General features: G+C 62.6%; 1 protein-coding gene across 2 annotated transcripts; it reads right to left on the bottom strand.

Moving 5' to 3' along the window:
- Nucleotides 1–12,855: 12,855 nt before the first annotated feature.
- LAMC1 (laminin subunit gamma 1) lies at nt 12,856–93,479 on the bottom strand. 2 transcript variants are annotated; one of them, XM_051841433.2, is made up of 28 exons: nt 92,964–93,479; nt 44,354–44,658; nt 40,892–41,022; nt 39,491–39,657; nt 37,642–37,830; nt 36,989–37,106; nt 36,658–36,756; nt 36,441–36,577; nt 36,005–36,127; nt 35,721–35,910; nt 35,466–35,578; nt 32,978–33,199; nt 32,698–32,886; nt 30,499–30,744; nt 30,145–30,298; nt 29,300–29,442; nt 28,411–28,589; nt 27,969–28,125; nt 25,397–25,602; nt 25,033–25,112; nt 23,391–23,528; nt 22,629–22,773; nt 21,589–21,738; nt 21,076–21,190; nt 20,394–20,593; nt 19,527–19,685; nt 16,893–16,992; nt 12,856–14,784 (listed from the first exon to the last, which is right to left on the bottom strand). In XM_051841433.2, exons 1-28 carry the CDS (start codon nt 93,343–93,345, stop codon nt 14,528–14,530), a joined length of 4,794 nt encoding a protein of 1,597 aa, XP_051697393.2. In that variant the 5' UTR covers nt 93,346–93,479; the 3' UTR covers nt 12,856–14,527. The 2 variants fall into 2 exon arrangements, with proteins under 2 accessions (XP_051697393.2, XP_069911097.1); XM_070054996.1 differs by lacking the exon at nt 92,964–93,479 and adding an exon at nt 83,745–83,883.
- Nucleotides 93,480–112,164: the final 18,685 nt, after the last annotated feature.

Below are 112,164 nucleotides of genomic sequence, written 5' to 3'. Positions count from 1 at the left end.
ACTCCCAAGGAGAAGGCAGTTCTAAGCCCGAGGCTCTCCGGGGTCTCGGGAGAGACCGCCCCGCGGAGCTCAGCCTCACCGCGGCCGTCCCCTTTCCAGAGGGTTCCGAGTGGCCGTGCGAGGGCATCTGTTTGCATAAAAACTGGGTCAGGGCGCTTCCCTTCCGACGCAGACCCTGTCTAACCAGGGCACCTGGCGGCTCCCCTCTCCGGCGGGGCTCAGGCCAGCGCCCCCACCCTGGCCCGGCCCCACCAGCAGGGGCGCCGGCAAGGAGCCGGCACAGGGCGCACCTCTGACTTCACCTTACACGCTCAGGAAAGCGTCTACAATACCTTGGTGCTTTCTGGCCAGCACAGTGTGGGATTCTCCGCGATTGCCGCCCCTTTTTAAGGTCATTTATTTATTTTAAGGAATTTCCTGCTACATTAGAGCCTCGGGATCAGGGTAAATGCGTGGTCATTGCTGCAACGCAATTCTCACCCATTCTCAGAATCACATTAGTGATACCGATACAGAGAGGACAGATCGACCAACCCTAGACACATCTTAGACATATGCTACACCTCATACTTAGCAATACACATATCGTGTGCACATCTTGGACATGTCTTATCTTAGACATATCGATATTTTCTGGAAGCTCCTGACCCACCACGTAAAGTCGGCAGCTTTTGCACTGAGGGGGCTCTCAGCTGCCACTGGGCCGAGGCATCAGGATTTGCTGGTTCTCTTGCAGGCTTGGGAGGGGACCCGTGTCAGCCGGTGTCCCTTGGCCCACCCGGCTGGAAGACCCCGCTGTCGGGATTTTCCTGGGGACCCCGACCCCGTCTCAGGGTGCGTCCTTCCTCTCCCTCGTGTGTGTGGCTAAGACAGACCCAGTCTCCAACGTCTGCCACCCTTGCTCGAAGCACAGCCCGGCAAGTTCCCTGGGGTCACCTAGCAAGGTCATGTCAGCCCTGCGCGCCCGGCAGGGCGTCCTGGGTGCTGGGATGGCGTGGACAACTCTGGGTGCAGGCGTCCTGGGTGCTGGGATGGCGTGGACAACTCTGGGTGCAGGCGTCCTGGGTGCTGGGATGGCGTGGACATCTCTGGGTGCAGGCGTCCTGGGTGCTGGGATGGCGTGGACGCCTCTGGGTGCAGGGGTCCTGGGTGCTGGGTCCGGCGTGGACGCCTCTGGGTGCAGGGGCCCTGGGTGCTGGGTCCGGCGTGGACGCCTCTGGGTGCAGGGGCCCTGGGTGCTGGGTCCGGCGTGGACGCCTCTGGGTGCAGGGGCCCTGGGTGCTGGGTCCGGCGTGGACGCCTCTGGGTGCAGGGGCCCTGGGTGCTGGGTCCGGCGTGGACGCCTCTGGGTGCAGGGGCCCTGGGTGCTGGGTCCTGCGTGGACGCCTCTGGGTGCAGGGGCCCTGGGTGCTGGGTCCGGCGTGGACGCCTCTGGGTGCAGGGGTCCTGGGTGCTGGGTCCGGCGTGGACGCCTCTGGGTGCAGGGGTCCTGGGTGCTGGGTCCGGCGTGGACGCCTCTGGGTGCAGGGGCCCTGGGTGCTGGGTCCGGCGTGGACGCCTCTGGGTGCAGGGGCCCTGGGTGCTGGGTCCGGCGTGGACGCCTCTGGGTGCAGGGGCCCTGGGTGCTGGGTCCGGCGTGGACGCCTCTGGGTGCAGGGGCCCTGGGTGCTGGGTCCGGCGTGGACGCCTCTGGGTGCAGGGGCCCTGGGTGCTGGGTCCGGCGTGGACGCCTCTGGGTGCAGGGGCCCTGGGTGCTGGGTCCGGCGTGGACGCCTCTGGGTGCAGGGGTCCTGGGTGCTGGGTCCGGCGTGGACGCCTCTGGGTGCAGGGGTCCTGGGTGCTGGGTCCGGCGTGGACGCCTCTGTCCAAGCTGATGAGCGCAGGGCTGCGCCTCTCTGACCCGTCTGCCCGGAGGCGCTCGCTGCTCTCCTGCTGCCTGCAGGGGCTGAGTGCTGAGCCGGACGTGGCCTCCCCAGCCCTCAGCAGGAAGCAGGAACCATGGTCCCTCTCCGACTTCTTTTTTAAGATTTGTTTCACTTGTTTGAAAGGCAGGGAGAGAGACAGAGAGGACTTCCTTTCCCTGGCTCACTCCCCAAGTGGCCGCATTGGTCAGGCCTGGGTCGGGCCAAGGCCAGGAGCCGGGAGCTCCTTCCGGGTCGCCCACGTGGGTGCAGGGCCCGAGCACCCGGGCCGTCTTCTGCTGCTTTCCCAGAGGTGTTGGCAGGGCGGGATGCTGGCGGCACGGGGGGCTGCCCCACCCCTGCACGGTGCAGTCGCTGCCACAGGACTTCTTGATCCTGTCCTGGATGGGAAGCAGACGCGGTCCCCTCGGCTCTCACGGTTCACCTCCCGCTTCCCCCATTCCCAGAGCCGTCTGGGGGGTTTACTTGCTGTTTGGCACTGACTTCGGCAAAGCCTCACCTGGAAGGTTCTGTTTGGGAAAATGTTGCCGCCACGGCCACCTCTGGGGACGCGTCCTCCGCCCATGCCCTCAGCAGGTGTGCGCGGGCACCAAGATGTCCATCCAGGTCTTGGGCATGAGAACTTAACTAGCTCCTGGCACGGGCGTCTCCTAGCTGCTGTCTCTCCCACTACAAGTAGAGGACCCTCCCTCCCCCGGAAGCTGTGCAGCCCGTGCCAGGGCAGGTGCACAGCCCCCTCCTCGGAGCCCATCCACTGGCTCCGTCTCCACGGCGACGGAAGCGCTCAGTGCCTCCTGCTGGGGCAGCCACAGGGCGGACGCCACGAGGAACTCAGTTCTTGTCATTGATTAAATTTTAATTCCAGTAGCTGCAGGTGACTAGTGGCAGACCGGGTCCTAGGACGTCTCAAACCGCTCCCACGTTGGTCATCACACCAGGTACCTCCTTGCAGCCTCCGCTTGGAACCAGATGTCAGTGTTGGGGTCAGCGAATGGGGACTTCACCCTCGAGCTCTTTCGAGACGAGTGAGTGGCGGGCAAGCCCGGGAAAGCGAGAGCGACCGTGCAGTCTTCCCCGCACAGGCTGTGGCGCTAGCCTCCTGGTTCTGCGCCGGCAACCTCTGGGAGCCAGGTGCGGGGAGTGGTGCCTGCTAACGCGCAGCTGAGTGCCAGCCTCCCGTGTCCGCACCCCCCTCCGGAGTCTCCACGGCCGGAAAGCGAGGCGTTCGCCTTGCTGTACCCTGGGAGAAACGAAACAGCAAGGGTTTGCTGAGTTCCAGAAAAGTGTGCTCTGAGCTGCTTCCGAAAACACTCGCGCACTTGCTCGGGTGTTGCGATCGCCCCAAACGGCATTGCCCTCGGATACCGCCCGCGTGGCCACAGGCTCCCTGCGGGACTGGAGACGCCGGGAGGAAAGAGTCCGCAAGAAGCGCTTGTGCCCCGCGCACCCCCCCCCCCCCGGGCCTTGGCTGAGTTCTCCACGTCCCAGCCCGCGAGTTCCCGCTACTGAGATGACTCCACGGAGAGTCCGCCGTGTGGCGGACCTTGCTGGTGACCTCCCACGAGACCGCGGCACCCACCCCTGGGGACAGGTAGGACAGGTGTGCAGAAATAGCCCTACCCGGGCTGCCAGAGGGCAGCTCCCAGGCGGCCCGGCTGAGTCCGTCTCACCCAGCAGGAGCGCGGCTGGCTGCTGGGTGAGACAGGGGCCCACGGAGATGACTGCCGCTGGTACTGCTGGGGACCCGAGGGCAGGCCAGTGGGGGCGGGGCCAGTGGGGGCGAGGGCGCCTGTCCCTCTCAGAGTAAAACCCAGCGTCCCAGTGGTGGCCTCCGAGGTCCTCGTGCTGTGCCCTGGCCGCCCCCTGAGCCCGTGTCTGCCGTCTCCCCACCCCCTCTGCTGGATCCAAGGAGGACGGGGACGCAGGCCCCCCAGGGCGTGCCCCACTGCAGTCAGAGGCCCCGGCAGCCCCTCCTCCCTGTGGGTCACCACCTGTCTCCCGCAGGCCGGCCCTCAGCCGACCCTCAGAGACATCTCTGAGTGGGCAAAGGGGAGCCATCCATCGCTTACCCTACAAGGCTCCAGGCTCCGTCCTGTGTCCCGGCACGGTCGCCGGTGTGACTGGGGAGCTGTGCCTCACCCCTAAGGCTGTTGGGGAGGGGGCCACACTGAAATCACCCAAGCTGGCCGGCTTGGGGGACGGTCGGTCCCACAACTCGAGTTCCTTCCTTTATTAGAATAAAATGAACCCAGGGCACTCATGACACTGAGACCAAACAGACACAAAGGATGGCGAGTGACCACAGCAGGAGAGGTGTGGGAGATGGCGGGCCGGGCCGGTGCGGTGGTGCCGTGGTTAAGCAGCTGCCTGCTGCGCTAGGCGCCGGTTCTAGTCCTGGCTGCTCCTCTTCTGATCCAGCTCTCTGCTGTGGCCTGGGACCGCAGTGGAGGACGGTCTGAGTGCTTGGGCCCCTGCACCTGCGTGGGAGACCGGGAAGAAGCTCCTGGCTCCTGGCTTCGGCCTGGCTCAGCCCTGGCCGTTGTGGTCATCTGGGGAGTGAATCAGCAGATGGAAGATCTCTCTGTCTCTGTCTTTGTCTCTGCTTCTCTGTAATGCTGACTTTCAAATAAACAAATAAATCTTTAAAGGGAAGAAAAAGAGCAGCGAGCCCCGCGGGAGCGAGTGCTGTGGACACACTTGGCCGTGCTCGCAGTAGGAAGGTCCCAGAGGCGCACTCCGCAGGGACCGGGGTGTGCGCGGGGGCGGAGGCCCCATCCAAGCCCTGCAGAGGAGGCGCCTGCACCCGACACCCACGGCCCGCAGACTGCCCAGCCCAGGGTCCCCAGCGCCTCCCAGGCTCTTGTCCTGACGGCGGCAGGGGACGTTCCGGCAGCACGCGCGGCTGTTTCCGGGCTTGCAAACTGTGGGAGCCATGTACTTGTTTTCCGACTTCCCGGCAGCCAGGCCAGGACTCACGCTCACGCAGGGGCAGGAGGCAGGGCTCCGGCGTCCGCCCAGCCGGCTGCTCGCCCTGTGGAAACGGGCTTGCTGCTTCCCTCCCAACGGGCGGGGGCACTTTTTTCCATTCGCCTTCCTCTATTTTTAAAATAAATTTCATTGATTTATCCGAAAGGCAGAAACAGAGAGAGGGAGAGGCAGAGAGAGACTTTCCGTCTGCTGCTTCACTCCCCAGAAGGCCACGCCAGCCGGGGCTGGGCCAGGCCGAAGCAGGAGCTCCATCCGGGCTCCCACGTGGTGGCGGGAGCCTTCCAAGGCAGCTGAGCAGGAGCCGATCGGACGTGGAGCAGCCGGGGCCTGGCCAGCGCTCTGATGTGGGGTGCCAGCCGCTGAGCCCGCTGCGCCACACACCGGCCCCCAAACCAGCCTCGCCGGGGGTCGTTATCAACTCCGTTAGGGAGATTTCTGGAGAGGGCAGAGTCGGAGAAGTCGCTGTTGAGAAGCGGTCGCCTGCCGCCTCCCACAGGCCATGGACGCATCTGCCCACGCGGCCCACGCTGCTTCCCTGGGCCAGTGCTGGCGATTTCTCCGGAGTCTGAAATGAAAGGGGCTGAAGCACAGGTCTGGGAGCACCTTCAGGACACAGAAACCATGGGGCCACGCTAGCAGGCGGGACAGCTGGGGGGCCACGGGAGCAGGCGGGACGGCTGGGGGGCCACGGGAGCAGGCGGGACAGCTGGGGGGCCATGCGAGCAGGGACAGCTGGGGGGCCACGGGAGCAGGGTGGACACCTGGGGGGCCACGGGAGCAGGCGGGACGGCTATGGGGCCATGTGAGCAGGGTGGACGGCTGGGAGGCCACAGGAGCAGGGTGGACGGCTGGGGGGCCATGTGAGCAGGGTGGACACCTGGGGGGCCACGGAAGCAGGCGGGATGGCTGTGGGACCATGTGAGCAGGGTGGACACCTGGGGGGCCACGGGAGCAAGCGGGATGGCTGTGGGACCATGTGAGCAGGGTGGACACCTGGGGGGCCATGTGAGCAGGCGGGATGGCTGTGGGACCATGTGAGCAGGGTGGACACCTGGGGGGCCATGTGAGCAGGCGGGATGGCTGTGGGACCATGTGAGCAGGGTGGACACCTGGGGGGCCATGTGAGCAGGGTGGACACCTGGGGGGCCACGAGAGCAGGCGGGACGGCTGTGGGACCATGTGAGCAGGGTGGACACCTGGGGGGCCACGTGACCAGGCGGGATGGCTGTGGGACCATGTGAGCAGGGTGGACACCTGGGGGGCCATGTGAGCAGGGTGGACACCTGGGGGGCCACGAGAGCAGGCGGGACGGCTGGGGGGCCACGTGAGCAGGCGGGACAGCTGGGGGGTCACCTGTAGATTATAGGAACCACTGACAGTGCCCGGGACACCAGGGCGAGCAGCGCTGGGTTTGAGGCGAGAAGGGACTGAAGATCTGTATTCAGCCCCACGGGGGTCCCTGGACACCAGGCATGCTGTCCATGCGCGAGCTCACAGCACCCGCCCACCCCCGAGTCCACACCGTGGGTGTGGTCGTCCTAAGCTCCACCACTCACACTCCAAGGGCAGCCCCTGTGGATAGCGCCGACCCCCACATGTCTGCGGGGAGGGGTGATGGGGAGCCAAGGACGCGACAGAGGTCAGGCTGTCTGAACCTGGATCCCTGCCCACCCACAGGCAATGGTGGTCCTGGACAAGGTCCCCCTTTCGCAAGGAGTAAATAAAGCTTATTCCAGAGTGTTCTCAATGTTAGTACTGGCTGAATGGAGGTGAGAGGCCAGAGAAGGGCTAGGAACGTGCACAGCACAGCCCCTGTTGCTCCCTCTTCTCTGTGCAGGGAAGGGTGCAGAACCAGGACGATGCCCGCCCACCACACGGATGGACAGGTGCCTGAGCTGTGGGGCGGGGCCAGACTCTGCACCAGACCTGGGGGCGGGGCCAGACTCTGCACTAGACCTGGGGGCGGAGCTAGACTGCACCAGACCTGGGGGTGGGGCCAGATGCTGAACCAGACCTGGGGCGGGGCCAGACTCTCCTCATCAGAGCCAGGGGCAGAGTCAGACTGCACCAGACCTGGGGGTGGGGCTAGACTGCACTAGAGCTGGGGGCGGGGCCAGACTGCACCAGACCTGGGGGCGGAGCCAGACTCTGCACCAGACCTGAGGCGGGGCTAGACTCTCCTCACCAGAGCCAGGGGTGGCGTCAGACTTTCTACACTAGAGCTGGGGGCAGGGTCAGACTGCACCAGAGCTGGGGGCAGGTTAGATGCTGCACCAGAGCTGGGGGCAGGGCTAGACTCTGCACCAGACCTGGGGGCGGAGCCAGACTCTGCACCAGACCTGGGGCGGGGCCAGACTCTGCACCAGACCTGGGGGCGGGTTAGATTCTGCACCAGACCTGGGGGCGGAGCCAGACTCTGCACCAGACCTGGGGCGGGGCCAGACTCTGCACCAGACCTGGGGGCGGGGCCAGACTCTGCACCAGAGCTGGGGCGGGGCCAGACTGCACCAGACCTGGGGCGGGGCCAGACTCTGCACCACACCTGGGGGCGGGGCCAGACTGCACCAGACCTGGGGGCGGGTTAGATTCTGCACCAGAGCTGGGGCGGGGCCAGACTCTGCACCAGACCTGGGGGCGGAGCCAGACTCTGCACCAGAGCTGGGGCGGGGCCAGACTCTGCACCAGACCTGGGGGCGGGGCCAGACTGCACCAGACCTGGGGGCGGGGCCAGACTGCACCAGACCTGGGGGCGGGTTAGATTCTGCACCAGACCTGGGGCGGGGCCAGACTCTGCACCAGACCTGGGGGCGGAGCCAGACTCTGCACCAGACCTGGGGCGGGTTAGATTCTGCACCAGAGCTGGGGCGGGGCAGACTCTCCGCGCCAGACCTGGCTCTGAGAGCAGTGGGGCTCATCTGTCAGTGAGGTAGTTGTTTCTCTAACTAGATGTTATTTCTACAAACAGCTGTAGACCTACAGAAACCTGGGCAAGGCAGAGAGCCCTGCCTGGCCCACACGCGGCCTCCCTCTCTTCCCATCACTGACACTGCTGACCACGTCCCTTGTCCGCGCACAGGAGCTCCCCAGACAGCAGGTGGCCGCCCTGGCCGTTGGAATCTTCGGTGGCCTTGAGAGTTCGGGGAGCACAGGCGGTGTTGGCAGGAGTGCCGACGGGAGGTGCTGGTGCTTTCTCGCCATGCGCCAGGGCTCTGGGCGTGGCACGCCGTCTCCGTGCCTCTGCTCAGGAGCGTGAGCCCCGAGCGTCGGCTTGGGACCCTCCTGGTCGTCTCCTCTCCCGGGGGCACAGGGCGATCCTCGGCGGGAGGGCTGTCTCCTCTCGAGGAGTCTTAGTCTAATCTTTACGTGGATGGATGATTTTAGTTCACTGATATCTGTGGAAAGTGGGCTAGGGCCGATTTCCTCTAAGTGGGCGGAATTTTCTGGAATTAGGCGTGTCCGTAGTCTGGGCATGCAGGAAACACGACAGACGCCTCGCTCCCAGCCCCTGATGTCATCTGCAGGCTGAGTGTCCGCTGGGTCAGCGCCAGGGTCAGCAGCTCCTGGCTGACCCCACACGGCACGGGGCTGCTCCACGGGGCCTGGCCACCAGGCAGGTATCTGCAGGTTTGAGCTGGTCCTGGCCGGGCTGTCCCGGATCTGCGCCCTTGGCCTTCCTGCCATCAGCGCCTTCGTGGGCGTGGACCCTGCCCTCCCACACGGGGTGGCTGTCCCCACGCTCTCCCGAAACACGCACCTGCAGGTTGGCCTGGCCTTACTGCTCCTGGACAGCCACCCGTCCGCAGCCGCGGGGGACGGAAGCCGCGACCTGGAACAACAAGGGTCTTCTGCTCGGTGTCGGGCTCTGCCGGGCTGCTCCTCAGAGACCCCTGTGAAACCAAAGCCCACCCTGGCCAGAACATGGGCGGAGGTGCTGGTGGGGCCAGGCTGTCGGGGTCCTGCGTCTGTTTGGCCAGATCAGCCCTCAGCCTGAAAACAGCCCAGGATCTGCTCCCAGAGCCTGGGCTGGCAGGTGAGGCTCCCCGGGGCAGAGAGCCGGCTCCGGCACCGGCACCGGCTCTGGCAGGTGGCCATGGACCCTGGGGTGGTCCGACCCCCGCCTCCTGCCCCTATGTAGGCCTGGGTTGTGGGCGGGGCTGGCAGGGGCGGGGCCAGAGTGGAGGCGGGGCCATCGCGGGGTGGGGCCGTCGTGGGGACGGGCCATCGGGGGGCGGGGCCTGCTGGACACTCCGGCTCCCCAGGGCGGCAGCTCGGAATCCGCAGGGATCCAGAACCACTCCTTGCAGCCCATGAACTAAAGCGGGATCCATGAATCGGCAACAACGTGTGCAGCGCCCTCGAAGGTTCACGGCGAACGCCTGGGATGACACTACGCAAGGATTTCAGTTCTCACACCCAAACAATCTTTTTATAAAAAAGATGTTGGTTTATTTCAAAGGCAGAGTGACAGAGCATCTTCTATCCGCTGCTGGTTCACTCCCCACCACCTGCTGCCTCCAGGGCGAGTGTTAGCAGGGAGCCAGCTGGGAGGTGGAGCTGGGGCAGCCAGCACATTGTCACACAGCCCTGACCCGAGCAGTAGACGCCTCCTGCCTCCTGCTCAGGGCCACTGGGGCTGGACACCAACCCAGGGGCTGAGAAAACGCTGGCCTCGCCCAGCCCCGCCCAGCCCAGGCAAACTCCACCCAGCCCCGCCCCGCCCCGCCCAGCCCAGGCACAGCCTCAGCCTGCCGCATGGCCCCGGCACGTGTGCCTATTCGGGGTCTCCGCGCCGCCCACTGCGCCTGCCTCTGGAAGCTCCTAGAGCCCCACGGGGAGCACAGGGGTCCCAGCAACGTGGGAAACGCGGACATTCGGGGCATCTGGGAGCAGGAAACCTGGGGGCTTTTGCTGCCAAAGTTGCCGCTCTGTGCTCTGAAATTCAGCGGATTTTAAACGTCTAGGACGCAGCGTCCCTAGCGTAAGTCAGCCCTGAGACCCAAGCCTGCGGTTCCCGTGCTGAGTCAGCTCTCGTGCGCAGCTGGGTAACGAGTCACTAAGTCACCTTGGCGGTCACCTGTGCCCAAGCCCACGCCAGGACGACGAGCGGGACAGGAAAGGGGAGTCCATTATTTTGGGCTCCGTACTCCTGTTGCCCTACAGCTCGAGAATTAATGTTGAGTGTTCTCATTTTCTGCTAAAAAGTCCAGCCTTCCTGCAAAAATGAAGCCTTGGGAAAATGTTTAGAAGTAGGCAGGAGGCTGTAATTTAGTTAACAGTCCTGGAACGGCAGTGCACGAGAGAGAGAGAGGGAGGGAGGGAGAGAAGGGGGCAGTGGTGTCTTCCATCTGCTGGTTCTCTCCCCAGGTGCCCACAGACCGCCCAGGAGCCTGGAGCTCCATCCGGGTCTCCCACGCGGGCGGCAGGGCCCAGGCACCTGAGCCACCATCCAGGCACCTGAGCCACCGTCCAGGCACCTGAGCTACCGTCCAGGCACCTGAGCCACCATCCAGGCACCTGAGCCACCGTCCAGGCACCGTCCGCTGCCTCCTGGACGCGCTGGCAGGAGGAAGCTGAATGGGAAGCACGGACCCAGGCCTTGAAGCAGGCACTGACAGGGGGTGGGGGTGGGGGTGCCCGCCCCGCTCGCGCCAGCCCCTCAGCTTTGACTTTGATCTCCGTGCACAACCACGTCAGCGGCCACGTCTGGGGAGCAGGTGACGTGTACAGGGCACTCAGCATGGCCTTCGTCACTCCAAGCCTCAAAGTCTCAAAGTAAACGACATTTGAAAAAGCGGAAAAAAGAGCTACAGAACGCAGGACTACAATCGCATGCTCACCACATGCTGCAGGACTGGGTTCACGTACAGCACTGTGACGAGGATTCGAGCTCGCAGGCAGCACGCGGAGTAGGACAGCGGACGCGGAGTAGGACAGTGGACACAGAGTAGGACAGCGGACGCGGAGTAGGACAGCGGACACAGTACCGAGACATCCCAAGAAAGGACTTGCAGGTGGATTCCTCTGCTTTTTAAAAGATTGCTTTTATGATTATTTATTTAAAGGCAGAGTTACAGAGCCAAATGGATAAACAGAGGTCTTCCATCTGCTGGTTCTCTCCCCAAATGGCTGCAAAGACTGGGGCTGGGCCAGGCCGAAGCCAGGAGTCCGGAGCTGCATCCCAGTCTCCCCCGAGTGCAGCAGGGGTCCATGTACTTGGTACATCTTCCACTGCTTTCCTGGGCGCATTATCAGGGAGCTGGATAGGAAGTGGAGCAGCCAGGACTCGAACCGGGGCCGGTATGAGATGCTGGTGTTGCAGGCAGTGGCTTAACCTGCTGCGCCACAGTGCTGGCCCCTGAATCCCTCTTTCAGCCAAGTTACAGGAGCGGCCTTGGATGATCACTCCTGAGCCCAAGCAGGGGAGAGGCGGACGCAGGCAGCCAGCGGGGAGAGGGGCCAGCTCTGTGGTGTGCGGGCCCACGCCTGCGGAACCCGGGGTTCTGAGTGAGAATGCTGCCCTCGCTGGTCCCTCGCGCTGGGCACGTTGCTGGTGTATTCAAATCTGCCCTGCCCCCTCCAGAGCAGGGATCAGAGGCGGCTCGTCACGCAGGTGTGCAGCCAGGGCCCCAACAAGACGACACAGTAGACCCGGGAGCGAGGCAGGAACAGGCGGACAACAGAGCCCAGAGGTCGGCAGCCACATGCCCTGGGAAACCCTTAGAATGTCACCCTGGGTCCAGTGAACTGGGGCCCCAAGAGGAGACTGCGGGTGCACGCGGCCTCCACGGTGCCGGTCCTGGCAGGACGCAGCCGAGACACGGAGGGCCGACTGTCAGCTGCACAGCGTCTGCAGGTTCCAACACACCCCGGCCATGACGACCCCGTCATCACCGAAACCACAGCCGGCTCGGGCGCTGGCTCAGCAGCCCCAGAACCTGTAATCCCCGGCCGGTGTCCGCTCCCAGACGGCTCTGCTCAGGCTGACCTCGCACTTGCTCCGCACTGACCCCAGCCTGAGGCCACGGGCAGGCAGAAAACGGCTGCGGGCCATCCGTAACTCTGTGCCCAGGCTGGGGGGCCTTCCCCTCGGACTGTGCTGCCCCACCTCAGGACCCTGCAGCCTTGGGAGCTGGTGGAGGAGCTGGCACACCCACATTCCTCACGGGGCGAGGATGGGCACTGAGTTGGCCACGTTATGGGGTGCTCATCTGAGGTGCGGCCCCCAAATGGCGGAGGGTAGGAGCCCCTTGAGCCGCCTCTTCCCGGCTCCCAGTGGCCACACAGGAGCACCGTGTCTCTGATCCCGCCAGCACCTCCCCAGGGGACACCCCAGGAGCCGGGATCCTCCTTATGGGGCCTGAGGGCTCTGCCCTCCGGGGGCGGGGTGCACTCCACTTCTAGCTAGCTTGCACTTTTTCGGGTGCGTCTGTGAAAGCCATTGTTTACTTGAAAGGTAGACAGACCTTCCATCTGCTGGGTCACTCCCAGAATGCCCACAACAGCCAGGGCTGGGCCAGGCGGGAGCCGGGAGCCAGGAGCTCCCCCGGTGTCTCCCACAAGCCACTACTTCCCAGGGTGTCCATCGGCAGGAGGTTGGACGGGAAGTGGAGCCAGGACTTGAACTGGGTGCTGCACCATGGGAAGTGGACGTCCCAAGTAGTGTCTTCCCCACTGTGCCAAACGACCCCTCGGTTCTGTTCCCATGGGACCCCAGGACCTGCCTTGGAAGGCTGCGCACAGGGCAGCCTCGACGGCGTCTGCCCGGGGACCCCAGGACCTGGCCGCCTCTCGCTGCCCCAGCACAGCCGGTCCGAGAGTGTGGGGCCCTGGTGCCCTTGGAGCTACACCGCGGCGTCCCAAGGTGCCGGGTAGCCCGGAGACGCCGCTCATCCTGCCTGGCACATGCCGGCATCCCCAGAAACACACTCAGGCCACGCCCAAGAGAAAGGGTTACAAATATTCAGATTTTATTATAAATAAAATACTGTTTTTTAAACATAAAAAATGCCAAGTGTTGCATTTTATTAACCACCCTGAAAGCAAGACTGCAGAGATTAAGGCAAACAGCTCAAGTGAAGGCACGGAGGCACGGGCCGCGGCCGCGGGCGGGGCGGGGCGGGGCGGCAGCACCTGCGCCCCTCGGCAGGCATCCTGTCGGCCGCTGTGGCCACGCCGGAGGCCACGCTGGCCCGTGGGAGTGTGATCGTCTACAAGAACTCTTCTTTGAAAAATAAAATCTGTTTAAAAATACACCACACAGGTGGAGAAGGAAAGAAACCCACAACGCGACAGAAACCCCGCGGTGGCCTCAGAGTTGCCAGTGTGACCCCGGCGTCCACCCTCGGCCCTTCCCCCGTCCCCTGCGACCTCGGCCAGCACATACGCAGGAGGCTGTGGCCGCTTAACAACAGGCACGAGCCAGGAAACACGGATGGGACCCTGGGCAAGTAAGAGCTGTGCCTCCCAAGACACGGGGGTGGGCGGAGGCCGCCGTGCGCTCCTCCCCGCCCAGAGAGCGGGGGACTCCACCACCCACCCGGCTCTAACCGCCGCCAGAAAGGCCGCAGCCAGCTCAATGCTGGGGAGACCCAGGAGGCACCGACGGTGGAGCCCAAGGCCCCCACCCGCCTGGGAGGGGGGGAGCAGGCGCTGCGGGCGGAGGCACCCGGACCTGGGCCGGGAGTGTGGAGTGGAGCCGACAAGCACGGGCTCCTGGGACAGGGCCGGGGAGGGGGTCCCGGGGGCGCGGCCAGGGGAGCAGAGGGCCTGAGGCGGCGACAGCAGGGCCGGGGATATTCACATGAGTTCCTTACTCTATGGTCATGGTAAAACACAATGTTCACACAAAAATATAGATCTGAAATAAGTCATAGCACCAGTGTGTCAGGTCCCGGCTCCTCCCCCGCGGGTAAGGGCCGACGTTGCATAGTGTTAGAGGCTAAGGGAGAGACTCGTGGCAGGCGACGGTGTCGGGGGCGACCACGGGGCAGAGAGGCAAGGCCGGGAGGCCCCCGGGGGCCGCCGCACCACAAAGGGCGGGGCCTGGGGGCTCGAGGCCAGGCGCTAAGAGCCAGACACGCTCTCTCTCCAGCACAGAAACACAGCGCAGGGTCCGTGACTGAGCTGCAGCCGGCCCCTCCCCAACCTGCTCTTCCGCTGCGATCCCGCCGGGGACCCCCGCCGAGTCCCGGACAGCTCGCTGGGTTTCAGGAAAACCGCAGCGGTCACATGTCCCTGTTGCTTCTGCACCAGGCCCTCTGGAAGGGGCTCGGCGGGGGTCTCCCGCCTCCGCGTCGCACGGTCGGCGGCCTGGACAGCGGGAGCCCACCGGGCCAGCATCGGAAGGCCCACGCCCCGCTCTGCCGGACTCGGTCACTCCAGCCTCCGCGCGCGGGCGTCTGCCTGCTGTGGCTCCGTGGGGGAGGACACGGCACCGACGCTGGTGGCCATCCCACTGTCTGGGCCCGGCCTTTCCTTCATAGACGTGAGTGCGGGGATGGGAGGGGGCGGGGCGGGCGCGTGCCGAGGCTGCCCGGTGTGTGCCGCGCCCGCGCTGAGCCTGGGGCTGTTCCCAGCGCTGAGGGGCAGTGCGGGGCAGCGCGGGCCCGCGGCCGCGCCTAGGGCTTCTCAATGGACGGCGTGTTGAAGCAGCCGGCCGGCAGCGAGCCGCGGATGTCCTCCAGGTTGCGGATGTCGCGCAGCACCTGCTCGATGTCGCGCTCGTAGTCCAGCAGGGCGGCCTCCTGCTTCCGGGCTTCCCGCTCCAGCTCCGCCACCTTGCGGTCCACGTCGCTGGCCTGCATCTCCTCCTTGGCCTTGTTCAGGCTGCCCTCGATCTCACTCAGCTTGTTCAGGTCCACCGTGTCCAGCTGCCCTGCAGGCCAGAGGGGACACAGGAGGGCTCGGACGCGCGCGGCACCTCGCCCCAAGGGCCTGCAGCAGGGACCTGTGGGCCGTGCTGTCCTCCAGGGCCTGACGGCGCGAGCCCAGGGCAGACGCACGCGGCTGCTGCTTCCCTGAGAGGGGCCGGGCCTGCTAAGAGCAGTCTCCGCCCCCAGACCTGACCGGGCCGGACTCCGGGGACGGACAACACCTTCTGCCGGTGCATGCCCGGACACCGCGTCATGTTAGCCACAGAGAAGTGGCTCGGTCACGTCAGCGCCACGTGGGCACACAGCAGGGAACACAGGCCCCAGCCCTAGGCTCAGACACAGCGAGGAGGAAGCCCTCAGGAGACGGCCGCTGGGGGCGCTAGATGACTCCAGCTGCACGGTCAGCTTGGGAAGGCGATTCTCGTGAAGAAACCACTTCCACGGGAAAGCACGCAGGCGCAAAGTGCTCAGGAAACCCTCCCGGCCCCGGCACCACTGGCCGACGACCGCCCCCCACCCTGGATCCCAGCACCGCCGGCCGACGACCGCCCCCCACCCTGGGCCCCGGCACCGCCGGCCGACGACCGCCCCCCACCCTGGACCCTGGCACCACTGGCCGACGACCGCCCCCCACCCTGGATCCCAGCACCGCCGGCCGACGACCGCCCCCCACCCTGGGCCCCGGCACCACCGGCCGACGACCACCCCGTCGCTCCTCCGCGAGCGGAGGAACGGCACCGGGCCTTGCGCTGTTTTTCCCTAGGTTCTCCCTAGTTTCCCTCCGGTATTTTCCCGGCTTTCCTCCTCCTGTCCGTATCCGAGTCATGACACCACTTGTCGCTCCTCCGCGAGCGGAGGAACGGCAGCGGACCCTGTTTTCTTTCCCCGGCACTTCCCGGATTTGCTGCCGCTCGCCCGCCTCCGCGGAGGAGCGGCACCCCCGCCACTCCCCTGCTTTTGCGGAGGAGCGGCACCAGCGAGCTCCCCGACCAGCTCTCTCAGGGGGCCCCGCATGTTGTCTCTCTCCCCCTTTTATAGTCCCCTCCCACCAATCCGTGCTCTGCTGCCCATGTGCTGAGCTCGCCGCTTTCTTCCAAACAGGGGTTGGGTCAGGAATCAGCTAATTAACGAAGCAGCTGTGTAAGATTTGTTTACTCTCTCAGCGCCATATGGTGGGAGATCAGACGCATAGAGTTAGTTTCAGTCCACAGTCTCAGTACTTATTTGTCTCCCGGGCGCCCTGCCATGTGGCGGGAGACGGGCCCTGCTCCCCGCACCCCCCACCCTGGACCCCGGCACCGCCAGCTGACGACTACCCCCCCCTCCCAGCCCTGGACCCCAGCACTGCCAGCTGAAGACTGCCATCGCCCCCCCCCCCCGGCTGTCCTGGACCCCAGCACTACCGGCTGACGACTGACCCCGCTGCCCTGGGTCCTGGCACTGCAGGCTGGTGACCCCCCCGCTGCCCTGGGTCCTGGCACTGCAGGCTGGTGACCACCCCCTACTGCCCTGGGTCCTGGCACTGCAGGCTGGTGACTCCCCCCCCCCCCCCCCCCCGCTGTCCTGGGCTCCCTCGCTCCAGCCCGCGTGCATTTTCCATCTGCTGCTGGCGCACAACACACTCTGTCTGACCCTTGAGACAAAGTGCCCACCCCAACGAGAACCCCACACAAAACTCACCACCCCCTAAAGCCTACGGGCACAGCTGGAGCGGCTCCCTGACGGCTGGCCCGCACCTGTCCCCCAGCCCCAAGCCGCTGGTTGGCTCCGGCATGTCCCCCTCTGGGTAAGGAAGCCCCGAGCAATCAGACCTCACCGCTCTCGGGGCAGAGACCCCCGGGCCGCGTCCTCTACCCGCTCACAACCTTCACTGTGAACCCTTGAGGCGCTGCCAGAAGATGGCCGGGGAAGCCCGGCTCGGCCCCGCTCTGCCTAGCCCAGACCGAGGACACAGCCCAAAGCCACGCCACGGCTCCCCCTCCAGCTGACACCATTCACCGTGTGTGGCATCTCACACCGGAGCCAGACGACGCGGGTGACTCCGAGGGGGCCTCTGGCCCGCGGCCCCCCAGCCCTGGCCCCCGGCGCAGAGCCAACTCCTGCCGCTCACCCAGCTGCTGCAGGAGGTCGCTGACGATGCCCAGGAGGCTGGTGGCAGAGTTCTTCACCTTCCGGGCGTTGATCTCGGCTTCCTGGGCGGCCTGCGACGCCTGGGGGAGGAGGCACGCGCTCAGGGTCCTGCCCCAACCCCACGGCAGGGCGTGGTTGGGCAGGCTCGGGGGGGAATTTCTCATCTGCACCCAGGTGACAACCCGCAGAGTGGCCAGCGGGCTCCAAATGATCGCGCCTTTCCCTGTGGGTCTGTCAGGAGTGCCCAGGGGTGCAAACCCAGCCTGCGGAGGCCGTGCACGGGGCGAGGGCAGGGGCCTCCGGGGCAGCCAGTGCTCGCCCTCCAGGCCTCCTGGGGCCCCACAGAAACGTGTGCTCTTCAAAGACGTCGTGGCCAAGGGACGTATCCTGCAGCCTCCTCACCCAGACTCCAGCTGCAGACACACCATGCATGGACACGCCACACACAGCACACACAAACACGCCACACAGCACACGCCAGAGACACAGTGTCTACCACAAACACGCCACACAGCACATGCCAGAGACACAGCGTCTACCACACACAAACCACACACAGTGCACGCCAGAGACACAGCGTCTACCACACACAAACCACACACAGCACACGCCAGAGACACAGCGTCTACCACACACAAACCACACACAGCGCACGCCAGAGACACAGCGTCTACCACACACAAACCACACACAGTGCACGCCAGAGATACAACCCATCATGCAGACATGACACACACTGAACACGCCAGAGACACAGCACCCACCACACCATGCACACAGCACACATCCCAGACAACACCCAGCTACAACTACAAGCACGCAGGCACACCACACACATAAAACCCATCACAGACCCGAGACACAGCCGCAATGACACAGCACGCATAGGCAAGCATGGCACACACACAGCATGTACCACGCACACATGCCCAGACAAAATACCCAGCTACAACTACACACCATGGAGACACCCCCCCACACACACAGAAACACCACCCGCATAGCACACCAGACACACGGCACACAGCCCTCCTCAGAGACAGATACGTGGGGAAGCCCGTGACAGCTGACACGCAGGCAAGGCCGAGGCCCAGGAAGCAGGTGCGCTCCAGACACGGCCGCAGGGAGTGACCCGGTGGCCCCGCACGGCCTCGCACACCCCGCCTTCCTGTTCTCAGCGTGTTCTGTGCTCAGAGCCACAGGCGCCTCACACCACGCAGCAGCACGCGGGGTCAGCGGCAAGCCTGGGGCCCCGTCGTGGCTGCCGTCCCACGCCGGCCTGGTAGGACGAGCCCAGCCGGCCCCAGTGTGGGTCCCGGCAGGCAGTGCGTGAGGGGGACACAGCGGGAGCTCCGCCCTGTCATTTCAATAAACCCACGCGGAACCCAGCGTCCCGCAGCCCAGAGACCCCCTCACTGCCTGCATGGGGATGCGCCCTGCCCCCAGCTGAGGTGAAGTGATGAGCAGCTGGGTGCTGCCTTGGCAGCAGAGGGCAACGCCCTGTCTGCCCCAAGAGCTCCTGTGTGGGTCAGACAAGGTCCCTGCCCAGCCCTGCCCCGGACAGAAGGTGCCTTCTGCCAAGACCTGCACCCCAGTTCCAAGGCACAGTGGGAATAGGAGGGTGCTGGCACCCACAAGTCACCCGCACGTGGCCCCGGAGGCGAGCCTGGGGGCTGCTTCTCTGGGGCTGCCCAGGAGCCAGCGCTGGGGGACACTAACTCGGACCTCACACCACTTAGCCATCAGCCACTCAGAGGCACGCCTGCTCTGCCACGTCCCCCGGCCTCCACGCGAGAGTGAGTCGTGGCCGTGGGCGGGGATGTGTGGCAGAACTCCTGGTGGAGGCCAGGATTTGGACTTCCTACGCAGCCGCAAACCCAATGCCTGGGCAGAACACGCTTGCCGTGGAAAGCAACCAATGGACAGGACCCTGCATGGCACACCGGCCTCCGTGCGCAGCCTTGCCTCCACTGTGGCCACCGCGAGCCCACGCCCCCGCCCCCCGACCGCTCAGCACCCGGGCCCCCGCCCCCGCCCCCGCCCCGCTCAGCACCCGGGCCCTCGCCCCCGCCCCGCTCAGCACCCGGGCCCTCGCCCCTGCCCCGCTCAGCACCCGGGCCCTCGCCCCCGCCCCCTGACCGCTCAGCACCCGGGCCCTCGCCCCCGCCCCCCTCAGCACCCGGGCCCTCGCCCCCGCCCCCCTCAGCACCCGGGCCCTCGCCCCCGCCCCGCTCAGCACCCGGGCCCTCGCCCCCGCCCCGCTCAGCACCCGGGCCCCCGCCCCCGCCCCGCTCAGCACCCGGGCCCCCGCCCCCGCCCCGCTCAGCACCCGGGCCCCCGCCCCCGCCCCGCTCAGCACCCGGGCCCTCGCCCCCGCCCCGCTCAGCACCCGGGCCCCCGCCCCCGCCCCCCTCAGCACCCGGGCCCCCGCCCCCCGCCCCGCTCAGCACCCGGGCCCTCGCCCCCGCCCCCCTCAGCACCCGGGCCCCCGCCCCCGCCCCCCGCCCGCTCAGCACCCGGGCCCCCGCCCCGCCCCCTGACCGCTCAGCACCCGGGCCCTCGCCCCGCCCCCTGACCGCTCAGCACCCGGGCCCCCGCCCCCGCCCCGCCCTACCATCCCCGCCATCATCATGTCCTGGTCGGCGTCGTCCTGCTTCCTCTTCAGCTCCCCCTCTGCGTCCTGCAGCTGCTTCAACATTTCGTTCACCTCGTGGTCCAGACCCGTGACCTCCGCAAACGTCCGCTCAGCTTCTGCCTTGGTGCTGGTCGCGTTCTGGGCCAAGAGCAGCAAACTGCTGAGCACACCGACCCCGTGTCCGAGGGCGGCTCCGGCCCTGACGGGCACAGCGGCCGCTGGCCTCCGCCACCCGAGGAACCGACGGCTCCCAGCGCGGCGCCTCACGGGTTACAAGCACCTCCAGGTGCAACCGCTTCGACCCCGACGTCCGCTCTGCTCCTGCCGTTCCCACCCAAGACCGCACGGCCAGCGCACGACCAGCGCACGACCACGCTTCCCGGCACGCCAGGCCACGCACGCGGCTGCGGCCCTGCCTCCTCCCAGTTCACAACTACAAGACCTCAGCCCCAGACCAATTCAGAGCCCCCTGGGGAAAGACACCCACAAACCCCTGTGAACCTCCATCTCTCCTCCGGGAGGGGTCTCTGTGGGGGTCTCTGGAGGGGCGGGTGATGCACTTGCTCACTTGCTGGCTTGCAGGTGAGTCGTGTTCAAGGCACTCGGAGCAAGGTGGAAAACGTGCCAGTGCTATGGCTGAGGGACCCAGGAAGGGGCTGCTCTCTGGGAGGGGCTCGCTGGCCTTCAGAGCCCCCATGGAGACGCAGCAGGGGTCCCCGAGCAGGGGGCTTGTCTGGCGTCCTCCCCAGTCGGGGCGGGCGCTGCTCTAACCCTAGCCTACGAGGGGAGCACAGGGTCTCGGCAGTTTTGCTGGAGCCCAGGAAAGGGGGGCAGGCCTGTGGGCACCTTCTGGACGGCACTGGCGATCCGCTCAGCCTCGTGGGCCTTGAGCTTGGCCTCAGTGGCGTCGGCCGCGGCGTTGCCCAACGCCAGCTGCGCCTCGCGGGTCTTCTCGTCGGCCTCGGCGAGCGTCTGGCTGATGGCCGGGATCCTGCGCAGCGCCTCCTCCGCAGCCGTCTTGTTGTCATTCACGCGCCTGTCGAAGTCTGCCAGGGACGGGTGGGGGAGAGACCGCTGACCACAGGTGTGCGGCAACACAGACGCCCCGGGGCGTGTCACCGCCACACACGGTCACGCCTGAGACACGCCTCATGGAAAACGTGTCACCGGGAGCCCAGGGAGGCCAGCCCCCGCCGCTGGACTGCGCAACGGCCGAGTGTCCCTCGTGTGCCGTTCTGTGAGTGAGAAACCAAGGGGGCAGAGCTGACCCAATCCATGAGCGGGGATTCAGACGCAGGCCACGGGCCCCACCCCCGTGTGGACAGGGGCACCGGGGCTGCTCAGGGAATTGGGTGAAAAGACCAAGAACAGTGGGACGCCATAGGCAGGGGACAGCAGGGAAGCCAGCGCAGCAGGCGACGCAGCCGTCCCGAGCTTGCGGGGGGCATGGGGACGCAGGCTCTGGGGGTGCTCTGAAGCCCTGGGCAGCAGAGGGGACGTGGGTGCAGGCCCACCCCGCCTCCCCTACCTTTCAGGTTGCTCAGGATGTCGTTAGCTTCCTGCAAAGTGTCTCGGCCCCGCTTCGCTGCCTCCTCGGCAAGGGCCTTGGCCGCATCGGCACGGGCCAGCAGCTGGTCTGCGGTCTGTGAGGGCAGGCGGCGAGGCGTGAGCCCGGCACGGCTCAACGGGCACGGCACCCTGACGGACATGGCCCGACGGGCAGGGTCCCTGATGGCCAGGACCCTGATGGACACGGCCCCTGATGGCAGGACCCCCGATGGGCAGGCCCCCGACAGGCAGGGTCCCTGATGGGCAGGCCCCCGACAGGCACGGCCCCTGATGGCAGGACCCCCGACGGGCAGGCCCCCGATAGGCAGGGTCCCTGATGGGCAGGCCCCCGACGGGCACGGCCTCCGATGGCAGGACCCCCGACGGGCAGGCCCCTGATGGGCAGGCCCCGACCCCCACCGGCCAGGCTCAGCTCTGCACGCTCTGGACACCGCCCACACGTTCAGCCAGAGGCAGCCCCGGTCAGACCGACCTGCTGCTCTGTCTTCCCCTTCTCCAGAAGGTTCTTCACGTCAAACTCCTTCCCTCTCATGTCTTCCCTGAGGTCCTCGTAGTCGCTCAGCTTCTGGTCCACCAGCCGGGCCAGGTCCTCAGCTTCCTTCTTTATCTTGCGTGCTTCATTCTGAGGGAGACGGCTCCACTTCAGACAGGGCACACAGCGACGCGTGGCAGGATGCCACGGACGTGACACGCGGGACCACGTGCACCCACGCCCTGACCAGGACACGGGACGGCCCCTGTGTCCTTCCAGGCACCACAGCAGCGGACACTTCCTGGCTTTGGTCACAGCCTTGTCTGTTTTCCAAATTCCCCATCTGAGGAAGCAGGTGGCAGGCGCGTGTCTGAAGAGCCCTAACCCTAACAGTAAAAACTGGCCTAGCCCCTCAGACACGGCGAGTGACACTCGGCACCCTGCATGGTCCATGGGCAGGCACTGTGGCGTGGCAGGTGCAGCCATCGCCGGGGACGCCCACGTCCCACGCTGGGAGTGCTGGTGTGAGTCCCGGTTGCTCCACATCCCATCCAGTTCCCTGCTCACGGCCTGGGAAGGCAGTGGAAGGTGGCCCGGGTGCTTGGGCCCCTGCACCCACGTGGGAGACCTGGATGGAGCTCCTGGCTCCTGACTTCAGCGTGGCCCAGTCCTGGCTTCTGTGGGCATTTGGGGAGTGAACCAGAGAATGGAAGATCTTTTTAGCCTCCCTGTCACTCAGCCTTTTGAACAAATAAATAAAAAAAGTTTGATGTGGAAAATGTACCATCCATTCAGAGTCTAGGGAGAGGCCCCCCAACAGACAGGAACACAGAGCCCACGCAGCCCCAGCCTGGGGCACGCCCCTCTGTCCCTGGGAGTCCCCTGCTGCAGGTGAGTGCCGTGCACCAGAGCTGGGCTGACATGGGGGCCTCAGGCCCAGGCGCCTCTGCCGTGCATGGGTGCCACCTGTGCCCATGCGCCACGACGCAGCGGCTCGCCGGGGGTGGGTTTCGGTGTGCATGCCCTCGGCTGCCCCGTACCTCCAGGGCCTCCGAGTCCACGGGGCTCAGCTGGGCCACGCTGGCGTAGATCTCCACAGCCTTGTCCCCAGCCCGCTTGGCCTCCTCGTGGACGCGGGCGGCCTGCTTCTCCAGGTCCTGAGAGATATTCCTCGCCTGCTCGTACCTGGAGTGAGTGATGAGATTTGACAGAACCTTAGCCGCTCGCAGCCTCGTGGCAGCCAGACCCCACTCAGTGTCCGTGACTGAGGAGACTCCGTCACGGGGATCCAGCCCACGTTCACGCCTCGGCTTCTCTGTAACGTGGGGTCTGCCACACACGGCCCGAGCACCCAACCCAGAAACGCTGCCAAGCCTGGAGCTCTGGGGCCCACAGGGCGCCTCACGAGGTAGCAGGGTGAACGCCTAGGCGTCTGTGAGGTGCACAGAACACAGTGGATTCTGGGTTCAGACCTGGGTCCCAACCCCAAGGCATCTCGGTACATACACACAAATATTCCACAATCTGGAACACCCCCCGCCCCAGCACTCGGGTGCAGGAGGGACGAACAGGCACGTTTCCTCTGGCAGCGAGTGCACTGCTGTGAGGCCTCTCACCCTACCCTACTACATAACGCCTTCTTCCCCTTGAAGCAGAAGCGTGAGGCCAGGGCTGTCTCGCTCCCGCCCCTACAGCTGCAGTCACGGGATCCAACTCGACCCGGCTCCACGGCCCTGCCCTGACCACCGCGCAGTCCTGGTGGGCTCCAGTCCCGGTGCCGCCAGCACTGTGACGTCACTCACTTCCTGTTGAGGTCTTTGATCTCGAGCGCCGTCTGGTTTTCTCCGGCCAGCGTTCTCAGGAGCAGCGCCAACGCCTCCGCGGACGTGTCGTTGGCTGTTGTCGCCACTCGGACGATGTCATCGGCTTCCTGCTTGTGGCTGCGGGCAAAGGTGACAGAGTGAGCTCCGAACAGGTGCGCCTGTGGCTGTGGAGGGGCGGGGCCTGCTTCACCGTGCTGGCACACACTGGTGGGAGCAGAGTTCTACTGGGGGAGCCCCTAACCCGGCCGCGTGCGGTCACTTCAGCTGGCTGAGGTTACAGTGTTCTGCAGACAGGGATGCTGTCCAAGACTGATGGTCTCAAACTTGCAGCTAAAGGACTATTCCAGAAAGACTACCTTGAAACACACTTATCCGGGGAAAACTCACAGGTCAAACCACATGTGCTGAGCAGAACCTGCCGCTCTCATCACGAACGTGGTCTCAGGCTCTCAGGCCACCTTCTGTGCAGCCGACCCTGGCTCCTGGCGGCCACGCCCCAGACGCTGCCAGGGAACGCCACTGGACCCCCATGGTCATGCATGGCACAGTGGTCCGGCCAGTGCCTGGGGTCTCTTCACCTCCCCAGTTCTCACAGAGGCTACATTCTAGCAATTCTGCCTTTTTTTCTTTTTCTTTTCTTCTCTTTCTTTCTTTCTTTTTTTTTTTTTTTTTTTTTTTTGACAGGCAGAGTTAGACAGTGAGAGAAAGAGAAAGGTCTTCCTTCCATTGGTTCACTCCCCAAATGGCCACTACAGCCCGTGGGCTGCACCGATCCGAAGCCAGGAGCCAGGTGCTTCTTCCAGGTCTCCCATGCGGGTGCAGGGCCCAAGGACTTGGGCCATCCTCCACTGCACTCCTGGGCCACAGCAGAGAGCTGGACTGGAAGAGGGACAACCGGCACAGAATCTGGCGCCCCGACTGGGACTAGAACCTGGGGCGCCGGACTCTGCTTTTAAAATCTAACGTGAGCCAGTGCTGTGGCAAAGCAGGTTAAGCTTCCGCCTGTGGCGCTGGAATCCTGTATGGGCACAGGTTCATGTCCCAGCTGCTCCACCTGATCCAGCTCCCCGCTGATGGCCTAAGAAAGCAGTAGAAGATGACCCAAGTGCTTGGGGCCCTGCCCCCATGTGGGAGACCTGGAGGAAGCTCCTGGTCAGCTCAGCTCTGGCCGTTGTGGGCATTTTGGGAGAGAATCAGTGGATGGAAGACTTCTTTCTCTCTCTCTCTCCCTCTCTCTGTAACTCTACCTCTCAAATAAATAATAAACCTTAAAAAAAAACTTTCTAACTTGAGACTTCTCAAGTCTCCTAAAGAAATCACCTTATGTTTAATAAGAAAAAAAAAGTCTAAAAAATCAGGAATTAAAATGGTTGCTTTCCTTGGCATATTTTCAAATGCACTATGGGCTATTAAATGCTTTCTATTGAGATTTGAAAATTAAACTTTTCTGTTAGAAGTTAATTAAAAATTTTTTTAAAGTTTGTGATTGGATGCTACTGAGCCTCTTAGCCGCGTGTTCACTGCAAGACCTTGATGCTAAAATCTAAGCAGGCCAGAGTTAGCTCTGGGAGGTGCAATGTCACTGCCCCCCCAGGACAACGTGGAGGGGCGGGGCCGTTACCGTTCTGCGAGCTGCCGGGCCTCCTCCGCCAGCAGGGTCATGTTGTTCGGATCCCCCGTGGACTCTGGCTGCGTGATGGACTGAGGGAACAACAGCGCTGAGTCACGCCCATCTGAGCGGGCGCGGCCGCCTCGTGTCCTGGGGAGTCACCGGGCGCCAGCACCTCGGATGGCAGATCCCCCCGCTCTCACTCCCGGACAGAGGACACCTCCGTGCCCACGGGGAGCAGGGCCTGGCTTCTGAACTGTCTCACATGTTGGCAGCCAGGCCTCCCTGCTCCTGACTTAGGGACCGATGTTCACTGCTCCACAGCCAGGGACAAATCACAGGTGACTGGCCCCCCGGGACCGCCCTGTGCGCTCACCACGTTGGCCACGGCCACTTTCGCCTTCTCCAGCTCTCTGGACGCGATTTCTATGAGCCGCTCCGTGTTGGCCACTCGGCTGCGGGCTTGTTCAGCCAAGTCTCCCGTGTCCTCGATGGTCTTCCGGATGTCCTGCAGACGGCCGAGCTGGCTGGACAGGGTGCTGTTCACTCTCTGAAGCCGACCCAGCAAGTTCTGGTCCACGTCTGGTGGGGGGAACGGACCCGTGAGCGTCTAGGGTACTTAGCACCTCACACGCAACCCAGGCCTCACGGCACCCTCCTCTCTGACGGCCTCTGCTGCCGCCCCCACGCTGTGCGCTCACAGCACGGGCCCCAGGTGCCCGTCTGCCCCCACCCCTGCCTCCATGAGCTCCTCTTCCTCACTGCTCACTCCAACGCCAGGCTTGGCAGAGGGGACACTTGGGGACAGCTAGACACAGGAGAAACGCCTACTGAGAGTCCAGCCCAGACCCGGCTTAACCAGAGACGGTGCCAGGCCCAATGGCCGTTTACCACAGCTCAGCTAAACCTGGCTGGGAACAGAGGCTGAAGGCCGGGAAACTGTGTACTTCCCTCCCTCTCTGCTTTAAACCATCTTCAAACTGCTTCACTAACTGCGCCCATCCCACTTAGCTCTTGTACTCTGGTCCTGGTACAGCCAAAGATAAACATGAGCCACGCGAATGCAGCCTGCTCATGTCAGATCCACACAACAAACCGAGTCCTTCTGAGAGCTGAACCGTCCTTACGTCAGCCTGACGCACAGTGCCGGCCCGACTTTCCCAAGAAAAGCAAGAGGGTGGGAGGTCGAAGTTCACAAAGATGAACACAGATCTGGAAGCAGGGCCTCACCGGCCGGGCGCCCTCGGCGCAGTCCCTGGCCGGAGGACCGCCTGCACTGTCCTCTGATATGGAAAGACTTGTAAGAAACAGGGGCCCTTGGCCAGCGCCGCGGCTCACTAGGCTAATCCTCCACCTGCAGCACCGGCACCCTGGGTTCTAGTCCCGGCTGGAGTGTCGGATTCTGTCCCGGTTGCCCCTCTTCCAGTCCAGCTCTCTGCTGTGGCCTGGGAATGCAGTGGAGGATGGCCCAGGTCCTTGGGCCCTGCACCCGCATGCGAGACCAGGAGAAGCATCTGGCTCCTGGCTTCAGATCAGCGCGGTGCGCCGGCCGTAGCGGCCAATGAGGGGTGAACCAATGGAAAAGGAAGACCTTTCAAAAGAAAAAAAAAGAAAGAAAGAAACAGGGGCCAGCGTTGTTGTGGAGTGGGTAAAACCGCTGCCTCTGATGCCGGCATCTCACATGGGCACTGGTTCAAGTCCCAGCTACTCCACTTCCGATCCAGCTCCCTGCTAATGGCCCAGGGAAGGCAGTGGAGGATGGCCCAAGTACTCGGGCCTCTGCTGCCTACGTGGGAGTCCTGGAAGAAGCTCCTGGCTCCTTGCTCCTGGCTTTGGCCTGGCCCAGCCCTGGCCACTGCAGCCATGTGGAGAGTGAACCAGTGGATAGAAGATCTCTCTCTGTATCTATCTCTGTAACTCTTTCAAATAGAGAAAATGAACCTTTAAAAAAAAAAAAAAAGATCCGTAAGAAACAACAGAGAACAAAAGCAACTTGGCATCAGAGAGTCATCTGGACTTAGCAGAGGAGGGTATAACACCCCCTTCTCTCTCGAGCCGACCCCGAGAAGGCAGCAAGGGCGGCCCCTCCGTCCAGTTCTCGAGACACAACTTCATCTGCGAGGGCAGACGCCCTAACTGCTGGGCTCACTTCGAGGTCACCCGCAGGCCCTACCAGCACCTCACACCCTCCTTCGGCGTGTGCGGAATGAACGTGAGCTCTAACTATGAGTGGACATGCACGAGCCTCAGGAGACAGGTCACACCGAAGCCATGGTCCTCCCTGGCTGGTCGGGACTCCAGCTGGACAGGTCAGCCGGGGCCTGGACCTCAGCCCAGCCCTGTGGGGACACTCCCAGAGCGACACGAAGAGGAGCCCAGCGGACCGTCCAGACGTCTGTGGGCCCTTGCTGGGCCGGCAGCTCCGTGCTGCGTGTGGAGGCCCCGTTCCCTGTCCCCGGATGGCACGCCAGCATGCTGTCACCAGGGCCGTGCACCACACGGAGACAGATTGGACAGGAATGTCCTGGCAAGTGCTGATGTCCGCCGCTCATTTCTGCAGGGGCTGGGTGCGGCGTGGTCAGCAGCCCCGTCCAGGCCAGACGTGGAGACCACGGCATTTCCTTTGGGGCTCCTCTCTGAGGCCATGAGGCAGCACAGAGGGAGAGGCCCACTGCCCCACCCCCAACCGTGTGCAATGAAAGCGGACTCCCATAGGACACCTGTGACCGACTCAGTGGCTCAGGACACCTGTGGCGCATGTGGCTTGCTAAGTACTTGAACTCTGACAGCTCTGACTGCGTCAGGAGAGCAGCCGCTCACGGCAGCTGAACGCACTGAGTCCTCGGGCTGTGCCAGCAGCCACGGCGTGGAACGGAACTCCCATCCACGGAGCCCTGCAGCTAGGAAGGGTCGGTGCAGCCGCCCCGGGGACCCCGCCAGCCGCCTACCTTTGACGTCCTGGGCCTCGCGGAGGAGGTCAGTGACCTCCCTCTCGGCCTCCTTCAGCCTGTCCTCGAAGGCCTGGTCCGTCACCGCCTCATCGCCCGTGCCCAGGTTCGCTATGAGGCTCTCTAACTCCTGGAGCCTGGCGCGATGCTCGGCAACCTGAACACAGGGAGGGAAGGCAGAGTCGGAGAAGGGGCTCCCCGTGGCCTCCCCGCCCCAGCCTGACTACCCCTCGGACCACACAGGCTAACTCCCGGCTTCCGAGAGGTTCTCGCACCCTGCGTGGGGCCGGAGCTGCACGCGCGCCTCTCCCCAGGGCCTCACCAGGCCGGACCCCTGGAGAGGCTCGGCACAGCGCCCCCAGGCCCTCCGCCCCCAGGCCCTCCTCTCCGGGTCTCCCTGACTCGCCGCCCAGCATGGGCGCAGCGGCCGCAGCTGGCTCACCTTGTCCTTCACCAGCCGGTAGCAGGCTGGGCACTCCTGGCAGCCGGGCCAGGAGCGGTTGTAGAAGTAGTTCTCCTCACACTGGTCACAGCGGCTGCCCACGAAGCCCGGCCGGCACTCGCAGCGCCCGTCCTCTCCACACTGCAGTGACAGGGACCCCTCGGGGTGGCAGTCACAGGCTGCGGGACGCGGGGGGCCACAGTGAGGGGAGGGCAGGGAGGCGCAGTGCACCTGCGCCCGCCCGGGCCTCGCCCCCACGGCTGCGCACCAAACCCCAGCATTCCAGTCTGCTGAGAGCAGGCAGACCTTTCAAATGAAGACAAGCCTTCAGGGAAAAAAAGTGCACCCCTGGGGAACAGCACGCGACTTACAAACCCCAGAGACTGCCGACGGGCCTGCGCCGTTCCCTCGAGCTCACCTCCCCCTCGCCTCCCCATGGCCGCCCTTCACTAGGCTGTGGTTGGCTCATGTGCCCTGTGCCCTGTGGCTCTGGTTGCGCCCACAGGAGAAGGCAGGCACTCATGAGACAGAAAAGCCAACTGTCCCGGGGAAGACAGCGAGGGGGTGGGGCGGCGGCCAGCGGGTCATCGGCACCCACAGCTGACCCCCGACAGCGCCCACTGGGTACATGGAGGCTCAGGGAACACCGGGAGGCTTGCTCGCAGAAACCGGCACTGGGAAAACGAGGGATCAGAACCCCAGCACGGCGGCTGCCGGGGACCGGAGAAGCGGGGCCCAGGGCTGTGGAAGGTGCGGGTTGCGGAGCAGGCACCTATGCCGGGGCGGGGGCAGCCGCAGCTGGGAACCAGGCGGCCGGATGGGGCTGGCAGGCTCCTCCCGGACTCAAGGTGCCTGCTGGAATGGGGGGTGGGCGAGGGGCTCTCCTTACGTTTGCAGCCTTCAGGGCCAAACCCGAAGTGGTTGACCTCGCAGCGCTCACAGTGCTGGCCAGTGACGCCCGGCTGGCACTCACACTGCCCGGTGCGGATGTCGCACTGCCCGTCGGTGGAGCCCAGGGCGTGGCAGTCACACCTGAAAGCAAGCACAGGGCGCTTCCCAGGTGAGGCCGGTGGGCGGGCGCTGCTGGGCCGTACGGCGGAGACACTGCCTTCCCAGGAGCCATGCACAACCTCTTTTCTTCCTTTTTTTTTTCTTTTTTTTTTAAAGATCTATCTATTTGTTTGAAAGGCAAAGGGCGAGAAAGACAGATCTTCCATCTGCTAGTTTATTCCCCAGATGGGCTGGGCCAGCCAAAGTCAGGAGCCTGGAGCTTCACCCAGTCTCCAAGCACAGCCGGGGTCCAAGCACTTCCGCTGCCTCCCAGGGTCTGCATTAGTTCCAGCACAGCCGGAACTCAACCGGTGCAGGTGGGGGCTTAGCCCGCTGTGCCACGACGCTGGGCACAGCAGCTCCTTCCTAGCCTCGCCTCCACGAGCGCCGTCCCACCCACACTGCGCGGGCACTGCCTGGGTTCGGAAGCCCTGTCCCACCCACACTGCGCGGGCACTGCCTGGGTTTGGAAGCCCTGTCCCACCCACACTGCGCGGGCACTGCCTGGGTTTGGAAGCCCTGGAGGGCTGACCCCGAGCACCTGAGGCAGCACCCTGCCGTCTGCAACTTCACATGGCGGCTCAGGTGGGTCTGCACACCCTTCTGGTCCCATCAGCTCCCTGCTGCTTCCCCAGGGCCGCCCCCCAGGGCCTCGCCTGTGCCAGGCACGGGCCGGCACCTCACCTCTCGCAGCCACGCCCGCTCTGCAGGTTGTAGAAGCCGGGCTCACAAGCCCCACAGTCCCGGCCGGCCACGTGGGGCAGACACGCGCACTGCCCAGTCACGGGGTTGCAGCCGCCCTGCTGCCTCAGGGTCCCGTAGGGGTTGCAATCGCAGGCTGAGGTGGGAGACAGAGACGGAGACAGAGACAGAGTCAGGGGAGGCGCCCATGAGCCGGCGCTGCCTGGGTGTGGGGCTTGGTGTGAGAAGAGGCCATCTATCTCACGGGTTTCATATTAGCTAGGGGAGGTTGCGCGACTGCATTACAGTCGAGAAAGCGTGAGCTGGCGTGGCCGCCCCGCAGCCCGTGGCCAGTACCTCTGCACTTGTCTGTGGGGCTGGGCGCCAGGGGGTTCCCGAAGAAGCCGTCCTTGCAGCGGTCACAGTAGAAGCCGGCGGTGTTGTAGATGCACTTGAGGCACTCTCCCGTCGAGCGGTCACAGTTGCCAACAGCGTTGGGGTCCACGTTGTCACTGCACTGGCACGGGCGGCACAGCCTCACGGGGCCACCTCTGCCCAGAGGGTCTCCGAAGTAGCCGTCGTCACAGAGCTCACACCTCTTACCTGCGGGGAGATGACGGCAGGCTCAGACAGACGCCGGCAGCGCGACCACGCCGCTGGCTGTAAGCAGACCAGCCCAATCCCCACAGGCAAGGCGGGTGGCGCTGCGGCGGGCGAGGGACCGGGTTGCATCCGGCACTGGCCTGTGCCTGAATTCCACCCACCTTCCCGTTACACATCCTCCAGTCAGAACTCAGCACAGGGATTACTCAGTGGAGATACAAGGACGTCACCACGACACGGCGCTCTGCTCTGCAGCTGCCTGCCCACTGTCCCTGAAATGCCCCACGGCCCGGGCACCCCAATCTGAAACCGTGACATCTGGCGCTTCTGGCACCAGCACGAGGGTGCTCGGCCAGCAAAGCCAGTGAGGCAGGAGTGGCTGTTTCCAAATCCCACAACTCCGCAAGCGGGTCACGATGGAGCAGACGTGCCAGGTCCCGTGGCTCGTGCTGGGCCACTGGGGGCAGCCTTCCTGAGAGAGCGACGTGTCCACCCAGCCCATGGGCCAGATGCCAGGGGACAGGGAACTGGACGGACCAACAGGCTCCGCCCAGTGGGCCGGGCATGGGGCGCGGGCTGCCCAGGCTTCGGCTGGGTCACCACTTAGGGAGGGAAAAGGCAGGAGCAGCCGGACGCTAATTCTGTGACTCACTGGCCCAGCCACCCGACATGCGTGACAGCCCCTGGTTGGACACTTCCCAGCGATGGTGACGGCGGAACAGGCGGCGGCCGTGGTCTGTCTCGCTTTGCTTACTCTCACGCAGAGGAGGCAAAGCCAGGCCAGAGCCTCCGCACCCCGGGGGCCGCCCTGGGGTCCTCACAGGGCGGGACAGCTCTCAGAGCAGCTGGCAGAGGCAGGCTTCACGCTCCCGTGAGTGTGGGCCGGGGACAGGCGCCTCTGTGGACCCCCGTTCCCCTGACCGCACGTGCTGGACGCTGCCGGCGCCTCTGTGAACCCCCCTGACCGCACGTGCTGGACGCTGCCGGCGCCTCTGTGGATCCCCAGCCCCCTGACCGCATGTGCTGGATGCTGCCGGCGCCTCTGTGGACCCCCGTCCCCCTGACCGCACGTGCTGGATGCTGCCGGCGCCTCTGTGGACCCCCGTCCCCCTGACCGCACGTGCTGGACGCTGCCGGCGCCTCTGTGGACCCCCGGCCCCCTGACCGCACGTGCTGGATGCTGCTGGTGCCTCTGTGGACCCCCGTCCCCCTGACCGCACGTGCTGGACGCTGCCGGCGCCTCTGTGGACCCCCCTGACCGCACGTGCTGGACGCTGCCGGCGCCTCTGTGGACCCCCCTGACCGCACGTGCTGGACGCTGCCGGCGCCTCTGTGGACCCCCGGCCCCCTGACCGCACGTGCTGGACGCTGCTGGTGCCTCTGTGGACCCCCGGCCCCCTGACTGTATGTGCTGGACGCTGCTGGCACCTCTGTGGACCCCCGACCCTCTGACTGCATGTGCTGGACGCTGCTCTGCTGGCCGGAAGACTGCCAGGGAGAATTTACAAATGGCCACTTCCTGTCAAGAACCCTGGGACAGACTCCGAGTGAAACCCGACTTGGGGTCCTCATCCTCAGACAAAGTGAACTGTTGCCATCGTCATCTGTGGTGTCAGGCCACTTGGCCACACGGCCTGGACAGCAGCCCAGGGTCCCCATGGCTGTTTTCTCAGCCGTGACTCGGAGGGACAGCAGCACCTACCCCCGGGGTCCAGGGAACGGACAGCCCAGCCAGATACCAAACACGTGCTGGCCTCTCTCGCTGCCCCTCAACCTCCTCCCACAAAGCCTCTGCTGCTCAGAAAATCGCAACCACCAGCCACACACAAACCCCCAAGCTCCAGGGTCCTGGCCCCGGGTCTCGCCCAGCACGGACCCGAGGGCAGGGGGAAGGGCGGACTCACCGGGTCTCGCCCAGCACGGACCCGAGGGCAGGGGGAAGGGCGGACTCACCGGTGGTGCCCGTGGGGCAGTTGGTGCACACCACCTCCTTCGTCGTGGGGACCACGGCACAGCTGGAGCTCCCGGGGCACGGGCAGGGCTGGCAGTCGGCGGAGGTGCCCGCCGTCGAGTCTCCGTAGAACCCATCGCCGCATCTCTCGCAGTGGGGACCGGCTGTGTTGTCTCTGCAGTTACACACGCCTGACCAGGGAGGACACAGGCACACAGGTAAACACTGCGACGCATGTCTCCCACAAGCCAGGCCCAGCGGCCGCCACAGCTCGGCCCTCACCTGTCTCGGGGTCACAGGTCTCGCTGTGTCCGTTGCAGGTACAGGGCACGCATGGGCTATACGGTCCGAGACTCGGGGTTTCTCTTCTGTAGCCCGAGAGGCACGACTCACAGAACTGCCCCCCGTAGCCAGCAGGGCAGGTGCACGACTCCACCCAGGTCGCAGGGGCCCCAGGCCCGGGGCGAGCACTGGCCAGGGTGACGTCATCCAAATACCCTGCACCTGTGCACAGTGTGGAAAACACAGCTAGTGACCTGGCTTCCCCTTCCCAGAGCTCGTGGTAAGTTAGCGACGCGAAAGATGAGCCCACAATCCCGGAGAAGGCCAGCCATCAGTTAATTCACCCACTGGAGCAGAGAATGAGAAACGGTGTCTAGGGGGGCTGGTGCTGTGGCACAGCAGGCTAAGAATCCACCGCAGTGCCAGCATCCCATGGGGCACTGGTTCGAGTCCCAGCTGCTCCACTTCCCATCCAGCTCCCTGCTAATGCATCTGGGAAAGCAGTGCAAGACGGCCCAAGGCCTTGGGCCCCGGCACCCAGATGAGAGATGTAGAAGCAGCTCCTGGTTCCTGGCTTCGGCCTGGCCTGGCTCTGGTCATTGCGGTTATTTGGGGAGTGAACCAGAGGAGGGAAGATCTCTCTGTGTCTCTGCCTTTCAAGTAAATAAATAAACCTTAAGAAACAAAATGCTGTGTAGAACAGTGCGGGGTTCACGGCTGAAACTTCCACGCAGCCCTGCTGACCGTTCAGCCGCCCTTTCACCAGCGCAACCCAGGAGAGCACTGCACAGTCTGGGGAGCCCAGAAGAGGGAAGAAGCGGTCAACTGAGGCAGGAGGCGGAGCCTCCGCTCAGCGGCACATAGGCAGGTGCTGCCTGCAGAGCAAGGACAGGAAGCGAGAGCTGGTGCCCACGGGGGACACTCGGGCTGCACACGCTCCCGCCCTCCCCACCCCGTGGACCATCACAGCCCCCATCCCCCCAGGGGGACGCCACGCCTCAGACCCCCCCACCCCCCGTTTCTGCAGCCACAGGCCCCCGAGGGTGCTTCCCTCGCCCCTGGCTCTGGGCTTCTGTAGCCTGGGGCTCGCAGTGTGTTTCACCAAGTTACGAAACACCCCTGGCCGGTTACATAACCGCCTGCAGCCTGACCCCTCTGCCATGGCCTCGAGCCCACTTCACTTCCACGATGTCTGTGTTTGTCCTCGGATCAGACCGGTCTGCACCGGTCAGCGTGCGCCCAGATCAAGACGTCCCTCCGTCTCCCCTCTGGAAACACCCGCTCCATCCTGCTCTGCTCCGTCGCCAAGCTGCCCGAGTCCCGTGAAACTCCCTCACTCTCCACTTCAAGCTTCTCTCCCAGCTCTGCCACCCAGCCCGGGTCTGCACAGCGCCGTGGGCAGCACCCCTCCCACAGGCCCCAAGGGGGCCTCGCACCCCAAACTGCGCCTCTCCTCAGGAGACCCCACATCTCCTCTCTCTAGAGCTTGTGGCGCTTCAGAGTTTGCCCACCACCCCTGCACTCTCACCCCTCCCCCGACCCTGCACCCCCAGCCTCTGCCCACCACCCCTGCACTCTCACCCCTCCCCCGACCCTGCACCCCCAGCCTCTGCCTACCACCCCTGCACTCACACCCCTCCCCCGACCCTGCACCCCCAGCCTCTGCCCACCACCCCCGCACTCACACCCCTCCCCCGACCCTGCACCCTCAGCCTCTGCCCACCACCCCCGCACTCACACCCCTCCCCCGACCCTGCACCCCCAGCCTCTGCCCACCACCCCCGCACTCACACCCCTCCCCCGACCCTGCACCCCCAGCCTCTGCCCACCACCCCTGCACTCACACCCCATCACCCACCCTGCACCCCCAGCCTCTGCCCACCACCCCTGCACTCACACCCCATCACCCACCCTGCACCCCCAGCCTCTGCCCACCACCCCTGCACTCACACCCCTCCCCCGACCCTGCACCCCCAGCCTGTGCCCACCACCCCTGTACTCACACCCCTCCCCTGACCCTGCACCCCAGCCTTTCCCAGGCCAGGCCCCTACTTCTCACTGCCTGTGACACACTTTCATCGGACACCCTCCAACACCAACACACCCACGCAGAGGACGCTACGCTGACGCCACCACGGCTCTGACATCACGTCCCCCACAGCCCTCCCTTGCAGAGAAACGTCCCCATTTCAGAAAGCCCTCGCAGGAGGAGATGTAAAGGCGCGTTTACAAAGTCGTGTTTGCCTGTGGTGACAGGTGTCCACGAGTAATGAATAATCTCCTCATCCCGTCTCCACATCCGCTGAGCGAGCCAAGTGGGGGTCACAACCAGGCGGCCTGACCCACACCACAGCCGTGTCTCCACCGGCGCCGGCGGCTCCAGGGCCTCGGGAGCAACCGGAGCCAGCACCTCACACGGAAGGCAGGCCCAGCGTGGCTGCGGGCCGCCCCCTGCCCAGGCCTCCTGCCCGCCAGTCCCGGCGCTCACTTCTCTCGCTGTAGGTCCCGCGGATCTTGATGGCCGTCAGGTTGTTGAGGAGCTTCTGGAACTCAAACGCGGAGAGTGCGGGCCGCCAAGGGTACTCGGCCGCTTCGTGGAGCCTGCAGCGGGAGGGCGCGGCCACCGCAGGGTCGGGAAGCCCGTCTGCCCGCGGGCACCTGCCCTGGCTGCCCAACCCGGTCCCGAGGTCCCCAGGTCGGGAGGGCCCCCTTCCCACGCACCCCAGGGCCGCCGGGCGCTCACCTGAAGACGTACTTCCCGGCGGTCTCGCTCGGGTACGAGTTGCCCTGTGCGATGAGGGGCACGGACACGCGCAGGCCGGCCCCCTCGAGCACGACGTCCTCGGCGGAGAGGCGGGTGTCGCGCCTGTCCACGCGGAAGGAGAAGGACAGGTTCTGGCCATAACTCAGCAGCTGGTTGCCCAAGAACTTGGCTGGAAGACAGACAGGGCGTGAGGCAAGGGTGTGAGCACGGGGGCGGGGGCGGGCGGGCGAGCCCGGGGCTGGCTGCGGTGCAGCTGCACTCACCTGGCGCCACGAAGTACCTGGGGAAGTAGCTGTCTGAGATCACGGAGATGTCCTGCCTCTCCGAGGACCACTCGAGAGAGGCCTCGGAGCCGTCCCTCTGCTCCACACGCCAGCCATCCTGGTCTGCAGGGACACAGGCCGCCCGCTACACCCAGCACACGCCGTGCACCCCGCACGCGGCCCCGCGGCTCTGGATGAGCGGAGCTGACACCCACGCTGCGTTCTGCTTTGTTGATTTACACAGCAGCGGTACTCACCACTCAGCCCCTCGTTCTAAACCCACAAGTCTGCTTCCACACGGAGGAAGCCATGACCTTCAACAGCGCAAGGTGACCCTACTACAAAACCCCAAAAGCCCCCAAGCGAGAGAAGCCCCACCCTGCAAGCATCCTCCCGGAACCCTGCAGGGGAGCTGGGGAGGCGGGGCCGGCGTTACCAGCGTGGAAGGTGGAGGACACGGCGTGCGCGCTGTAGCCCACGGCGCTGCTGCACACGGAGGAGTGACCATAGCAGAAGCAGGGTGTGCAGCCCCCGGGATGCGACGACTCCAGGTTAAAGAATCCAGGTTTGCATCTGAAGGAGATCAAGACGGAGCTGTCTGTCCGTCTCTGTTCGTTGGAACAGGCACACAGAGCACGCAGCACACGCTCTACCTCTCACAGGCGAAGCCCTCCACGTGGTCGCGGCACACACATCTGCCCGTCTCCACGTTGCACTCCTCGGTGCTGCCCGCCGGGTTGCAGGAACACGGCCTGCGGGGGGAGCCGGGACAGAAGCAGGGGCGTGGGCGGGAGAGCAGCGTTTTGAGGAAACACGCACAGCACGGGCTGAATCCTGAAGGCAGCACCGTGTGTGTTCAGATACCGACGGTCCCGCACAGACCAGAGCCCTGAGCCTCACCACAACCTCTGGGGGAAGCGTTCCCGCCCCCGCCTGTAAACTCACGAGCCCTGACACCGCGGCCTTGGGCTGAGCACACGGTACCTGCATCCCGCCTCGGTCAGAGAGTGGAACCCGGGCTGGCAGCGGTCACACTTGTCACCTGTCACGCCTGGCTTGCAGCTGCATCGGCCGTAGCTGTCGCACTGTGTGCTCAGAGAACCTAAGACCCGAGGGGCTGTGGTCAGCCGCAGATCCGGCCAGAAAGGTCGGGAAAGCCCACAGGCAGGGGACGGAGCATCGCCCACCGAGGGCCGTGCTGGGGAAGCTACGCAGTCCCCAGACGCTCTTGGGTGGGGAAAGGTGGACTTCCAGTCAGGACCCTGACCGTGGCACTTGGCTAAGCTGCTGGCACTTCCAGTTTGGCCCTGCCCCTCCTCCCCAGCTGTGCTGCAGGCAGAAGCAGCGCGAGTCAGGCCAACTCCTGTCGAGGGGAAGGGACCAAGTGCCGAGTATCTGGGACACACACCCCTGCTCTGAGAGCAGCTCGGCCTCCGAGGAGGGCAGACTAAACAAGCACAGACCAGCCAGAACCTCGCGGGTCAGGTTCAAGTGGTCCTGCTTTCCTGTTACTAGTTATTTACAGAGCCGCTGCCCCGGCCGCCCCCACAGAGACACACACGGGGCAACTGTCGGAAAGCTCACCCTAGCTGGACGAGGCAGGTGGCCGAGCCCCGGGCACGGGGGTCTGCACTTACCGACCGGGCTGCAGTGGCACGGCGAGCAGGCCTCGCTGTTCCCCAGGCGGAAGAAGTTCTCCCGGCACCTCTCGCAGTGGGCGCCATCGGTGTTGTCCCGGCAGTTGATGCAGTGGCCCCCGTGGCCGGTGGAGCGGTACAGCTCGGGGTCGAAGTAGCATTCCTGCGACCGCCCGCTGCAGTCACAGGCTGTGGGCCGAGGCACGAGAGCGCCGTCAGGGCCTCGACACCAAGCCTCGGGCGGCGCCCGCATCAGTGGCGTGTGTCTGCATCCCCACGACTGCTGCTAGGAAAGGCCCGCCTCCCGGAGCCAGCACTGCCAGCCCGGGGATGCCCGTGCTCGGCCACGGCCCGTCCGGGCAGGTGCTCACATGTGAGAGGAGCCCAGGGCTTCTCTCCTGCAACCTGAGACGTGGGCGCCAAGTCACGCGCAAGCTTCACCTGACCTCGACCTCTCGGGCGTCAGAGGATTCGAACCCGTTCAGACACTGACTTCCGCAGTGCCTGATTCCCGGTGATCCACTCTGGGGGCCCAGGAGCCGCCGCAGATGGGGGCTGGATCACAGGAAGCGGAGGGCGTCCCCGCGGGGCCCTGTCCAGGGCCAGGACCTGCAGGCACTGCAAGCCTGTGCGTTCGGGTGGTCTTCCCAGGACTCCCGACCTGCCCAAGACACATGCGGCAGCGTGAGCGCCGAGCAAAGCTGGATCCGGCGCAGCGCGGCTGTTCCTAAGGAAAACCCGACTGCCTCTCCTTCCCGGGCAGTTCTTCAAGACCTCGAATCGCTGAGGGCTGCTGGCAGGTCTCGCGGCCCCGGTCCTTCCGAGAGCTTCGGCCCCCTCTCCATCACCGAGTTCCCCTCATGGGTCTCCTTGTAGCTGTACCCCCGTCTCCCACAGGCCTGGTGCTCTGAGACCACAACGTGGAAGGACCCGGGCCCCTGCTGTCCCCGCCCGGTGGGCACAGGACTGTGGCTCCCTCCCCAGAGGAGGCAGCTGTCATGTCCCCACCGCAGGCCCCCGCAGCCTGATACACCCCCGAGAAGGCCGAGAACGGACTCAGCCCACGCCCACGTCCCCGGCGTGGCAGGCCAGCGGTCAGTTTCGTTTGTTGTTGCTGTCATTTCCCGGACAGGCTCACAGGCGACCCCACCGGGCACAGCGCTCCTCGGCACAGGCGTCTGCAGACCCAGAGGCCTGCCCGGCCACTGGAGCCGTCCTCCCTCGCCCGCCGTGATTCACGGTGCAGGGCCAGCCCCAGGTGGCACAGTGCAGACGGGAGGGCAGGACGTGCGAGCCAGGGCTCAGGGCCGTGGGGAGACTGTGAGAGCTATGTGCAAATCGGGGCTTGTTGCAAGAAAGAAAGGATGAGAAAGGAAGTCTGCTCTGACCAGCTGCAGGGGGAGGCCGTCAGGAACAAGATGCAGGGCTGGGCACCGGGCCTGGCGGTTCAGTGCCACCGGGATGCCCACGTCCCACCTCGCACAGGAGCCCTGCTCCCGGCTCCAGCTTCCCGACGCGGCGGTGACGGCTCCAATGGCTGGGTCCCTGCCGCCCACGTGGGAGCCCAGACCGAGCTCCTGTTTCCTGGCTTTGGCTTGGCCCAGGCCTGGCTGCAGTGGGCATTTGGGGAGTGGATCGGGAGACAGGAATTCTGTGTGCCCGGCCCTCTCTGCCTCTCAAACCAATCGCTCTTCAGTGAGATAAAAGGGACAGCCATTCAGAGAAGCCATCTGCTGAATGGTTGTCTCGCTGGCGCCCACGGCGCTGAGGCTCTCCCCGGGACCCGGGCTGCCCGGGCGGCAGGGGCCTCCTCCGGCTGGGCCCCCTCCCTCCAGCCCCCGGCACTCACGCAGGCACTCGCTGGCGCTCTCGGCCGTGGCCCTCCTCCAGGGCCGGTCGTTGAAGAAGGGCAGGCACTTCTCACAGTCCACGCCGTGCGTGTTGTGCCTGCAGTCGCACACCAGCTGGTCCTGCTCATTCCTCACGCACTCGCTGGCGTGGCCGTTGCACTTGCACCTGGGGGGGGGGGCGCGGGGCGGGGACGCTGAGGCCCGGCTGCCTGCCGGGGCCCCTCGCGTTCAGTGGGACGGACCCCAGGAAGGTAGAGGTGCCAGCTCTGCCTCTCGGCGGCACCCGCACCTTCTGCCGCGACGCCACCTCGACACCCCCACCTGCAGGTGGAGAGACAGCCCGGCACCCCCTCAGGTGTGTCGGGTGAGCCCCCGAGGGTCGGGGGAGGGTGTTGATACACGACGGCACAGCAGTGCTTCCCTGCCGCCTGCCCGCCAGCAGGCTCCAGGAGAGCTCCAGGCTGGAGCCTGGCTCTCAGCTCGTCCCTACTCTCAGCTGAGCTGACGCTGTGACCTGACGTCCCACACCCACGTCCGTCAGCCCCTCCGATCAGCCCCCCTGCGACCTCCTGACCTCACAAGAGCCTTTGGCCGGCGCCTCCTCCCCAAGCACTCCTGCCCGACACCTGCAGGACAGGCACCCGGCAGGGAACGGCCAGCACGGCCCCACTCCAAGAATCGCACTCGACTTTCCTTTGGCTGAGGCTGCCCCAGCTCTCGCTAGTTTCAACCCATCCAAGGAATTCGCGGGCAAGACGGCTCCTCTGCTCGGGACCCTGTGGTCCACACAGGCACCTGCCGTCTGGTCTCTGGCCACCTAAGTGCCAAACTCTACAAACTGGGCAGGCGCCGGCCGGGCCTGGGTTCGCTGCCCAGCACAGCTCCCGACCCCACCTCCTGCTGACGCACGCCCCGGGAGGCAGTGGTGGGGCTCAGGTGCCGGGGCCCTGCCACGCACACGGAGCCCCGGACTGAGCTCCCAGGCCTCAGCTCTGCCTGGCCCAGCCCTGGCTGCTACGTATTCAGGGTGGGAGGCAGTGCCCAGGAGCGCTCCGTGCCTCTGCCTCAGGTGGAAAAGCACCAAACGCTGCAAACTCACAGCGACTTTCCGCACGCAGGGCTGTGCTCTCCGAGTGTCCGCTCGGGCCTGCCCGCCCCCGGCCGCCTCCGTCCAGTCCTTCCTGTTCCTCCAGGCCTCGCTCCAACCCCACTCTCTACCCGAGCCCGGCACTGGCATGCGGCCCACACTTTTCATCTCGGAGCGACCGCTGCACGGTCTGAGTGAGAGGCGCCCTGCACCCGGGCGGTTGGGGACACCCCCATGGCGCTGGCCAGGACAAGCTGCTCCAGTACAAGGCGGAGTCACGAAGGAAAGCCGGCCCAGGCTCCGGCACACACACCTGCCGCCCACGGCGAAGTCGGAGACGGCGTAGTAGTAGGACTTGAGCACCTTGGGGTCGTTGAACACCTCGTCTCCGAAGGTGTTGAGCCGGTTGAGCGTGACTCTGATGTCCGTGGCTGTCACCCACTCCTGTCAGGAGGAAAAACCCGGCAGAAACATCAGGAGACAGACGGATGGGCAGGGGACAGGCAGTCAGCGTCAGACCCTGCCCTCTCCCCACTCCCTCAGTCTCCAGATGTCGCCTTGTCACTCGGACTCAGAGAGGGACACGCGTGCGCGCTCCCTCACGAAGATCTTCAGGGGAAAAGCGAGCATCTGGTCTGATGGCCTGAGTGCTCAGTGCACGCCCCTCCCCCCACGCCTCTGCACCTGCTGGTCACCACCCACGGGCCTCCCCCACGCCTCTGTGCACCTGCTGGTCACCACCCATGGGCCTCCCCCACGCCTCTGCACCTGCTGGTCACCACCCACGGGCCTCCCCCACGCCTCTGTGCACCTACTGGTCACCACCCACGAGCCTCCCCCACGCCTCTGCACCTGCTGGTCACCACCCACGGGCCTCCCCCACGCCTCTGTGCACCTGCTGGTCACCACCCACGGGCCTCCCCCATGCCTCTGCACCTGCTGGTCACCACCCACGGGCCTCCCCCACGCCTCTGTGCACCTGCTGGTCACCACCCACGGGCCTCCCCCACGCCTCTGCACCTGCTGGTCACCACCCACGGGCCTCCCCCACGCCTCTGTGCACCTGCTGGTCACCACCCACGGGCCTCCCCCACGCCTCTGTGCACCTGCTGGTCACCACCCACGGGCCTCCCCCACGCCTCTGCACCTGCTGGTCACCACCCACGGGCCTCCCCCACGCCTCTGTGCACCTGCTGGTCACCACCCACAGGGCCTCCCCATCTCTGTACCTGAGGGGAAGAGAGAGGGGAAGGGGAAGAGGAAGGGGAGTTTGTCCCCCTACATGTTGTTGTGGTCACTCCTCCCTTGACCGTTCTGCACCGTCTGCCCCTCCCTCAAGACCCTGTGTGCTGCGGGCAGAGGGCAGCAGACCCAGAACAGAAAGCGACAGACCATTACACTGGCCCAGGCCAAGCAGTGCAGCCACGTCGGTCTGGACCCTTCCAGAAATCACCCTCTGTGGGGCCTGCCTTAGCCCTGGGTGTGGAACTGCCCCCGGGCCACTGCAAACCCCAGCAGACAGAGCACTTGCACTGGGCTTCCCACAGTGCCCACCGAGCGGCTGTGTGAATGCCAAGCCCCTGGTGCTGGGAACCAGCTGCCTTCACCCTGATCGTGCAGGTTGGTCACTCCCAACGGCCCCAGGCATGACCCCTCTCCACACTGACCCTGGCCTGCAGGGGACACCCACAGACGTGACCCAGCAGAGGCAGGATAAGTTCTCATGCTCCGCGCCTTGCCCTCACTGGAAGTGTCCACTTCCCTGTGAAGACGGCCAGTCCAGCCTCCTCCAGAGAGAAGACCCTAGCAAGGGGGACCCAGCCCCCAGCCGACCTATCAGGAGTGAGCCCAGGCTAACGCAGAAATCACACCATTTAAATCGTCACCATCAGGGTGGTGCGTCACACTCCAGTTCAGAGCCCCACAGTGAGCCCGTGGGCGCTTCCAGAAGCCGACCCCCAGGCAGCCTGGGATTGGGGCGGGGGGGGGGCCCACGGCTCAGTGCCCTGTTGGCGTCTGAGAGGGAGCAGCACCACAATCCTCCCGGCATGCAGTGCTCGTCACACCTCCCACTGCTGCACCCCCACTGCAGCTTCTCCACGCGGAAGCGCCTCTTCCCAAAGCGCTGGGAGTTAGGGTTTATGGGTTCCTCATCTGTAACAGGGGACAAGGAGAGGGCCGGCGCCGGCTGACCACCTAGGCTCAGCACAGCGTTCAGCACAGGGGAGCGTGGTAAAGGCGGAGACGAACACCGACTGCTGCATGTCGGCACACTCCTGGTAGCTGGTCAGCCTCATGGGCCAGCTACGCACTCTCTGCTTCCTCTAGACATGTGTGGTCAGTCACGCGAGCCAGGTGCACCCTTGCCACTTGTCCTGGACACGCGTGGTCAGCCACATGAGCCAGGTGCACCCTTGCCACTTGTTTTGGACACGCGTGGTCAGCCACAGGAGCCAGGTGCACCCCTGCCACTTGTTCTGGACACGCGTGGTCAGCCACGGGAGCCAGGTGCACCCTTGCCACTTGTTCTGGACACGCATGGTCAGCCACGGGAGCCAGGTGCACCCTTGCCACTTGTCCTGGACACGCGCGGTCAGCCACAGGAGCCAGGTGCACCCCTGCCACTTGTTCTGGACACACGCGGTCAGCCACGTGAGCCAGGTGCACCCTTGCCACTTGTCCTGGACACACGCGGTCAGCCACGTGAGCCAGGTGCACCCTTGCCACTTGTTCTGGTCAGCCACGGGAGCCAGGTGCACCCTTGCCACTTGTCCTGGACACGCGCGGTCAGCCACAGGAGCCAGGTGCACCCCTGCCACTTGTTCTGGTCAGCCACAGGAGCCAGGTGCACCCTTGCCACTTGTCCTGGACACACGCGGTCAGCCACGTGAGCCAGGTGCACCCTTGCCACTTGTTCTGGTCAGCCACGGGAGCCAGGTGCACCCTTGCCACTTGTCCTGGACACGCGCGGTCAGCCACAGGAGCCAGGTGCACCCCTGCCACTTGTTCTGGTCAGCCACAGGAGCCAGGTGCACCCTTGCCACTTGTCCTGGACACGCGTGGTCAGCCACGGGAGCCAGGTGCACCCTTGCCACTTGTTCTGGTCAGCCACAGGAGCCAGGTGCACCCTTGCCACTTGTCCTGGACACGCGTGGTCAGCCACGGGAGCCAGGTGCACCCTTGCCACTTGTTCTGGTCAGCCACAGGAGCCAGGTGCACCCTTGCCACTTGTTCTGGTCAGCCACGGGAGCCAGGTGCACCCTTGCCACTTGTCCTCCGCTACAAGAGACACATTAGACACATTCCCGAAAAGCCTCTGCCAACACGCCCTGCTCAGCTTAGCCACAGAAGCATAAGGAAGGGCCCACCCCAGGGAGATGGACTGGCCTCTGTTGCCACAGCCAGAGCCACATAGCCCATTAAGAATGAAACCCAAATCAGTCCATGAACGGCAGAATCCATCTGAGAGAAAGAACAAGAGGACACAGAAGAAGAAAACCCAGAGACCAGGGCCTGGCACAGGTGCCAATGCTCCTGGGTGCCAGCCTGGGAGGTGGTACCAGCTCAGAGAAAGAGGGAAGAGGGGCTGTGAGGAGACGGGCCACATCTGGCCAAATCCCTCGCCAGATGGAGACTAAAGTCAGAGCCGCTCAGGCTTTACAAACCTGGCCGAGCCCACCTGGCAGGACGCACGTGCAGGTGCCCAGCCGCCCTCGTCACCAGCAGGGACTCTGGAGAGCAGAGGGAGCTGCCGCCCACTGGACCTGGGACCCACCTGCAGCACCGGGCTGTTGTCAAAGTTGTAGGCGCTGGGCCTCCCCTCCAGCGTGGAGAAGGCCACGTTGCCGCCGGTGAGCGGGGAGATGTCGCTGAACTCGTCGGTGCACAGGGCCTGCTGCTCGTCCTCGCCCGTGCGGATGAAGCCCCGGCTGGGCCTGGAGTAGGTGTTCTCGCAGGAGCCGCTGTAGTACTGGTAGGGGACCCAGGGCCCGTCCTCCCGCGTGCGCTTGTAGATGGCGAAGCTCTCGGGGCGGCTGGTGTGGAACTTGAGGCGCACATAGGTGATGTCGAAGGCTTTGCCTGTGGGGCAGACGGTCACAGGTGTGAGCCACACGGGTGGACGAGGGACACGCCCATCCCAGGCTGTTTTGGGGCTCAGCAAGGAGAATGCGCACGGTATGAGGCCGCGAGAGCCCACAGGGCAGTTCCCACAAACCACGCAGGCCACTCCCCTTGATGAAGAGCCAGCAGGTAAGAGGGCCCCTGCCAGGCCAGGTCTCAAGGCTGGGCTCGTCTGACCATGCCCTGGTCACCACGCCCTGGTCACCACACAGCACAGGGTGTGTCAGGCACGAGGAGTCATGACCGGTGGTCACTGCCCAGACACGGGTCCCAAGTTCAGCCCCGGTCCCATGACATCCGCTCTGCAGCAAGGTCAACCGTGGTTAACGGTAGGCTCCACAAGGACATGAGGTGTGATGGAAAATCCCGGGCTGGGTCCCAAGTGTGTTCACGCAGGAGGCCACGACCCTATGGGGCAACTTGGTGCAGCCGCCACTGCACAAACACGACCTTCCACATGGGATGCGGCCACACAGGCACGGGTCACACACCTCCCGACAGCCTCTTCTCCACGTTGAGACAGGACGCCCATCTGAACCAGGTGAGGCCACAGGGTGGTGTGGGATGCTTCCGCTACCTGCACATCACACACGCACTCACTCCTCTGCTGTTCCCGGACACAGCCGGGGCTGGCAGGAGGAGGCGAAGCAGACCGGGGGTCCCGCACCCCAGCCCAGCAGCCACACCACAGAGCCCCAGGCAGACGTCCAGAGGGCGGCCTGGCCTGCAGGTGCCAGCCTGGCTCCATGGGCTCTGCGCCTCCTCTCGGAGCTGCCCATGCAGGGCTGGACGTGGACACGGAGCTGGTGGCATCTGTGTGGCGGCTGACACTTCCTCCCTCGGGGCCGCCTCGTGCACAGCCTGAGTTGGCACAGCTGCCAGTGATGACCTGACCAGAGGGATGCGCCCCACCCTTGGGGGCACAGACCTGCCAGGCCAAGGCTGGCTTCCGAGAGGAGGAGGCAGCTAAGCCCAGGACCTGAGGGTGCTCAGAATCCGCACCCGGGGATGGGCTGTCCAGCAGATGAAGGGCAGAGGAGGGCTCGCTCAGGGCAGGCGACAGCGTCATGCAGAGCGGCCGCAGAGAAAGGTGGGAGGCACCGGCCGGAGGGCAGGACAGGGAGCGGCTTCAGCTCCAGGGCGGGGCCCTTCGACAGGCAGTGCGTGGCCACCCTGAACGCTCAGCGGGGGCACGGTGCCTCGGCGGGTCAGGCCACCGTTCGGCATACCCACATCCTGTATCAGATACCTGGGATGAAGCCCAGGGACTCCCCGTGGCGGGAAAGCTGCCTCGTGGCCTCCCGCCGCGCAGAACATCCCAGAACAGACACGGGACAGGAGCCGAGGGCTACAGCCAAGTGAGGGGCTGTCGGCTGCAGAGAGCACAGGGGCTTGGCGGGCACAGAAAAGGAGGGGCCTGGCAGTGTGCAGACGCCGCGGAGCTGTGCCTGTCCGCAGCGGCACCCTCCCCCAGGCCGCGGAGGACAGCGAGCCGAGGGGCCTCCGGTTACCGCAGGGGTAAACAAGGATGCAGACAGGAGGCGGGTCAGGCTGAAGCGACCAGGAAAGACCGTGGCAGTGGCTGGGCTCATCCAGCAGCCCCCTGGGAGCCAGCGCACTGCCCGCTCTCCTCCGCGGGTCCCACTCAGCCCATGTGGACTCCCAGGCCAGCACCTCGCGTGCCGTCACCACCCCAGGGGCGCTCACGGGGACGCATCCCATCAACAGCGGGGACGCATCCCATCAACAGCGGGGACGCCCGTGAGCACGGCTCTGCACGCATTCCAGCCGCCGCACGCTCGGCCCGTCCAGCCGTCCTGCCAGCCCCGGCACATGGAGCCCGACCTGGACCCGCACTGCAGGGCAGCCTTCCACTCCTGCCAAAGCTCTGCCGCGGCCCCTCCGCCTGCACATTCCTCCCATCAACAAAAAGCCTCAAGTGCAGATGTTTAGAGCAAAGCACAGAGAATTAGCGAATGCTTCCGGCTCCCTGCTCCGGTCACACCGCTGGGGGGAGGGGGCGGAGCCCAAGGAGAATCCAGCCTCTGTCCACGCCGGGCCGGCCTGGAATCCTGAGGCCTCCTACGCAAAGGGCTTCTAATCTCAGGGCCGGGGAGGGACTTCCCGTCTGGGGGCCTCGGCCAGGACTGACCGCTAGGAACAGAAGCGCCTCTCTGTGCTGTGCAGCTCGGAATTCCAGGGGCTCAGCCACAGACAATGGAGATGACCAGCTCGCGCCACAGCACCAAATTAGGAAGCCAGGAGCAGAGCTCTCCTGACGGCCAGACCTGAGCGTCCAGATGCAAAACCTTGACCAAAGCAGCTCGAGGCCAGCAGACAGGCGCCTGTTTAGGCTACTAACTGGGGCTCTCCAAACAGTCACCACAAACAGTAGCCAGGGAGAGCAGCTCTTTGGAAACGTTCTCGATTTTGTTGGCATAAGCGCTGGCTGGAAACGGAGTTCCCAGGACAGAGCGTCCAGCTGCACCCCAGCTGCTACTGTTCACCTCGACAGCCGAAGGCACAAACAGAGCCTCAGCAATTAGGATCACTCAGGGCCAAGTTAACACTGACGTGGGAGCCTCGGCAGACACACGCGGTGCAGGGAGCAGGCCCGGGCCACACTCAGCCCTGCCGTTGTCTGCTGGAGGGCGAGGTCGGAACTCACCGCGAGGTGCAAGGCTGACTGCCCTCACGAAGTCCCCCCCGCACGACGCGCTGGAAGCACATGGGGGTGGGGTGCGGAGGACACGATCCAAGGCGGGCGCGTCCCCACGACTCTGCAGACCTTAACTTCTTTTTGAGAAGTTTTTAAGAAAACCTTTGTTTACTTATTTGAAAGGCCGAGAGACAGAGCTAGAAAGACCTCTTCCATCTGCCGGTTCACTCCCAAATGGCCACAATGGCTGGGGTGGGCCAGGCGAAGCCAGGAACCTGGACTCCATCCCGGTCTCCCACGCGGGTGCAGGGGTCCGAGCACCTGGACCGTCCACTGCTCTCCCAGGAGCAGCAGCAGGGAGCTGGGTCAGACGTGGAGCAGCCGGGACTCCAACCAGTGCTCCGGTATGAGATGCTGGCACTGCAAGGCGCAGCCTAACCCTGTGCGCCTCCATGCCAACCCCAACATCAGCTTCTAACTGAACGACCTACAGCGCGAGCAAAGGAACCCACAGTTCGAGAAAGCGCCCCTCCAGGAGGAACAAGCAAGTGGCTGCAGCAGCCCCTGTCCCCAGCACACGCTACAGCGCTTCCTATCACACCCACGTCTCGGTGACAGGGACGCGGGCTGTCACCAAAAACACGCAGAGTGGGCAGATGAAGAAGAGGCAAAGACAACGACATTCTACAGTTTTTGGAAGCTCACAGCATTCTATGCCAAAGGTCTCCGTGAAGACAACGGCCCAGCTAGGACCTCGGAGCGAGAGGAAAGCCACTTGGAAAGAGAGGGCATGAGCGGGGGGGAGGAACCTGTGATCTCTTAGGGGAGCTGGAGTTTTTCCCGAGGAGCAAACTTAGCGTCCAAGCGCAGAACACGGCGCCACTCCCTCCCCGCTGTCTCCAGGCCGAGCAGGCCGGTGGTGCCCACGTGGTGCTACAGGCTTCCCGCCACGCGACCTGACCCAGCAACGCTACAGGAGACGGTGAGATGGCAGGATGTGAGCAGAGAGAAGTCCTAACCCTTGGAGGGTAACTTCAAACAGGTGCAAGTTACTGTCGGCGGCACTGTCCTTTATCAAAACACAAGACAAACGCATCCGAACCTCTGCCGTCTCATTTGATCTCTTCACAAGAGACAGTCCCGGGTGAAATCCCAAGCCGAGGACCTGGGCCCGTGCCTCACCCGCCCTGGGTTCCTGTGCACAGGACTCGGGCCAGCCGATCCAGGCTAGTAGGTCACAGACAGGCCTGGGAGCCTGCGCTGGGCTCAGGCACGCGGCCAGTGCTCACTCCCACTCCCCGAGCTGGGACAAAACGTTCTCACAGCTGCACGAGGCCCAGGTTCCAACTGCAGGGGACGGACTGACGGGAGGCACACTGTCCCCGCGAGAAGCCAAGTTACCAGGGAAACGCAGAAGCAACAGGCAAGGAACACAAGCCACACACACACACGTACAAGGAAAAGGTCGCTGTAACCGCACAGAACACGCTTCCAGGGCAGACACACACGCGTTCCTGAGGTCTGGCTACAGGCTGGCGTTCGCCTGCAACAGAAGCGTTACAGTGGTAAGAGACGACAAGAAAATAACCTGGCTGCCAAGAGAGACTGTAACCGGCAGTCACCGGGGCTGGGGGCGGTGGGCCTCAGACGTACGTAGGGCGGCCTTCTCCCCCACTGTAGCTTCCTGTGCCACATGTGTGACCTTGCGGCTTTAATCGCATCTTCAAGTCAGCTGCAGTCTTCCACCCAGAGCGAGCAGAGGAGGGGGCTGAGCCCCTAAGGGGAGACCCCCACTGTCTCCATGAGCCCCAAACCAATCAACATACAGCATGTGAACCCCGCCCCGTCCAATGGGCACCCCCAAGAATGACCCAATGAACAGAGCAATGCCTTAAAGACCCGGGACACTTCCTCAAAGCCAGGGCCCGCTCGGCCACTCTGCCTGCTCTCCTCTCGGGCCACAGGCTTCACTGACACTTGCCAATCAAATCAAAGTTTCCACCTCTGTGAAAATTGTTTCCCGACTTTTTGTTTCAATACTGAGCTGAGGAAAAAAGAACCCACGAGATTCGCTCCGGCAACGCCTCCCCTCTTGGACCGGTACCACACCCCAACAGTGCCCTCCTCACACATGAGGCGACAACGCTAACCCATAGTGCAGTGCTTATTCAACAGCCACCTGCTGAGCGAACACTCACAAACACCCACCATGACATGCTGACCAGAACATTCTAGTCCATGTGCCAGCAAGTCTCTCGCTCCTAAGGAACCTGCCCCCCAGCACGCAGTCTGTGCCCCCGGCCTCAGAAGGAACAACCACAGGTACTTGGGACATCTTACCGCTAAAATGTCTTTCTCAGGCCTCACGCCACCAGGTCAAGGTTAATGGCCATGACCAGGCTTGCTCAATGCTCAAGTCCAAGCTCAGCCATTCACTGGACACATATGGTTACCAAGCACCCACCACGCCCCAGCCGCTGCTCCCGTCCAGAGGCTGAGGTCCCAGGGTCTGCAGTGCAGCCGGGAGCAGGAGTGAGTAGGGGACAGAAGCAAAAACAAAAATACAAGCCATCTGGGTCAGACGACAGTGGACTGACAGGGACAGGGAGCGTGGGACAAAGAGCGCCACTCACCACAGCATTATATATCTGCATATTAACTACACAGCAGCGTCAGAGGCAGTCTCCCTGACCAGGGAGGTACCAGAGACCCCAGCAAGAAAAACAGCAGTCGGCCAGACGGGCAGAGCACCTCCTGCGGCCCTGGGCAAGCTCCCACCAGCCGGGAGTGTCGGGGTCTGACTACAGCTTCCACCAGCCAGGAATGTCAGGGTCGGACTACAGCTCCCACCAGTGGGGAGTGTCGGGGATGGGACTACAGCTCCCATCAGTGGGGTAAGTCGGGGGTCGGACCATAGCTCCCACCAGCCAGGAGTGTCAGGGATCGGACTACAGCTTCCACCAGTGGGGAGTATCGGGGTCGGACTACAGCTTCCACCAGTGGGGAGTGTCAGGGATCGGACTACAGCTCCCACCAGCCAGGAATGTCAGGGTCGGACTACAGCTTCCACCAGTGGGGAGTGTCAGGGATCGGACTACAGCTTCCACCAGTGGGGACTGTCGGGGTCGGACTACAGCTCCCATCAGTGGGGTGAGTCGGGGGTCGGACCATAGCTCCCACCAGCCAGGAGCATGGGGGGTCGGACTACAGCTCCCACCAGTGGGGAGTGTCGGGGGTCAGAACTGTAGCACCTGCCAGCTGGGAGTGTTGGGGGAGGGGCAGAGTTGGACCGCAGGTCCTGTAGGGACCTGAAACTTGGTTTTGACGCCGAATGAGGTGAAAACCCACAGAAGTCAACACAAGGCAGCGCCGTGCTCTGCCCTCCCTAGACAAGGGCGCCGAGGGCACGCCAGGGCGGCGGCTAGGGGCTCTGCAGTTATCCAGGGAGACAGGGCAGTCTGCCAGAGAAACAGCGGGCAGTGTTGAGTGCAGCTGTACCCGCGGGCAGAACGGACTGGGCTCACGGAGGCACTGGATGTGGACGCAGTACTGGTTTACGCAGCTGCCGTTCACTGAGGCCAGACAAGGAAACCGGCAGTGAATTTAGGACACAGTGAGCGCGGGATGCCCACGGGACGTGAGTGGAGACGTCACGTGGGCAGTATGAGGCACCTGTGCAGCACGGCAGTGGGGAGAACCTGGGGTCACCGGCTGTGTCATCTCAAGGTCACGGACTTCTACGGACGGGGCACAGGGAGGACGCGGCCAGGAAGGCTGGAGAGCAGCACCCACCGACGTGGGAAGCGGGGGACAGCAGGGACTCTGGAGTCAAACGCTCCCGCAGGGTGGAGAGAGACGCGGCGCTGGCTCCTGAGTGCAGCCGCCCCCGGTTACTGCTGACCTTACGAGAAGCTGGCTAGAATGACCGGGTATGATCCAGACCGTGCGCAGGGCGGGGCAGGAAACAGACAGCTATTAATACAGACAATAAAGACGATTTCCCAAGGAACTGTGCTACGGAGAACTGGGTAGCTGGAGGGAAGAGGCGGCTTCTTAAAGTCACAGCCGCAGCCTGCATTCAGGTGGTGCTGGACTTGCAGGGACAGCGAGGACTCCTCTAGTGGAGAGCAGGTGGGTTTCCAAGAGCTGCCTGGGTCCACGGGGCAAGGCCAGGCCCAGGGCTACTGAGGGTGTCCAGAGCCCAGACGTTCAGAACCCGTGGGCCATTGGGGGTCGGCCTCTCCGGCAGGACTTCCTGCCCGGTGGTCCCCACAGCCTGGCTGGCAGCATCCCTGGAGAGCTGCTCGGCCTCATCTCCACCAGTTCCACCTGGCAGGTTCCAGGTGCGGCCCCTGCACCTGAGCTCAAGCATGGAAGGCGGTCACATCGGGGCAACACTACCCTACGGCGGACTCCGGCTCCTGCGCTGGGCTGCTCTGCAGGGGGCCCGGGCTCTCCCGCACGTGCTCCAGGGTGCTGCGTTTCCACGGCAGGGCACACGCAGGCAGCAGGACGTACAGAGTGGACTACAGAGAGTGCACGTGGACAGACAGCACTGTCCACTTCCTCCAGGACACACAGATGGCAATCATGTGAACCCAACTCCCTACGTTTTCCTCTGGGGAAATTTCCAGCCCGCTCGGCCTGTACCCCAGGCTCGCAGAGAAACACTCTGAGGGTTAGAAACCGGCTCCCGCCCCACCTTCCTCTCCCCTGGACCCCACCATCACTGGTACTTCGTAAAGCAGCACGGGACCCCAACAACCGTCCTGGGCGAGGGGCAGGCCAGGAAGCAAACGGCAAAGCCAAGCTTCAGTGCACTCCGTCTGCAGGCCTGCACCCAGCTAACCCTCTCGCGGGGTGGAGCCGTGCGGGACGTTCACTTTCCAGAGAACTCCAGGTGCTTGTTTTAGTGAACATACAGAATACAGGGGGCTCAGGGGGAACGCGCCAGGAGCTGCCCTGGCCACGATGGGGCGGGGGGGGGGGGGGCGGCTGGGAGACGAAGGGCTGCAGACGTCTGTCCCCCAGCACTCGCACTGACCTACAGGCCACACTGCTGCAGTCACCACGGGAACACCAAGTCCCTGAGCCCACCTCCTTCCACTCTTTAAACACAGATTCATCCATTTATTTGAAAGGCAGTTTTACAGAGAGAGAGAGAATCCTCCATCTGCGGGTTCACTCCCCAGATGGCCTCAAGGTCAGGGCTAGGCCAGGTTGAAGCCAGGAGCTTCCTCCAGGTCTCCCACATGGGTGCTGGGGCCCAAGCACTTGGTCATTTTCCACTGCTTTCCCAGGCTCTCACCTGAGCAGGGAGCCTTGACAGCTCAGTCTGGGACGCAGGGGTGAGTGAGCGACCTTCACAGCCAAACGCAGAACCCACCACCTCCGTGTACAGTGCGCACAGGCACCGCCCGGCACAGCCATGGTGGCTGCTCTGCCTACAAGGCGGGGCTGAGCAACCGTGGGAGACCCTGGGGGCCCACAGGGCCGGGAGATGGACTCCGTGGCCCTGTGCGGGGGAGGGCTGCTGATTGCTGACCTCAGGCATCAGAACAGCAGCGACAGCTTCTGCGAAGCCTCGTCCGCCCGCTGCTGCGGCGCTCGCCATGGACACGCTGGTCAGGGAAGTGGGTTCTTCCTCTGTCACAGCCGCCGCGTCGGCTCGGAACTTCCACAAGGCCAGACGTGGCCGAGACACGGCTCCCACCCAGGATTACCTGCTGTCCCACAGGAACCAGGACGCAAACACAGTGGCCGTTACACGGTGAGGGCACACCGAGTGGACGCCTCTCAGAAGCAGCTCTGGCCCCCTCCACCCCCTGCGATTCACCCAGTGAAGCCGAAAGATGAGATCAGCACTGGGGCAGAGGCTCCGCCCCCACCCCCGCACCCCTCCCAAGCCCACCCCAGCAGGAGCAGCCAGCTGGGAGGGGCTTCGGGCAGCTCTGGATGGCCCCTCCCTGGACAGGTCTGCTCGCAGACCTCTGACCCTCAGGGACAGCCTGCCAGCTGGCAGTGGGTGCACGTGCACACCTCTTCCACGCTGTGCTTGGGGCGCTGCGTGTCTCTGACCGAACCCCCATATCTAGGAAGCCGCTCAAGGCCCTGCACGCTTGCTTCTGCTGGTAATGCAGATCAAACACCAAAAGCTTTCTGCTACGGCCTGAGCATCGGCCCCGGCTTCCGGGCGAATCAACGCTTCTGGTGTACGTAGTGTTATGGATTCAACAGGCTTCTAACAAAAACCCTATTCATGGATTTTAAAGACAGAGTGACAGAGGGGGGAGAGAGAGATCTTCCACCTGCTGGTTCACTCCCCCAAGTGCCGGCAACAGCCAACGCTGGGTCAAGCCAACGCCGGGAACCAGGAGCCCAGGAGTCTTCTGCGCGAGCGGCAGGGACTCAGCCACTCGAGCCGCCCCTGCCGCCTGCAAGGCCCACTGGCAGGAAGCCGAAGTGGAAGCTGAGCAGCCGGGAGCCAGGCACAGGCACAGGCCCAGGCACAGGCAGGGCCTGGCTTTGAGTTCTTCCCCTAGTTAAACCCCTCTCTCTAATGCACATCACTATTCGGGACTTTGTTTCACATTTCTCTTCCACTGGGAAGCAGCGATAAATGAGGGACTTCTGTGTGATGGCTCTGCGGTGATTTCATGAATGTACCCAGGCCGGATTCCGCCGGGACGGGCGGGGGCCCAGACGGCACCTCCGGACAAACGGCTCACGTGCGTACCTCAGGCGGGCCGCGCACTCCAGGACTTCAGACACGCCGGCACTTTTCATCTGCTTTCCCTCCACAGCGAGAGCAAACACTGAGCAGTGCTATCAGGAGGAGCGCTCTTCCAACCGTCCTGTTTACCTTCCGAGAGCGGCCCGCTCTGCAGGCTTCCTTTGAAGTGATGCCAGAGACCTGGTATCCAACACCCACCTGGGAAACATTCCCTAAGGACTGGAGAGCGGCAGGAGGCAGATGGAAACCCGGCTAGAAGCCCAGCTGAGCTCCCGCCTCCTCCGCGGAGGCGGCCTCGCAGGTCCCGCGATCCAGCGTGGGCGCCGTGCTGGGGCTGTTCTTACCCAGCATTCTCAGGTCCGAAAGGCTGGGCTTCAGCTCCCACCTGGGAACCACCCTCACCTCCCCAGCGTAAACTGTGGCCCAGGCTCGCACCTGCATCGCCCACGCCGCCTCCGGTCCATTCTCCTCCCAGACCCCCGCCTGTCTCCCGGGCGTTACTCTGGGGCCGGAGTCCAGGGCATCATGCTGCCCTGCTGGGCGTACAGCACCCCTGGTCCGAGCCACAGCACCCACCTCCTGAGGGCCGCTCCTGCCTCAACGAGAGCCTGACTTACTCAAAGGCCAGGAGCGTCTCGGGACTTTCTGGTGCCCTCTAGAGAGCTTTTGCCAAGCTTTTCTGACCACAGCACAGGACTGCATCACTAAACAGGCACACAATTATCACTCAAGTCTGGTAAAATCCGACGTTCTCTGAGGAAATGCTGGTCCCAGCTCACCAACCTGACTTCACGGCAACAGCAGGGTCTACCGTGCATACATGCGGTCTCCAGGCAGCCTTGCCGATGATTTTTTACAAAGGTCACAGAGGGGCTGGTGCTGTGGCGTATGGGTTAACGCCCTGGTCTGAAGCGCCGGCATCCCATATGGGCGCCAGTTCTAGTCCCGGCTGCTCTACTTCCGATCCAGCTCTCTGCTATGGCCTGGGAGAGCAGTAGAAGATGGCCTGAGTCCTTGGGCCCCTGCACCCGTGTGGGAGACCTGGAAGAAGCTCCTGGCTTCGGATCAGCACAGCTCTGGCTGTTGCGGCCAATTGGGGAGTGAACCAGCGGATGAAGACCTCTCTCTCTCTCTCTCTCTCTCTCTCTGTGTAACTCTTTCAAATAAATAATTAATCTTTAAAAAAAAAGTCACAGAATAATATTTTCAAAAAATCAGGCATAGATTTCTGAATTTTTTGTACCTAAATAAATTTAATTCCATTTTCCCATGAATTTTTGGAGTACACTTCTATCTGAACCCTCCAGCCCCACACAAAGCGAACTTCGGAGAGGCACCACCCCAGCAGCGCTGGCTCCTCCGAGAACCCCCACGGCGTGGCCACGCGCCAATGCCGGCTCCCACAGGCGTGCAGGGGATCTCCTCTGAGGGAGATGGACAGAGGCCCCCGTGCGTGGGCACAGGTCTCCACTGAACTAAAGGGAGCACACGGGGCATTTACTGGGAAGCTCAGCTTTCCCTGCCCCGTGCCTGTGGCACTTTTTCCGTGGGATTATCAGTATCTGGAATTATCTCTCTTTTTTTTTTTTTTATGACCTATTTGAAAAGCAAAGAGAGAGAACTCCGATCCTCTGGTTCACGTGTCACACGTGTGCCAGGGCCCGGTCAGGGCTGAGTCGGAGCTGAGAACTCACGCAGATCTCCCACGTGGGTGGCAGGAGCCCGATTACCTCAGTCCCACTGCTGCCGCCCACAGTGTGCATCAGCAGGAGGCTGGGGTCAGGGGCCACCATGGGACACGGCACCTCGACTCGGGGCAGCGCCCGCTCCTCGTTCACTCCTTCACTCCCTGCCCCTGCATGCACAAGGCCCCCGAGGCTTCGGAAGGCCAGACTCCGCCTCTGTCCCCGCTTTGCTCTGGGGGACACTGCCGCCCGGTAGGACGAAGCACCGCCTGCTGAAAGCGGCAGCCGTGGACAGGACCACGAGGGCCTCCCTGGCTCGGGTCATTCGTTCAGTGACTCATACGTTTTATAAACACATCCTGGAACGTACCGTGCGCCACAGGGCACTGGGGACACAGAAGTCTGGGTGGGCCCCGGCCCCAAGGGGACAAGGTCATGAACACGCGACGCTGGGTCCCTGAGGAGGAGCCGGGGCACCCCCTGATGGCTAGCTCCCCACATTCACCTGTCAATCACCCCCCTCCCTGCATCCTACGCCGCCACAGCGAGGACCCGACGGGGCCAGCTGGCTTGCAGCGAGGCTCAGCGGCAGGCCACGGACACTGGGAGCCACGGTCACGAGCTCAGCCGGTTCTCCGTGCCCGGGCAGGTGGCCTGTGCGGAACAACGAGTGCAGGGAGACAGGCTGAGGCTCTGCTTCCAAGGTGGGGACTTTCTAGTGCCCAAGCTCAGGGTCCTCAGGCAGCCGTTCACTCTGGGTTTCCAGCTTCAACGGCCAGGCTCCACGCGGGACAGCTGCCTGCGCCCAAGCCACGCGGGACAGGACAGCCGCCTGCGCCCAAGCCACGCGGGACAGCTGCCTGCGCCCAAGCCACGCGGGACAGGACAGCCACCTGCGCCCAAGCCACGCGGGACAGGCTCCCAGTGGACGGGACAGCCGCCTGTGCACCAGACCACGAGGGACAGGCTCCCCAGTGGACGGGACAGCCACCTGCGCCCAAGCCACGCAGGACAGGCTCCCCAGTGGACGGGACAGCCGCCTGCGCCCCGGGCCACGCGGGACAGGCTCCCCAGTGGACGGGACAGCCGTCTGCGCCCCGGGCCACGCGGGACAGGCTCCCAGTGAAGCAGGATGGGGGCTCGGGTTCTGTCCTGGAGGAGGCAGCATGGCGTGGAAGTGACGGCACGCCCGGCATGCTCAGCCTTGCGGGCTCCGTGCTTCCTCCTCAGGTCTGGAACAAAGACCCCATTGAGCCCGGCGTGGGGGCGGGCCAGCCCTGGAGCACACTGGCTCGGCTCGGGGTTGCGCGGGGGAGCGCGGCAGCCGCCCCAGGCCTGCATGCCTCCTGCAGATGCAGCTCAGCGAGTCTGCCCCGTGCCACAGTGCAGGAGCTGAGCACGAGACAGGCCCGTTGTGCTGTACTCGGATACGGGCACCCATCCTGTATCTGCCACCCAGGGCTGGGCACCCATCCTGTATCTGCCACCTGGGGCTGTCCCCAGCCTCCCCAGGCTCACCTAGAAGGCTGGGTCGAGTGGACCCAAACGTACGAATGCATGTCCGGCGAGAACAGAGAAACAGGCCGTCCCGGAGGGCCCTGGGCCCTGGGCACGGGGGCCAGCCTTCCAGCCGCACCTATAGCCCCTGTCTGCGCGGGAATCGGGCAGCAGCGGCGCCCGAGTCCGAGCTGATGAAGGAGATCAGATCCCTCCCTCAGAGCCCGTGAGGAAGGCCGGGGCGGCTGCGACACACGGCCACACGTGGGCCCCCCAACGGCGCAAGTGCGGAGCACATTCACACGGAGTAGAATGCAAAGGGGCGCTGCTGGCCCCAGAGCAGCTGCGTGGACCCCACAGCCTGAACTTCCTTGCCAGGACTCCCGGCTTCCCACAAATCCCCATCAGGAAACCAAACTAGCTTGAGGAAACCCCAAATGACTCATGTTTTGGAAACTGACATAGGACACGCATGGAAGGGCTTCCGCTTTTCAAGAAGCACCCAGATTCACACGGTCACCTCCAGGGAGGTCACAGGTCACTCCTCCAGGGAGTCGCGGGGAAGTGCTGAGCGTGCCGGGCACCGGGCCTCTGATGGACACCTGGAGGCAGGAGGGCGCACATGGTGCCGGAAGACTCCAGGCACAAACCAAGGGGGCAAACGGGGAAATGGGCCGTGTTACAGGAGCAGTGGGGGGGCCGAGAGGGAAATTCAGTGACCACAACCTCACCCAATCTCCAAATGCGCTGTGTCACAATCGGTCACAAAAACGAGCAGGACAGGATCTGAAGGACGCTGCCGATGGCCACGATCAGCTGCACTGGAGACGCAGAAGGAAGCACCAAAACTACGCCATAGCCTCAGAACAGGGGCCGGCGCTGTGGCACGGTGGGTGGAGCTGCCATATGGGGACTTATATGCCAAGGTGGGGCCAGCATCCCATATGGGCACTTGTCTTGAGTCTCGGCTGCTCCACTTCCAATCCAGCTCTCTGCTAATGCAGGAGACCCAGAAGAAGCTCCTGGCTCCGGCCTGGCCCAGCCCTGGCCATGGTGACCATTAGGGGAGTGAACCAGCAGTTGGAAGAGCTCTCTCTCTCTCTCCCCCCTCACTCTCTGTAACTCTGCATTTCAAATAAATAAAAATAAACCTTAAAAAATAAAAAGACTCAGCACAGACATGAAAGTTGATACAGCAGCATCTGATTACGTCGCCTAGTAGGTCCCTAAATTTTTTATATATTTAAGCTGGCAAAAACCATCTTTTAAAAATCTTTTAAAATGGCAAAGGGTAAACAGCTACATGGGGCTGCCACACACGCGTACCAGGATGAATCTCACATGGGGACCTGCAGACTTCAGGGCGCACACAGGGGCTCCGCGGGAGGGCCTCGTGTCCAGCAGGCGGCCTCTCCCCAGGATGCTTTCCCCCGTCCACGGGGAGCGGGTGCCTGGCTGAGCCACTCCCCCCTTCTCATCTCATTCCTACTTCACAATAGCAAAGCCAGTTCCTTGTATTACTGCCTCATAATTTTTGTTTTGTAGATGTAAAGCTACTCTGATTAAAATGTTGAAAGGAAAAACGCCTTCATGTGTCATGGGGACAAAAGGCAGAGCAGTGAAGACGCTGCTCCGGGTGCCCACATCCGGCATTGCAATCCCTGGGTTCGAGTCCCAGCTCCACTCCCGATTCCAGCACCCACGTGGGAGACCCGGAAGCAGCTCCGGGCTCCTGGCTTCAGATCAGCGCAGCTCCAGCCGTTGTGGCCATCTGAGGAATGAACCAGGGAATGGAAGACCTCTCTCTCTCTGTCTCTCCCTCTCTGTCTATAACTCTACCTCTTAAAAAAAAATAGATAAAATCTTAAAAAAAAAAAAAAAAACACAACTCAGGTGACGGAAGAGTGCCAGTGCTGCTCCCACGTGAACAGCGCATCTGCACGTCCCACACTGATGCAGAGCGAGCCCCAGGATGAGGTGTGGAACCTGAAGGGAGCCCTCCACCAGACCCCCGCCCCCACCTGCCTGTGCACACACACCCTGCCCCCGACACACGTCAGGGTCTCTTGCACGCTGAAACCCACAAGTCATCAGAAGTGCACCCCAGGCACCAGCCCCTAGGCCTCAAAAGCATCGCTGCCCTCACTCACAGCGGCGTGGCAGCTTCTTGCAAGACCAAACGGTTCAGCCCAGACTCCGCACTCACAACGCTGGGCTTGGCCAAGCAGGTTAGAGAGTGTCGTACACACAAACCCTGCACACGTACGTGTGGACAGCTTTATTCACAATCAGTAAGCGAGTGAACAAACATGCCATGCACAGACAACAGTGTCAGGGATAGAAACACGCAGTCAACACGGAGGAGCACACACGCGTGCTACCAATGTGGACAGGCCACCTGCCGTGTGGCTCCAGCTCTCAAAGGCGGGACCACAGAGATGCTGAAAAGGTCATTGTGGCCAGGGCCAGGGACACTGACCACTGCCCACCGTCCAGATCCACAGAACGAGAGCCGGCCTGCACTGGGGACTTCAGGACCATGGTGTGCGCCGCGGGGGTGGCGCTGTGGTGGGGGAGGGGCAGGACGTGAGCCACTGTGCTTCCACTGTTTGTGAGTCTAAAAACACCCTGAAGTCTGTTCATTCCAAAAGGAAAGAGCATCCGTGGAATGTCCGAGAAACCTGGTAAACGCCCAGCCTTTCACAGGCACCAGCAGAACGTGAGCCGGCACTGCCCGAACGCGGCCAGCGGCCGGTCACGAGCGCAGCTGGCGCTGAAGTCCTAGCCACAGACAAGGACTGAGTTAACAGTACCGGTGGAGCCTCCACTAGCTACTGTGTTGGAAAAACTAACACCCCAGGCTGAGCATGTGTTCCCTCACTGTCGCTCCCCCATCTTCGTGGAGGAACGACACAGGACCCTGCGAACGACACAGGACCCTGCGTTGTTCTTTTGTCTGCTCGGCCCTCCCCAGGTTTGCTGCTGGTTCTTCCCGGGTTGGCACGGAGGTGGAAGGGCGGCTCCCCCTGCCACTTTCCCCACTTCCGCGGGGGAGCGGCACACCGCCGGCCGGCTCTCTCGGGGGCTGCTCAGATGTTATCCGGATGTTCCCCTTAGATGTTCCTGGTGCATGTTGTCTCTCTCCTCCTTTATAGTCCTCTTCCACCAATCCCAACTCTGCTACCCACACGCCGAGTACGCTGCTCTCCTCCAATCAGGAGCAGGATCAGCTCCTGCAGGTTATTGGTCGAACTGGAGGCAGCTGTGTAGAAGCTGTTTACTCCTCTCTCAGCGCCATATTGTGGGAGAGCAGATGCATAGAATAAGTCTTAATTCCAGTAACTTAGTCTAGTCCGAGTTGCTCCCCACACCTCACTGCGCCCGAGCTGAGCACACGTGTTCCCTCACTGCGCCCAAGTAAGCACGCGTGTTCTCTCACTGCACCCGAGCTGAGCACGTGTGCTCCCTCACTGTGCCTGAGTGAGCACGCGTGTTCCCTCACTGCGTCCAAGCTGAGCACGCGTGTTCCCTCACTGTGCCCACATGTTATGCACACGCACATCTCATGACTGTTTAGCTCTCTGGGAATGATGCTGGACCCAGCCTAAATAAAACTGTACACGGACACCTCAAACACCCCCCAGGGAGGGGAGCTTGGCGCTGCAGCCTCCTCACAGCACCCCCGGGACAGGTCCCTGACTTAGGAAACACCCAGGATCCGGCCGGCGCCGCAGTGTAGTAGGTTAAGCCTCTACCTGCAGTGCTGGTAGCCCGTTGGAGTCCCGGCTGCTCCACTTCCAATCCAGCTCCCTGCTCATGTGTCTAGGAAGGCAGAGGAGGAAGGCCCACGTCTTTGGGCCCCCACACCCATGGGGGAGACTGGAAGAAGCTCCTGGCTTCAGCCTGGCCCAGCCTGCATCCTTGCAGCCACGGAGGGGAGTGAACCGGCAGATGGAAGACCTCTCTCCTTCTTTGTACCCTGCCTTTAAAACAGAGAAAAAGGAAATGCCTAGGACCGCGTCTCCACCTGGCAGGACCCCAGGCAGCCATGTAGACACTGGTGTCTGTGGCGGTGTCTACACATTCGCAAGGCCAGTTTCTCTCCGCCCACTGAAGTCCATGAGGCTGCAGGGCAGTGGGGCACACAGCACAGAACACTGCAGGTGCAGCTCCACTGACCCAGAGCCCACAGCTGCACACAGCACAGACCACTGCAGGTGCAGGTCCACTGACCCACGCCCCAGAGTGCACACGGCACAGACCGCCGCAGGTGTGGTTCCAGGGACCTGTGTCCCACAGTGCACACGGCACAGACCGCCGCAGGTGTGGTTCCAGGGACCTGTGTCCCACAGTGCACACGGCACAGACCACCGCAGGTGTGGTTCCAGGGACCTGTGTCCCACGGTGCACACGGCACAGACCACCGCAGGTGTGGTTCCAGGGACCTGTGTCCTACGGTGCACACGGCACAGACCACCGCAGGTGTGGTTCCAGGGACCTGTGTCCCACAGTGCACACGGCACAGACCACCGCAGGTGTGGTTCCAGGGACCTGTGTCCCACAGTGCACACGGCACAGACCACCGCAGGTGTGGTTCCAGGGACCTGTGTCCCACGGTGCACACGGCACAGACCACCGCAGGTGTGGTTCCAGGGACCTGTGTCCTATGGTGCACACGGCACAGACCACCGCAGGTGTGGTTCCAGGGACCTGTGTCCCACAGTGCACACGGCACAGACCACCGCAGGTGTGGTTCCAGGGACCTGTGTCCCACAGTGCACACGGCACAGACCACCGCAGGTTGGTTCCAGGGACCTGTGTCCTATGGTGCACACGGCACAGACCACCGCAGGTGTGGTTCCAGGGACCTGTGTCCCACAGTGCACACGGCACAGACCACCGCAGGTGTGGTTCCAGGGACCTGTGTCCCACAGTGCACACGGCACAGACCACCGCAGGTGTGGTTCCAGGGACCTGTGTCCTATGGTGCACACGGCACAGACCACTGCAGGTGTGGTTCCAGGGACCTGTGTCATATGGTGCACACGGCACAGACCGCCACAGGTGTGGTTCCAGGGACCTGTGTCCCACAGTGCACACGGCACAGACCACCGCAGGTGTGGTTCCAGGGACCTGTGTCCTATGGTGCACACGGCACAGACCACTGCAGGTGTGGTTCCAGGGACCTGTGTCATATGGTACACATGGCACAGACCACTGCAGGTGTGGTTCCAGGGACCTGTGTCCCACAGTGCACACAGCACAGACCACCGCAGGTGTGGTTCCAGGGACCTGTGTCCTACGGTGCACACGGCACAGACCACCGCAGGTGTGGTTCCACAGACCTGTGTCCCACAGTGCACACAGCACAGACCACCGCAGGTGTGGCTCCAAAGACCCACGCCCCACAGTGCACACAGCACAGACCACCGCAGGTGTGGTTCCACAGACCCACGCCCCACAGTGCATACGGCACAGACCACTGCAGGTGTGGTTCCAGGGACCTGTGTCCTACGGTGCACATGGCACAGACCACCGCAGGTGTGGTCCCACAGACCTGTGTCCCACAGTGCACACGGCACAGAACAGCACAGGTGTGGATCCACTGACCTGTGTCCTACGGTGCACACGGCGCAGACCACCACAGGTACAGCTCCCCTAACCCATGCCCCACAGTGCACATGGCACAGATCACACCAGGTGTGGTCCCACAGACCCACACCCCACAGTGCACATGGCAGGTATGGTTCCACGGACCCATGCCCCATAGTGCACATGGCACAGACCATAGCAGGTATGGTCCCACGGACCCACGCCCCACGGTGCACACAGCAGAGACCACAGCAGGTGTGGTCCCACGAACCCATGCCCCATGGTGTGCACAGAACAGCACAGGTGTGGTTCCTGACAGGGCAGTGGTCAGGACAGTGGGAGCAGTCCCCACCCAGGCCTGTCCTCGTGACACACCAGGCCCCGGGGGGCAGGGCTGGAGCGCAGGAGCCAAGCAGTCTCAGGCCAGCTTCCACAGGGCAATGCCAGCATTCTCTAAAAATAATCAGACTGGGCTAAAATTAGGGTGCTCTCCCACAGAGCACCAGAGATGAACATTTTTACTCTCTTACTCTGTTTCTCTTTTCAGCTTCAGTCCTTACTGTTAGTGAACTCTGAGCTCAGCCCCTTAACCTTGCACTGTGGCTGGCAAACCAGTCCACGGGCTGCAGCTCTCCCTGGACTGCACACGACGAAGTGGGCTTCCAGCAGGAAGCGCCGCTAACACAGAACCAGCTGCAGTGGGAGACCCTCAGTCGGCGCCTCATACCCAGGTGCAGGAAGCTCAGGGCGCAACAAAGTCTCTCCCGACACCTGGATTTAGCCTGTGTCTGAGATACCGGGAAAAGCCACTAAAACGCATACACATGTGCGAGAAGGCAGAACGCTGCATTTAAAGGATAAGAAAAATAGAAGCCAGGGTTGACTGAGCGGAAGGGAGAACTCTGCACCCGAGATAAGTGCACTCCTAAGAGACAGGAGCCGGGGGCACCCGGGCCGCACGAGGCCGGACAGAGGTGCCCTGTGAAGCGGGCAGCTCAGCTGACAGCTGTGCCACGAGCGCCCCGTCTGCCATGGCCCGGCAGGACCGCCCTGGGGACCTCTGTGCGGAAGGGCTCCTGCCTCCCTGAGACAGCCGGGGAGGGCCAAGGGTTTTCCCTCTCGGGGGCCCTTCTTCTCCCTTCAAACCACACAGGAGCTGCCCAGGCTGGCCGTCAAGCACGGACGCGCTGTTCTAGACGGCCGCAGAGGGAGGGCCGGCTCCCCGGCCTGCACCAACCGCCTTCCGCTCAGCTAGCTGGGCACAGGCTCACCTGTGCGCAGGTATCGAGGGCAGGGTTGTAGACGGTGAGAAGGAACCTAGCAGACCTCCAACGGGAACAGGGACTTCTCATGCACACGAGTGTTTCCATGCTAAGTGATTTTCTATAAAAGCATCCATCAAGGCTTCAAGATCCAGTGGTTGGCCGGCGCCGCGGCTCACTAGGCTAATCCTCCGCCTGCGGCACTGGCACCCCGGGCTCTCGTCCCGGTCGGGGCGCCGGATTCTGTCCCGGTTGCCCCTCTTCCAGGCCAGCTCTCTGCTGTGGTCTGGGAAGGCAGTGGAGGATGGCCGAAGTGCTTGGGCCCTGCACACCATGGGAGACCAGGAGAAGCACCTGGCTCCTGGCTTCGGATTGGTGCAGCGCACCGGCCGTGGTGGCCATTTCGGGGGTGAACCAGCGGAAAAAGGGAAGACCTTTCTCTCTGTCTAGCTTTGCCTGTCAAAAAATTAAAAAATAAATGAAAAAAGACCCTTGGTCAGCCTCTGACCTCATGCTGGAGACAGCGACCAGTGCAGGAAGGGGTAAGGATTGAAGAAGCGTTTATGGCTAATAAACAGTCACATGGCCTGGCTTTTTAATCAGGAATAAATGAGATGCCGCTTCACATCCGAGACCTACCAAAACAACGCGTCATCAGGGAGGTGAGCCAGTCCACCGGCACTGTCTGGCACTTCCGAGCCTCGCCAGCCACTGGGGGTCCACGCCACATGCGCAGGTGTGGCGCTCAGTCCTCTGACATGGCCCTTGTGGAGCCGCCGGGCCACGTGCATTTCTTCCAAGCTGGCCGTGAGCATGCAGCTCCTACAGCCCCCCAGGGACAATGGTCAGCAGAAACCCCACACTGCCCAGGACGTCGCACAGGGTGCAGACCAGGAACAGGGAGCAAGGAACTATGTAGGGAGAGGGCTGGACGCAGCGGACACGAGGCCCTGCCGTCTCCCCGAGGGCTCTGAGTGCATCACCCTCCCGAGGCGCCGTGGTCTGGGTGTCCACGCTGTGACACTGGCAATCTCCACCTCCCCGGGGACCCGGTGGCCGAGCTCCGAGTCTCTAATCACACGGAGTCTTCCTGGTGACCATGCCCCCACTGAAGCCCTCGAGGGCCCACCGTGAGTCACCGATCCACAGAACACACATTCTTGTTATGTGGAAAATTCCAGAGGTTTCTGAAACTCTGCGCCAGGAACCAGAGACAAAGATGGGGCAAATTCTCATGGCACCACACGCAGTGTCACTGACGACCTCCATGCTGCAGTCTGCGTGAGCTGCAGATGGCCAGACTCGACGTGGACTTCATTTAGTAACTTTTACGGAAAAAAAGACTCCACAAAGCCAACCACAGCCGCTTGTCCGGGGCCTGAGCTTGGGCGGAAGCTGCGGCGTGACCCCGACGCCTGCTCCACGCGCCTCCGCCAGCTACTCGGAACGTGTCAGCATTTCTCTGCCGTGTCACCTCAGAGCCCAAGTTCAAGACCTGCTACTCTGCTTCCAGCCCAGCTCCCTGCTAACACACCAGACAAGGCCCTGGGAGACGGCCTAAGTGCTTGGGCCCCTGCCACACACGTGGGAGACCCGGATAAAGCTCCTGGCTTTGGACCGGCACAGCCCCAGTCGCAGCAGCACCTGGGAAACGAATCTTGGTTAAAAAGGTAAAACCCCACTGTCAGTGCTACTCAAACTAACTCCCAGCAGTGATGCTGACGCCACACCCAGTACTAACAGGAACGAGGAAAGCTCCACGCCCCGGCTCCGAGTGACGAGGGGTCCCCACCACGTACGGTAACAGCTGAGACGCAGCCGTCAGCTGGACCCTGCGGAAGTCCAAGAAAGTCAGGGTCGGGACCGGCACTGTGGCCATAGCAGGTAAAGCCGCTGCCTGCAGTGCCGGCACCCCATATGGATGCTGTTTCTAGTCCCGGCTGCTCCTCTTCCAATCCAGCTCTCTGCTATGGCCTGGGAGAGCAGTGGAAGATGGTCCGAGTCCTTGGGCCCCTGCACCTGTGTGGGAGACCTGGAAGAAGCTCCTGGCTCCTGGCTTCGGATCGGCACAGCTCCAGCCGTTGCGGCCAACTGGGGAGTGAACCAGTGGATGGAAGACCTCTCTCTCTCTCTGCCTCTCCTCTCTCTGTGTAACTCTTTCAAATAAATAAATAAATCTTAAAAACAACAGCAAAGTCAGGGTCAGCCGAGGACCCCGCCAAGACCACATAAATGTCCATGCTCCACCGGGGTCCGCCGTGTGCTGTGACTGCCCCGCAGGCGGTCTCCACGCCCGTCCCCACCGCACATGTACTCCAAGTTGAACAGCTCTTTTCCTCTTCAGGATGTAATTTTGCTTACATTTTAAAAGATGTAAAAGTCCTGCAAGTTCTCCCAGATATCTGAGCCACGCTCGGGACTGGTGAGCACCCACTGGCAACGCCCATTCTCCTAGTTCCTCTGCCCCAGAGCCGGACCAGGGAGCCTGGAGCCACGGGATCAACCCGCAGCCTTGTGTCATGCGCTTCTACTTAAATGCACCTGCTCCACGGACACTTGTGCATGGACAAGGAACTCGCGGCCAATAGCACCACCTCCCCACACGTGCACCTCCCGCGCCCCAGGAGCCTGGTGAGGCAGGGGCATCGCTGGGATGAGGCACAAACTGCACACTGAGGCACCCCACACACCAAGCAAGGAATGCCCTGGACCACGGCGACGAGAGAGGCACAGCTCCGCGCCTGCCCCAGACACCCGCGGGTGACACCCAGGCAAAGCCGCACACACTGAGGCTGCACGGGGGAGTCCACACCCGCACCCCGAGAGCTCCTGCCGAGCTGTGGTCTCCTCCCTCCAGAGTGCAGAGAAAAGGCACGCGGGCTGTGCGGCACCCAGTGCCACTTCTACACCTGTGTCTGCACTCAGGTTCCAGCCCCAAGTGAGACCCCACAGGGCAACAGCTGCGGAACACACGTCAGTACTCCCCTCCCCGTCAGGCAAACCTCCACACACAATTCCAGGCTCCTTGGCAGCCCCTTCCTGTGCCAACCCCCATGCCCTCACCCACCCCCACCCACCCCAGCTCTGCGCCAGGGAGCTCTGAGGGAGGCTTCCTGGGCCATTCTATTGTGGGACACCCCCAAAACCGGCTTCCTGACCCGCCGATTTCCTAAACAGCCTTTGCAAAGTGTTGTTACTTTGTATAGGACACAGCAGGTGGCACGCCAGGATCAAACAGGAAATGGCACAAATGTCCCCCATGCATTCCCAGAGCAGCCAACTCCCGTGGCTGCAGGGCCACCGGCCACCATCCTAGGAGCTCTGTCCTCCAGCTCACCCCCGCCCCGCGCTCAGCCACTGCATATTCACACCAGAAGGCTGTCAAGGGTGACTGCGACAGAAAGGGAACTGAAAAAGACCCCAGGGAATTCAAGGTGGTGACGCCTTCCTAGGGACAATACTGACTCCACCCACAGCTTTATAAAACTTTAATGGGTGCTTTTATCAGAGATCCAAGTGGCCCGATCAGTCCAACACTGGGACAGCTGTGAGATCATGGCCCCGGCAACAAGGAGGGAGCACAGTGCAACCATCACCCCCAGAACTGAGAGCAGCCCAGGCTGCGGACGTCGGGACCACCCTGAGCCAGGACAACACACCAAGAGCAAAGCAAATCCCAACAGAATGCGCTGGTCTCGGCCCTGTGCCCAAACCTCAGCCGTGGGGCGGGCATTCGGCCTGGCGCTCAACACACCTGCCCAGCTTCTGACCCGCTTCCAGCTCATCCACATGGGAGGCAGCGGTGATGGCTGAGTACCGGGTTCCTGCCACCCACACTGGACCCCGACTGTGTTCCTGTCTCCTGACTGAGCTGCCTTGGTCCCGGCTGCTGCACACCTCAGGGGACAACCAGTGGACACAGCACTCTGTCTCGCCGATGCTAGAGTGGACAGGCAGGGGACGACACGGCAGGGGACTCGGCCACCTGCAAATGCAACCCCCGGGTCACAGGCAGAGCTGACGGCTGAGGATCTGCTTCCCAGCAGGCAACAGCAGGTGCCTGGCAGACAAGAAACCCAGTTCGGGGAGAACACAAGCCCCGTCACTTCATCCTGGCCTGGAGCTTCCAGTAACTTCCCCGAGCACCTGGATGCAAAGCCCTCATCACCTGGCACACGGGTGCTCATGGCTGAGAACAACCCCTGCCCTACACGGTGCCACCACCACGCTCATCCCTCCGTCCACACTGCACCAGCTCACCCATCCCTCGTCTACACTACGCACTGCCACCAGCACACCCATCTCTCCTTCTACACTACACACTGCCACCAGCTCACCCATCCCTCCATCTACACTGCCACCAGCACACCCATCCCTCCGTCTACACTATGCACTGCCACCAGCACACCCATCCCTCCATCTACACTGCCACCAGCACACCCATCCCTCCTTCTACACTACACACTACCACCAGCACACCCACTCATCTACACGGCACACTACACACTAGCACACCCGTCTGCCCTGCTCTAACACCCCCACCAGCCAGCACCCCCGCGCTCCATCACTCTGAGCAGCCATTGCAGGGCATGGGGCCATCCCAGCCCCCAGCGTCCTCAGCAAGGCCGCCCTCCTCCCACCCACCGTCTACCTGGAAAGCCCTTCCTTCCCACCTCGCTCTACTTCTGGTTCTGGTAGAAGCTGAGGACCACTAGTGGTGACTACCTTCAGAGCCTGCTTTAGAACGTCCACAGACAGGACAGAGGCCAGCGCTGCGGCGTGGTGGGCTGGGCCTACACCTGCAGCGCCGGCATCCCATACGGGCACCGGTTCTAGTCCTGGCTGCTCCTCTTCCAATCCAGCTCTCTGCTGTGGCCTGGGAAAGCAGTGGAAGATGGCCAAGTCCTTGGGCCCCTGCACCCTGAGGGAGACCCAGAAGAAGCTCCTGGCTCCTGGCTTCAGATAAGTGCAGCTCTAGCCATTGCGGCCATCTGGGGAGTGAACCAGCGGAAGAAGACCTCTTTCTGTCTCTCCCTCCCTGTCTGTGTAACTCTACCTCTCAAATAAATAAATATTAAAAAAAAAAAAAAAAAAGCCTACAGGACACAGCACCCAGGCTGCACAGGGGACCGGCGCAGGTGCCGGGAGCAGCCCTAGACTCGGAGTGGCTGCTGCAGGCACACACCCGAGACTCCCACGGGCCCGTGCTCCACTCTGACGCCCAGCCCCGACCCTGGCCCCCCACGCCCCTGCTCCAGATCCATCAGGACGGGGACAGAGGAGACTGAACACCACGAACTGGACCGGGACCTCCTGCGGACAGGGCCTGGGTTTGCCTCTCCCGGGCCTCCCGCTGCACAAGCTCAGGACGTAACCCACACTTTAACGCTCCCCTTCACGCCGGTGAGCAGCCGTCGCCGTCACACCGCTCACAAGCCGGAGCACACCGGGGAGGCTCAGATCCTGGGGTAGCCGCCGACACACAGGCGTCCCGAGGACGCCAGTGCCCAAGGGCCCTGGCCAGCCCAAGGAGCCAACACTGCCCGCTGCACCCTGGAGGTGCCGGGCACAAGGCGGGACTGCGGCCCGTGGCTGACACCCCCGCTCACAGCCACGTCAACGCCCAGCTCGCCTGCTGCAGCTCTGCGACACACGCCCTCGGAGGCCCAAGAACGCCGCACGGGCCTGGGCCCCGCCGCCCCTGCGGGACCAGGAGGGGGCTCCGGCCCCGGTTCGGCACGGGGCAGCACCAGCCGTCGCGGGCCTCTGGGAGGGAGCCAGCGCGTGTCAGATGCGTCCAGTCCCCGCCTCCCCGCAAACCCGCCTTTGACACACGTGCATCGTTAACACAGAGAAACACAAACAGCTCAGCCGAGCGAAGGTCGGCGGTCATTTTCGACGACGCCTAACAGCACAACGGAAGCCTGCCCCGTCACCCCCGCCACGTCCCTCAGAACAGCAACGGCGCCCACCGCGTTCACGGCCCCCGCCAGGCCCGCAGCCTCCCCAGCGCCAGCTCTGCGTGCTCGGGCCCGCTGCTCAGGCGAGTCGGGGGCGACACGCGCAGGGGGCGACACGCGCAGGGGGCACGCCGGCCCGGGACCTGGGGGCTGCGGCGGGAGAGACCCGGGCCGGCGCCGACGGTGTGCGCAGCAGGGACGGACGCCGGTAGGGATTCCTGAAATTCCCCAGACCGCCCTAAGGGCGGGTCACAGCGTACACCTGCCCGAGGAACGCAGCAATGGGACCGTCACGAGGGGACTCAAGGGGAGACGAAAGCATGGCACCCGCAAGCATCTGCGCGTGCGCGGCACCGGGGCGCATGCGTGCTGGGTGTTCCCGCGCTTTCTCCTCAGTGGTGGGCACGGGGGCGCATGCGTGCCAGGTGTGGGCGCGGGGGCGCATGCGTGCCAGCTATTCCAGCGCTTTCTCCTCAGTGGCGGGCGCGGGGGCGCACGCGTGCCGGGTGTTCCCGCGCTTTCTCCTCATTGGTGGGCGCAGGGGCGCACGCGTGCTGGGTGTTCCCGCGCTTTCTCCTCAGTGGCGGGCGCGGGGGCGCACGCGTGCCGGATATTCCCACGCTTTCTCCTCATTGGTGGGTGCGGGGGCGCACGCGTGCCGGGTGTTCCCGCATTTCCCTCAGCGAGGAAGCCCCTCGGAGTCTGCCGTCGGAGAGGCTCTTTAACCAGGCCCTCCTGGTTGGGATTTTCAAGTTCACGCCAACTCTTTGGCAAAACGTGAGGCGAAGCGCCACGGGCTGTCCCACGCCGGGGATGTGGGCGCGGGTTAGCTCGGCGCCAGCCTTCGTTAGAGGGGAGCCCGCCGCGGGCCCTCGGGGCGAACCGCACGCGACAGCCCCGGCCCCGCAGCGCACCACAAACCCCGGTTTCTGCTCCAGGTGCGCAGGGTCCCGCGTCATCGTGCGCCCGCACCAGACAGCACACGCGCACTTAGGCAACAGGCTTTGGGGCAGGCTTCTACAGAAGGCACACTCCACAATGGGTTGGGTGCTGAAACTCGGTACCCCCAGGCGAGCCTGGCCCGGCGCCAGGTCTCACAGGGAGCGACGCTGGGCTGACCTGCCGGCCCCGGGACGCTGGGCCCCAAGGCCCTCGTCTTCAGGACGGACAGCTGCAAAGCACACCATCTTCCTGCCCTCGCTTTCACCACAGAGCACCATGCACGAGCTCCTACCAAGTCCTCCCTGCCGCCATGGTGCCCCACACCGCGACGCCACGGTCACCCCCACGAGCCACGCAAGAGCCAGAGGGCTGCTGGCATCGAGCTCCCCACGCCGCGGGGGCCAGCAGACAGGGCGCTGCGGCAAGGAAGATGCGCCAACTGAGTTTTGCAGCGGAGTGGTCAACCCCAGGGGGTACAGCGGGCTTCTCCCCTAATGAGAACGAGCGCTTTCACACTGCACCGACCAAGCCAAAGGACCTAAGCAAGACGGAACAGTGTAATGGGTCGAAGGTTGTCTATTTCTGAGAAAAATCCCAGAGCCTAGCACCAGGTCCTCGCGGTGCCTGACAAGGTCCCGCGTAGGAAGGACGTAAGATCGTGATTGCTTTAAAGCCTTACTGGAAAATACAATCCCACTGCGCAAACACCGCTTCCCAACCGAAACGTAAGCTACGGCGGACCCTTGGGACAGACTTCCCTGTAATGCCAGCCTCAGGGAATCACACGCCCGTGAGTACAGCAAGCCCAGCTCAGCGCCCACGCCGGAGAGGCTTTCAGGACAGCGCCTCAGCCCGCGTCCCCGTCACCCCTCCCGGGGCGTCCACTGTAGCCCCTCAGAAAGGGAGTAAGCTGAGAGGTGCCCCTTAAACCACCCGGATGCACTCAGCACCCCCCGCGTGCCAGGCACTGTGCAGACGACTTGGAGGGAACCCCAAGCGATCATGAAGCCTGGCTGAGACTCACTCCCACGCAGTCATCCCACAGGCGTGCTCCCCTGGAGGACAGACTTTCCCTCGTGGACTTAAGAGTAGCCCGGTGAGGTCACGTCTAACTTTACAAATGCGCAAACCCAGACTCCAGGTCAAGAAACTTGGCCAAAGGCACGCACACTGAACCCACGCTGCCCAGCTCCACCTCCACGTCCTCCACGTGGCATTCACGTCCACGCTGCCCCTGCACTCTCCGCTCTTCTCAGAGCCCGTGCTTGAGAACGGTCAAAGTCCCGCGAACAGGGCCGTGACAGGACTGACCGGAAGCCGCCGACTCCGAGTGAAGCGAGGGACCTTCCACAGCGGGTAGGCCTCGTCCTGTCAGCGGCCTTCAGAGCAAAGTCTTAGGTCCCCGAAGAAGGGATTCTGTCCCCAGACTGTACCGCAGAAACCCTGGCCAAAGTCCCAGCAGCATCCACTCTCCGCCAGCTTCAGCCTGCTGGCCTGTCTTACAAATGTCAGACACGTCAGCCCCAATGTCATGTGAGCTAACTAAACTCTCGATGTATGTAGAACCCCTGGGGGATGCGCACATCAACGTATATCCCACTTACCCCACTGGGCCTGTCTCTCTGGAGAGCCTGAACCAATACACACATTTTCAATGTATTACACGTAAAATGTGGACCATCAGCTGCAATAGCTCACACAATTATCTCGTTTTCATGCAGACCTTGGACAAACTCTCCTTCCTCGTGTGGTATTTCTGATCATGGTGCCCTTACTTAGGTATCCCACGCGCTCGTCTTCCTGTAAACTCAGTCCGAGACCTGCAGTGAACACTCACTATCACTGCCGACCTTGTCCCACCCAATGACAGGGAGAGGGTGCACGCACCTGCCTCAGCTCGAGCGGCCCCTGTGCACTGCTGAGCTTCAGCCACTTGGCTTCTGACACTTTAATAATGGATTTCAACCTTTGCATATTACTCTCTGTTATGGTTACAGCCTGACAATAAAAATATAAGTACTCTGTCATTCAAAGTAAATCACCACGGGGCCGGTGCCATAGCGCAGTAGGTTAATCCTCTGCCTGCGGCGCCGGCATCCCATTTGGGCACCAGTTCTAGTCCCGGCTGCTCCTATTCTGATCCAGCTCTCTGCTGTGGCCTGGGAAAGCAGTAGAAGATGGCCCAAGTCCTTGGGCCCCTGCACCCGCATGGGAGACTGGGAAGAAGCACCTGGCTCCTGGCTTTGGATCGGCACAGCTCCAGCCATTGCGGCCATCTGGGGAGTGAACCAATGGAAGGAAGACCTTTCTCTCTGTCTCTCCCTCTCAAATAAATAAGTAAAATCTTAAAAAAAAAAAAAAAAAAAACTCAAAGAAACAAAGTAAATTGCCACAAATGATCCACATTAGAAGCAAACATCCAACAAAAGATAGAAAACTGGATCATGGATTGCCAGTTTGGTGGCTAGAGGGTTAAGCCGCCAGCCGGGACACTTGGTCTCCCACATGAGCTCCAGTTCAAGTCTCAGATGCTCCACTTCTGATCCAGCTCCCTGCTAACGCACCAGGGAAAGCAGCAGAATATGGTTCAAGTACTTGGGCCCCTGCCACTCACGTGGGAGACCCAGACGGAGTTCATGGCTCTTGACTTCGGTCTGGACCAGCCCTGCCCTGGTTGTTGCAGCCATTTGGGGAGTGAACCGGCAGATGACGAGACCGATCTCTATCTCTACTTCTCTCTTTCTCCAGTAGATGGAAGATCTCTCACTCACTCACTCTGTAGCTCTGCCTTAAATAGGTCAGTCTTTTTAAAAAAGGAAAAACTGCACCACGTAGGATGGATGAGCAAGGCATCATGGGAATAAAATGCACAATAGTCTCACAACCACACCGGGGAATCCAGCATGAGCGCATGCTGGCACTGGGCGGGCCCCTTCAATATGGGAGCTGACTGAACTCTAATCGCCTGAGCTGACGAGACAGGGGGCCTCCTTCATGCTAGCTTCTGTAGAAGCCAAAGGAGGCAGACTTGGGGGACCCTGGCCTAGAGGGCACTGTGACAGGAAAGGTCACAGGAGCAACATGGTCCCTGAAAGGCAACTCGCAGACACAGGTCTCACGGTCAGCGCTCATGACCAGTTCTCATGGTCAGATCCAGTGGTCGGTTCTTGTGGTTGGGTCTCAAGGTCAGATCCAGTGGCCAGTCCTAGCTGTCATTTCTCATGGTCAGATCCAATGGCCAGTTCTCGTCATTCTAGTGGTCAGGGCTGACGCCGCGGCTCACTAGGCTAATCCTCCGCCTTGTGGCGCCGGCACACCAGGTTCTAGTCCCGGTCGGGGCGCCGGATTCTGTCCCGGTTGCCCCTCTTCCAGGCCAGCTCTCTGCTGTGGCCCGGGAGTGCAGTGGAGGATGGCCCAAGTCCGTGGGCCCTGCACCCCATGGGAGACCAGGAGAAGCACCTGGCTCCTGCCTTCGGATCAGTGCAGTGCGCCGGCAGCGGCGGCCATTGGAGGGTGAACCAACGGCAAAGGAAGACCTTTCTCCCTGTCTCTCTCTCTCACTGTCCACTCTGCCTGACAAAAAAAAAAGAGAATATTCTAGTGGTCAGGTCTAGCAGTCAGTTCTCATGGTCAGGTCTAGCAGTCAGTTCTCGTGGTCAGGTCTAGCGGTCAGTTCTCATGGTCAGGTCCAGTGGTCAGTTCTAACAGTCGATGCTGAACGTCAGATGCCAGCACCTCTCAGAAGGGCGGATCTCACCCTGGAAGTGGTCAGGGTTACTAGGCAGCTCCTCAAGGACTCACCATCCGGGGGGCTACACCCACACATAACAATTTCTTTTTTTTTTTTTTAAGATTTTATTTATTTATTTGAAAGAGTTACAGACAATGAGAAGGAGAGACAGAAAGAAAAGGTCTTCCGTCCGCTGGTTCACTCCCCAGTTGGCCGCAACGGCCGGGGCTGCACTGATCCGAAGCCAGGAGCCAGGAGCTTCCTCCGGTCTCCCACATGGGTGCAGGGCCCAAGCTCTTGGGCCATCTTCTACTGCTTTCCCAGGCCATAGCAGAGAGCTGGATCAGAAGAGGAGCAGCCAGGACTCGAACCGGTGCCCATATAGATGCCGGTGCTGCAAGCGGAGGATTAACCTACTGCGCCACAGCACTGGCCTCACACATAACAATTTCAACCTTTTTTTTTTTTTTCCCCAGACCTGGGTTTGCTTTTTGCAATGTGCTGTCTTAATATGTCAACAGCTTTTAAAAAAAATCACTGTGGTTGGGCCTGGGGTTGTGGCACAGTGAGTTAAGCTGCCACTTAGCATGTCAGCATCCATAGGAGTGCCGGTTCAAGTCCCCACTGCTCCACCTCCGATCCAGCTCCCTAAGAATGCACCTCAGAAGGAAGTGGAAGGTGAAAGTACTTGGGCCCCTGACATCCACGTGGGAGACCAGACACCAGGCTCCTGGCTTCAGCCGGGCCCAGCCCTGGCTGTTGCAGGCATTTGAGGAATGAACCAGCGAATGAAAGATCTTTCTCTCTCTCCTGCTCTGCCTTTCAAATAAATAAATAAATCTTTTAAAATATCACTCCTGTTGCTAAGCTTCCTTCACTGCCTGTCTCTGAAATGAAACACAAGCACCGACTGGCCCATCTTGCTGAGCAAGCGAGCTCCAGGCCCCCGACGCTGAGATCGGCAGGAACGCGTTCACTTGGACACAACTGCGAGAACTCGGGTGGCCCCCCACGGGCCTGGCAATCAACTTTAACCCAAGTGCTTACTGATAATCCTTCAGGTTTTCTGGATCAGTGCAGCCGAATGCTACCCTGAAATTCAGAACAAGCCGCTCAGAAAGCTACTGGTTTAAAGACCCAAATGTGACTTCCAGCGTGTTCTGACAAGAATGTTCTGACAAGAAAACATCGTAAATAATATTGATGCAGCCAGAAAGCAGCTATTAGAATTTTCATATCCACATGACTTTGAACTTGTGTTTTGCAAACAGAATACACAGATGAAATCCAGTGCACCGCGTGCAATACGTGTACACAGCGAAGCCCCACTCCACCCATCTCTCTGGGCAGGGGGCTCTGCTACCAACGTGCAGAGGCAAACAGTAGACGGGTCCTGAAAAGACACAGCTTCCTTTCCTGCCCCGCTCTGCTCAGTCGTGCAGAGAGGAGTGGCAGCAGTGGCCCACAGCCTTGGCTTCCCTAATAAGGCAGCTCGTCCAGGTACTCGACCAGCCCCTGCGCACAGGCGAGACGAGCCACGTCTGAGCGGCCCAGCCAGGGACAGGAAAGCTCTCACCAGCCTTCCCTTCCACGTCCAGGGAACTGGTCCGTTCAATCAACACAAAAACTCCCAGCAAACCCACGTCTGCCCGGAACTCCCGCTGCCGTCCTTCACAACCCGCGGAGAGGGACCTTACAGAGACACCTGGGCCGGACAGAACTTCTCAGATCGGGCAGCCGAACGGGGGCCCGGGGGGCCAGCTCCCAGAAGCCCCGACCAGCTCAGAGCCGGGCGGCTGCTGAGGGCACTTGCGCTCCCCTTCAGCCCTCAGTGCAGGTTCAGGATTCAGGTGGAGAGAACTGCACTCCTGGAGGACGAGGGGCGGCCTTGGCAAAACAAACTGTGAGCCCCGTGCGCGGGTCTGAGGGGGCGCTGCCGAGCGGGGCAGGGGAAGGCGCACACCCGAGGCTGCGTGTGCTGTGAACACCTCCAGCCTCGTCTCGCCGTGTCACCTGACCCGCTGTTCCGGCCCAAGCCCTCTGGCCACCAGGTGACCTTGCCCTCTGCTCTCTGACCACGTTGCCTCCCTAGCCACCAGCTCCAAGGGCCCCTCTTGTCACACGGTTCAACCTGGGTGTGCGTCTTCTGTCTCAAACAAGCCTCTGCTGCACACGGCCCCTACCCAGCCCCCTCCACGTCCCACCAAAACCATGGCACTTTCACATGCTGGGCTTTGTCCCCACTGATGCACAAGCCGAGAGTCCCATGTGAGGCCAGCGTGTGCGAGACCGCACTGACATTTCTCTGACCGGGAGTGCTGGCGTGCACAGCGCGTCTCCACACGGACTCCATCCACGCTTCGTCATGCTTCGTGCTCGCACGCAGACACCAGGATTCTGTGTCACATGCACACGCCTGTGTCCTGACTACGGCCCGTCACTTGCAGCGTCACACTGCTGCTCAGACTCGGAATCAAGGATGTCCCGCTGGCGTCGCTCAGGCGAGCCTCTCTATTTCTGCTTCTCTCACTCATCCGGTCATGCAGGCATCTAGGGGCACCTGCAGGCGTCTGGAACACAGACGTGACTCGGCCCCGTCCTCGACCCCAGGAATACGAGCATGACTGAGTGAGTCAGATGTGCAGACACACGCTGGACACTCACAGGCAACTGTGGCAAAACAGCAGCAGCAGGGAAGGGCTGGTGCCTGGGCAACAGAGCCCACAGAAGGGGCTGGATGGCCCCGGCAGAACACAGGAGGGCGGCGCATCCGAGTTCCAGGCCCGGCAGGAGTCAGCACAGAGCGGGAGCAGTGCTGGTGCCAAGGAGGAGAGCCTGAAGCGCAGGGCGGCGTGCTCAGATGCGAGGCTCTCAGCTCTGCCCTGCAGGGGCGCTGGGGGTCCCCCGTCCCTCCTGGCTTCCCCGGCTCCTGATGGATCCCCTCGTCCCACCCGGCACTGCCCTGGTCTCTCTGGTCCATCTACCCTGGGAAGCGCTCAGGGTGGCCACGGAGAGCTGCTGACTCACCCCGGCAAGTCGCCCACCCTGGCTGGGGGAGTTTCGGGAAACAGGCTGAGCTGAGGAACTGCGAGGGGCTCTCGAGGGCCACTCCCACTACTGCCTGCCTCCCACTCAGGACCCCTCCCGGGCCGGCCACGCTCAACGGTCACCATCCCTGTCTGCAAACACAGCTCGCAGCAGTGAAGACACAAACGAACGGAGGCCACGCTGCTCCCGGTGGCTGCAGGGAGAGCCACGGAAGCTATCGGCCACGCCCGATTTCCGGGGCCAGAGGGCAGCGTGGGTCCTGCCCCGGCCCAGCCATCTCTCCTGAGCGTCTTCTGCCTTCGAGACCCCGGGAGAAAATCTCACCATTAGGGAAGCAGAGCGACGGCAGAGAGCGCCTTGCCGGGCTCAGGCGGTGGCTGGTGGGCCTTCCTTTAAAACATAAACACGCGTGTGCCCTCGTGCCCACAGCGCCTCCTGCATTAATCACCTTCTCTGTCCCTCCAGGGAAACCAAGTAGGTGGGCAGATTCCTGGTGGGCAGATTCCTGGATGTTTTCTGGAAAGTTCTCAGGACACCCACAGACACAAGAACTATTTCCAGGCTACATAAACAGTCTTGGGAGATGATCTGGCTAACAAGAAGCACTGTATGAGTGGAGAGGAACTATTTACCTGCGGGGACAGAAGGCGCTACAGGAACTCAGCTAAGATGTATCTGAACAAGGAGACTGGAAGGTGGCTGCCAGCCCACGTTTTCTAACGACGCACACACACACCAGACCCCTCACAAAACCCACCACTCTTCACCTCAGCCAGGGCTCCCCGGGGAGAGGAAACAGAACCAGTCTCCCCCATCAACCAGCGGCGGCGAAGCAGCAGGACCAGACTTGAATGTGCGCCCGCCAGGCAGGGGGGTGCGTCAGAGGCAAAGGCCCCGGCCGCAGGTGTGACATGCCGTCAGCCACGCCCCCACATCCACACACCCCGGAGCAGGCCTCAGACCAGACCTGGAACGGCTGTGTTTAGAACAGAAGTGAAGCCGCCAGTACAGGCACTTTTGGAAAACTACATCACAGACAAAAAATAAATGGTCTCCCACATCGCGAGAGAATGAGGCGCCTCCTTCTAGAAGGCTTGGAAATACCCAGCGACTTATTTTTAGAAAGAGATGCAGTCTGCTATTATTGGCCAAACAAAGGCAGATCCCTCTTCCATCAAAAACACATTTGATGTCTACAGATATTTATACAAGCGGAGAAAGAAACAGCAACAGAGGGTAAGCGACGGTGGAGTACTGTGTCACACACACTCAGGCTGCCTCTGCTGTGTCTCCACGGCTCAGGGACACAGAGACAACGCGGTCCATCTGGAGCCTGGCCTGTCGTGATGCCAAAGACGGTGCCCAGACAGAGAGGCTGCCACAGGAGGTTCTGGCCCGTCCAGAGAGCCATGTGGTGGGCACCACTGTGGCCTCAGAATAAGAACACCTACCACCACCCAACACCTTTCCCCTGGGACGAGGAGGTGAGGGGACCCAGACCTCGGTGCTGCGCAAGCTCCCCTCATTCCCCAGGGGTCCCAGCTCCCTCCTGGAAGGCACAAAGCTCACAGGGGGTGCTTGGTGAATATACGATAGTCCACCTTTTTCTCTTAAAGATTTGTTCATTTATTTGAAAGGCAGAGAAAGAGGCACATGGCCAGAGCTGAGCCAGCCAGAGGCTGGGAGCCAGGAACTCCATCCAGCTTTCCCACGTGGGTGACAGTGGCCCAAGTCCTTGGGCCATCCTCTGCTGCCTTCCCAGGAGCGTTCGTTGGAGCTGGATCGGAAGCAGAGCAGCCGGGACCGGGACCAGAACCGGTGCACCAACATGGATACCAGCAGTCCAAGTGACAGCTTAACTCACTGCACCGCAACGCTGGGCCCAGGAGAATCAATCCCGTGTTGAGACCGTATAAGAGCATGGCTCAAACACCTCTCGACCCACTGAGGCAGGACAGGGGCAGGGCTGGGCGCAGGACACCAACCCAGGAGAGGCTCGGGCTTGCGTGGGCTTCCTGTTTTGTTTCTTTCTGGCCTGGGCTCTCACGTGGAGGTGGGCGCCCATCTGGAGTGACGGCCAACCTCGGGCCACTGCCACTCCCCGGGTCTCGGTTCAGCCACGTGCAAACCAAGGCAGCCAGAGCCAGCTGAGCGACTTCCAAGGCCACAAGCCCCGGGGACCTGTGGACTGAGCACGTGGCAGCGAGGCGGGGGGGGGACGCCTGCTCAGGGCAGGCCTGGGAGCCCTGTCCAGTGGCGGCACACAGCAGAAGTGGCCCAGCCACCCAGGAGAGACGGGACAGAGGGCGCCCGCCCTCAGCGTCATGCACAGGACAAGGAGGCGGGGGCTGTCCTGGCAGCTCCGTGCTCTCTGTCTCGGCACCCTCGCCAGCCGGGTTCCACCCACAGCACCACACGGCCCCTCCCCCACGCCGGGCAGCCCCCCCCCGGGGGGGGGGCCCAGGGCCAATTCCAGCCTCTGTGAAACCGCTGCCGGATTCTCACTCCACACAGGTGACACGGGGGACGAGGGAGGCGTCAGGGAGCCTCACCTCCCTTCAGAGCACTCAGAACACCAACCCCACGGGACTTTACAGCAGTCGGACAGAACCCAGGGCTGCTCTGAGAAACTGCTCTCCTAAAAAAAGAAAGGCATGCAGCTGCCCCGCGGCCCTGGAAGGCACAGAGCTCCCGGCGGGCCCGGCTCTCCCCGTCCCCCTCAGGCAAGCCTGCGTTACTGCCGTCCAGGACACCTGGAGTTCCGAGAAGCAGACCTGACCCCCGCCAAGCCGGGTCAGCGACTGCAGCCCTCCCGAGACCCCCAGAGCCGTGGTGCTCAGACCGAGTCTTCGGTGCCAGACAGCCACCCAGCGGCCCTGCTCCCTGACTGAGCAGCGCCTCGGGCTCCCAGCCGCAGTGCACAGTGCGCCAGGCAGGGAAACAAGACAAGGACACATCACAAAGATCCGGGGGACAACAGGTGCGCGGGACCTCCGAGGGCCACACCAGCCCCGTCGCAGCCCCGAGGGATAAACGGGGACGATAAAACCCAGAGGACAACACGACGTGGCTGGGTGAAAGGTGAGGGACTCTGCTCAGGTCAAGAATGACGAAGGAAAAAAGCTGCCGAGTCGTGACCGCCAGCGGAGGTCCCAGGGCTGGCGCGACCCTCCACAGCCACCCCGTGAAGACGCCCGCAGAGGCGCCTGCGACAACACAAACCTAAACAGATGTGGGAGAAGAGTGGGGGGGGCAGCCAGGGAAGACAGACGTCCCCCGTCACCTGCTGCTGTGTGACAGGGTTAACTCTCAGTCCAGAAAGGGCTCAGAGCCAGGGCGCTGTGGGGGGCAGGTAAAAGCCACTGCCTGGGACGCCAGCATCCACATGGGTGCCAGTTCTAGTCCCGGCTGCTCCTCTTCCGATCCGGCTCTCTGCTATGTCCTGGGAAAGCAGTGGAGGATGGCCCGAGTGCCTGGGCCCTGTACCCGCATAGGAGACCCAGATGGAGCTCCAGGCTCCTGGCCTCCGCCTGGCCCAGCCCCGGCCACTGCAGCCATCTGGGGAGTGACCCAGCAGATGGAAGAGCTCTCTCCTATCCTCTGCTGTGTGTGTGTAACTCTGCCTTTCAAGTTAAATAAATCTTTAAAAAAAAAAAAAAAAAAAAAGGATTTGCCACCTGCGAGGGAACGCCGAGTCAAGCGAAAAGCTCTGGAAGCCCAGCTGGGTCAATCTCTAAACCGCAGGATCGCACCCAGGACACGGCCGCTGGGTGGTCTGGCGCAGGCCCGTGAGTCTCACTGGATAGTGGGTGACATCGGGGCACCACCAGGTCCCCTTGTCCTCGGTGGGCTCCCCTTGTCCTCGGCGGGCTCCCCTGTCCTCGGCGGGCTCCCCTTGTCCTCGGCGGGCTCCCCTTGTGCTCGGCGGGCTCCCCTTGTCCTCGGCGGGCTCCCTTGTCCTCGGCGGGCTCCCTTGTCCTCGGCGGGCTCCCTTGTCCTCAGTGGGCTCCCCTTGTCCTCGGCGGGCTCCCCTGTCCTCGGCGGGCTCCCCTTGTCCTCGGCGGGCTCCCCTTGTCCTCGGCGGGCTCCCCTTGTCCTCGGCGGGCTCCCCTGTCCTCGGCGGGCTCCCCTTGTCCTCGGCGGGCTCCCCTTGTCCTCGGCGGGCTCCCCTTGTCCTCGGTGGGCTCCCCTTGTCCTCGGCGGGCTCCCCTTGTCCTCGGCGGGCTCCCCTGTCCTCGGCGGGCTCCCCTTGTCCTCGGCGGGCTCCCCTTGTCCTCGGCGGGCTCCCTTGTCCTCGGCGGGCTCCCCTTGTCCTCGGCGGGCTCCCCTTGTCCTCGGCGGGCTCCCCTTGTCCTCGGCGGGCTCCCCTTGTCCTCGGCGGGCTCCCTTGTCCTCGGCGGGCTCCCTTGTCCTCGGCGGGCTCCCCTTGTCCTCGGCGGGCTCCCTTGTCCTCGGCGGGCTCCCCTTGTCCTCGGCGGGCTCCCTTGTCCTCGGCGGGCTCCCTTGTCGACAGCAGGCTCCCCGCTCCCACCCAGCCGGGCACGCGCTGAGGTCTGGAAACAAACCTGACAGGGGCCGTGCAGGTGCAGGAGGGTCAGAACCAGCAAAGCGCCCGCGGCAGGTGAAATTCCACCAGCCCACAGGGACGACAAGGAGGCGGGCAGAGACGCAGGGAAGCCAGTGCCCGGGCCAGGTGGCCAGCCCGGACCCTGGGCTGAGGCATCCACAGAACCCGCCCATGTGCCACGAACCCAGGGCTCCTGCTTGTTAACCTTCCAAGATCAGGACACACGTGGACGGCAGGACCCTTGGAGGCTGCCACACAGACAGCGGGGCCACGCTCGTGCGGCCTCTGCAGCGCCCTGTGCTTGGGCTCCGAGAGCAGGCCCGGGACCTGTGACTCAGTCTCCCCGTCCGCCACCGCTCAGCAGTCAAGACTGCGTCAATCCAGCCCCTGGGCCCCTGCCACGCCCACCTGCTGCCCACCAGGGCTCAGCCGCGGTGCCACCCAGGCCATTCCTCCCAGAGACAGAGCCCCTTCCTGTGGTTACTGCCACCGACGCCACACCCGTTTCTCCCCGAACACTAGCACTAAGCCCTAACCGGGCTGGGAGCTGGGCGCGGCCCAGAGCCGCCTGGACGGTCCCCTGCGGATGCCTTCCTGTCCCTTCTTTGTTCCCCGGGACTTCCTGTTTGAACAAGCACACGCTCGGGCATTCAATCGCCTGCGTCCTCTCCTCACCATAAAAGGGGCCTGGGGAAGCCGCCGGGCAGCTGGACGCGACGGGATGCGAGCCGGAACAGCTGTGTGTTAGCAGGGGGCAGGGGACACAGGGACCCTGGCCTGTTTAGTCAGGCCCGGCAGAGGGCCGCCCAGCCGAGCCACCACACGGCCCCAGGGGTGGGAATGAAACCTCCGGAGCTCCTTCTGGAGCCCCCCGCCCGGGGACAAGCTGCCTCCACTCTCCCCACAGGAACGTCAGCCCGGAGTCACCGGTGTCACACAAAAACCTGCTGCCAAACGGATCTCCCGACCCAAGCAGCCGACAGTGAAGGCAGAGAGAGCGCCGCCCTGGGCAGACACACAGAGCACATGCGGCCCTGCAGACGGGCCTGCCTCCCCGACGCCAGGGCCGGTGCATACGCGGGGGGCCGCACTGACCACTAGGGTCAGTGCCGGGCACGGGGGCCGCAGCAGGGACGCAAGTCTGCAGCAAGCCTTGGCGGAATGGCCACAAAGCCGCGCGGCCCCCATCCGCCAGGGTTGGCACACAAACACTGGCAACGGCAAAGCCACGCCCGTTTGCGCCTCCGAAGCAGTCCTGATAAAGTAAACAAGTTTAACCTCAGCTGTGTTACAGATGTTCCCAGACGTTCCTCATCCGGAAAACCCTAAGAATGCAGCGGCCAGCAGGCTCTCTATCCCACGCACCTACCTGGAGTGCTGACCGCAAATCCCAAGCTACACACGGAGCCGCCCCCAACACCACCTCCCCACAGAGAGGTGGTCACGTGACCAAGGCAGCCCAAGGACACACTCGGACACCCCCCCCTTCTCATCCTCGGCCCCTTGCTCCGCCCACCTCCACAAAGCTCCAGGATGCGGCATCAATCTCAGCCTGCCACTCAAAGCACCACCACTAAAAAGCTGGGCCACTGGGAGGCCACGTCACAGCCCCCACCAGAGTCGGGCGCGGGAGGAGGCCGAGCAGGAGCAGGTGCGCAGGGAACTGCCGACCCGGGGCAACCGCACCTGCGGCTGCCTGCCGAGAGACTAAGCAGCACGAACCAGGATCCACTCAGGACACCTTCCTTCCACTCCTACGCACCGGATCTTGCCATTCCCATGGGCGCCACCTGGAACACCACCCACTGGGGTAATTTACAGACAGCAACATGTCCGCCTCCCGCTCTGCCGGCCGAGCAGGCCAGTGGCTGGCGAGGGTGTCCTGCCACGTCCCAGGGGCAGCGGGCACCGGAGGGCCCAGCAGCAGGGCTCCCCCTCACCGCAGTAGCAGGCCCACCCCGCGGCAAGGATGGGAGGCGCCCCTGAAGGCCCCACCTCCCAGCCCACTGCCCGGGGATTCAGCGCGCGACATGGACAGATCGCAGCGGCCACATGTGACGATCCAGGGTCCAAAGTCTCCACTTCCGGAAAGAACACCTGACACCGCCAACAACCTGCCATTTGCATCTTCTTTTTAACTTGAAAGGCAGACGAGAGGGCTCTGGTTCACTCCCAAATGCCCACAACAGCGGGGGCTGCGCCAGGCGGAAGCCAGGAGCCGGCAACTCAGCCCAGGTCTCCCAAGTACGCGAGCCAGCACCTGCCCTGGCCCCCAGGGCTGCATCAGCAGAGCCGGAGCTGGGAGCAGAGCCAGGGCTGCGACCCGGGCCCTCTAGCACGGGCCAGGGGCGCTGTGACCACTAGGCCCTCCCCCTTTCTGGAAGTCCGACCGCGGTAGATTTTCCTGCCTCTATTAGGATCTGTGTTTGCATCACTTCCCAGTCCCTGCTGGTGAGTGGAAAACTCAAAAACAGCATCTGACTCAGCCCGGGCGTTGCCTCCACACCCCCCACAGGCAGGGCGGCCTCGCGGGATGCGCCAAGGACCGCCCACTCCTACAGAAAGCCAAAGCCGCACAGCCGCCCTCGGGGTCCACGCTTCTGAACTCCAGCAACTGGCAACAAGGGGGCACCCACGCCCAGCACCCAGCACCCAGCACGGCAGTGGGGCCATCCACCGGCCTCCTCCGCAGGAGGGAAGGCAGAGCCTGCAGCTTGAAGACCCAGTCACACGCACACATGTGTACAGGAAGGCGGGGTGATGACGGAGCCACACGCACACAGAGGCACACACGTGTACGGGCAGGCGGGGTGATGACGGAGCCACACACACACAGAGGCACACACGTGTACGCAGGCGGGGTGATGACGGAGCCACACGCACACAGAGGCACACACATGTATGCAGGCGGGGTGATGACGGAGCCACAGGCACACAGAGGCACACACGTGTACGCAGGCGGGGTGATGACGGAGCCACAGGCACACAGAGGCACACACGTGTACAGGCAGGCGGGGTGATGACGGAGCCACAGGCACACAGAGGCACACACGTGTACGCAGGCGGGGTGATGATGGAGCCACAGGCACACAGAGGCACACACGTGTACAGGCAGGCGGGGTGATGACGGAGCCACAGGCACACAGAGGCACACACGTGTACGCAGGCGGGGTGATGACGGAGCCACATGCACACAGGCACACACGTGTACGTAGGCGGGGTGATGACGGAGCCACATGCACACAGGCACACACGTGTACAGGCAGGCAGGGTGATGATGGAGCCACACACACACAGAGGCACACACGTGTACTGGCAGGCGGGGTGATGACGGAGCCACAGGCACACAGAGGCACACACGTGTACAGGCAGGTGAGGTGATGACGGAGCTACACGCACACGGAGGCACACACGTGTACGGGCAGGCAGGGTGATGACGGAGCCACACGCACACGGAGGCACACACGTGCACTGGCAGGCGGGGTGATGACGGAGCCACACGCACACAGAGGCACACACGTGTACGGGCAGGTGGGGTGATGACGGAGCCACACGCACACGGAGGCACACACGTGTACAGGCAGGCGGTGTGATGATGGAGCCACACACACACAGAGGCACACACATGTATTGGCAGGCAGGGTGATGACGGAACCACACGCACACAGAGGCACACACGTGTATTGGCAGGTGGCGTGACTGGGCCACACACTCACGGGAACACACGTGTACTAGCATGTGTCTAAGGGAAGCAGAGGGGCAGGGCGTTATCAGCCAGGGGCCACCTGTGAAGCTCCGGGTTCCAGGAGGAGGAGCTTCGGGTTTGCCTGAACGGAAGAACCAATGCTGAGTGCCAGGTTCCCGAGGGGCTGGAGCAGCAAAGACCCCCTGCAGCCGCGTCGGCCTGGGGTCAGCCTCAGCCCAGCCAGGCAGGGGGCGCGCGACGACCGCGTCACAAACTCGCAAACACGGAAATCAGGCGGACGCAGGAGGCCTGGGCCTGGGAGAGGGAGATGGAGACGGAGATGCTCTGGGCCGCGGTGACTGAGCCGTCGGCAGAGGCGACTCTGGGCCACGGTGACTGCGCTGTCGGCAGAGGCGGCTCTGGGCCACGGTGACTGCGCTGTCGGCAGAGGCGGCTCTGGGACACGGTGACTGCGCTGTCAGCAGAGGTGGCTCTGGGACACGGTGACTGAGCCGTCAGCAGAGGCGGCTCTAGGACACGGTGACTGCACTGTCTGCAGAGGTGGCTCTAGGACACGGTGACTGAGCCGTCGGCAGAGGCGGCTCTGGGCCACAGTGACTGCACTGTCGGCAGAGGCGGCTCTAGGACACGGTGACTGAGTGCCATGGCAGAGGCGGCTCTAGGACATGGTGACTGAGCACCGTCGGCAGAGGCTGCTCTGGGACACGGTGACTGAGCCGTCGGCAGAGGCGGCTCTGGGACACGGTGACTGAGCCGTCGGCAGAGGTGGCTCTGGGCCACGGTGACTGAGCGCCGTCGACAGAGGCAGCTCTGGGACACAGTGACTGAGCGCCGTTGCAGGCCTGAGCAGAGCGGGAGCGGCGGGAAGGTCAGCTCTCACCAGAAGCACAGGCCCTCCAGGCACCGCGGTGGAGGCGGTGAGCCATGCAGCCACCTTCCGGACATAGGCCGGGCACTGCTCCTGGGAGCAGACGCTGACAGAGCCCAGGCCTAGGCTCTGAGACCCAGTGAACTCCTAGAAGCGTTAACCACAACTCCAGTACAAGGACCCGAAACCCGAATTCTCCCACTGAGGACAGATCTGCAGCTTTCGCAGGCACAGTGCAGGTCACCCCCCAACGCAGGGCAACAGAGCGCCGGGTGCCCCATCTGGGCTCCAAGGAGCCACCCTCCAGGGGCTGGGCCTGCCTCGTGTCACTCAGCACTCAAGCCCCGCCCCCAAGGCCCCAGTGTACCGCAGGAACCACAGAGCACCAGCCAGTGCCACCGCTTCCGCCAGCTCCCCGGACTGCCCCAGGCTTCGCCCGCGCCAGGCAGGTGCTCCCGAGGACGCAGTCCACGGACGAGGCCTCAGACTCTGCCTCCTGAAGTCAGCACCCCTGTGGGTGACTCAGCCCAGGGCCCTGCACCACAGCTCCCCAGACGCAGTGAGGACCTGCTGCCTCGCTCCAGAGGGGCACAGCCCACCCTGCTAGGCTGCTCCACTCCCGACCCAGCTGCCTGCCGACACACGAGGGGCCCTCCAGTGCCGGGCCGCACCCCTGGGGAGACCGGGAGAGGCTCCTGCTGCGGCCTGGCCCAGGCCTGGGAGTTACAGTCACCCAGGGGTTTGCTATCCCACCAGTGTCCCAGCGCAAGAGGACAAGACAACAGAAATGCAAAGAACAAAGCTCCAGTGTTGACTGCGGGCCACAGGAAGCGGCCGCACAGCTGGAAACCAGGAATCAAAGAAGGGGCGGAGACCGCCGGTGCTGGTCCCGGCCCCGGCCCTGGACCAGAGCGCGTGGGCCCAGCTCCTTCAGGCTGCGCACGAGGAGCCCACGGCGGGCCTCCAGGGCCCAGCACTGGCTCACAGGGCACTGGCCAGTGCGAGGCCTGAGGGAACTGACCCCTCTCCACCCGCGGATGCCACCAGGACCACACAAAGGTCCTGGGACAGTGACCGGCACTCACAGCACCAGCACTCAGCACTGAGCACCCAGTGAGGAGCAGCACCCAGTGAGGAGCAGCACCAGCACTGAGCACCCCTGTGGAGAGCAGCACCCAGCACTCAGCACCCAGCACTCAGCATCCCAGTGAGGAACAGTACCCAGCACTAAGCACCCTGAGCACCCCAGTGAGGAGCAGCACCCAGCACTGAGCACCCAGTGAGGAACAGTACCCAGCACTCAGCACCTTGAGCACCCCAGTGAGGAGCAGCACCCAGCACTGAGCACCCAGTGAGGAACAGTACCCAGCACTCAGCACCTTGAGCACCCCAGTGAGGAGCAGCACCCAGCACTGAGCACCCCAGTGAGGAGCAGCACCCAGCACTGAGCACCCCAGTGAGGAGCAGCACCCAGCACTCAGCACCCAGTGAGGAACAGCACCCAGCACTCAGCACCCAGTGAGGAACAGCACCCAGCACTCAGCACCCAGTGAGGAACAGTATCCAGCACTCAGCACTCTGAGCACCCCAGTGAGGAGCAGCACCCAGCACTCAGCACTCTAGTCAGGAGCAGCACCCAGCACTGAGCACCCAGTGAGGAGCAGCACCCAGCACCGTGCAATCTACCCTCTGCACAGATTAATCCTCATTTTCAGTTTCCTCAGGAATTCTAAGCAGTAAAAGCACACAACGGCTCTGCAGGAAACAGTGACACTTTTTCCAGACCCCGACCCACAGCGGGAGAGCAGTGTGGCTGGGCTGGGCTGGGGCCTGCCTGTCCTTAGCCTCTGCCTGGGGTGCCCTCCACAGCCCTGCCTTTCTCTCCCCCAACGGAGACTTAACAGAGACATTGCTGCAACGTCCCCTCACCTGCCTGTGACCCCTCAAGAGTTCATTTCAGGGGCCGGCGCAGCGGCGTAGCGGGTAAAGCCGCCACCTGCACTGCCAGCATCCCATGTGGGCGTGAGTTTGAGTCCCGGCTGCTCCACTTCTGATCCAGCTCTCTGCTGTGGCCTGGGAAGGCAGCAGAAGATGGCCCAAGTCCTTGGGCCCCTGCACCTGCGTGGGAGACCCGGATGAAGAGCCTGGCTCCTGGCTTCGGATCAGCACAGCTCTGGTCATTGTGGCCACTTGGGGAGTGAACAGCGGATGGAAGACCCTCCCCTCGCTCTCTGCCTCGCTGTAACTCCGCCTTCAAATACATAAATGAATCTTTTAAAAAAAAAAGCTATTTCAGCAATGGCAGCACGTGTGTGCTTTAAATAAAATGTGCTCACGTAAGAAACCAAATTGACGCTAAAACCTCAGCAAACGTTCGCGTGAGAACCCTCGAGCAGCTTCCTCAGGACGCTCGCCCGGGCTCCCGCCACGCCCGACAGAGCCTGCTCTCTCCCACGACAGCCACAGATCTTGATCCACTCGCTCCAGGCCTCACTGCGTTCTGACAGAAATGAAACCACGCGCCACACTCCACATCAGCCACTAACACCTCACGAAAATGAAGAGCCGCGTGGACAGAAACAGGCTAGAAGCCGGCTCTGATGGGCTGGGCGTGTGGCAAAGCGGCTGGAGCCGGCTAAAATGCGTGTGGCCGCCTGGGTTCAAGCTCCCACCCTACTGACCCGGCTTCCTGTAACGGGCACCCTGGAGACAGAGGTGATGGCCAAGGGTGTGGGCCCCAGCCTCCACATGGAGACCCAGATGGAGTTCCTGGCCTCTTTCTGTCACTCTGCCTTTGAAACAGATAAAAATAATAATAGTAATAATAATAATAATAACAGAAACAAAAATGCTGATTAGAAGAATCCAAACTGGCCAGCTCTGGGGCCAGTGCTGTGGAGTAGAAGGCCAAGCCTCTGCCTACAGTGCTGGCCGCTCCACTTCCGATCCAGCTGCCTGCGAATGAGCCTGGGAAAGCAGTGGAAGGTGGCCCAGCATGCACGTGGGAGACCCGGTTGAAGCTCCTGGCTTCAGCCTGGCCCAGCACTGGCCATTGCAGCCATTTGGGGAGTGAACCAGAGGATGGAAGACCTCTCTCTCTCTCTCCTTCTCTTTCTGCACCTCTTTGAAATGAATAATAAATAAATAAATGTTCACATTGGCCAGCCCCAGGGGTCAGGAGCATCACCGTCCGCTCCCACCCTGCGGCCAGGGCAGCAGCAGGACCGCCCACCAGTGAGGCCAGCACTGCCACCGCCCCGGGGGCGAGAGGCCGCCCACAGGGGGCAGAGGTCAGGAGGGAGGCAGGGAGCGGAGCCCTGGTCAGAGGCGGTCAGCGCGGTGCGGGAGGCAGCGGGAGCTCCACTGCCCATCACGCAACAGCGCTGAGCTGGGTCACGGGACTGACGGACACGGCCTCAGACACCCAGACGGACCTTGGCCAGCGGCCTCCAGCCCTGGAGAACGGCAAATCCAGAAACGCAACACAGAGCCTGCAGGCAGGACGGGGCGTGGCAACCTGGGAGGACAGGGACAGGACAAGCCCAGGCGGTGGCCTCTCTGAGCCAGCAGGGATGCAAAGGCCTCTGGGAGTGGCCCTGGAGAAATCCCCAGAGCCTCTTCAGAGATTGTCAGAGACAAGCGAGGGGTGGGGGGAGGAGGAGGAGGCAGGGGCCTCCCCACAGCCTCAGCCTGGCCCCCCTGGAGGCCCTGCCCAGGACAATGGGGGGCGTGACCACCACCTCCAGAGCAAGGGCTGGGGCAGGGCTCTCAGCAGAGGGTACCCAACTTCCTGAGGGCTCAGCCTCAAACAGACTGCTCCCCACAGGGGCCCTGCCCCCGCCCCGGGGTGGCTTTCTCCCAGCATGCCCGAGAAGCATGGAGCAGGTGGGAGGCCGGGGCACTGCGGGCGGCCACTTGCAGACTCAAGTTGAAACCTGCAGTCGCACACCAGGCCTCAGAGGCCATGGCAAGAGTGTCCCCGGGCCCTGGAATACCAGCGAAGTCAGCTCGGCTCAGCGACAGCCACACCCACCTTGCGAGGCCTGTGGGGGAGGGGGAGCCCAGCGAGGGCCCGGGAACAGAACGCGCTGGGCGTCCATCTCTGAGCACGCCCACAGGCTCGGGCGCTGCTCACTGCGGGAGCGCCAGCGGCCTGCAGACCCACCCCGGCCTCCGCTCTGCGCTTGAGAGCCGTCTGCTTCTAGCAGGGACAGGACCATCCTCCAAGCACCAGACCCGTCCCCCAGTCCATCCACAGCCCCCGATAAGAGGCAGTCCGCAGTGGCCACGTGACTGCCAGCTCCCCAGTCCATCCACAGCCCCCTGATAAGAGGCAGTCCGCAGTGGCCACGTGACCGCCAGCTGCCCGGCCTCCCTCCACGGCTCGGAACCCACCCACGCCAGCAGGGAGCACCCGCAAGCCGGGGCAGGATGAGAAAGACTTTCTGGGCAGGGGTGCCTGGCCGAGGTTTCTCCCCACAGGCGTCCGTGCCACAGCACACCTCCCCCGTGGGCACGCTGTGGCCGTGGATCTGCACCTGCGGGGGCCACGTCTGAAGAGCGTGTGACTGAGCAGCCTGGCCGCCGTGTCCTTACACGCTCTGTTTCATCTGTATTACGAAAACGTGGCTGAAACACACGTGTTTCAGTGACCACTCCCGCGTGGCCTGACCCGGCTGGTGTGACTGCGCTGCCTTCCAGGTCTGCCCCAGAGAAAGGCCGGCCCGGTGGGGCTGCACGCGGCTCCCAGGACCCTGGGAAGCACGCCTCACTTGTCCGAGGGTATGTGAAACCAGCCAATGGCTGCACACGGCCGACACGGTCCCTGACTCTGTGGGAAACAGCCACAGCCCAGGGAGCGGCTGCAGGGAGGAAGGGAATTCGCTGAGAATCAAAACACAGGGGCGCACGCAGCCTGGCCTGCCGGCCACACACTGCCGGCCCGGGCAGCGCAGCCTGGACCCCGTCACTGAGAGGGGGGGAGAGGGAGGGGAGGGAAAGGGGGGGAGGGAAAGGGGGGAGAGGGAGAGAGGGAAAGGAGGAGAGGGAGAGAGGGAAGGGGGAGGGAGGGAAAGGGGGGAAACGGGGGAGGGAGGGAAAGGGGGGAGAGGGGGAGGGAGAGAAAGGGGGGAGAGGGAGAGAGGGAAGGGGGAGAGGGAAAAAGGGAAAGGGGGGAGAGGGAAAAAGGGAAAGGGGAGAGGGGGAGGGAGGGAAACGGGGGAGAGGGAGAGAGGGAGAGAGCGAGAGGAGAGGGAGAGAGGGAAGGGGGAGGGAGGGAAAGGGGAGAGAGGGAGGGAGGGAAAGGGGGGAGAGGGGGAGGGAGGGAAGGGGGGAGAGGGAGAGAGGGAAGGGGGAGGGAGGGAAAGGGGGGAGAGGGGGAGGGAGAGCGGGCTGCACGCATCTCCTGCCTCCCACCTCCAGGACACCACTTCCGATCCGGACCGAGCGGGTAATTTCGCCTCCATCTTCCCAAGCCGCTAACGGCCGCGCCCGCAGTTCACCCGCCCCTGCGCGAAGCATCCGCACGGCCTCTCTGGTCTCCAGGCTCGGCCCCGCGAGGCCGGGGTCGGGACGGAGGGGTCTTCCCGCAGAGGCAGGTCCGAGCACGCGCCGGCCGGGACGCGGGGCCTGCGGCCTGCCGGCCACCCAGCCGCTCCAGGTCCGCGCCTCCGGCCCGCGCCGCACCACTTCCAGTCCCATCCCACGGCGGCGCCTCCGGGAAAGCCCAAGACCCCAGAGGCGCTGGCGGCCACACGCGGCAGCCGCGAGTCGACGTCCGAACTCTCAATCAGTGCAAACTCGGGGCAGCCGGGACGGGGCGCCGAAGGGCAGGGGCGCAGGCCCAGGCCGCCCGCCTCGCCCGAGCCCGCTGTCCCCTCGGGCCCCGCTTCGGGCGCAGCCGCCGCAGACACCACGGAGCTCGCCGCGAAGGCGCTGCCCCGGGGCTCGGCCCGCGCGCCCCGCCAGCCCGGCGGCCGCTCCTCCCGCCCCGGGCCCGCCGGCCCCGCGCTCACCGAGGTGCAGCGTGAGGTTGATGGCGCTGGGGTACTGCACGCCGGCCAGCATGGTCTGGCTCTGCCACCAGGTGGTGTCGGCCTGGTTGTTGTAGTCGGTGAGGAAGGCGGCGCCGTGCCGCAGGTGCGGCTGCGCGGCGTCGCACAGGTGGCAGGACTTGGTGACCCCGGTCACCCCGGTCTGCACGCAGTACTCCTCGGGCGGGCTCCCGCACGTGTTGGTGGCCACCACCGTGGCGTTGAAGGCGGCGTTGACGAACTCGGGCATGCAGCGCTGCGGCCGCCCGCGCTCGTCCGCGCACTCGTCCATGGCCGCCCGCGCGCAGCCCGCCGCCGCCGCCGCCAGCACGGCCAGCGCCGGCCACAGCGCCCGGGCCCGCATGTCCGCGCCGCCGCTCCGCCCCGCGCCCCGCGCCCCGCACACCGCGCCCGCGCCCGCGCCCTCCGCTCGCGGCGCCCACCCGGCCCGACCTCCGCGCCCGCCCGAGCGCGCCGGGAGGAAGAGCAGGGGGTGGGGCCGGCAGGCGGGTGGGGTCGGCGCGGGAGGAGGAGGGGAGGGGAGGGGAGGGGAGGGGAGGGGCGGAGCGCAGGCCCGGCCCCGCGCCCGCCCCCGCCCCCGCCCCGCGCGCAGCCCGCACTCGCTCGGCGTGGGGAGGGGCGCCGGGGCAGGGCCGGGGGCGCTGCGGGGGGGGGGGTGGCGAGGGATGGGGGGGCGCGGGCAGAGCGCGGAGGGGGAGGGGCGCGGGCGGTGCATGCCGGGAGGGCGGCGGGGGCGGCGGGGACCCTGCGCCCCGCCCCGGCCGCTCTCGGGGTCCTCCGGGAGGGGCTGAGGGGCGCCGCGAGCTCAGCCCGGGCGTGGGCGCGGCCTCGGCGTCCCCGCCTGCTCCTCGGCCCTGTTCGGGGCTGCTGAGTCACGGGGCTCGGGTGGGGGACTAGGCCCGCGGGGCCGAGCCCCGGGCCGGGAGTGCGCCTGTGAGTGCGCGCGTGACAGTGAGATGGTGAGTGCGTCCGTGGTTGCGAGATGGTGTGCGTCAGTGTGATTGTGAGTGTGAGACGGTGATTGTGGCAGACGGTGTGAGAGTGTGAGCGTCAGTGAGCGCGTGACAGTGAGATGGTGAGTGCGTCCGTGGTTGTGTGAGGTGGTGTGTGTCAGTGTGAGTGATTGTGAGACGGTGTGTGAGTGTGTGACAGTGAGATGATGTGTCTGGTTGTGTGAGATGGTGTGTGTCAGCGTGAGTGACTGAGACGGTGTGTGAGGGTGAGAGTGAGCATCAGCGCGCGACAGATGGTGAGTGCATCCGTGGTTGTGTGAGGTGGTGTCAGTGATTGTGTGAGATGGTGTGTGTCAGTGTATGGTGAGTGAGTGTGAGCATCAGTGAGCGTGTGACAGTGAGATCGTGAGTGCATCAGTGGTTGTGTGTGAGGTGGTGTGTGTCGGTGTGAGTGATTGTGAGACAGTGTGTGAGCGTGTGACAGTGAGATGGTGTGTCTGGTTGTGAGTGCGATGGTGTGTGTCAGTGTGAGTGATTGTGAGACGGAAGGTGAGGGTGAGTGTGAGCATGTGACAGTGAGATGGTGAGTGCATCTGTGGTTGTGAGTGCGATGGTGTGTGTCAGTGTGAGTGATTGTGAGACGGAAGGTGAGGGTGAGTGTGAGCATGTGACAGTGAGATGGTGAGTGCATCTGTGGTTGTGAGTGCGATGGTGTGTGTCAGTGTGAGTGATTGTGAGACGGAAGGTGAGGGTGAGTGTGAGCATGTGACAGTGAGATGGTGTGAGTGTGAGACGGTGTGTGAGTGTGAACGTCAGTGCGTGACAGTGAGATGCTGAGTGCGTCCGTGGTTGTGTGTGAGGTGGTGTGTGTCAGTGATTGTGTGAGGGTGAGCGTCAGTGAGCGTGTCAGGGTCACAGTGCAGGAAGGTAGCTGTCCATCGGGACATGGGTGTGGCTGAGGGAGTGCAGTTGTGTCTGGGTGACCGTGGGAGGGAGTTGTGTGAGTGACGGTTGTGTGTGCAAGTGTGTGTGTGTGAGAAACCGTCCGTGTTTTGGGGCCTTACTGGCAGATTGAGATAACAAACAAGGGAACGCACAGACTGCAGGTGGCTGGCACCCGGGGGGGGCGTGTGAGGTGTGGCCCCCCACGTGTGGCCCCCGCGGGATTTCTGGCCTGAGGTGGGTGCTGAGCCCGCGCCCAGGGAAGGAAGCTGTGCTGGCTGTCACAGCGTTTGCCGAGACAAACTGCCCGGGCACGCGTCGCACGCAGAGGGGTGCTGTGTCTCAGTCCAGCACCCCAGGGCACGGGAGGGCGGCGGCCAAAGACAGGATGCCGTAACTAAAGCTGCAGCTCTGGTTTGTAAAAATTGTTCTTATTATTTATTTAAAGGGGGAGAGAGAGAGAGAGAGAGAGATCTGCCATCCACTGGTTCACTCCCCCAAATGGCCATGACAGCTGGGCTGTGGCGGGCCGAAGCCGGGAGCCTGGGGCTGCTTCCGGGTCTCCCACAGGGGGTGCAGGGGCCCAAGCACTTGGGCCACGTTCTGCTGCTTTCCTGGGCCATTAGCAGGGAACTGCATGTGAAGTGGAGCAGCCGGGACTCGAACCAGCGCCCATATGAGAAGCCAGAATCCAGAATCACAGGTGGTGGCTTAACTGGTTACACGACAGTGCTGGCCCCGAGCTACAAATATTTTATTAAATATGTTCATGCGTCTTCCTGGTTATACACGCTCAGGACTTTATTCAGTACCGAGGAGCCAAAGAAAGACGGCAAAACCAGCGTGCACGCCTTTCCTTGTGCGGCTGCCTCCTTCACGCTGCAGCTCCCGACCACGGCTCCTCGCACTCAGGGAGCACAGGAGCAGGCCTGGGCTCGGCTCTGGACTCTGCCACTCCCGGGAACAGCTCACAAAGCCACTGTGCCGCGTGACACAAAGTGTGCGCACTGTTTGGACCCTGAGTCAACACACAAAGGTGTCGTTTGTTTTAAATTTGTTGTGTATGGGGCTGGCGCTGTAGTGTAGCAGGTAAGACTCCCGCATTCCACATGGGCGTCGGTTCAAGACCGGCTGCTCCGTTTCGCCTCCAGCTCTCTGCTGTGGCCTGGGAAAGCAGTGGAGGATGGCCCGAGTCCTTGGGCCCCTGCACCCGTGTGGGAGACCTGGAAGCAGCTCCCAGCTCCTGGCTTCAGATCGGCACAGCTCCGGCTGTTGCAGCCAATTGGGGAGTGAACCAGCGGATGGAAGACTTCTCTCTCTCTCTGCCTCTCCTTCTCTTTGTAACTCTTTCAAATAAATAAATCAATCTTTGAAAAATTCGTCCTGTATTTTTAAATTCCCTCCCGCAAGTATCTTAACACGAGAAAATGAAGGCGTACAAGCAGGAGTCAGGGTGGAAGGGGTCCGGGCAGGCCGGGGGCGCGCACGCCAGGAAAGGTGAGTGGGCTTTGGAGGCGTCCGCGCCCCTCGGCCGCCGCGTCCCTGCCCTCCGCCCAGCCCGCTTCCCGCCCCCTGCCACTGGGCACCTGACCGATTACCCGGAGCTCGGCCTAGGCAGACAGTCTGGGGAACCTGAACACACACTGGATCTTGGTGATGCCAACAGATCAATAAATATTCCAGGTGGCTGGAGACGCCGCGGCCTACTAAAGACTTGCCTTTTTGTGTTTATGCAAGGGCGTATGAAAGTTGTTGGTTCTGTTTTTTACCTTTTCCCCAAAGTCACCCTGTTTTGAAAAACTCCAGAGCCTTTTCCACACATGTGCTTGACTGCTTGGAAGGCCCGGTCTGAACAGACATCGCGAAGGTCCGCGGAGACTCGTGGCTGCTCTTAGTGCCCGGAAGGCGGGAGAGGTGAGGAGGGCCAAGACGCAGGGTCCACGCGAGAGGCTACTGCAATCCGGAGAGAGACGCTTTCTCCCTCAGGGTCTGTGCGGTGGTTTCTGGGGAGGATGCTCTGGGGAGCGGCTGGTTCCAAGGCCAGGCGCCAGGCGGGGTGTCCCCCCAGGGTGTCCGCCCAGAGCCTGTGGTGCTGTGGTGCTTGGGACAATTAGAACATCTGCGCCCGCCTTCCAGGCCTGCAGCTCTGTCCTTCCTTCCCCTTGAGAGCAGTCTTCAGTCCTCCTGACCTCTGCTTGGAAGCCGAGGGTGAAGGGGGCCGGCCTGGGGTGCCGCACCTTCCCGATGGGACTGGAGGGGGTGGGGAAGTTGGGCTCAAGCCAAGGGCCCCTTGGGGGACCCCAGAGCCCCTCTGCCCCGCCTGTCGCCTGGGTTTTTAGGTCATCAGCTGGGAACTTAGAATCCGGGAAGAATGCATGGTGCAGCCCCACACAGGACCCGCCTGTGAGGCAGGGCGGCGGCAGGGGCGTGGTGCAGATCCCAGGGCAGCGAGATGAGCCTCCTCCACGCTCAGGCGCTCAGGCGAAGGCGGACTCGCCAGCCCACCCAGTGCCCCCGGGAAGTCACAGCTGGTGGGCGCTGAACCACACAGGGTCTTCACAAAACACGGAAATGCGCAGAATGAAAAAAATGCATGGGTTTCAAAATTTTTGCACCAAAACGCACTCTTTTAATTCCATTCTACCAACTTTCTGAAGGTCGCTTGTACAAATAAAAAAAAAGCATTTCCAAATCCCACCCCAACTCCCAACCCCACCCAGATCTTGCCACTGAGCTCTCCCAAGTTTTCCTATTGTGTTGGCCAGAGCTGCACAGCAGGAGATGAAGGTCTTTTGTGTGCAGATCTGCGCGGTTATCTATCCTGGGACTCAACCTTCCTTAGCAAGCGGTTGGCTCAGACTGTTAAGAGCAGTTACTCTGAAGCCAAAGTCATTTTTTAAAAAGATTTATTTTGCATTTGAAAAGCAGGTCCCAGAGATCTTCCATCTGTTGGTCCACTCTCCAAATGGCTGGAGAGGCCTGGGCTGGGCCAGGCTGAAGCCAGGAGCTGGGAGTGTCTTCCTGCTCTCCACGAGGGTGGCAGGGATCCACGCACTTGGGCGTCCCCTGCTGCTCTCCCAGGCCCATCAGCAGGGCTGGGTGGGAAGCAGAGCAGCTGGGCTTGACCGGGTGTTGTGGTGGGGACGCCGGCATCAGGAGCGGCAGCTTCTGCACCGCGGACCCCTTGACCCGCAGTTACTGCCGTGGGCGTCCTCCACGTTCCGCTGCCTTGTGGTTGACTGCACTGCTCCACCACAGCGGCACAGACCAGCAGGCCGGGGAGAGGGCGCCTGGAGCCGCGGCGCTCAGATTGGCTGTTCCCAGCTGTGGCAGGGGATCGCCCGGGGTTGTGCCAGAGCCCACCCGTTTCCAGCTGAAGGCACCATGGATGACGCAGGATGACGCAGAGCGCCAGGGCCCAGCGCCTGTTTACGTGTGGTCTGAGCAAATGCTAACTGACTGTTGCCTCTCGCTCCACTTTTATTTCTTCTAGCAACCAATCTGGCTGGTGCTGTGGCATAGTAGGCTAAGCCTCTGCCTGTGGCGCTGGCATCCCATATGGGCTCCGGTTCATGTCCCGGCTGCTCCTCTTCCCATCCAGCTCTCTGCTGTGGCCTGGGAGAGCAGTAGAAGATGGCTCAAGTCCGTGGGAGACCTGGAAGAAGCTCCTGGCTCCCGGCTTCAGATCAGCCCAGCTCTGGCCGTTGAGGCCTTTTGGGGAGTGAACCAGCGGATAGAAGACCTTTCTGTCTCTCCCTCTCTCTGACTCTACCTCTCAAATAAATAAAATCTTAAAAAACATTTTAAAACGAGCTTTCTTAGGAATGGGCACTTGGCCTGGGGTTAAGACGTCCACGTCACACACTGGAATACCTGGGCTCGGCTCCTGACCCGGCCTCCCGCTCACACACGCCCCGGAGGGCAGCAGGGATGGCTCAAGTGACTGGGACGCACAGGGGAGAAATTCTCTCCCTCGCTTTCTCAAGCCCTCCCTCCCCTCAGATATACACAATTTTTAAACGACAAGATGTTTTTCACAGGACGATGTGAGGTAATTTTTCAATCGCAGAGCGCCTCTCCTAGCCAGCCCCTCCTGACTGTGGTACACGCGTCACTGACACAGCTCACCTGCGGAGAGTGCCGGGAGCCTGAAGTGCTTCGCAGAGCTGCGCGCCCACTGCCGGCTCTGGGAACGGCGCAGAACCCGGCCCGCCCGCCGCCCGCCGCCCGCCGCCCAGAAGCGCCGCTTTCTGTCTTGCTGGTTTCCCGGCTGAGCTGCAGCCCGATGAGGTCCCTCCTCCCGGCCCGCGTGTCCCCACGCCGGCCGCCTCCCCTCCGCTTCCTCAGCTTTTCTCATGGGGACATCCAGGTGTTAACAAAAGTGCAGAGTTGTGCACGGAGCCCCAGCTTCCACAAAGGGTCCTGGCCACGCTTACCGGCTGCGCACGCTCCGTCCTCCACCTCTCTCCGACCACCTTGTCGTTATTTTGTAGTAAATAACACAAAATATGTGAGGAAAACTCCCCATTTTAGTGTAATCCAGGTAGAACTCGAGGGTTAACACTGCTTGTATTCTGATTTAAGAAATCTTGGGGCAGCGCTGTGGCACGGGGTGGGGGGGTTAAGCATCCCATGTGAGCACTGACTGGAGCACACGCTGCCGCTAATGCAACTGGGAAAGCGGTGGGGGAGGCCCCAGTGCTCAGACCCCTGCACCCGCGAGGGAGACCCGGATGGAGCTCCTGGCTCCTGGCTTCAGCCTGGCCCGGCCTTGGCAGCTGCAGCCATTTGAGGCGTGAACCAGCGGACGGAATCTCTCTCTCTCTCTCTTCCTCTCTGTGTAACTCTGCCTTTCAAATAAATAAAATGAATCTTTAAAAATATATACACAGGCCGGCACCACAGCTCACTAGGCTAATCCTCTGCCTGCGGCGCCGGCACACCAGGTTCTAGTCCCGGTCGGGGCACCGGATTCTGTCCCGGTTGCTCCTCTTCCAGGCCAGCTCTCTGCTGTGGCCCGGGAGTGCAGTGGAGGATGGCCCGAGTGCTTGGGCCCTGCACCCCATGGGAGACCAGGAGAAGCAACTGCCTCCTGCCTTCAGATCAGCGCGGTGCACCGGCCGCAGTGCGCCCGCCTCGGCGGCCATTGGAGGGTGAACCAACGGCAAAGGAAGACCTTTCTCTCTGTCTCTCTCTCTCACTGTCCACTCTGACTGTCAAAGAAATATATATACATATACACAGAAATCTTCAAGGACCTGGATACCCCCGACACGATGCGCCCACCAGCCTTTGGTGACTGAGACTAAGCGCCCAGCACAGGACACCCATGAGGAGGGAGTGGACTACAGTGTATGGCTCTGGGGTCCACGTCCAGGGGCTGTGGAGCGTGCGCAGAGCAAGGCCCCGGGGGGAGCTGGGGAGCAGAGAGGCAGGGGGCACGCTTGTCATCCGTGCCCGTGTGATCTCTCCTTGTCCAGCCACGGGAGCTGGCCGTGGGAGTCCACCCCTACACTAACGCAGCCTGGTCACGTCTTAGAGCCCCGGCCGTCAGGCACCATTCGTAACAGGACTAAATTTCTACCCTCAATCTATTAACCTTAACGCATAGCTGGTCTGCCCGCCACAGCAGGGATGACCCTGGGATTCGGTTTCACCTGTCACAGGTCAGTCTGCACCCGGCAGGAGCTGACTCCCGTGTGGTGTGGCGTGGAGGCCAAGCTGCGTCCTCACGGCTGCCCGGGGACAGCCCCTGAGTTTCCCTCCTTCCTCGAAGCGCGACCTCCTCACCAGGAGCTGCAGGGCTCTGTTTGGCTCCACGGTGGCCTTGTGGGCTTCACCGTCCAGTTGGTTAGATCCCCCAGCGTCTGCGCTGGGCCCCTCTGGCCCTCTGCGCTGCCATTGACCTTTAGAATTTTCAGCTGGCTTCTCAGTTTCCACCAGAAAGAGGCGACCACGGATTTCACTTGTGGCTGCCTCAAATCTACGCGATGCTTTTGGAAGAAATAACGCCCATACGTGCTTCCTCGTGCGACGTCTGCTTCCTGAGGTCTCTGTAGATGTCCTCAGGAGTCTAATTTGCTATGCAGAGCACGGCACATCTTTCATTTAGTGTGTGGCTGGTGTGTGCTTCTTTAGCCGATTGTTTGTGGCTAGAATGTGGAATACAGTTGATTTTTCTGTACTGGTCTTCTGTCCGATATCCAACAACCTTGTGAGCTTCACTACTGTTCTCCGTAGTTTGTGAATTATTTTCGAGTTTCCACCGGACGATCAGGTCCTCTGCGCCCGTGACAGCTTTGCTTCGTAGCTGCCGGTTTAAATTCCTTTAAGTCCTGTTTCTCGTCGACTTGCACTGGCGAGGATGCTGGTATAGTGCGGGTAGGGAGGACGCGAGGACTCTGTCTCGTTCCTGAGCTCTGAGGGGAGGTTTTCAACGCCTCGTCTTTAAGTAAACTGTTCGCTGCACACCCTCTGAGTGCATGTGTTCTTACACTAGATTCCTCGGCACGCCAGTGCGAGAACAGGTTTTGTAAAAGCACGAGTGGATTTGGAATTGGCCGTAAGTTTTCTCTCTACTCAAATGCTCGTGCGATGTTTCTTTTACACACATTATGTGATATTACAGGTTCTTCTTGACTTATGACGACGAACTTGTAAATGGAAAATATTATAAATTAAGAATGCGCTTAATAACCTGCCAAGTACACGGCTCAGTGTGCGCGTTCTGAAATGGGCCTGAACTGGGCCGGATCTTCTAACACAAAGCCTGCGTCACAACAAAGCCCAGTCGCTCATCACTGATTGAACACCTGTATCCAAAGGCTACAGGCGACACAGCCCACTGTCTCCCCTCCGGCCAGGGGGCTGGCTCAGAGCTGCACCTGCTGCCCAGCACCAGAGAGACGCGGCCCATGCAATCACGCACCCCAGGCACAGTTCCCACTGCACTGCATCAAAAAGCAAACCCATGGTAGGCCAGGGACCGCCTGCGCTTGCTAACGTGATGGATCACATCGAGTAGTGATTAAACACTCACCCAGCCTCACACCCTGGGCAAACCCACTGCAGTTTGCTGTTGACGCTTTGCCCGCCCCGCGATTTCTGGTTCCTCACATTTTGTGTGGATTTCGATCTCACTTAATGAGGGATATGGTCCCTCGTGTTGTCCCTTTCTTCCCTCTCTCTCGTTAGACACGCTCCTCAGGATTTCATAGCAGATCACGCTTGCTGCCAGGCGAGTTAGACAGCGCCTCTCCCTATTTTCTGGAAGAATATTTTACGTGTTATTTGATCTTTACTCCTCAGTAAAGCCGCCTGGGCCTATTTTTACTTATTTTAGGGGCTTTGGGGAAACTTCTATTTCTTTACGTAATACAACATTTAAATTTTCTAATTCTTCTATAATCACTTCTAATACGCTGTGTCCTTCAAGGAATTTGTCAATTTCATCTATATTTAAGATTTATTTTCACAGAACTATTTGTGTCTTTTAAAATATTGATATTTATTGAGAGACAGACCCTTCCTCTCCTGGTTCACTCTCCAGTGCCCACAAGGCTGGAACTGGAGCCGGGAACACAAGCCAGGTCGCCCACGTGGGCGGCAGGAACGCAGCTCTCGGCCATCACGGGGCTCGCGGGGCTGGGGCGGGAGCTGAGAGCGGGCGTCCCACGTGGGCTGGGGCACCTCGACCAGCTCTCCAGTGCTGGGCTGTGTCTGCCGCTCCTACCTGTGTCCTTTTCTCCTTTTGTTTAACTTATTTGAGAGGCGGGGGTGGGGGGAGGGAGATTCAGAGGTTCAGAGAGCTCCCATCCGCAGTTTTACTCCCCAGATGCCCACGATGGCTGGGCCTGGGCCAGGCTGAAGCCCGGGTTCTGGGTGAGTGGCAGGGACTCGAGCTCTGGGGCCATCGCCTGCTGGCCCCGGGGTCTGCACTGGCAGGAAGCTGGGCTCCAGGACCAGAGCTGGGAATTAAGCGCTAGCACTTACCTGTGGGACAAGGGCAGCGCCCGGCACCCCCCGGCTAGCTACGCTGCCCGGTTCTGGTCTCACTCACTACGCTGCCCGGTTCTGGTCTACTCACTGAGGCACTAGCTACGCTGTGTGGCTCTGGTCTCACTGAGGCACTAGCTACACTGCCCGGTTCTGGTCTCACTCCCTGAGGCACTAGCTACGCTGTGTGGTTCTGGTCTCACTCGCTGAGGCACTAGCTACGCTGTGTGGTTCTGGTCTCTCTGTGGCACTTCTACTTGGACCCATAGGCTATTTACAAATGTGTTGCTTAATTTCCAAACATTTGGAAGTTGCTGTTACTACTAGTTTTGCTATTACCCTGTTTGTATTACATTGTTATTTAAAAGTGAATTCTTGCTTGGACCATGGGCTCTGCACCAGCTGTGCACTGAAAAGATAAGAGGCCCCTGGTGAGAGCAGATGGGGCAGCACCGGCAGCACCTTCCCCGGGAGTACCAGCAGTGCCTGCCCCGGGAGCACCAGCAGCGCCTGCCCCTGGAGCACCGGCAGCACCTGCCCCGGGAGCACCAGCAGCGCCTGCCCCGGGAGCACCAGCAGCGCCTGCCCCTGGAGCGCCGGCAGCACCTGCCCCTGGAGCACCAGCAGCGCCTGCCCTGGGAGCACCAGCAGCACCTGCCCCGGGAGCACCAGCAGTGCCTGCCCCTGGAGCGCCGGCAGCACCTGCCCTGAGAGCACCAGCAGTGCCTGCCCCTGGAGCACCAGCAGCGCCTGCCCCGGGAGCACCAGCAGCGCCTGCCCTGGGAGCACAGGCAGCACCTGCCCCCGGAGCACCAGCAGCACCTGCCCCCGGAGCACCAGCAGCACCTGCCCCGGGAGCACCGGCAGCGCCTGCCCCGGGAGCACCAGCAGCGCCGGCCCCGGGAGCAGCGCTGGCCTCCTTTCAGTAGCAGAGGGCACTCGTGGGACAGCCACCCCCGCTGGGGCCCTGAGCGGCCATGCCACGGGCACCCAAGGAGTCGCTGTCCAATAACGAGCAGGAGACGTTTGCCACCGCATCACTGCCAAGTACACGTGACCTGGAGTTTCGCTCCAAGCTGGTGAAATCCGATATAATACTTCCGGCTTGAAATCATAGTCATCGTTAGGCATTCCATGTGATGTGTGCAAAACGTGCATATCATTTCCACGTTAGGGTTCCTGTGAAAACAGGACCCCTCGCTAGCATCCCCCCAGCGGCCCCTGTGTGCTGGGCACGCCTCCACGTGCTGGCCTTGCTGGGTCAGCCATGTGTTACCACCATCTTCAGATGAAGACACGAGGCCGCTGTTTTGTTTAGGGCTGTCCACAGTCACTGTCCACAGTCACGACCTGACAGCAGGGGCTGGGCGCTGGCCACTGCTCAGGATGCCCGCGCCCCAGGGCAGGGTGCCCTCTCAAGTGCCAGCCCCGCTCCCGACGCCGACTTCCCACCAGTGCATCCCGGGAGGCAGACCTAAGAGCTTGGCCCCCCCACCCACATGGGAAACGCAGATGGAGTTCAGCACTTGTGGGCATTCGGGGGGTGAACCAGCAGGTGGGATCTCTCTCTGTCCCTCTCTCTCCTTCCAAGTGGGTAATAAATGAGTAAAGGTATTTTTAAAGACATCGAACACTGGCACCCAGCTCTGCGATGCCGGCAGTCACGAGTGCCCCCTTGGCGTTTTCTGTGTAGCAGCTGCATTTTAAGTGCTCAATTTATATTAACTCACTCAATTTTGCCATAAACCAGGGAGATACGGGCTGCATAGACGTGCAAGCAGAGGCTTGGAGGGGGGGGTCAGAGACCCAGAGCTGAGCACCTGCGGGGCAATCTGACCGTGCGGTGGCCTCTCTGTCCTCGCCGTCACTTGGAGGTCTGCAGGGGTCAAGCTTCAGGTCACCAGGACCATCCCACTGTCACCTGTACATCAGAAATGATGGGACGTGGATCTCTGCACAGATATTCTGCCCATAAATAAGATCTTAGTAAAGTGTTTTCACATATTTAAAATGTAAGAACATATCTTACAGGGGCTGGCACTGTGGCGTAGCAGGTAAAGCCTCCGCCTGGGGCCCTGACATCCCATATGGCGCCAGTTCAAGTCCCAGCTGCTCCACTTCCAATCCAGCTCCCAGATAACAGCCTGGGAAAGCAGTGGAGGACGGCCCAGGTGCTCGGGCTCCCACACTCACGTGGGAGACCCAGAGGAACCTCGTGGCTCCTGGCTTCAGATTGGCCCAGCTCCACCACTGCAGCCATTTGGGGAGTGAATCAGTGGACGGAGGACCTTGTTCTCTGTCTCTCCCTCTCCTTGTCTGTAACTCTGGCTCTCAAGTAAATAAATATTTTTTAGAAAAAAAAAAAACCATACCTTTGAGGCACAATAGAAATATGGTGCAGGGGTGGGCACTGGGCACAGCAGTTGAGACCCTGCTTGGGGGCCCACAGCCCACATCACAGCCTGGGCTGCAGTCCTGGCTCCATTTCCAGTTCCGGCTTCCTGCGAATGTGCACCCTGGGAGGCCGCTGGTGATGGGCTCCTGGCTTTGGCCTGGCCCAGCCCTGGCTGAGGCATTCGGGGGAGTGAATGGAAGTGGATGGAAGACGTCTGGCTCTCTCTCGCTCTCGCTCTCTCTCTGCCTTACAAATAAATAAAAATTAAAAAAATAATTTGCAAGCCACTGTACTGACAAGCATCGTTAGCCCAAGCTTGCGTTCTGTGACGGAAGAAATGACTGTATGGAGACCAGCAACCATGCGCATCGGGTTCTTCAGGGGCTGCAGCCGGAATCATTCCAGCCAGAAGTCGACACTCAAACCCCTGTGGGCTCTGTGCCTGTGCTGCCGGGACGGGCTGGGTCGGCCCGAGGCCACGGCAAGGGTGGCGGGGCCCTCACGCCTGCGGGGGCGCTGGCTGTCCAGCGCGGGGCACCTGCTGTGATCTGACCAACTTCAACTCAAGTCGTGACCATTCGCTGCTGAAGCTTTCGCCGCCAGCCTCTGCTGGGTGTGCACGACCCCCCCTTCCCGAGGCAGGATCCACCCCGAGGCCAACTGGCTTTACGGAGTCATTCCAGGAAGGAAGCGGAGCCCGAGGACCCCCGAGGGCTTCAGCATAAGGCTCCCTTGTTCCCTCTGCAGAGCGTCTGCACATCTGTGCTGGTGCAGCCACCGCTCCCTTGTTCTGCCCCACACAAAGGGCCTCTGTGACGTCACGGCAGCCAGAGGCCTCGCGGCCTCCTGCAGAGGAGGGACAGGCCCTCCAAGACTTCGCCACGCATTGCAACGCTGAGAGCCCGCGGCCACGGCCACAGCAAAGGCCCGAGTGAGGGAAGTACAGTCCAGGACGGGAAAAAGGAACTCGGCAAACTGGGGCCACACCTGACAGCCGCAGCGCGGCAAGGAAGCAGCCTTTGCGTGCCGGGCGGCTGCCGGCCACAGGTCCCTGCCGCCGCCTGGGCTGCGGCCCTCGCCCGGGTGCAGGGTCTGGAGAGGAGGTCGTGAGGGCCCTGGTCTGCTGGGATTCCGGCCTTCAGAGGAGGCAAAGGGGCCCTCGTGAGAACAGAGCCCCGTGGGCCCCCAGCAACCCTGCCATCACACTGCCCGGTCTACGGCGCGTGCTCGATGGCCTGCAGTGAGCAGAGACGGCGGGTGCACCTGCGCCGTCTCAGGAACCCCGAGGACTGACGACGAGCCCGCTTGATTCCCAAGTCAGCTGTGGGACACGAACACACACTGAGCTCTTTCTTTCTTTTTAAGATTTTATTTATTTGAAAGAGTTGCACAGAGAGAGAAGGAGAGGCAGAGTTAGAGAGGAGAGAGAGGTCTTTCATCTGGGTCACTCCCCAGTTGGCAGCAACCGCCAGAGCTGCGCCGATCCGAAGCCAGGAGCCAGGAGTTTCCTCTGGGTCTCCCATGCGGGTGCAGGGGCCCGGGTCGTGGGCCATCCTCCACTGCTTTCCCAGGCCACAGCAGAGCTGGGTCGGAAGAGGAGCAGCCGGGACTTGAACTGGCATGCATACGGGATGCGGGCGCTGCAGATGGCGGCTTTACTGCCATGCCACAGCGCCGGCCCCTGAACTGTTTCTGAATAAGCCCATTTGGTTACCACCTGACCATCAGTACCCTCACAAGAGAAGCAGCTCCTTGGGAACGCAGAAAGCTCATGGAGTCAGCCACAGCCACAGGACGCCAAGCCCCGGGCCCCACGGGGTGGCTCGGGGCTCAGAGGTGTGGTTTCTGGGCGCGTCCTCTGGCTGCGATGCCACAGAGCATTCCTGGGGGGTGAAGTGGGCAAGCTGTGGAGGGCGCCCCCCTCTGGGGTCCCTGTGACACTGCTGTGAGACGCCCCCTAAGACACTCATTGTAAAGACGTCACCCCGAGGTGTGCCTTGTCATCTCTTGACGTCTGTCCCCAGCTGAGACGGGCAAGAGCCCCCCGCAACACCGACAGCGGCCCCGCTCCGAGCGCAGCTCCTCGGATTCCGGATAACGGATGCCCCGGGCGTGGGTGGGGCAGCTGAGGGAGGCGCAATGTGCTCGGGAGACAGCTCTGCCCGGTGTGTGTGTGTGAGTGTGAGTGTGTGCATGTATATGTGTGCTGTGTGTGTGCGCTGTGTGTGCTGTGTGAGAGTGAGAGTGTGTGTATGTGCTGTGTGTGCTCTGTGTGTTGCGTGTGCTCTGTGTGTGTGTGTGCCATGGACTGACGAGGGCCAGGGTGCATATGTGTGTGTGTGCTCTGTGTGTTGTGTGTGTGTAGTGTGTTTTGTGTATGTGTGCTGTGTGTTGTGTGTGTGCCATGGACTTACGAGGGCCAGGGTGCATGTGTGTGTGTGTGTGTGCTCTGTGTATGTGTGTTGTGTGCCACGGACTGATGAGGGCCAAGGTGCATGTGTGTGTGTGTGCTCTGTGTGTAGTGTGTATGTGTGTATGTGTGCTGTGTGTGTGTAGTGTGTTGTGTGTGTATGCTCTGTGTGTTGTGTGTGCGCCATGGACTGACGAGGGCCAGGGTGTAGTGTGTGTGTGTGTAGTGTGTGTGCCATGGAATGTGTGTGTGTGTGTGTGCTCTGTGTATGTGTGTTGTGTGTGTGCCATGGGCTGACGAGGGCCGGGGGGTGAACCAAGGCTTCTGGCTTGGTTGGCCCCGTGAGCGGTGAGGCCAGCGGCAGAGGCACAGAAGCAGTGCCCGCGCCGCGCCGGACCGGACCACCGCTCGCGCCGGGGGCTCTCGGGCCCCTGGGCCACGGTTTGCAGGATCTGTCTGCTGAGAACCCGCCTGCAGCCATGTTGGGGCAGCAGCTCGGGAAGCGCAGGAGCAGCCGTCACCCGCTCACCGCCCGGCCCGCTGCCTCCGGCCCGCCGCTCGCCGTGAGTGGGGCACGTGGGAGCCCCGCGGCGGCCTTGCTTCCTTCCTCGAGCCAAAGCCCACTCCTCTGCGCTCGTCTCACGTCCGCCCTCGGTCCCGGGGGAGGATGCGGCCTTTGCACCAAGACAACGTGTGCTAAACAGAACAGCAGGACCTCGGCAGCTGCTTCGCAGAAGGGACTCACACGTCACACAGTCGACGCTCTGTGTCTGAAGATGGCTCAGGTTGCACAAAGGAGCTTTGTTTCGGTCTTCGGTGGGGCTTATTGTCGGTATCCTTCACTTATTTTTAAAATGCATTTGAAAGGCAGAATGGGGAGAGAGAGAAGTTGAGGGCGAGAGAAAGACACAGATCTCACATCTGCTGCTTCCCCCCCAGACACCTGCAGCAGCCAGGGCGGGCCAGGCGGAAGCCAGGAGCCCGGAACTCCATCCGCGTCTCCCCTGTGGGTGGCAGAAACCCAAGCACTTGAGCCGTCACCTGCTGCCGGCCAGGGTGCGCAGTGGCAGGGAGCCAGTGCCGAAGCGGAGGGACTGGCTCTCAAACCCGGCTGCCCAGTCCAAGAAGCCGAGAGCCGAACGGCATCCTCCTCGCTGGGCCACGCGCCCCTCCCGTCTTTGTGTTCTTCCGTGTGAGCGCATCTGTGGGGGAACCTGTTCTGTGATAAGAAACTCCAGATCCAACCCGCTTCTTCCCTACTTGTGTACAACACACCGTAAGCCACTCGGCCCTTTCACAGTTCAGTCCCTGGAGTGAACAGCGGAGTAACGTTCCTCTCTCTTACAGAAGTGGGCCTGGGGCCCACGCCCAGCGTGAACCATGGGTCGAGTCCCTGTCATCAGTGAGTCAGCCGTGGGTGCCGAAGACAGAAAGAGGAGTCACACAGGACGCGAGCCCCAGCGAACTCCCCACCTGGGCAGGGAGAGGGAGAGGAAGGTCGAAGGTCGACAGAAAGAAGCGCAAGTCCCCCACTCTCAGTGCGTCACTGTGGGAGAAGAGTTGGAACAGGTGGCTCTGGGCTCTTTTCAGCTGACCACGACAGTTCCCACGGTGGCGAGTGGGAGGGAGGCAAGTGTTCGAGCTGAGAACCATTTGTTAGCGGGACGCGGTGGGAAGCTGGCCCGGTGGAGCCCAGACTGGTGCACAACCTTGGGCAACGACGCCCGACGCCCACTTACTGCCTCGCACTCCTCACCTGCACAATGGGAGTGGCCGAGGGCGTGGAGGTGCCTGTCAGCTCCTTCTGGGTCTGCCACAGTTCAGTTAGCAAACATTTAGGCATGGCCCACAATTAAATATTTTTTAATATTGATTTATTTATTTGAAAGTCAGAGTTACACAGAGAGAGGAGAGGCAAAGAGAGAGAGAGAGAGAGAGAGAGAGAGAGAGAGAGAGAGAGAGTCTTCCACTGGTTCACTCCCCAGATGGCTACAATGGCCGGAGCTGCATCAGTCCGAAGCCAGGAGCCAGGAGCTTCCTCCAGGTCTCCCACGTGGGTGCAGGGGCCCAAAGACTTGGGCCATCCTCCACTGCTTTCCCAGGCCACAGCAGAGAGCTGAATCAGAAGTGGAACAGCCAGGACTCGAACTGGTGCCCATATGGGATGCCGGCGCTTCAGGCCAGGGCGTTCACTTGCTGCACTGGCCCCAAGAATTAAATATTATATATATACCCCAATGCCACTGCTTTTGACAAAGTCTGGAACGATTTCACCTCATTGAGAAATCAGAGGCCGGCGCCGCGGCTCACTAGGCTAATCCTCCGCCTGTGGCGCCGGCACACCGGGTTCTAGTCCTGGTCGGGGCGCCGGATTCTGTCCCGGTTGCCCCTCTTCCAGGCCAGCTCTCTGCTGTGGCCAGGGAGTGCAGTGGAGGATGGCCCAAGTGCTTGGGCCCTGCACCCCATGGGAGACCAGGAGAAGCACCTGGCTCCTGCCATTGGATCAGCGCGGTGCGCTGGCCGCGGCAGCCATTGGAGGGTGAACCAACGGCAAAAGGAAGACCTTTCTCTCTGTCTCTCTCTCTCACTGTCCACTCTGCCTGTCAAAAAAAAAAGAGAAATAAGGAAAGAGACAAAAATTAAGCGTGGGCCATGAAGAAACTCGAGAACAGGGCGCGGAGCAGCATCTTGGGCTGTCGGCGAGCAGTGTGGTGGCACAGCCCAGCTGGGGTGGAGCAAAGGGCGGTCCACAGATGCCAGTGACTGACAGCCCCCCCCCCCCCCGGGGTGGCCGAGTGGGCCTAGGAAAACCACCCAGGGCGCTGCTCGGAAGACGGCGGGTTCTCTGTCCTCTGTGAAATCCGACAGACACCTCCCCTGTGAAATACTCTCAGAAAACCGCACTGACATGGGCCTTGGGAGTGCAGCCCCCAGTGACCCACCCTCCAGTCCCGTGAGCGCACTTTGGCAGCTCTGCAGGTGTCCTGTCTACCGCCATAGCTCTTAAGAGGTGGCACACGGGGCCAGCGCTTGGGGTAGCGGGTTAAAGCCCTGGCCTGCAGTGCCAGTTTGCGTCCCAGCTGCTCCACTTCCCATCCAGCTCTCTGCTGTGGCCTGGGAAAGCAGTGGAGGATGGCCCAAGTCCTTGGGCCCCTGCACCTGCATGGGAGACCCAGAAGAAGCTCCTGGCTTCTGATCGGCACGGCTCCGGCCATTGCGGCCACCTGGGGAGTGAACCAGTGGATGGGAGTCTCTCTGTGTAACTCTGACTTTCAAATACATAACATAAATCTTTTAAAAAAATAAAAAATAAAAAAGAGGTGGCACGCAGGAGGCAAAGCCAGTGAGCGGCTGGCTGCTCCCAGGTGCTGCGCTGTCCCAGCCCTGCTGAGTGGAAGCTGATGTGACCAGGGCAGGGGGGTGTTCAGCAGGGGCGAGCATCACTTCAGATTGGGCAGGGTCTATCAACTGGTACGTGAGGTTCCGGAACAGGTGAGTGAACCCAATAGGTGAGAACAGTTCAGGCCATGGCTGCGCTGAGGTAACAGGCAGTCCTCGGTGTTATGGGAGACACGAGTTCTCAACCCTTTCCAATGCCTCCTTTTCACAATAATGTTTTTGGTAACACCCTTTTTATATTATTCTCCAATGAAATCTGTAATTTAGATAACCTGCCATACATCTTTTTAAAATTAACACATCCCAGCTGTGCCACGCGGGAGTGATCAAAAGAATGAGTAGTTCAACGTACGCTTAGCTCCACCTAGAAGACACCCAAGCCCGGTGGCCGTGTCTGCGTGTGGAATCACTCTGGCCGTGGTTCCAGATGTGGACACACAGACGTGTGGTCTTGAGGGTAAGTGCTGCATGATGTGACTCCCAGAGTGACCAGGCTCTGACAGCACACCGGACACACGTTTGCTTACGTGGCTTCACCCCGCATGTTCCGTGTCAGCCAAACCTCACCAAACCCTGTGTCCCTGTGCTCAGTGTGCTAGTCCCAGGTCCCGGCTAGTATAGACAGGGCGTACAGACAGCGCCGTTTCTGGGGGCACTGGACGTTACGTGACTGCGTGGGGCCATCCGTGAGCTGCTGTAGTCACTGTTTCTGGCCCCTGCCAACACATGCTGGCCACATCCCCATCTCCATCACCCTGACGTCCCCGCGTCTCCCCAGTCCCTCGAGCACAGTTCCCCTCCAAGACCTTTCCTGACCCAGGACAAGCCTATGGAGGACGGGACTGCAGGGCTGTGGGCGTGGCCTCATCATTGGGGTCAGACGCACAGGGAGCCCCGAGGGCTGGTCCCCTTAGGTGGGCACGAGCAGTCTGACGGCTGCGGGAGAGTGCTGGTTCCGAGAGGGGCTGACGCGGCTGCCTTCCCCGGGCTGGCGGCTCCCTGATGTCAGTGGTCCCGTGATCCCGGAGTGGCCGAGCCTGGCTGGGTAACTGGAGCACAGGACGGCGG

The sequence above is a fragment of the Oryctolagus cuniculus genome, chromosome 13 (genome assembly GCF_964237555.1).
Source record: "Oryctolagus cuniculus chromosome 13, mOryCun1.1, whole genome shotgun sequence".
NCBI classification, from domain to species: domain Eukaryota; kingdom Metazoa; phylum Chordata; class Mammalia; order Lagomorpha; family Leporidae; genus Oryctolagus; species Oryctolagus cuniculus.
This window is presented reverse-complemented; position numbering and strand designations above follow the sequence as displayed.

Coding starts and splice junctions, on each gene's coding strand:
- LAMC1 (XM_051841433.2), bottom strand. CDS start 93,345: ATGCGGGCCCGGGCGCTGTGGCCGGCGCTGGCCGTGCTGGCGGCGGCG. Junction 36,578..36,657: donor GAGGGCTTCGCCTGTGAGAG/GTAGAGCGTGTG, acceptor GATCTCCTTCAG/ATGCAAACCTGGATTCTTTA. Junction 33,200..35,465: donor CGGGACCTACAGCGAGAGAA/GTGAGCGCCGGG, acceptor CACTGTGCACAG/GTGCAGGGTATTTGGATGAC.